Source organism: Canis lupus, chromosome 28 (genome assembly GCF_011100685.1).
Source record: "Canis lupus familiaris isolate Mischka breed German Shepherd chromosome 28, alternate assembly UU_Cfam_GSD_1.0, whole genome shotgun sequence".
NCBI classification, from domain to species: Eukaryota; Metazoa; Chordata; class Mammalia; order Carnivora; family Canidae; genus Canis; species Canis lupus.
The window spans coordinates 22,010,124-22,113,917 of NC_049249.1; the positions used below are offsets into that span (position 1 = coordinate 22,010,124).

Below are 103,794 nucleotides of genomic sequence, written 5' to 3' on the forward strand. Positions count from 1 at the left end.
CAAGGTTGGAGAGAGAGGGATGGTGGTAGCACTCTTGGGCACACTGCAGGAGTGATTCACACCAAGGCAGGAAGTTGGACTGGACACCTTCAGACACCCCTCTGGACCAAGTCATCCTCGCATCACTCTTGCCCAGGGACCCTGAGCCCCTCCAACTGTAGTGTCTCCCGTAGTCCACTCCAGCTGGAGATGAGGCTGGTCCTGGTCAAGACCTCCCTGAGATGCTGGCTCAGGGCAGCTTCCCCTGAGGCTCTGTAGGAAACAAAATTCTGGCCACTGGTTTCTCTATGGAGAAACAGGTCTGTTTGCAGTCCTGCTTCCCATGAGCCTCTGTCTCTGTCTCTGTCTCTGTCTCTCTCTCTCTCTCTCTCTCTCTGTCTCTCTGTGGGTTCCGATGGTACATCTGGGTCTACACGGGTCCTAGATCTTCTTTGGATGCCGTGTATTGTGGCTGCGCTCCTGGGGTCTCCAGCCAAAGTACCTCATTGTCCACATGGCTCCCCACACCGTGATGCTGACCTCTGTGCCAGGGGTCTCACCAACACCTTTCCCATCTTCCCGTTTTTTCCATCTTCACAATGTCAGGGAGGGACAAGTATCTCCATTTTAGACATGAACAAACTGACCAGGAGAGGCACAGTAACTCACTGTCCCTGCCTGTATGGCCTCCTCACCTGCATTCAGCCTTCTTTCCCCAAAGTCACCTCCCTGAAGCTGAATCAGCTTTGTTACTTCCCCCATTCAGACCTTTCTGGTTGTTTCCCCCATGCCCACCAGGTAAGAGGCCTAGGAGGACCTGTCCTGTGTGGTCACTCCCATGTCCCTCAGTATACCCTCCATTGTGACCCATCAGCACCCCCTTCACCCACTGTTCCACACAGCATGTGTCTCCCACTTTGGTGACTTCACTCACCTCATGTCCTTCACCTGGTATTGCCCTCCTTTTTTTTTTTTAAGATTTATTTATTTATTTGAGAGAGGGGGGTAGGCATGGGCAGAGGGAGAGGGAGAGGGAGAGGGAGAGAGAGAATCTCAAGCAGACTCCCCTTTGAGCACAGAGCCTGACTGGCAACTCAATCTCAGGACCCTGAGATCATGACCTGAACCAAAATCAAGAGTTGGATGCTTAACCAACTGAGCCACCCAGATACTCCTTCCTCCTGCTTCTTTGAATATCAAAATTGAACTCCTCTAGCAAGATCCAGCTTCAGTGCCTCTACCTCCTTTGGGGACTGTCCCCCACTGTTCCCCAGTAGGCATTAATTGCTTCTTTCTCTGCACTTGCTGAGCACTTTTATTTACCTCTCCTGGCACATTGATTTCATTCTGCTTGGAGCTGCTGGTGGTTTGTACAAGTTAATCTCTCCCAGGGTCTGTGAGCAACCTGAGAACCCAAACCCCAATTTAGTTCTCTCTGCAATGTGACCTTGAAAAGTAACTTGACTTTATGGTCTATAAATTGGGGATAACACCAGCTTTTCCTGGTTGGCATGAGGATTAATCACATCATACAGCCCACTGCCCCCAGGGCCCACTTGGAGAATGTTAGGGAATGGGAGCCGTGAAGCAAGTCCAGCAGAGCCACGTAGGGCTGGGCCCTGAGCCACTGTTCACCTCCCTTCTTCCCCAAAATGCATCAGGCAATCTGGGGAAGTGACATTGATGTGGTGCTTAAAGGCAGCTACCTATTGAAATCTCCAACCACCTGTTGCATTAGCATCCCTTGGGGAGCTTGCTGAAAGTGCAGAGCACTGGGCCTCACCCCAGACCTTCCAAATCAGATTTCTGGAGCTGGGTCCAGGCACCTGTGTTTTTAACAAGCTTCCCAGGAGAATCAGATGCAACAGCTCCAGTCACCCTGGGCCATAGTAAACTCGGAGGGGTGGCAGTGGGGGGGACACGGTGCCCACAGCTTTCTATTTGCTCAGGAGAGAGTGGAGGTGGATTCAGAGGCTAGTGGTGCAGACAGCCAGTGCCACTTTTTCACTCCCCAGCCAATTTTTCTTTGAGCTCCCGCCCAGGGCCAGATATGGCACTGATCCTCAGTCAGACTCGGTTCCTGGATTCACCTCTGTCTCCCCAGCCGTTGGCAAAGTACCCTGCTCAGCCTGGATGCTCAGCAAATATTTACTGAACCAACTGAACTCCCCTGGAGCCAACTCTGGCAGGAGATGGAGGACCCAGCCTGCTGGGCTAGACCCCAGCCCCTGTGCTTCCTCCAGGCTTGGCTGTCTCCCCATAGATCCAACGTTGGGTTGCCAGATGGGCTCCATGGGGAGGGTGTATATGGATGGGGTGGGCAGGAGGCAGCAGGCAGAGGAGGTCCTCAGCTCAGGGAACCATTCCTCAGGGAAGGGAATCTAGGGCACAGAGGTAAATGGCTGGGGACACCCTTCCCCCCGCCCGCCTTCCTGCTCCCAACAAAGAGTAGTAGGAATGGACACCAGTCAGCAAGAATTTACTGAGCTGAGACCATACACTCAGACCTCACTCAGGGCTTCCAGGCCCCAGCTGCACATTAGAATATCAGAAGAGATTTTAAAATTACCCATATGCTTGGTCTCATCTCAGATCAAAAGAATCAGAATCTCTGGAGTGGTGTCTGGGCATCAATATTTCTGTAAAGCAATCCAGGCAAGTCTGTTGTGTGGCTGGAAATGAAAGACTGCTGGGCCGACCTGTCCTTTCTTTCTTTTCTCTTCCCAGCGCTTACCATCTGGTCTGACCCAGACATTGGTAGTAACGATTGCAAGTCATAATTAGTGGGATCCCTGGGTGGCGCAGCGGTTTGGCGCCTGCCTTTGGCCCAGGGCGCGATCCTGGAGACTCGGGATCGAATCCCACGTCGGGCTCCCGGTGCATGGAGCCTGCTTCTCCCTCTGCCTGTGTCTCTGCCTCTCTCTCTCTCTGTGACTATCATAAATAAATAAAAATTAAAAAAAAAAGTCATAATTAGTGAGCCCCTCATGTGTGCCAGGCACCACACTGGTTACTATAGGTGTAGCAGGGAATATGCTAGACCTGGCCTCTGCCCACCCAGGGCCCAGGGGAGGTCCCCACTTCAGCCTCTGAGGGTTGACAGGGATGAGGAGAGGCTTTCTGAAGGACATGGAGCCTACACACAAAAGGTCTGATGGACAGATAGGACAAGTAGGGATCAGCGGAGGAAGGCAGGTGACACGGCACTTGCAAAGCCCTGAAGCAAAAGACAGCTTTGTTCACGGAAGGAGTGAAGGAGGGTTGGTCCACTGCACAGTGAAGGGAGGGATTCCCACAGGAGGATTCCCGCTCAGAGCAGGGGGAGAGGCAGACAGGCCTAGATGGTGAAGAAGTTTGTAAGCATGTGAAGGAGGCCAATTCTGACCCTAGAAATAAGAAGCCAGTGATGGACCTGTAAGAAGGGAGGGTGGAGGTGGGCATGTGCAGATTGATGTCTTGTTTGCTTCTGGGGCAGAGTGGCCTGGAGATGGGGCCAGTCTGCAGCTGACTCGGGAGCTGGGCACGGGATGATGGCTGTGTGCATGCAGGTGGTGGGAGCCATGGAAGGAGGTGGGCAAATTCAAGGGCTGCAAAGGAGATGGCATGAACAGGGCTTAGTGACTGATAGGACAAGGGGAAGGAGGGGCACCCAGGATGATGCTTGAGTTTCTAGTTTGCACAGCTGGGTGAATGGGCTACCATGTCTTGAGCTGTAGAAACAAGTAGAATCACAGGTGGGAGGAGGAAGATGATGGGTCTAGTTCAATTGTTGAGTTTGAGGATCAAAATTGTTCTGGCAACAACTGCTCTCAACAGGCACAGAAAGATAATCAGGTGGGCAAGAAGGAATGGGAATGGGCTGTCCAGAGACAGTGGTCTAGGTTACCTCCAGTACGACTCCCCTTGCGACATTGGACAAACCCCTCATCTTCTCGGGGGCCCTCAGGTAATAGGAGGGAAGGGTCTTCCGTATCCTGTACCACGTGGGCCTCAGAGCCCTTCCTCACCTGCTGTGCTCCTGGGATTGCATGTCAACACCTCTCTGGGGAAAAAGGCTGTTGTTCTTGGTCCTCCCATCCAGGATGTTAACCAGGAAGGGGGCCTGTGCCCGAGGGAGCTGCTCAAGTGCAAACAACTCCGAGTTGGCAACAGCGCCCTGTTCTTCAGCAGAGCCTCCCTCAGGGAGGGAGGCTCCACTTGGTCCCCAGGCAACCTCACCTCAGACCCAGGAGGCCCAGAGTGGGGCCCGGGTGCCAGGGCTGTGGGGAGCAGGGCCCGACCATGTCCTGCTCCTGCTCCTGCTCCTTCAATTAGCTGGGTGGGGTGCCCTCCCGCACCCTCATCTCATGCTCCTGCCTGCCCTACAGCTTGGAGCCGGCTTCAGGGGGCACAAAAAGGAGATGCCCATAGAAATTTGAGTTTCAGGCAAATACCAAATACTTTTTAAATATAAGCATGCCTGGGTAATATTGGGGACTTACTTTATTAAGATACAAATTTGGCATTTATGTAAAATTCAAATTTAACTGGGCCACCCTACCCAAAGAAGACTCCAGGAGCCAGCCAAAATCCCGAGAGAGGGATGGGGTGATTCCTCCTGCCCCCTCCACCCCAACAGGAGGTCCCGTGAGAACTTGTCATTCGCCACATCCTCGGGTCCTCGGCTCAGATGTTAGGGCTGGCTTTGGAGCCAGGGTATCTTTAGAAAGGTGTCGCATCTAATTAACCTAATAAGTAGGTTGTAGGCTTTGACCGGAACCGGCGAAGGACTCACCCTGACAGATGGGGAGGAGTGGGTCATGCCTGCTGCAGGCGCCTGCCAACGAGCTGCTGGCTGTGGCCTGCGGAAGGGCTAATAGGCGGCCTTGACTTCACATCAGATACAGGGTAAGCAGAAGTGACACCACCACCCTATTAACAGTGACAATAAGTGCCATTTATGGAGCCCTTACCGTGTGCCAAGCTCTGAGCAAGCATTATCTCATTTAATTCTCACATCAACCCTAGAAGCCAAAAACCATTATTATCTCCATTTGACAGGCAACAACAGGACCAAACTGAGGCCCTGAGAGGTTGAGTAATCTGCCCAAGTTCACATAGCTACTAAGGGGGAGAGGAGAAGATCCAGATCCAGCCATTTGGACTCTGGAGTCTGTGCTTTTAGCCACTGATACCTTGGTTCCTTCCTGACCCCTAGGAATTCCTAAGCCATTTGGTGAATGACACATAAATACTGTGAGATGGAAGGAAATCCACTCATTCGTTCTACGACTAGGAATCATTTTCTGTGTTTGAGACACACCTGCCTCCACTGGCCTCAGGGAAATGGTAGTCTGGTGGGAGAAATAAGTGTCAACACATCATTGTTAAAGAAATGAAACAAAACTATGGTCAATGAAATAGCAGAAGAGTTTTAACATGATGTTGCCGTCAATAAAAGCAGTGAGAGGCTCTGGGGGGCTCGGTGGTTGAGCACATGCCTTGGCTCAGGTAGTGATCCTGGGGTTCTGGGATCGAGTCCCACATCAGGCTCCTGGCAAGGAGCCTGCTTCTCCCTCTGCCTATGTCTTTGCCTATCATTCTGTGCCTCTCATGAATAAATAAATAAAATCTTTTTAAAAAAAATTTAAAAAGCAAGGCAGTGAGGGGATGGTGGTCAGAAGCCCAGACCCCAGAGCCAGGCTGCTTGAGCATGAAATCTCCCTTTCCTGGATGTGTGCCTTTGGGTAGGTTACTAAGCTTCTCTGTGTCTCAGTTTCCCTGTCTGCAAATGGGAATAATATCATCCATCTCACAATGTTAAGATCAGATGAATTAATATTTGAAAAGCCCTTAAATAGTGCTCAGCACATAGCAAGCACTTTACTCAGCAATACCTGCTGAGTGCCTGCAATGTGCCAAACACTGGCCTCGGTTATTGGGACACATCGGTGAGCAAAATAGACAAAAGTACCTGCCTTTGTGGTTTATATTGTTGCTTACATTCTAAAGAGTCATAATTTTTTTCTTTTTTTATTATAATTTTTAATGAACTATTATTGTGTAAATAATATTAACTGTTAGCATTTTTAAATTGTTAGTTTTAAGTGATCGGTTACTGGGGCGTCTGGGTGGCTCAGTCCCTTGAACATCTGACTCTTGATTTCGGCTCAGGTCATGATCTCAGGGTTGTGAGATGGAGCCCCATGTCAGGCTCTGTGCTGTGCGAGGAGCCTGCTTCAGAGTCTCTCTCTGTCCCTCCCCACCTTCTCCTCTCAAAAATATAATAAAAATAAAGTGATCTGTTATCATTTTAAAAATCTTGCTCTGTTGATTGTGAAAGGGCATGAAGCAGGGCAGTATGTAATCCCCTGAGTTGGCACAGATATTTCCTGTGGTTTCAGAGACGGGTGGGTGACTTTATTTTAAACCTTCACTGGGTCTGAGGCTGAGGCTCTGGATAACCTGCCAGCCTCGAGGCCGACGGCTTGAAAGCTGCAGATCACCTGGGCCTGCCAGCACCTACGTCTGCCGGCAGCTGCTGGGTGGGCAGCAAAACATGGGGCTGAGTGGATGGGACCTGGGCTTCTTCTGAGAACTCCTTGTACAGCTCTGGCCTGGGAAGAAAGCCTGGCCCTAAGCGGGTAGCTCAAGTCCATGACAGCCTATGCGGAGAGTGAGCCCTACACTGGGGCAGGGGAGGAAATCAGCCCTAGCTTCTGACAGCTGTGACTGACCAACTGCTAAAAACAGGGTTCCAGACCAGACTCATGACACTCCAGGGCTCCACAGACTTCTAGGAACTCTTACCCCAACTTGGCTTCCCGCCCTGCCCCCCAGCCCTGGCACACACCTGTTCAGGAGACAATGAGTTTTGATTTGTCACCTGTCATGCTGCCTGCCTGCTCCAGAAGCCCCGTGGGAAAACTAAAGCTGCTGTGAAGATTACAAGGGGACAGAGGGGGAGAAGCAGGTGTGCCCGGGGGAGCCCCAAGAACAGATGCTGTGTTCTCACGTTCTCACTGTCCGAAGAGAAGGAGCTTCTGGCTGAGAGCAGAGATGCCACGTGTCCAGCTCGGTGACCCTCTCCCCCAGCCCGTGTGCGGGGTGTGGGGGCTTGTGGCACTTCGGGGGTGGGGGGAAGGGGAGAGGGGATTAATTTGTAGTCAGTGAGGGCCAGGGAGGCCCCTGGGACTGTTTTTGTTTGGAGACACACGGTTGGCATTTTGGCTAGTGGAAGGTTTCTTGTGTAGGAGGAAAAGGGGGCATTCTGGCTGCTGGTAGCTGGTGCCTGTGCACGTGTACCTGCACCCAGGAGGCCACATCGCCTTCCATGTCTGGGTGTCTGTGTCTGTGTCCATCTCTGGGTGGATCTGTGTGCGCGTGTCCGGGTGCCTGCTGCACGTAAGTCTGCGTCCCTACACGGATATGGCTCGTGTGTCAAGTTGGGAGGGCAGGAAGGAACCCTACCTGGCAAGGCAGAAAATGTATATTCCCTGGCATCTTCTCCCCACTGGGCCCCTCTCGGAGTGGGCTCTTGAGTCTCTCCCTTCTGCTCTCCAGGCCTCTCCTGCCATGGCCTGTTGGTCAAACTACACTGGCCGGTGCTGGTGATCCTGCGTGTGCTGCGTTCCCGGTGCCGTGGCCTTCACTGGGAGAGGATCCGGGGCTCAGAGAGCCTCTGTGGTTTGGCGGCAGAGTCATGGGATGCACCCCATGACTGGCTAATTGGTCCCTTAGCACCAGACTCAGACATCATCGTCCTGGCACTGCTGCCCTGCTGCCTGGCACACCCTCTCCACCAGGCTGCACTGGGAACAGAAAGAGAAGCTCTGTCAGCATGTGGACCCACCCAACCACCAGCCATGCCAGAAGATCAATCAGTATTCAGTGCTTAGCATGGCCCTGTGGTCTTGGCCTCCTCTGGCTACGTCCTGTTGGAGTCAGCCCTTGTGCTCCCTAATCTCATGGTGAGAAAACTTTGTTTCCAGAGAAGCTGTCCAGCATGGCTATTAGCAGGGAAGTAGTCGAACATGATGACCATCCTTGAATCTGGTCTGCAAAACAATCCAAAGAATCCATGCCACCCCCCTATTTCTGCTCAAACTTCCTTGTTCTTCATCACTGTCTCTCATTCCTACTGGTTGTCCCTTTGGGGGAAACTCTAGTGCAGTGCAGTCCAATGGAACTTCCCGTAATGACGTAAATATTCTCTATCTGTGCTATCCAATATGGTAGCCACCAGCCGCACGTTGCTACTGAGTATTTGAAATGGGGCTAGAGGATTAAGGAACTGGGTTTTAAATTTTATTTAATTTGGGACAACATAGCTCTAGGGAACCAAGTCCTACAAAAAGGATTAAAAATGGCATCATCCAGGTGCATGCTTGACACCATGCTAATGGTAAAGTGCTTCTGGGCCCATTGGTGCCCATGAACCTCCCAGCAACTCTGCCAGTATAGGGCAGGAACTACTAACCCCCGCTGCACAGAGGGTCAAGGACATGCCAAAGCCGCTGGGCTGGAAGGCAGGGGGCAGGCTGGAGCCCAGGTCTCCAAATCTGAAAGCAGGGCTTGCTCCCTCACTAGCCTCAACCCAGTAGACCTGCAATGGGGCCTTGGCAGTTCAGCCACAGACAACACAGACAATGATTCATACTCAAACTCCAGGCTTGACCTGTGGAGAAGAGGATTTAGGTATATGACATATGGAAGGGTCACTGGAACCTAAAATTTTTCCCTTCATTTACAAATAAGGAGAGAAGAATATAGATGGGGGGGGGGGGCACTTCTATGCCAGGCATTGTGTAAGGCTCTTGAGAAATGTTATCTCATTTACCTTCACAAGGTCAAGTAGTATTCTCCCCATTTTACAGATAAGGAGATGGAGGCTCAGAGAGGTGGCTGGATTTGTTCAAGGTCATATAGGGAACAAGTGGCAGAGCTAGGCTTTGAACCAGGCACTTTGGCTCTGAAGGTTTCTTTTCTGCTAGCACGTGGCTTGGGATGAAGGCCTGATGAAGCCCAGTGGTGGGAGTCATGCAGCGCTCTGGGCCCCGTGGTGTGTGGAGCTCCAGCCAAGGCTCCCGGCGGGGTGGGGAACAACATGGGGTCCCTTGGCCCTAGCCCCAGAAAGCTGCTGCTGCCAGGGCTTGGGAAACAGTCACAGGTGAGTCAGAAAGAAGAGTGCCTGGAGTGGCCTGGGTGAACCACTCTGGTCCACCTGGAAAGGCTTCTCTGACAAAGAGAAAAGCATCTTAGTGATTCACCTGGCATTGGGTGCTTTCATTCAGCACTTCCAAGGATAGCTTCCTGACCAATTTCTGTTCCATATCTATTGTTAAGTGACAAAGCACCCCAAAACACAGTGGCGTGTGACAAGTCATTTACTTGTTCATGATGCTGCAGCATGAGCAGGGCGTGATGGAGATACCTCATCTCCACTCTGCTGGGCACCATCAACTGGGCCAACACTTCTATTCTTCTTGCCAGGGGTCATCCAGCTGGTGGGAGGGAGATGGGGAACAGATGAGGCCTGGGACGGACACTGGGATGACTGGGCTTCTCTCCCTCGCCATCAGGGTCACCTCTCTCCAGCAGAGGAGCTGGACTTCTTACCTGGAAGCTCAGGACTTTGTAGGAAGCTCCCAGGCCTTAAAGGTGAGGCCATGTCTCACAGGATTTTCTGGGGGGCAGAGTGCATGTGCAGCATGTCCCCCAGGGCCTGGCCCCCACTACTACCATCGGCTAGCTCTGGTGCCGTGGTGCCTGAAATACTGGTCTCAGCCTGCACACCTAGAGAAGGGATACAGACCTAACGCTCTGCGTGTAAGCCTTCCAGTTTTATCTCCCAAAGCTCTCCCCTTTTATGCCCCACTCTCTCCCTAACTGAACCCCATTCCACCAAACACCCTGTGTGCCCATGCCTCTGCACACTCTGCTCCCTGCTCAGAGTACCCTGCCTCCAGTCATCTGGGTGGGTGGCCAATTCTCCACCAGCTCTCCTCCTCCCCTGGGACTTTCCTAACCATCCCTATCCTCATCCCCAGAGCTGGCTTTCTGTTTCTTCCCCCAGTTGCTCGAGGTGACAGTGGCTCATCTGGATGGTGCACAGGCAGGGCCCAACGGTTGTACAGCACTCTTTAGGAGCCCAAGAAAGCAGCCCTGGGGGAAGGCTGCTCAGAGGCCTGGCCCTGACAGTGACAGTAGTTGCTGGCAGTCAAACAGGGGGAAGGCAAACACAACTCTGAAGCTGGGCTCTGAGGTTCAAAACCCATTTATAGGGACACTTGGGTGGCTCAGTGGCTGAGCGCATGCCTTTGACTCAGGGTGTGATCCTGAGGTCCTAGGATCGAGTCCTGCATCAGGCTCCCTGCAGGGAGCCTGCTTCTCCCTCCACCTGTGTCTCTGCTTCTCTCTGTGTGTCTCTCATGAATAAATAAATAAAATCTTTAAAAAAGAAAAGAAAGAAAAGAACCACCATGATTCAAATCCCACTTACAACTGTTTAGATTGTAACTTTTAGGTACCTCTGTTTTCTCATCTGCACAATGAAGATAAGAATACTGAACCCCTAAGGTTTTGGAAGAGTTAAATGAGGAAACTTCACGGAAGGCACCTGTGCCCACTGTGTGGCAAATGCTCCTTAATTCCTGCCCTTACTGTTAATATGTGCTCCTCATAGGCCGGGCTGCAGGCATCTGACTCCCCATGAGCTGGACTGGGGCCTCAGCAGGACAGAACCAGGGCTGACCCCACTGTGCCCTCAGCTCCTCCCCCAGCCCTGGGAGGCCAGCAGGGGCCACCGTGTGACCTGACACTAGTGTCGTGTTGCTGGGCACCCCGTCTTCACCCCTCTGGTCAGGGGCAGCTTTGGCTTGGGGACCCCACAGGCCTCGCCGTGTGCTGCAGAGCAGGAAAGGTGTGACTCTGAAGGCAAAGAGGCTGCTAAAGAGAGGTAGAAAGTGGGGATCATGGCCCTTTCCAAACTGTGGCTGGTGGCTTGGCGTTAGGCTCACATCATCTGTCACAGGGCTCTGAGACAAGTTTAGGGAGCATCAGCCTTGGAGTATGGGGGGCGGTTCATCTAGTTCCCTAATCAGCCACTTTTGCTATCCATTCTCTTCTTTATTCCACAGTGATTGCCTGGGCACATACTGTGTGCCAGGCACTGTTCTAGACACTGAGGATACTGAGAGAGCAGGCCTAATAAAAGCAGACCCTGAGAGAAGGGTGCCTGTGAGTGGGCAGCCCCTTTGTGGCCTTGAGTTCTGGGGGCCCAGTTTGGTCCCCACCCGGGCCTGGCACAGAGGCAGAGCACAAGCTCTGAACTCCGTGGTCAGACTCCGGTCCTGGCTCTGCCTCTCTCTCACTCACTGAATAGCAACTTGGCTCAGCTGCCTGAGCCTCAGGGTCCTCATCTGCAAAGTGGGAGTGCATTTGGGAGGGCCAAGGATGCCACACCTGCAAAGGAGCAGTGCTGTGGCCGATGCTTCCTAGCACACCACAAAGGGCCTCTGTCCCCCTCTGCCATCATCACAGTCCCCCATCACAGGCTGAAATGTCGCCCTTCCTTCTGCCTTCCTGGGCCTGCACGCAGTTTTGCTGACAACAGCCAAGTCACCTTCTGGCCCCCAGAGGATGTTAGAGACCTTTCCTGTGAGCCGTTTGCCCCCTGAAGCAGGGGTCACAGAGATCTTAAAACCTGAGATCAGAGCAAGCAGAGGGGGAGGGTGACAGGGGCCATATATCAGGGGCCTGGCCAGCTGTTAGCAGGGATTCCTTCCCAGCCAAGGACAGATGGGTCTAGCCTTCCAGAGTCGGATCAATTGAGCACCTGGGGTGGGAGCCAACACTGAGGGTGAGGAATTCGTGTGACCCCGTCATCTCCTGTCAGGAGACTCCCACGCTCTTCTTCCTGCAGCCGGGAAATGAAGTGACAGGTCATTCTGAGGGGCAACTGCTGACAGGCCCTTCTGTAACATTTATTTAGAACTGGCAGCTCTGCCTCCTTACAAAAGGGGCTAAGAGAATGCTCTGATATGCATGGCACGCCTCCCAGCTAACCAGGCCTTGCTGCAGGCACACTACCAAGGCACCCCCACCAGAATCCCCATTTTCACCATGAGAAAACTGAGCCTCAGTGAGGTGAAGTGACTTGCTGATGTCACCCAGTTAGCCCAAGGCTGGGCTACACAGGACACCTGGTTCCTTGGACTGGTTCTTAAATGCAGTTAGGACAGGACAGGAGAAAACCCCATAAAAATGAACTACCATCGGGCAGAGAGAGCAACCTCTCCTAACTTCTGGGAGAACCTTCTTCTAAGAATAGGATATACATAATGCATTTATGATGCTGACAAATGCGTTAAACCTTTTCCGGAGAGATATGTAAGAAACCGTGAATGGCACAAGGCTTTAGGAAGAGGAAGTGGAACGGGGGAGGGAAGCAAAGAGAGAGTTTTACTTCACATCCTTGTTTTTCTATAGCATTTCAACTCTTCTCCATATGCATTTAAAAGAAGCAAGAACCAGGGGTTATCTGGATCATTTTTAAACTTTCTTGTTGATTCTTTTCTGAAATAAAAGAGAAAGAAATATGTTACTTAAAAAAGAGAGAGAAAGAGAAGCTGATGAAAGCTGACTGTATCTGCCCTCCAAATTTTACAAGCACATTTAGTTATATAATTCAGAACTCTTTAGGGGCACCTGGCTGGCTAAGCCTGTGGAGCACCCAACTATTGATCTCGGGGTGATGAGTTCAAGCCCCACACTGAGTGTAGAGATTACTTAAGAATAAAATCCTAAAAAAAAATAAAAATAAAAAAATAAAAAAATAAAAAGAATAAAATCTTAAACAAAACAAAAAAACCAAAACTCTTTGTAGGGAAAATCAGAGGGAATAATTCTAGTTAAAAGCCAGGCCAAACCAAAATTTTCATGACTGAGAGCAGGAAGCAGCTCTCTGATATCTGTACTGAAGCTGCTGTCATCAATAATTAAAAGTGGAAAAACAAAAACCTAGGCTAATGTGGTTTCTGGAACCAAGCATTTCATTTTACTTTGAGCTCCTTCCCTTCTATGGAGCCTTGAACCCAGTAACAGATGCTCAAAAAATCCATTGGTAAATGAATAATTTGCCTGTTGCGTTCACTGGGTCCCGAAGCAGGTACCCAGTCAATATTTGTTCATGGAAACCCATAATAGAATACTGTTGATCCCAACCACTATCCCTAGACCCCAGCTCCAACCCCAATCCAGGTGGGAGCAGGGGATGAGTGGTCTGCATTGGGCTGCATTGTGAGGCTAAGCTTCCTTCCCCCACGAAGGGCCTGGGTAACCCCCACCGCCATCCAGTGTCTGGGACTGGTGGGCACAGGCAAGGTCTTCTTGTCTCGACTGTCATTTCAATATACTGCACCAAGGATGTGCACACTTCCCTGATGCCCCACCCTCTAGCCTCGGCCATCCACACCTCCCATCACCTCCCCTCAGTCCTCACCTGGTACTCTTGCCCACCATCTGGATTGCTAACCCTCTTGTGGAGTCCATATAGATGCTATCTTCCCAGTTCCTCGAGGGCAAAGAGAGAGGATGTTGCAATGCTCACATATCTCTCATTCTAGCTCATTGCCACAGAGAGCTGGGAAAACTGGTGAGACTGGACCAGTGGGGCAGGGAGGGCTTTTGGGCTTCCTGGAGGAGGTGGACATGCACAGACTCCTGGGGCCCTGCAAGGGGAGAAGGAAGGGCCCTAAGGACTGGCGCCTGTCTGCCTCTTACACTTTGTGATCTCCCTGCTGCCCCTCTCACAAAGACACCCTGGCCTCCTCCTTCCTGTCCTAGAGAGTGTAGACAGCAGGTAATGGCCATTTTGCTCCCCCCCCTGCCCCCCCCCCCCCCCGTGGGACTAAGGGCAGAGCCAGTACGGGGTGTGTGCTGAGCTGAAGGACCTGATGCTGCCATTCATTTCATTGTTGTTTGTTTTTAAAGGCTTTACTTATTTATTCATGAGAGACATAGAAAGAGAGGCAGAGGGAGGAGAAGCAGGCTCCAAGCAAGGAGCCCGATGCAGGACTCGATCCCGGGAATCCAGGATCAGGCCCTGAGCCAAAGGCAGACGCTCAACCGCTGAGCCACCCAGACGTCCCATGATGCTACTATAATGGCTGGGTTCAGCTGTGTCAGACACTGGCTCAGTTTGGTCTGTTATCAATCACAGCAGTTCCAGTAGGAATATTCTGTGGCTCGCAACCAGAGAGTTTTTTTTTTTTTAAGGTTTTAGTTATTTATTCATGAGAGACAGAGAGAGAGAGGCAGAGACATAGGCAGAGGGAGAAGCAGGCTCCATGCAGGGAGCCCGACGCCAGACTCGATCTCGGGTCTCCAGGATCACACCCTGGGCCGAAGGCAGGCACTCAACTGCTGAGCCACCCAGGGATCCCCAACCAGAAGAGTTTTAAGTGGGATGTCACTGCCCCATCTGTGTCTGTCGTGCCACAAAGCCCTGTGTGTTCTGGATGGAGGCAAAAGAGAGAGGCCTCGGGACGTGGGTGGCCACGAACAGGGGTGCTATCAACAGAGAGAAGTCTGGAGAGCTGGTGGGCTTGGGCACAGTGGGCTGAGCTCTGGCAGGATGCCCAGATGGAGATGCCCAGCAGGTGGGGAAAGGAGTGTGGGGGCACATCTGCAGGGTGCTGGAGCCTCTGATTCAGATTCGGGAGGTGCAGGAGGACGTGAGATCAGGGAGGGGTGGGTGTAGGGACACGGTCGGAAAGAGGCCTGAGAGGACAAGGAAGGCCAGACCTTGAGGACTGGGAATCTAACTGCAATGGGAGGAATGGTCAGGAAAGAAAGGCAGTCAGGCCGTGGAAGCCAGAGCAAGCTCCTGAGCCACACTGTCTCCCTCAGTTTCTTTTCCCGTTAAGTGGGTTCACAGTCTCCCTGTATTGTGCTGTGGCGAGGATGGGAGGATGAAGAAGGCATGGCAAGCCCTTCTCTGAATGCCAGAGCTCAAGTAACATGAGCAGGTGAAAGGAACTGGGGGACAGAGGCCTACCAGGCTGCACCCCTCACGGAGTCTCCCTTCCTCCGGTTCAGCTGGCAGGTAGCCATGGCCGCTGCCCCTCTATCCAGTGAGGGCGCTTATCTCTGCCTCTGCTAGGATTTGGCCAGCTGGCCCTCTTTCATCACTCCAGGGGCAGTCCTGCGGACAAGGATGCTCCAAACAACAGCTGAGCTCATCCCGAGAAGCGCCTCACACACAGCCCAGCCCCCCCACCACTCCCTGCCCCCGCAGTGGTGGCACCTGCAACACTTCCCCCAAAGCGAGCCCCCAGGAAACCTGCATCTTTAGGACTCCCACTGAGGCCCAAAGAGAGATTCCAGAGGGCTGGTCTATGTGGACTGGGGTGGAAAGGCCTCCAAGAACCCACTGCTCCTGAAGCTGACCTTGCACAACTCCACTAGCCCTGAGGCTCCACATTCCATCCCTGGGGTTTAATTCACTGGGGCTGTGAGTCCTCCCTTAAACCACCCCCAGGGTGGGACACATTCACTGTAGGGGAAAAAAACACAAACACCACCGCTGCTCCCCATGGAGTAGGGGAGAACTGGGACTTGCTGGAGGGTAAGACACAGAAAGGGAAGCAGTGGAAAATCACCCCAGGAAACCTTCCCCTTCTTCCCGCTTTGGTCCTCCCGCATGCTGGGTGGGGCTGAGCCTCTACCTTTCTATACTTCAGTGCACAGGTGCTGGGCGCTGGTTGCGTGCCAGGTGCTGGGCCAGGTGCCAGGGGCACTGATTTGTTCAGTCAAGTTCCTTGAGGGGAGGCGGGTGGGTAAGACCCTCTCTCTCAATTCACCAGAACCTCGGGGCCTGGAAGAGAGTAGAGGGAAGCGCAGGGGCTGCAGAGCCCTTCCCTTACCTCTTACCCCTCCTATCCTTGCCTTTGCAGCTCCACCTTCTGTCTCAGTGCAGAAGGGAGGCACAGGCTGATGGGACACAAAGGAGTGGAGCCCTGGGCCGCACGATCCCCTTCTACTGAGACAATCACAGGTCTTCTGGCGCAGGCACCTCTTAGTCCTAACCCCGAAGAGTAGAAGATTTCCCCCTTCTCCCTGCCCCCAAGCAATTCCCAGGGATACTGTCCTTTCTCCTCACCACCACACAGGAGAGGGGACAAGCCTTTGTTCCCCACTGAAGCCCCCATTTGCATTCCAGGTGAACCCTAAAAGGCACAACTAATGCCCTTTACCTACAGCAGCGGTTCCCAAAGTCTAGCAGGAGGATCCATCATATCAGGTTACCTGGACACTTGTTAGAAAAGGAAATCTCAGACCGCACCCTAGGTGTGCGGGAGCTCTAGCAATCCACTTTAACAAGCCCCCGGGGTGATTCCATCACCTCCAGTTTGAGAACCACTGGCCCAAAGGACAGTTAGGCTAGAATTTGCTGGGCGCTGGGTGTGAAGTGGGGAGAGGGGGGCAGGACATCCCTGGGGCCTGGCTGTAGAAGGAGGTGGGCTCCTCCAGGGGAAGGAGCTGGGTCAGTTTCAGGACCAGCGGACTGGTCTTCCCTCCAGCCTGGGGTTCTTTTCTTTCTTTCTTTTTTTTTTTAAAGATTTTATTTATTCATGAGAGACAGAGAGAGAGAGGGAGAGGCAGAGACACAGGCAGAGGGAGAAGGGAGAAGCAGGTTCCATGCAGGGAGCTGGATGTGGGACTCCAGAATCATGCCCTGGGCCAAAGGCAGGTGCTAAACCCCTGAGCCACCCAGGGATCCCCTAGCCTGGGGTTCTTATAGTGGGCAGGTGCACAGGTGGAGAGCAGGTCCATGGTTTTCACAAGCTTTTCAAAGGGATCTGAAGCCCAAAAATATCAAGAGCCTTTCTTTGAAAAGCTGTTAACTTACTTAACACACAATTAACATTTTAATACATTCTTACTGGAAAAGTCAAACCATACTAAAACATAGGGAGCATCAAGGAAAGTGCTCCTTTGATGCCTCCAGGGCTAGACCCCTCCCCAGAAGAAGCCACTGTTTTCTATTTATACTTTGGAAAGTCTCTGTACAAGTGTGTATATATATATATTTATGCTATAGATATACATACACACAGTGTGGGTGTTTTTACACAAGCAGGATAATGTTAGGTGCATTATGCTTCAACTCCCCACACCCTCCCATTTAATAATACATCTTAGAGAGCCATGCCAGGGCTGGGCCTCTACTCAACAGTGTCTCCAGTGTGGTGGCTACTGAGACAAGAGAAAAATACATGTTCACACCACATCAGACTCTCCTCCTTTTCTTACGTCCCCCCCAGTGATGCCTACCCTACCCCAGAGCATGCAAGGCATGCGCACACCAGGGTGTTCACACACACACACACACACACACACACACACACACACACACACTGATAATGACCCAATGTGAAGAAATCCTCTTTGGTCCTTGACTAGTCTGACAACCCCTGAACTCCCAAGCTTTAGGATGCTGTGGAGCTGGGGCTTCTTTTGGCTCCAGGGCAGGCATTCCTTAGCCCTAAGAGGGCACTCCCTGGAACCTGCGGGCAGAAGGGCACTGGAAGGCTGTGTCACCACCCAAAGAGCTGTGCTTGTACATGCATTTATCCTGAGTGGGAGTCCAAAACTTTCTCTCAGATTCCCAAAAGCTTCTGAAGCCCCAAAATGGATTAAAAAATCACAGTTGTAAGTTGATTGCCTCTTAATGGGGAAGAGCATATCAGCAAAATAATTCCGGCCTCTGGGTGCCTAGGTGGCTCAGTGGGTTGGACATCCGCCTTTGGCTCAGGTCACGATCCTGGGGTTCTGGGGTTGAGCCCAGAGTCAGGTTCCCTGCTCAGTGGGGAGCCTGCTTCTCTCTCTGCCCCTGCTACTCCCCCACGCTCATGCTCTCTCATTTTGTGTGTCAAATAAGTAAATAAAATCTTAAAAAACAAAACAAAACAACCCTGCCTCTCTAGAGTGCTTTCTTTCTAATTAACAGCTGCAGCTCCAGAGTCAGGCTGGGGATAGCAGCAACCTTACCCTTTCTGCTAGCTCAGGCCTGGGCACGAGGAAGTGGCAGAGAGGGAGGAAACGTTAAAGACAGGAATAGGAGGGAGGCAGGAGAGCAACCCAAGTTCCCGGGCTGAATAGTGTCCTCCCCAGCACCTCAGAATGCGACTTTATTAGGTCCTCAAGAGGGTCGTCGCAGATACAGTTAAGTTAAACTGAGGTCCTACTGGAGGGGCAGAGGCCCTTAATCCAATGACCGATGTCCTTTCCAAAAAGAACAGACACAGGAGCCACGGAGGGGAGGAGGCCAAGTGAATGAAGAGGGGGGCGGAGGACAGATGATGTATCTACAAGCCAGGACCCTGCAAGGTGGCTGACAATGTCCAGAAGCCAGGAGAGAGGCATGGAACAGTGTCTCCCTAGGGCATTGACCTGGCCCCCCCTTGATCTGGGCCTTCCAGCCTCCAGAACTGTGGGAGCATGCATCTGGGTTGCTTAAGCCCCCAATCCGTAGTACTTTGTTATGGCAGCCCTAGGAACCAAGATTAATAAAGCAGAGTTCAACAGCGGCTTCCAGGGAGACCCTGGAGCCCCCTTCCCACGACACCCAGCTCTCGGGAACCAGAAGGGCCCAGCGTCTTTGGGTCAGAGTCGGCACCGTGTCCTACGCTAGCTGGGGCTGGGTTCCCTCAGGTGTGCAGGCAGCTCTCAGCCCGGAGAGCCCTCCCCTAATAAACAGCCAAACCAAACACATGTTCCCCTCCAGGCCCCCGAGTCACCTGCCACTTGGCAGTGAGAGGACGTCAGCCCAGTTCCTGGCTGGCAGCACTGACAGGCGCCCATCTGCTCCGGAAGCGCCCGCCTGGATAAACACAGCCAGGCTCTGCCTCCCACGGTTGGACCAGCCGGGTCAGGCCGGTGGTGCGGAAGCCCTGGGTCTCGGCCCTTAGCCCCTCGGGGTCACTTTCCACCCCTACCTGGCCACGCCGGCTGCCCCAGGAGAACAGCATCCCTGGAAAACGGGAGGAAGGACACACAGGAAAGGAAAGCTCATTGCAGGGCTCGGCCCACCTCCCAGGTCACTTCCTCAGATCCCTCCCTGCTGGGCCCCCGGGTCACTGCCCCCTCCCATCTGCCCTCCCGTCAGTCACGCCCACATCAAGCCATCTGCCACCCTGGCCCCCCCTGGCAGGCACCACAGCCTTATGACTCAGCGCCCAGCCCTGAGGCTGCTCTGTGGGTGGCCACTCCGGAACCTTGGTTGGGAGGGAGGTGCTGGGAAGGGGGCCGGAGCTGGGGCTGGGGGAGGGGGAAGACACGTGCAGACCCCAGGTGGCCCTTCCCAGAGCACCAAACCCTGATAGCACTGCTTCCATCCGGTTTTTAAAGCGGACTAACTCCAGCAGTGGTGTTGCCTAAAACCTAATGATCTAATGAAAAAGCACCTAATTCCGTTCCTTTTTTGCCTCCAGGTTCCACCACCTGTTCTTCCGGCCTGGCCCCAGGCCTGACTGGGACCTGTTTCTCTAGTGTATTCCCCGGTGTCCTCTTCAGGGGCCACTCCCAGTCCCTTACAGCCCCTGGAACAGTACATCTGCTCCCACACACCCTTGAGTGGATAAATTCCCATGAAGGTATGAGACATGTCATGTCAGCTCCCTGCAGACTTTGAACAAAGGATTTGACCTCGAGTGTTTATCCCGAAGGACTAGCAGTAATGGTTGAGGCTGCGTGTGTCCTTCTGGGGAAAGGAGTGAGTCAGGGTGGAGAATGTCACCCCTATAGGCGGCAGGCCCAAGCTCCAGGTGTGGTTCTGAGTCAGGCATGGCCCCTAAGACTTGGCTCTAGAGGAAAAACCTACAGGCTGGGCCTGTCCCCCAGCTGGAAGGTTGTGACCTGAGGCCTGGCCCCACCCCTAGAGGGTCAGGAGAGGGCCAGAGGATCCAGCCCCAGAAGGCCGCAGTTCCCAGCCTGTGGGAGCCTGCTTTGGGCAGCTGTCTCTGTTCTCAGGGGCCGCACCCCTTCCAAAGGTCCCGCTTCCTCCAGGGCCTCTTGTAAGCTGTGTGGAGATTTAGCCACCTTGCCTCAAAGCTGGAAAGGCGGTCCTTGGGGGTCTGGCCCTGGCTCACTCTCTCCCTTACCTGGAGGCCCCTGGGGTGCACCTCAGGAGTCTCCTGCAAACCCGGGCCTTGGAGGCTCCTTCCTCTCCCAAGCCCTGTTCCCTCCAAAGCAAGCCAACAGCTCCGCTCATTTCAGAGTGGTTGTTCTCCTGCTGGTAACTGGGAGGAAACAGGTTGGGCTGAGTGAAAGCAAAGAAGACTGGGAAGCTCCAAGAAATCTCAAAATTGGAAGAGTCTGAATGCATTGAATCCTGGCTCTGCAGCAAGCCTCCCTCTCTGCCTTAGTTTCTTTGGCTCCAAGCAGGGTTCATAAAGGTACCTGCCCCAAAAGCTGTCGTGAAGGCGAAATGAGGCAGAGAACTGTGAAAATGCAGTTCGAAATGCTTCCTCCCTTCACAGAAGTGCCCAGGACCTAGCAACAGTAATAATAATAGTCATGTTCATCTTTCATTCTTTCTGTGTCCCCACCGTGAGCATCACACATTGTCGGAGGGCTCAGCCGACACTACCTCCCTTAAGCCTGAGTTCCTTTCCCCCAGTCTTTCTTTCCACATTCTTTTCCAAGAGATAGTTCTACACCCCCAGAGACGCCTCCCCACTCCCCCTGGGCATTGGGATATTTTCCAGGCTAACCCTCCCTCCCGGGAGAGTCTCCCAGGCACATGTGCTGCTTCCCAGAGCAGGAAGGTGGGCTGAAAACGGCCCCAGCTGGAAAATCAGAGTCTGCGTTTCTACGCAACTTCTTTAGAATAATAGACTCAGAGAAAAAAACCAAAACACTCTGCTCAGAGAGGTCCTCTGTTTGCTTGCGTACTCCCAGCCTGCTCCATTTCACAGCTGCAGAAATTGTGATTTTCCTGAGGCCACACAGCAAGTAAGTAGCAGAGATTCCACCAACACTGAGAACCTGCAATGTGCCAGGTACTGCACCCACCCACTTCGGAAACACTGGCAGCAGTCACACCATGCTCCAAGCACCGGTTAGAGCACCATGGACATAGAGACAGGAATGGCATTGAAATTCTATGGAGAAGATCCCAAACAAATTACAAAGGTTGCTGCCATCACTGATAAATACTATAAGAAAATAAATCGGTATAGGATGGAATGGTTGGTGGATTTAGGGGAGCGGTGCCCTGTTTCCCTAGAACACACTGGAAACACTGAGCAGAGAACCGAATGATGAGGGGCAAGTATGCAAAGAGCTAAAGAGGTGTCCAGTTAGAGAGAATGGCAAATGCAGAGGCCTTGGGGCAGGAATATGCTTGGGCGTCTTCAAGGAATGGGAAGAAAGCCAGTGTGACTGGAGCAGTAAGAGTGAGGGGCAGTGGGAGAGGTGAGGAAAGGAGGGAGGCAGGGGCCAGGTCATGCTGGGTCTCAGCCATGGTAATGAGTCTGGATTGTATGGCAACAGGAAGCCATAGGAAGGTTTTGTTGTTGTTGTTGTTGTTTTATAAATTTATTTTTTTATTGGTGTTCAATTTGCCAACATATAGAATAACACCCAGTGCTCAAGCAGGGCAATAACTGTTATGACTTATGGCTTAGAAAGATGGCTCAGGCAGCTGTGTGAAGAGTGGACTGAAGTGGGGCAAAAGCTGAGGAAGCTATGGAGACCTGGCCCACTGTGCCAGCTGTGGGGATGCAGGGAGGCAGAAAGCAAATACCTTGACACTAACACATGTGAAGCACTGAGCCCGAGGCCTGGCATCCACCAAGTGATACTCAACATAGAATTGGGAGCCTGAGAAGGGATGCTAGTGGGTGGCCAGATGTGTGGCCAGGGTTAGGAGATAGGGTGGTGGTGACAGGGACCTGGGGAGGGTCCTTTCCTGGGCTTAAAGCCACAGGAGACTAGCAGCTTTGGTTTGGGTGTGGGAAGGGGCAAACTTTGGGGATCCCACATCCTTCTCTCGGTTTCCTAATGTGTATCATGTCTCTCCATTCTTAAAAATGTCAGAGCCACTACCTGTGGACATGTAAGTGTTCCAGAAATAAAAGCCTGTGAGTAATTAGAATAAAAAACAGCCTACATTCATTTTAATATTTCAAATTGTGTGTAACTTGTACCTACCCATGACAAAGACTTCAGAGTACAAGAGCACACAGCAAGAAGTAACTGCTCCTCCACCTCATTTTCAACCCTATAAAATATTCTCTGTTACCTGTTCATCTTTGTCTAGAAATATTGTCAGCATATGTAGACATATATAGACCATATACTACTTTCAAGTATGAAGATAGGATAATTGTACCATCTTTTCACCAAACAATATTTCATGAAAATCATTTCATATGAGTCTGTGAATACGATTTCATGCTTTCTTTAGTGGCTACGCAGCTGTATCCGATAGAAAAATAGGTATTGAGATAACTCCCAGGTTTGGGCTAATACAAACCATGTCACAAACAAACACTTTCACATGTAGGTCTCTGGTGTTTCCATCAGATAAATTCCTAGACGTGGAATTTCTAGCTCAAAAGATAATTACATGTTTTTCCCCCCTTGTTTAAATAAATATTGACAAATTGTTGCTTGGAGTCGTTGGACCAACTCCCTTCCCAGTCATACCCCTAGCTGGCCCTGACGGCATCCCCTTCACGATGTCAACCCAAAACATTGTCCGAATGATTCATCTTCACCAATCTTAAGGCGCCTGACAATTTGTGCATAAAGTGTCAGCCCACCTTCCGTGGCGTGGTGGATGTTTCCACTCCCGCTCTGTAGATGAGAGAGCTGGCCCCAGGACGAAGCCAGTGTCCTAGTTCTACTCTGAGCCACAGGGAGGGCTGGAACCATAGGCGAGAGTAGTATAGGCAGGGCCCACAGGGAGGAAGCAGGTGCCAGAGAAGGCAGTAGTTGCCTCCACAGACACACAGGCTCTGGCAATCAAGATGGGTGAAGGACACGCACAGGTCAGAAGCCAAGAGACCAGTCAACGGTCAGATCTTATAACCCCCTCCACCAGGACCAGACACAGTGCTGCCTCTTCGGCATGCCTGCCTGGGCCAGCCTGAGGCCCGGATGTGGGTGTTGCTGAGCCATGTTAGGGCCATGGGAAGTAGGTCACTTGCTGGAGGAGTAGGGAATTTAAAGGCAGAGATAAGAGTGCGTGTTGACATCTGGGACTGAAGCCCCAAGTTTCCTTTCTTCCCACTCTAAACAGGTTGGTGGCTATAAAGCAGGAAAATATAAAGCAGGCTCCATTAAAATTGGGAGAGAGAGAGAGAGAGAGAGAAAGAGAGAGAGAGAGAGAAGTCTCTGTCAATAAACCACAGTAGCCAAATGAAACTAAGTTTAGCATCTCTCAGCCTGTTTGGGAGCCTCTTGACTGCCGACTCTTCTAATGGGCTCCACTTCCGTGAACTCAAAGGTAATGGAATCAGCTTCAGCAAAAACAATGTGCTAAATAAAGAAATGCAATCAGAGCTGCTGACCTTCAACAGAAAACTCTTTTTGTAGGCCTTGGACTTGAAGTGAGGAATGCATGCTCTGAGAGGGTGTGTGGATGTGTGTATGTGTGTGCACACGCTCACGTGTGTACGTGTGTATGTGTTAAGATGAAGAATTTTGGGGGTGGCTGAAAACAGTGAGAAAGTTCTACCATGGTACTAAGACTTGCCTATAAAAAAACAAATTTTAAGAAAAAAGTTAGAGTAAAGTTGGGCAAGGAAACCTGAGTGCTTTGAAATGGACATCAGGGCCCGTCTGGATGTAGGGGGTATTATTCATAGATAGGATTCCCAAGGGAGTGGGTTTTCAAAGTCCCCTCCCGGGCTCATGGGACATGCCTGAACAGACATTTGAAAAGCTCCTTCTGGAATGCTCCAAGGTGGGCAGTGCCAGGCACGAGTTCCCCAGAGCAGGTCCATACTAGAAGTTTGTGTCTGTAAAGAGCTTGCTGAGCACTGAGGGTCAGAATCAGGCAATCACGAAGGCCTCCAGGAGGGTCCCAGGACATTGGCCCAGAGAAGCCCAGAGAGAGATCTCTGCTCAGCACTGATCATCTGAGATGGTGGAGTTGCCAGTAGTTTACCTCTCTGAATGAAGATGATCTCTACATTTTCTCCAGCTTCCAACTATGTCTGTCTTTCATGCCATCTATCCATCCACTCTACTATTGAAGACAATCAGTAAATGCACCATTTCTTAAGAAGATTTTATTTACTTATTTGTTTGACAGAGAGAGAGAGAGAGCACAAGCTGGAGGAATGGCAGGCAGAGGGATAGGGAGAAGCTGAGCTGAGCAGGGAGCCCGACGTGGGGCTCGATCCCACAACCCTGGGATCATGATCTGAGCTGAAGGCAGATGTTTAGCCAACTGAGCCACCCAGGTGCTCTAAGTGAACCATTTTTGATCATACAAGTCCAAAACCCTTTTAGGTTCAGCTGAGGAGACAGAAGTAGGTCACCAAGTTGGTTGGGATGTTGGCAGTGGCAAGGTGGTGGGGGAGGATAAGCAAGTACAATCACTTTAGAAAACGATTTGGGACTATCTTGTATGGTTGAACTTGCACACACTGATAACCTAGCAATGAATTCCTCTCCTAGGCATACACCCTCGGAACTCTTGCACCAATGTGAAAGACAAGTACAAAGATGTTCAAAGAAACATTGTTTATAATAGTAAAATTATCAAAAAGCCAGATGTCCATGACCAGGAGAGGGGAAAAATTGTGAATTGTGGTCTGTACCTATAAGGTAGTATTATGCAGTAGTAAAAATAGATGAAGTATAGTTACGTGCAAGAAGATGGATGAATCTTAGAAACAAATGGTGTGTTTTAAAAAAAGCGAGTTTCATATATTAAACCATTTTTTCTAAAGCTTAAAAACAATCAAAGCTAAAGAACTTTGTTCTAAGGAGGTCATATAAATGTGTCCTAAAATTGTTTTAGAGCAAGAGAATACTAAGCATAAAATTTAGGACAGTTGTTACCCCTAGGGGCAGACAGGTTATGGATGGGGGGCAGCCCACAGACAGGGTCATGTCTGAGTCATACTCTAGTTCTTAGGCCACATAGCAGGTTACGAGTGTTCATTTTATTATTATGTTTTATCTGTTGCCTATGTCCTTTTATATAAAAATATGCAATAAACTCTTTTTAAAATGATTTTATTTATTTATTTGAGAGAAAGCAGAGTGGGGGCAGGGGGCAGGAGGAGCAGAGGGAGAAGGACAAGCAGACCTCACACTGAGTGCAAGCACAGAGCCCAATACAGGGCTTAATCCCCAGCCCTGAGATCATGACCTGATCTGAAATCAAGAGCCAGATGTTCAATTGACTGAGACACCCAGGCGCCCCCACCATAAACATTTTTAAAGAAAGAAATAACTCCAGCTCTGAAGGAGATTGCCATCTACATGAGAAGACAGAAGCACAGGCTCCCAAAAAGACACTTTGCATATGATAGTGTAAGAAAGAATCTTGTACTTGTTTGGACTCTTGGTTGCAAGTGCCAGAAACCAAATTCAAACTAGTTCAAGCAGAAGTAAGTAGTGAGTAAATAATAAGTAAATAAGTAAATCTGGCTCATTAATTGAGGTGGGGCCAGGTCTAGGGACTCCAAAAAACTCAAATAATGAGCAACTCACATCTTCTGTGCTTCTCTTTGTCTGTTGGCTTCATTTTCTCCCACTGCAGACAGATAGCTTCCATCTGGTAACAGGAGAAGGGATGCATGGAGATAATCCCAGCCTGGCTTGCATCATGCCCATTTAGCAAACCCAAGGGAAAGACCAAGAGGTTTTTCTCCCCATGTTCCATATACAATCCCAAGCAAGGATTCTGATTGGCCTGCCTACTTTGGGTCACATGCCCATCCCTGGGCCAATCACGATGGCCAGGAGAAAGGGCACGAGGTGCTTAGAGACCCCATCTAATCTCAGGGAGTGGAGGAGGGGTGACTCCCTAGAGACAAGGGAGTGCTGTCATCAGAGGAAAGAGCAGAAAAGATGCCAGACAAACACAACAGACATCCACTCTCAGGGCTCAGGCAGCAAGGGGAACAGGCACTCAAGGAGCAGAGACAGCAGGGAGGTTCTCTGGAAGAGAAGGTCCTAACAGTCTAGGCTGAAGAAGGAGCAGAAGTGGACACCTTGGGAAGCTCCTCCAGTCTCTCTGGAGGTAGGAGACTAACTCTGTGAGGCAGGAGTGGCTCTGGGTGACCCTGGGGGAGCTAGTCAGCTCCAGGGTGTAAAAACAAACCCTAATGGGAGGGATTCCCTGGGAATGGAAAGTAGGTATGCAGAAGGCAGAACACAGGATGTTGCAGAAGTACAGAGGACGCCCCCACACAGGCCTCGGGCTGACTCAAGCGGACGTCTGGGGCCATGGAGGGGGCAGGCTTGGAAGAGAACACAGCTCTGGGCCAGGACTTCCTTCTAGAAGGAGTTGCCTGGAAGGATGGTTTCCAGCCGGGTCGATTTGGCTCACCACCCCCAGACCATAGCCCTCAGCTAGCTACATGCCAGAGGGGTGGCTCAGCATGAGGACCAGTGCCCAGCAGACCCTGGGACCATTTTAATGGCCTAAGGAGAGGCAGGAACCATTAGGCCCAGAAGTTCCTGCTTTAGAGAGATTAACAATGCCACACACCCATTATGAGTCCAAGGCTGTAGGGTTTGCCCTAGATTTGAATCCTCATTCTTCTATTTGATAAGTGTCCTGAACAACTTGCTTCACTCTGAATCTCAGTAAAATTTCCCACATAGAGTAGTTGTACCTACCTGAGGAGTGCTCATGAGGTTCAGATGAGAAGAGGTTGGCATGAGGTTCTCCATCAATGTTTGCCATAGCTATAGCCATGATGTCATAACTTACACTGTCCATGAGATGAGAGCCATGGGCCCCAGACAGTGCAGACAGCCACTCAGAGGCCAAATGACCCCTTGCTGAGGACCCTGTAGAGGACAGTGTGTATTACATTTGGAGCACTTTCCCAGCTCAGGGCCTTTGCACATGCTGTACCTCACACTTGAAACATGCTTCCCTCAGACTCTACATGGCTAGCTCCCCTTCATCCAGGTTTAGGATAAATGTCATCTCCTTATAGAAGCCTTTTCTGATTGCTCTAACTGAAAAAGGAATCCCGCCCCTGCTCTCTGTCCTATTACTTTCTTTTATGGTCTTTCTGTCATTATTACCCTCTGACTTAAATTTATATGTTTTATTTGCTTTTATCTAATTTCTCTCTAGAATATAACCCCACTACGGACAGACACTCATTTCATGCCTATATCTCCAGGCTACCATGGCAGCTGACGGATGCTTACATGTTTATGAAATGAATAAATGAAGAATACCCTGGTAACACTCAGACCTTGCATTTCAGCTGAAGCTCAGAAAGTTCACTCACATCTCCCAAGGACTTACTTGCATCTGGTTTCTCAGGGTTCTTGGCAGTGAAGTCTTGGTTCAAGTCAAGCAGCGAAGACACCAGAGCTGGGCACTTACCTCCTAGACACCCATACCAACCTGGCCCTGGCTGGAGTTCATGTGACCCATCCAGAACCTCTGTGTAGGGTTCAGGAGGGCTGGGTAGGGATTAGCTAGAAAATCCATCAGTCAATTAATGCACATTTGCAGACTGCCTCAGTATCTGCCCTTGGGGAGTGTCCTAGTCTGATCTGAGGAGACAAGGCCTGTTGGATATTCTCCTTGGCCACTGTCCTGAAACCTCCTCCATAGTGCTTAGTAGGTAGTATAATGTCTAACTCTGAATGACAATTTATGATTTCAAACTGGTAAATGTCACTGAGATGCAAACCTGACCCTCCAGTTTGCTGATTGGCTTGACCTTCTCTCTCTGCAAGTGACTATTTTTCAAGGTATAGTCTATGGGCAACCTATAATAAATCATGAGATGCTTGTAAAAAACAAAACAGACTAAACAAAAAACACAGGCTTCTAGCCAGCCTGGACCTGCTAGATCAGAATCTCTGCAGTGGGTTTTGAAAGCTGCATTTTTCTCAAGATTAAATAACTGGGCAAGATCACACAGCTAGAGAGTGGCGGGGGAGGATTCACATTCAGCCAGTTGGGCTCCCAAACTCTTGCCCAGTGGTGGCTCTCTATCCCCCACAGCCGTCCGTCCCACTAGGGACCACACAACTGCCTTCCTAACTTCCTTCTGTACCCTTCTCCCCTTCCAACAAACAGGTCCAGTCTCCCTGCTCATGGCCACCACCTTTCTTTAGTTGCACGCAGTGAATATGTGGGTCTGTCTGTCTCCCCTATAAACTCAGAGGGCAAGCAATGGTATGGGTCACATCTGCATCCCTGGAAGCCAGGACAGGGCCTGGCCAGGACTGACTCTAGCATCTGTGGGTGGCTAGAAGGATATAGTCGCCCAACTAATACTTCCTGTTTCTACCTTGTGCCAGGCCCTTTTTAGATACTCAGAATTCAGCAGTATAAAACCAAACAAAAAAATCTCTTTCCCTCAAGGAGCTCACATGCTATGTGTGAAATACATGCGTGAAATGATAATGCCTTCTGTAAAGCCTGTTGGGAAGTAAATGAAACAAACTGTAAGTGTGGAGAGATAGGTAGAGCTCTGTGAGCCAAAGCAATCAGGGAGAGCTTCCTGCAAGAGGCTTCACTGGCACCACTTTCCTTATTGTTGAAATCTCCTGAAGACTTGGATTTTCTCCCTAGAGCCTCACTCCCCATGGCCAGTGCTAAGGTCCTGGTATATCAGGCACTGTTCTTATAGTTCACAGCCCCTCGATCAGGGTCTGCAGGAAAGGTCTAGAGTACTTGGATAGAGGAGCAGAAGGACAGTTATTAGTGGTTATGTTATGTTATTTCAAGTAAAATCATTGTTGGAATCCAATCCTGACCTGCTTCTCTTGGGTTGCTTTAGGATTGAATACTTAACTTGGAGCAAAGGAGAAGAGTCCATGAGTAGAAGGCATCATTGCTGTTTTGGGTAGAAAATAATTGCAAATAGTCCCAGCTTATGTTTTACCTTAGGAGTCAAGAAAGAGGGATAGGAGATAATCTGGAAGCCTCTCAGATTATGCAACATCTTACAAACCCTGGTGAAAAAAACTGGATTTAACTGTGAGATGGGAAGCCGTTGGAGAGTTTTAAGCAAGGTGATGATGAAAGATCATCAGCTACTTCGAGAGGCAAGAGCAGAAGCAGAGATCAGATGGGGGGTCACTGCCAGGGTCCAGGTGGGAGGTGGTGGGGACTTGGACCAGTAGTAAGAGATGAAGCTGAGAGAAGTGGACAGACATGACTTGGATGCATCAGATGTGGCAGGGGTGAGACACAAGGGAAAGAAGAATCAAGGAAGACCCCAGGTTTGGGATAGATAAATGGGGGTGCCATATTCTGAGACAGGGGAGATAGAGGAAGAGCATATTTAGGGGACAAAATCAAGAGTCCTGTCACGTTCATGCTGGTGGTGGGATGCCCTTCTAAAGATGGAGTCTGTGAGTATGTGAACTTTATGGCAAAAGGAACTTTCTAGATATGATTACATCAAGAATTTTGAGGTGAGGGGCACCTGGAGGGCTCAGTGGTTGAGCATCTGCCTTTGGTTCAGGTCGTGATCCCGGGGTCCTGGGATGGAGTCCCGCATCAGGCTCCCTGCAGGGAGTGTGCTTCTCCTTCTGCCTCTGCCTCTGCCTCTCTCTGTGTGTCTCACAGGAATAAATAAATAAAATCTTAAAAAAAAAAAAAAAAGAATTTTGAGGTGAGGAGATTATCCTGAACCTGATGTCAACACAAGGGGCCTTATCAGTGAAAGAGGGAAGCCAGAGAGTCAGAGGTACTCAGTGTGAGAAGGACTGAGCCCACCCTTGCTGGCTTTGAAGATGGAGGAAGGGAGCTAGTAGTCAAGGGAGGCAGACAGACTCTAGGCGCTGGCAAGGGTAAAGAAACAGCTTCCAGAAGGAACACGGTCCTGCTGACAATTTGCTTTTAGCTCAGAAAGACCCATTTTGAACTTCCAACCAAGTTCTATTCTACCTCTCTCTCTTGCTCACTAAGTTCCAGCCATAGCGGCATCCGTGAACACTCAAACAAGCCACATTGGTCCTGGCCTTTAGACCTGGAATGTTCTTTCCCTGATTCATACATGGCTGGCTCATTTTAATCATCTCGTCATCAGTTCAAACGCCAGCTCCTCAGAAAGGCCAGTCTGGCTCCTGCTCTGCTTACTCTCCCTTCTCTCCAACCCCGACCACAGAGGCTGGCTTTGCTGAGATATGAATGTGTTGTTACCTCTCTTCCCCACTACCAGGAAGGTCCATGACAGCAGGGAACTCATTTATCATTTACTAATGAATTCCTAGCACTTGAGCCAGAGCCTAGAACAGCCTAGAACATAGTAGATGCCCAATAAAAATAAGTCAAATAAAAATAAATGTGGTTTAAAGAAGAAGGGGAACTTGGCTGGCTCAGTCAAGAGTGTGTAGCTCTTGATCTCGGGGTTCAGTTTGAGCCTTATGTTGTGTGCAGAGATTACTTTAAAATCTTTTTTAAAAATAAAAATGAAGAAGAAGAAGAAGACGACGACGACGACGACAGTCCATGGTCTATGTCTGCAGAGATCTAGAATCAGAATGCTATCAATCAGCACCCCTTGAATTCACTGAGCCTACTCTGTGCTGCTTTGTGGGACAGATGGCCAGAAGTTGGCCTCACTATTTGCAGGAGCTCACAGCCCAGGAGGAATGCGTCAAAAGGAGGGGCAGGCTGAGAACTCAGATACAAGACCCTTCTGGCAAGTGCTGCAGAGCAGAGGAATTAGAACCCCGGGAACTGGGAGGGGGCTGACTCTGCCTGGGAGGAGAAAGGAGGAGCTGCTATCTAAGGAGCTGGGGGTCTGCAGGCCTGGAAAAAGGTCCAGAGAAAGCTCTGGCTTAGCTCTTTCTGAGAAGGCAATCCCTGTTAATTTAAGGCAATTCTCTCTGAGGAATACAAGCAACCTAAGATCCAATTTTTGCCCTAAATAGTTTGTAATCTGGCTATAGAGACAAGCAATAGACATGTCCAGGGCAGTGTCAGGAGGGACGTGGCGCAGAGAAATTAAGAGTTTGGGTTTGGGATCAAGCAAGACTATGCTATATCCACTCCCACTTCTGCCCTGACTGCTATGCCACAGTTTCCTTACAGGAATTTTCCCTTCTTTACCGAATTGTCATGAGGCATGAAGGCAGATAATAAACATAAAGTGCTCAGCACAGAGCCCTGCACTCAATAAGTGTTCAATAAAAGGCAACCACTTATTATTAAAATGAGCAAGTGGAACACTGGTGGGACTCTCTTCCTATTGAGATTCCAGGGGTAAGAGGGGAGGGCAGCGTGGCCAAGAGAGGAATGTCTGGGTTATAGAGATTCCACTGGGCTCTGGATCTCCAGGATCTCCAGATGGAGGCCTCCTTAAGAGTGAGTACAAGGTCCAAAGGGTCTGTGACAGGATCCAGAAATCTGCAACTTCACCACCACACCCCCTGCCCTGTGCTGTTCAGGTCTCTCAAGGCTGGGGACCCTTGCCCTCAGGGTGGCCGTGCTCAGCAGGCCAGCCTCCTCTGGTTTTGCCCTTCAAAGCAGCAGCATTTGGGTGCGTTTCTCTTGGAGGCTGGATGCCTCAACCTTGCCTTTCAATGTGTAGTCGATTGTTGGAGAAATCCCTGGTCCACAGAGCCCTGGGCCCTGTGTAAAAGGCAAGCAGTAGGACCTGAGGAGCCCTGCATAAGAATCTACAGAATGAGACCAAGAAAGCTACAGAAAATTGAGCTCCTGAAAACACTGGCTCACTCTGCCCTCTGCTACTGGTGCTTGTCCCCCATAACTGCACCTCCTGAGCTCCTTCATCTTCCATGGCCTAAACACCACCTCTCTGGTCCCACTCCCACCCAAGACTGAACTCCACCCTCCCATCAGTGCCCATGCTCATCTGTGACTACGAGTATCTCATCACGTTGTGGGGTCTGGGTACATCATCTCCCAGCCCAGACTCCCTTCCTCACACACATCTGTTCATTCACCGCTCTAACCTCAGCTCCCAGCAAGCCCTGTGTACTCAGCAGGACCTGCATGAATCTTCCAGGTCTCAGTGGAGGAGAAGTGTTAATTTTCTCCCCTCCCCCTCATCCCTCAAGACATTAAAAATTTTAGAAGGCAAGACTGACATCCAACACTGGCCTTGCTCTACAATCAGCCTAAATACTTGGTGGAAGGCTCACTTTCTTGAAGTCAGGACTTCTCAGGGTTCCTAGCAACTAATGCTGGGCTATTCTCACATAATCCAGATTTCCTAGCAAAGCAGGGTTTCTACATGCTGATTCAGTCTTACTTAATGACTGGAGATGACCTGTTTTCCACTTTTCAGCCCATGTGGTGGCCACGTTGAGGAAGCCAAAGGGAACCAGCACCTGGAACCAAGATCAAGGACCATTGGCTACACATTGTCTTTATATTTAATCTACAACCAATGGTTTCCCATCCGGTTTAGAGCGAAGTCTTTACATGGCTATTCTCCCTCCCCATGATCAACCCCAGCCTCTAACCCTCTGCTCCTTATTTCCCGGACATGATCTCCTGCAACTCATCTCAACCAGAGTTTCTCAGATTTGGCCCTAGCCATCTTCAGGGCTGGATAATTCTTGGGGAAGCAGCGGAGGACAGCATCCCTGGACACTAGTAGTACCCACCACAAGTTCTGACAACAAATAATGTCTTCAGACACTGTCCTGGGGCCAACTAGGGGAGCAAACTCACCCCCTGTTGGGGACCACTGGTCTTAACTACTTCATTCCAGTCCCACAGCCCTCCTTGCGGTGGTCCTTGCTTTCAGCTCCAGGTCTTTGCATTTACTCTTCTCCCCTCCTGGAGGGCTGGAGGGCTTTCTCTTGCACTTCTGAGTCTTTACAAATGTTATCTGCTCTTCCAGACCTTCCCTATTTAAAATTGCAACCATCCCAATAATTCCTAAAACCCTTCTTGGCCAGATTTTTTTCCATGGCATTTACCACTATCCCACATACCACAAGTCTTACTCATTTTGCTTAGTTGTCTACCAACCTCCAGTAGAATGTAGCCCTCTGATTATGAGATTTCATTTGTTTGTCTGCTGTTTTGTTTAGATCTTCTCTGCCCACTGCTGCATCCCTGGGCTTAGGTCTGTGACTGTCACATAGCCTCACTCACCAAGTACTCACTGAATAAATGAATGAACTGTTCTGATTCCTTCCCAGAAGCTCCTGGCTCAAAAGATAGGACAAACCTGAGTCACTTCTAGCTCTATCACCATCTAACCCATGGGGGCACTTTGTGGAGGGGGAGGGGGGGATGGACTCTGTGCTGGACCTATAAACATCTTACCCTTTCCTGCATCAGTATTTCCTTTAACTCCCCCACTTTTGAAGATAGAGAAGATCACACAGCACAAGGGCTTTCAGAGCTGGTTATTAACCAGCAGACATTCTCTTTTCTTTTCTTGCCTCTGTTTTTATGGCTATATATGTCACAGGAATGCATGTGCAGCCTCACAATACCCCTGTCCTTGGGCCCAAGCCATATATATGTAAATATTTATATATATATGTACGTGTGTGTGTACATATGTGTGTATGTATATATATATATATATATATATATCACAAAAGTTATGCAAGTGATAATAACAACTGACCTTTTCTGAGTGCATCCTGAATTCCAGGCATTGTGCTAAGCAAAGGCATCTCCTTGCTTAATCCTCCAAACACCCCTGTGAGGTTGGTTTTGTTATTATTGTCATCCCACTTTTACAGATGAGCCGCAAGAACTGCAGTGTCTGATCCAGAGACACACATCGGAGTATGAAGCCAAACTGGAATGGTCTAACTCCAGCGGCCTCTCATTCCTAACCACCACAATAACCGCCTGTCTCAAAAGATGTGCTATTAGAAAGGCAAAGAGTAAGAAAGGAGAGTCCACTGCATTCCCCAGAAGAAACTGCTGATAGCTGATAACTTTTATACTAGAGTGTTTTTTATACCAGCACAATGCACGTTAAGTACATAAAAAGGTCTGTAGAATATGAAAACACACACCTGTCTGGGTAAGCGGGTTTTCCCTTTTCCTGCAATACTACTGCCAGACTTTCTGTCCCATTTTTTTTTTTCTCTCTCTCTCTGATAATACATTTTGGACCAGACCTTTAAACTTCACTAAGTTGATGCCTCCCTTCCCAGGAGTTTTAGGTTGCTGCACTGGCTGCCAGGGTTCAAGATGAGTGATGTCATGAAGACAAGCTAAGGCTGAAGCAAGAGGTGGTATATAATATGTGCTGGCCAGACAGCAGCTCTATGGGTTTGGACTCTTAACTAGGTCCAGAGATGCCTGTAGAAGGGGTGTTTGGTTGTTGCTGCTTTTGTTTTTAGCTTAAGTGGCTTAGGGTACCATCACCTTGGCTAAGAAATGAATAGGCTTCCCACCTGGATAAGAGGTTCTCAAAGACAAGCTCTCCAGAGCAGCCCCAGGAAACACCTTGGAGACTGGGCCGAGAGACCCAAGGGCTTCCATTATTCAGATCCTTAAGTATGAGAAGCATGACTCACTGCTCAGCTCCCAGGGATAGCCACTGTGCTAGGCGCCAAACTCCTGGCAGTTAATTCATTTACTCTGCACAATCCTATCAGGTATGTCTCACTATGTCCATCTTAAAGATGAGAAATTGACACTGAGAGGGGTTAATAATTCATCTAGGAGCACATAGCTAGTAGGATGCAGTACTGTGTCTAAGGCCTCAAAGAATCATAGCAGAAGGTTGGAGCTGTTTGAAATCTTGTAATTCCAGCCCCTGATTCCGTATAAATGAAGCACACAGCCCAGGGCTCTGACAAAGCTGGCTGCAGGCTGCACAGCCAGTATAAGGAATTGGCTAACGTTCTGGTTTTTCAAACTACATTTGCTGTAACAAACCTCCAGGGAAGTTGGTGGAATTGAATGAAATAGACTCAGTGTTGCATCCTGGTGGCCCACAGGCATTGGAAGAAATGACTTCCTGAAGAGGACTTGCCCACAGCTAAACAGAATTAGCTGCCTGTCAATAGGAATCAAGGGTGGGGATCCTAATCTGTAACTTCCCCCAAAGAGAAAAGCCCTACACCTGCCAAGGAGAGTCAGCTGATAGAGCTGCCCCAAGGGGAGTGTGGGGTGTAGGGATATTATTTCCAGAAACCTAAGACTCCAGAGAAACTGATCCTTCAAACAGACCCACTCCCTCCAGCCAGCCACTTACCAACAGGGACAGTCCTTGAATCTGGAGCACTAACCCCAATCTGCCAAAACCACACTTGTAGCCCCCTGGAAGTACTTCTTTTTTTCAACCCATTCTTGAAACAAATGCAACCCTCTGTCCAAAGGGATATCAGGAAATATGTCCTTCAATGGGAGACTCGGGTAAACAAATCATGCTAAAATGTACACTGTGGAATCACCAGAGGGCCCCTCCCCCAAAGAATAAAGGGCATCCACAAGATGACAGGGTCACTGAGATCTACTGGTAAATGGGGTGGGGTGGGGTGGGAACGAGTTTACAGAATGATGAGCAGAATAAAGAACTGAAAACAGGCAAAGATACAAAAGGAATATCACAACTTCACAAGGAAAAATTTGGAAAACAGAGGAGGGGAGGATCACCCCTCCCCCACCTCCCACTCTGAAAGATGGGTTGTAGGGTTTGATATGTTCCTCTCTGGTCTCCTTATCAGATGTTTCACCTAAGGTGGCAGTCAGCACACAGTGGAGTGGGACCAGGGCACGAATCACAGGGCTTCCCCTCTCTACCAGGGTGAACCTCAGTCTCCAGATCTGTTCCGTGGGAGTAACTGCACCCTCTCAGGGCTGTTGTATGGATTAAATGAGGCCAATAGGGAAAGCATGTAGAAGTGGCTTTAGGAAATAGCGCTCCATAAAGGCAGCTATTGTTATTATGTGTAATCTGCCATTTCCCTTAACATTTTAAGATAATTGATTCTGAATGTTATTCAGAGGCTTTGAAAACATCACATCTCACGGCTGCTGGATATACCAATTTCTTCACCATTCTCATGAGAAATGTTTTGGCTGCTTCCATTTTTACCTTCTTATAAATAGCTCTGTGATGAACACTGTTGTGAATATAGCTTTACCTCCCCCGGATTTTGGAGATTTTCCTTAAGATCACTTCCCAGAAGTGGAATTACTAGGTCAAAGGGTAATAAACGTTTTTAGACACCATATACATAACACCTGCTTACACGAAGCAGGTGTTTTCTCCTAGATCTAACTGCCCCCACCTTCTCTCGGGTCCCAGAGCCCCCCTGCACCCCACTGGGGTGATCTCCCTGGAGACGACACCTGCCTGCCTCCCCCTCCCACTCCTGTGCTGCCTCCTATTCTGTCTCTTTCAGCTACAGAGCCTTTCTCCTCTCTGCCTGAGTAAATGCTCCCCGGTTTTCACTCCTTACACTTTCCCCAGCCTGCCCTGACTGCTTGGGCCCTCAACCATTTCCTTTCCCTCCGATTTTAACCACTGGCCTCTTGAATCTATAACCAAGCCCAGCCTGACTTGTGGACCCTCCTCTTTCAGAATCAGGTGCGTAACGCCCAATAGTAGGTCCCTAAAGTCGGGAACGAAGTCCTGAGCTCCTTCTTCTTCCTTCCCCACTCAGCCCAGAGCTGGGCAGTAGGGTGCTAAGATCATACTGCTTTTCATTATTCAATGGGCAAAGTGTCTTACTAGGGTCAGCTACGGAACAGGCTAGAGATTATGGCTGCAAGGGCCTTAGGAGCTGGCTTTTTGGACGGAGGGAGAGAGGGAAAAATAAATAATCGAATGTAACCACAAAGAACAGGGCCTTTGACGCAGGTTTATAACAGAGGAAAGAGAAGGGAGGGGTCAGCCCAACCAGGTGGGTTTGCTCAGGGCATTATACTTGAATGTCTTGCTGTGTGATCCTGAACAGGTCACCTAGCCTCTCTGAACCAGAGTGCCCCCAATCTACACTAAGCTCTCTTTCACTGGGATGTAATTCACAGGTTAAATGAGTTATTTAGGTGAACTTGCCTGGCCAGAGGCATGCAGCAGGTGCTCAATAGATGTTTCTCATGGTGAGATCTCAGCAGAGACATGTGGGTTAATAAACTGTCTGGGGTAGCACTGGCAAAGTGCTTGAGGCTATGAGATTTATGCTGGCCTGTTCTCTTGGGAACTAGGCTGTTGGGTGCTCATTTCTTCCAGCAAGAAGCAGGTTTCTTGAGGGGTCTAGCTGCCTGGGTCTTGAGGCCAGAGCCCGGAGCGACATGCTTAGGGGCTGGCATCTGCTAGGCATGATATATACATACAAGGAGTTTGGTCGTGAATCATCTTTGCTTCCAGTGCGGTGAAGCAGTGGGATAGAATGTTGAAAATGCGTCCTTTTACATCCTTTTTCTGGGCACGCAGCAAACTTGCTCCCACTTACACTGCAAATCATCCTGCCCTAATAGGGAGGACTTTGGACAAGCTGGCTGAGGCATGGAGGCTTCCAGGGGTGATGTCACCCAGGGCTCCAGGAATACCAAGGGCACCAGGCTAAGTTCTCTAGTTATTCATCTTCCCTGTAGTCAAGGCAAGCTCGGTGCAGGCCCATCTCTGTAACAGTTGCAGCTCAAGGTTTTGGCCAAGGTCAGGCCTGTTAGCAGTGTCTTTTGGTGGTGGGGGTGGAGCAGGGATTACTGGCCTCAAGTTTAGATTTAAAGTTGAGAGAATCCTTAGACACCATCCAATTCGATCCCCCTTCCCTTTTGTGGAGGGGAAAACCGGGCTCAGAAAGGTTAAGACAGGGACGCCTGGGTGGCTCAGCAGTTGAGCGCCTGCCTTCGGCTCAGGGTGTGATCCTGGAGTCCCAGGATCGAGTCCCATGTCGGGCTCCCTGCATGAAGCCTGTCTCCCTCTGCCTATGTCTCTGCCTCTCTCTCTCTGTGTCTCTCATGAGTAAATAAAATCTTAAAAAAAAAAAAAAAAAAAAAAAAAAAGGTTAAGACAGCTATAGCAGGAGTTCTAAGCTAAGACTTGACCCTGGGTCTCCTGACTCCTGGTACCTTGCTCTTTCCAAACCACACAGATGCAATAAGTTTCATCATTTTCTGTTCTATCTGGGGTTACCTCTCAACCCACCCTGGCTCTCCCCATATACAATAATCACTCTAATATTGACAATAGAGCTACTATTTATTGGATAAGTTCTGACGTAAGCACCAGGCCAAATGTTTAGAATGTATTATCTAAGCCATTCAACACTTCTAGACATTAAATACTATAACTCCTTGCTACTCAAAGTGTGGTCTGGGGACCAGCAGTATCGGCAACCCCTGGGAGCTGGTTGGAAATGCAGGCTCTCAGGCCACACAATGATGATCTGCATGTTTCAGCAGGTTCCTCTGATTTCACGCACATCAAGTTTGAGAAGTGCTGCCGTAACTGACATTACTTTGGAGGCCAAGAGACTGCAACACAGAGAAGGGAAGTCGCTCCTGCCCGCAGGGTCCCCACAGCAGGTCAGGTGGCAAAGCTCGGGAGTCCTCTTGGTCAAAGACCTTGCTCAAGGAATGTTTTCCACTAGCTCTGGGCCAGGAGAGATAGGATTCCAGACCCCACCTTTCCTAAGAGCAAGGAAATTACTGATAGAAAATAATTTCCCAAGCACTTTATAAGGTACTTTAATGCCTATTGTTTGGTTTCTACTTTACAACTTACTAACTATCCCAACTTGACTCAAGTAGCTAGCTCAGGAGAGTTTCCACCATGTGTTCAAGGCTACACAGGGGCCAACATGGAAATGTTTCCTGTTTCCCCAAGGACAAAGTGGTATCCTGATGGCAAGAGAGGTGACTGTAGGTAGCACACAGATGAAAATCTCCCATTTGAATTGTCATATATTTTAATCTTTACTACCGAAAATAGGATTAGATTATTAAACCCCAGATCCTTTTGTTTAAGACAGAATAAGGGATTTTTTGTTTATTTGTTTAAATGAGTCTCTGTAAAATTAATTTTGGGAATGACAGAGGAGGTAGTATTCAGATATTGCAAAATCCATGAAGGTGGGAAAAGACTGGAGTCTGGGAAACATCTTCAAACACCACAAGACACACAGGGAGAGGGGAAAAGAGAGAGGGAGGGAGAGGGGAAAAGAGAGAGGGAGGGAGAGAGGGAGAAGGGAAGGGGCAGCCAAAAGAGCTCTACCCAGAGTCTGTTGACATTTCAAGTCTGGGTGGTTTCTCCCATCCTCCTTGTCCCCAGGGTATCTTACTGTGTAGTTAATATTAGGCTCACTCAAGGGCACACACTCACCAGTAAATACACACACACACACACACACACAAACACACACATACAAGTTGCCACAGCCATTTATCTTTCTGCCTGGAATCTAGAATCTCTAGGTTGAAGCTGGGGAGACCACACACTTGCTCCTTCTAACTTCCTCCCGCCCCAGCCCACTTCCTATAGCATTCAAAAATGCCCCCACATTATCAAGACCAAATTTGAACAGCAGAATAAGAAATGAGCTGAGGCTGGATAGGAGGATCAAACCCTGCTCCTATCCTTCAGAGATAGATAGTCTGTGGCTCCTCAGTGGAAGGGGAAGAATTACATTTCTTTGCTTTGGTACTTTCTCTCCCACATCATCTTTTCCTTTCTCTAATCATATCCAGGGATTTTTTTTTTTTTTGGTAGAACCCAGAACTTTGAATGAATGGACATTCTCTGCTGCACCCAGGTTTCATTCAGGGATCACAAGTAAAGAGTTCTGGCAAATAAACAAGTCTTCCAGGAGTCTGGAAAACTATTACTGTGAGGAATGAGGACTACTGTCTTAGAAAAGAGATAGCAGGGTAGGGACAAGATGACTATTCAAATATTTCAAACAGGGTATAGATTTATACTGTGTACTTCTCTGACCTAGAAGCAAAGGATGGAAGATACAGGGAAGTCAGCTCCAGCTATGTGATCTGGGCCAACTGTAAAGTGGAGGCAACAGTACTTACATCATAGGGTGGTTGTTAAGAATAAGTGAAATGCTCAGGACATCCCTGGCATCTCATAATATCTCAGAACATGCTTGTTTCCTTTTTTGGCCTCATTCAAAAATGTCTCCTGAGACAGTAAGTTCCTTTCTGGAAAATTTCAAGGTAGAATTAAAATTCCTTACTACTAAGGTTCTGTGCTTTGGTGCTACTCATCACTTATCACAAAGAAAAATAATAGCTCGCATAGGGCCCTCACTGCGCTCCAGGCACACAGAGGAGAGCTTTTTGTAGGCACTTTATTTAATCCTTTCATCAGCCCTTCTAGGTAGGTACTATTATAACCCTCCCCCCACTTTTTTTTTCTTTTCTCTACATAAGAGAATTGTGGCTTAGAAAGGTGATATAACTTGCTCAAGTTCACACAACAGTAAGATGCAGACCAGGGACTTGAACTTTAGGATGTTACACTCCCAAGTCCTTGCTCTTAGAATTGGCAAGGTTATTTGTCAGATCTCAACTCCTCTTCCAGGCTCACCTGCTCTAATACTCTAGGCTTTAGCCATCTCTTTTCATAAAATGTCTTCATTTCTCAGCATTTTCAAAATCACCCAATTTTGCAATTATTATGTGAACTGCTTCTTTTCTCTCCTACCTTACTATAACTGGGTCTGGGGATTTTTACTCTTTTTTTTTTTTTTTTAATTTTATTTTATCAGGGAGCTGGATTCCTCGCTGCTCCTTTTTCTTTTTTTTTTTTTTTTAAGATTTTATTTTTTTATTTATTTATGAGAGACACAGAGCGAGCAAGAGAGAGAGAGAGAGAGAGAGAGAGGCGGAGGGAGAAGCAGGCCCCATGCAGGGAACCTGATGTGGGACTCGATCCAGGGTCTCCAGGATCACGCCCTGGGCTGCAGGCAGCGCTAAACCGCTGCACCACCAGGGCTGCCCTGGGGATTTTTACTCTTAAATATTTCCCTGTACTCAGCAGACTTTCAGAAGAACAAGTCTGTAGGCATCTTATAATTCTTTGATTGCCAGCTGAATTAGGCACCTCTTCCCTGCCATACCCTACCCCCATCTTTTTTTCCTGTGCCATTAGAAAAGTCTTTTCACTCCCATTTTACAGAAGAGGAAACCGAATGTACCCAGTGCATCAGGATTTGACCAAGTAAATGCTTTGCTGATGGATAGTATTAGCAACAACAGCTATACAAATATCTTTTGCTTGCATCATGTAATACGGCTTTATGTACATTCTGTCATCATCAGTCACCATTAGCAAATAGACACTAATGTCCCTATTTTATAGAAGAGGAAACCATGGCTCTAAGAGGATGAGTGATTCTCAACAGTCACACAGCAAGTGCTGTTTGGACTTATGAGGAAGCACTGTATTGATTCCAAGAAACCTGGGGGCAAGGGAGAAAGAGGTCCATGGGGAGAAAAAGAGCCACCCTACACAAAAAGCATTTTACAAATATTAACTCAAGAATCAAAGCTGGTTACAGCAGAGATTGGATAAGAATCCAGATCTTTGACCCCTAGTCCAGTGCTTTTTCCTTTATGCAAGATGGTGGGAAGCAAGTCTAGGATCCAGACCTGTCTGGCAGCCTTGATTTGGGATCATAAGCCTAAGAGACAGCAGTGCTTTTATTAAGAAAAAGAAGGGGGGTGTGGAGGGGAAGCAGCATTTTCACTTCCCTGCACTTCCCTTATCCACAATAAGCCCGTGCTACCTGTATCATCAGAAACAAAGAAGGGGAAGGCAAAGTCATCCTTCTGAAAGGACCCTGAGGCTGGCCCTGGGGTTGCTCTGGGCTCCTCCCTGGCATTTTTGGGTACTCTCTGATCCATCACCACAGGCCATCTGGGTCCATCTTATGGGCAGGGGGATGGGAAGCAGGGCTGGGGAAGAATTCTAGAAGTTCCTACTGAGACTGAAGTGAGCAGACACAGACACAGGAGTTCCCAGGTCCGTGAAACACCCTGACATTGGAAGCTGAATGCTGTAGGCCCACATCTTTTAAAAAAAAAAAAAAATTTAAGATTTTATTTATTTACTCATGAGAGACAGGGGGGTGGGGGGCACAGACACAGGCAGAGGGGGGAGCAGACTCCATGCAGGGAGTCCAACACGGGACTCAATCCCCGGTCTCCAGGATCACACTGGGCTGAAGTGGCGCTAAACCGCTGAGCCACCCGGGCTGCCCCCACATCGTTTTTAGAAGGGGCACCCATGACCCTCCAAAGGGTAAGAATCCCAGATCACAATGATGAACCAGAGCTTCAAGGTTGGGATGACTGCTCAAACAAGCACCAAGAAACCTAAAAAATCTTGTCTCCCTCTGAGAGTACCTGGCAAGGGTAAGAGAAGTATGAATAGAACAAGGTCCTGCCTCATGTACATCTCACAACATTAATTTGAATTCTGCTTTTTTTCCCCCTGAGCCGATCCTTTCCCCCATTCAAAGCAGTAGGGTAGACAGGCATAATTATTTACAGCTCCAATCTCAGACACCCTCCTCTTTCTGCCTGGCCTGTAGTTGATAAAGTACAGTTTCTGATCCTGGGGGCAGTGTGTCCACAGCTTCTTATCTGGTCTCCTTACCCAGGGACTAAGCCTCTGATTTCCATACTGTGGCCAACTTTCTTCCCAGGTGCTTCCTAAAAAGCCAGCTGCAAGTCTCAGCAAGCACTGAATTCCATTCTACCACACTGATCCAGCTCCTACCATGTGCTAGGTGTTATGACGCAGTCACAGTTGGTGGAATAAATTCTCAGTGTGGCCTGGGAGACTGCAGGTTAATGGCAGGACAGATAACACTCACCTGTCAGGTTGGGGGAGGGAGAAACTGCACAAAGGTGAGACACCACCCCACCACCCCCTGCCTAGGAGGACAACTGATTAACAGGCTCGGGATTGAGGGGGTAGCTTCTTGGAGGTGCAACAGTAGCTCTGGAGCTGTGTATGAAGGGGAAGGATCCCTCTGCGAAGGAATGGGGGAGGCCTTGTAGTACTGTAGGAAGGGCAGAGGCAGTAAAATGCTGGGCAAGTTTGGGAAATAGGCAGCAACTAGAGCCTGGGTTGTGGGGGGGGAGGAGGGGCAGAAAGGAAGGAGAGAAACAAGGTTAGAAGTGGGTTATGGCCAACTGGCCAGAACAAGAAGGACCTTGGTGTTCCACTAAGGAATTTGGATTTTATCAGACAGTGCGTAGGTGTCATTGAGGGTTTTAGAGCAAAGCAGGTGGGCTCTATGCTCAGATCTATGCCTAAAAAGATCACATTGTAGAGGATGAGAGAGCAAGGAGAGAGCTTGGAGATTGGGAAACAGGACATGACTATACAGCCCAGCATGGGAGATAATGGGGCTCTTTAACTACAGCCAGGGGTGGGACCAGCTACATAATTTATGGGGGCTGGTACAAAAAAGAAAATGCATGGTTTCTCGTCCAAAAATTGTTAAGAATTTCAAAAGAGCGACAGCAGAGCATTAAAGTAAGCAGGGGCCCTGTGTAGCTGCGCAGGTCAGACACCCACGAAGCAAGCCCTTCCCCAGGACTGGAAAGGGCAAGTCAGAAGAGAAATCTGGAAGGCAGAGTCCTGGAATCTGGGATCATGCTGGACGTGGAGAGGCTGACAGATGACTTTTCTGCAATGGTTGCCAGGTCACCCCGCTGCTTACTGGGCACCCCCTTGGGTGGTCCTTGATCACCTCTAACTTAACATGCCTGAATTTCAGCCCCTTCTCCTCCTGCTGCTACTCACCCAGATCTGTTCCTGTAGGTTCCCTAATCTAAAGGTGTCACCATTCACCCAATTACCCCAGTTGAAAACCTTGGCGTCACCCTCTGTCTCCCCATCCCGACCCTTCCGGCAATTTACTTCCTAAATGTTTCTCCCATCTGTGTGGCCTCTCCAATCGCTGCTATCACTGCCAAGTTCCGGCAGGCCCTTATCAGCTCAGGCCTGGATTACCCACAAAAGCCTCCTATCTGGCTCCCTGACTCCAGTCTGGACCCCTACCCCCACTCTCAAATAAAACATCCATCCTCCACAGTGCTGCCTCACAGAGGTTCCCAAATAAATGTCCCCCCGACCAGGTCACTGTAAGACACCTCATCCAGGGCTACCCCAGCCAGAGGGTAAGATCCAAATGCCTTAAATGACACACAAGGCCCTCTGTCACCTGACCCTGCTTAATTTTCTAATAAATGCCAGAGTGTCTTAGTCTCTCACAAACCTCCAGCACACATCAAGCCAGCATTTTGTTTTTTCTTTACCTCTAGCAGTTTCCTCTGCCTGGAATGCCTTCCTTCCTCCCCCTTCAGTGGCCTGGCTAACTTCAATTCATTCCTTGAAGTTTCCCTCAGCTCTCCTCTCCTGCTCTGGGAGGCCCTCTCAGGTCCCCCCACTCCCCACACCCTGGATGCTATTCCATACGGACTGCAGGACCTTAAAGAGGCCTGTGGCTGTGCCAAGCCTCCTCTCTGGGCTGGGGGCAACCAGTCTTGCTCACTCGGGTGTCCAGCACCCAACATGGAGCTGGGCCATGTGGGTGCTCCATACATGTGTGGCTCTGGGCTGAAACATCTGGTGGTGGATGTTGCTGGTGACACTGGAGGCAGGTGCAAACTGCAGGGAAGGCTGGCAGGAATAACCCCAAAGAGAGACCCCCCCCCCACATCACATCTTCCTTAGGGCTCCAGGGGCAGGGCCAGGACAGTGCTCAGATTGAATGCAGCTGTGACCCAATAACAACTATCTAGCGTCCGGTTTGATTGCATTTGATTTCAGAATTTGATCTCTGCTTCCTTCTAGAAACCTCATTCTCCTGTGTCTAGTAAACAAGCACCTTTTTCGTGGAAGCAGGCTGTTTTGTACTGAGCAGCTCCCTCCCTGCTCCAGCTAATAAAACGAAAATGGTGGGTCTCCAAGCTGGAGAGTAGAGGCAGGTTCCCTCACACCTGTTCCTGCAGCCAGCGGAGCCCTGGCACGAAGCTGGCCCTCAATGAATGCCTGCTGAATGGGTGAACGTGCCCCGTTCACCAAGATTGGGGATGGGAAGCCTGAAGCTGCTGGGGACTGCTGGGGAGCAGACAGCCTGGGATTAGGCTTGATCCACAGATAATCCCCCAAATCCAGAAGCCACCTGGACAGTTGCCTGGACTGAGCTCCGTCAACGGATGCATGTTGACGCTGCAGCCGATTCCGTGATAGATTTTCCAGGGGCCAGAAGACGGCTCCTCAAAAATAAAAAAAAATAAAATATAAAAAACAATTATTCTCATTATTGTTGAAGTGTTACAGAGAAAAAAGGACTGCCCATCCTTTGAGGGCAGAATCCATTTGGGGAGATAAACTGCTGGCTCTTCTCTCCATTTTGACTTTGAGGTTGCCTTTATTTTATTCTTTTTTAAGATTTTATTTATTCATGAGAGACACAGGAGGAGACGCAGGCTCCACGCAGGGAGCCCGACGCGGGACTCGAACCCGGGACCCCAGGATCAGGCCCCGGGCCGAAGGCAGGCGCTGAACCGCTGAGCCACCCGGGGATCCCCGAGGTTACCTTTATTACAGAAAACGTCAAGCACACAGAAACGTGGAGAAAACAGTGTAAGGAGCCCAGCAGACGGTGGCCGTGCCTGCACTCCACCGGTCACCGACGCAAACCCAATCTGGAGTCTTCCATAGCTCATCCCTAGAGGCGAAGCGCGAAGCACGTCGTTCCCGCGTCAGGCCTCGGGGAAGCCCAGGCTCCCGCACCGGCTGCCCCGCGGGCACAGGCGGCGGGGGGGGGGGGGGAGGGGGGGCTGCCCTCGGCCCCGGCTCGCTCCGCGCCCGGCTCGGCCCCCAGCAGCCTCGGCCCCCGCGTCTGGGAGCCTCGGAGGCGGATCGCGCGGCGCCAGGCCCTGCCTCCCCCGCCGCCCCCTCTTCCCGCACAGCGTGGGTCACCTCGGCCTCGCGGCGCTCCTGACAGCGGCGGCGGCCCGGGTGATGCGCGAGTGAGTGTGCCCGCGCCGGCCGCAGGGCCGAGGGAGGCGCCTTCCACTTCCTCCCTCGCCGGCTGACTAAGGGCGCGCCCGCCCCACGCCTCCGGCTCGCTCCCCGGGGCGGGGCCAGACGCCGGGGGCGGGGCGAGGCCCCCTCCGGCCTTATATGGGCAGCCGCGTCACGGGGCGCTCACTCATTCACATAAAACGCGGCGCTGCCGGCGGAATCCCCGGCTTCTGGGGCGGCGAGTGGCCGGGCCGGCTGCCGAGCGTGCGGGGCGGGAAAGAAGAGCCGCGCGGCCGCTCCGGCTCCGGCTCCGGCTCCGGCGCCGGGCTCGGGCGGTCGGTGGAGCGGCCGCAGCCTCGCAGCCTCGCAGCCTCGCAGCCTCGCAGCCTCGCAGCCTCGCGGGCCTCCCGTGCCTCGCCGGCGGGCCCCGGCCGGGGGCACCTGCGGGGCGCGCGGCATGAAGGTCACGTCGCTCGACGGGCGCCAGCTGCGCAAGATGCTCCGCAAGGAGGCGGCGGCGCGCTGCGTGGTGCTCGACTGCCGGCCCTACCTGGCCTTCGCCGCCTCCAGCGTGCGCGGCTCGCTCAACGTCAACCTCAACTCGGTGGTGCTGCGGCGGGCCCGCGGCGGCGCGGTGTCTGCGCGCTACGTGCTGCCCGACGAGGCGGCGCGCGCGCGGCTGCTGCAGGAGGGCGGCGGCGGCGTGGCGGCCGTGGTGGTGCTGGACCAGGGCAGCCGCCACTGGCAGAAGCTGCGCGAGGAGAGCGCCGCGCGCGTCGTGCTCACCTCGCTGCTCGCCTGCCTGCCCGCCGGGCCGCGGGTCTACTTCCTCAAAGGTGAGCGCGTCGGGGCGCCCGGCCCGCGCCCCCGCCCCCGCCCCCGCCCGGCCCGGGGGGTTGGGGGGCTCCCGTGCGCTCCTCGTGCGGCGCGCCCCCCGCCACCCCCGCCACCCCCGCCCCGGGCGTCGCCGCCTCCCGAAGTCCGCACCCGGGGCTGACGTGCGCCGGGGAGGCCGCTGCCCGCGCCAGCCTCGCAGCCTCGCCCTCCCACCCGCGTTCCTCGAAAGCTCCGGGCAGCCGGTCGGCCCGGGGCGGGGGGGGGGGGGTCCCGCGGAGGGGGCCGTCGGCTCGTGCCGCGCGCGCCCAGCCTCGCCGGCTTAGCCGCCCTCGCGGGGGCCGGGGCTCCGAGCCCTGCTCCGGGACTGATCTGGCGGGATCAGCGGGTCGCGCCCCCAACCCCCCGCCCCCGGAGCGTGGCGCCGCGGCGCCCCCTTCCTCCCGCCTGGACGGTTAACGTGTGCTGGGCAGTCTTCGCCGACCCCTCTTGCCTTTTTGACCCTGGCCAGCCCCTCCCCTTCCTTTCCACTGCATTTTACTGCTTTTTATTGTTTTCCTCCGGCCTTCCCGTCTCCCCTCCCAGGTCTTTCTCTAGCTCCATTTGGAACCGACAGCCTTCCCGCTCTTCTTACCCCTTCCCTTAACTGCCCCCCGCCCCCTGGCCCCCAGGTCATCCCCGGGGCCGGCTCCCTGACGGCTGCCAGGGGTTGGGGGGCGGCCGGCCGGGAGCCAGGATTTGGGAGAGGCGTAGCGGGCTGGTGGCCAAAGGGACTCCGTCGCCTTTGGTCTGAGTCGCCCCAGGAGGTGCCCCACCAGTCCGCCCATTACACCTGCTGGAGAGAGGACTTTGACTTCTGACCCTTGTAGTGAGCAGGTGACTTACTTTCAGACTACGGAGCTTTGATTTCTGGATCCCTTCCTATGACTTCTCGCGCCTTGTCTTGAGTTCTTTGTAATCTCCGATGTGTAGAAGACCTAGTCCACAGTGCAGAGATGAGAGTTCAGCCGAGCTGTGCCCCAAGGCCCTGCCAACCCTGTTGCCCACTCCTTGAGATACAGCAGGAATGTGGTTCAGAACTCGGATGCAGTGAGCTGAGGATTAGGGCCCTGTTTTAAAACCATGCAGTTTGGGGAATTTCACACACTCTAGGCCAGGAGATCACACGCGCAGCCCCCACCTCCATTAGCACCTCTTACAGACTGTCCCCTGTTTATTCCTGTTAGGGAGATGACAAGCAGAAGATGGTCATCTTCTCAGCTTGCAGGGGATGGAGAGATGCCCTCCCAGCTCTGCAGAAGTTTTGCACTTAGCCTGGGATTTCTTTCTCTTCCTGATGTGGTTTTTATGTCCTGTTCTTAGTAATGGGTACAGGAAAAGCTACTGCCTCCCCTGTAGCATGAAAGAAATGTTCCAGGAAACCCCTCCGGGTCCTGCCTCTGCTCCGTACCCCTCTGGGGGGGGGGGGGGGGGGGTTGGGGGGGGCACGCTGACTGTTTAGTAGAAGTTACTGCCACAGGAAAGAAGGAGCTCTATAGACTCACATCTTGGGAAAATTCATGTCTAAAAAAAATTTTTTTGAGAGTAACATACACAAGTAAAATTATAAAAGCACAAAGGCTGTACAATGAAAAAAGTGTCTTCTGCACACCATTGAGCCCGGTTACACTCTCCAGAGACAGCCACCAACTTTTTTTTGTTCATCTTTAGACAAGCTGATTTTCCATGAGTATCTTTAAAAAAGAGGATGGTTTTGTATATTTCCAGTTCCTGCTTCTTTCACTTAACTAGATCTTGGGAGACTTGTCCATATCCGAGCATACATGTCCCTTTTACTTTTTAAACCAGTCCTCTACTGGTAGCCAGTAGGTTTCTTTCAACCTCACTATTTGAGGCAGTGTGGTAGGGCATATTTTTGTCCAAATGCTTGGTGTGTGTACTGTCTTTCAGTAAAATTCTGATAATTGCCAGGTTGATCGTTGTGTGCCTTTTAAATTTCAGTAGAAATTACGGGATACCTACTGTTACAACAGTACAAAACTTAAGTTGTTGCTCAAGAAAAATTTTATTTACTTCTCTACATCATGTCCGGATATGAATTCAGGTTTTAGTCTAGTGGCATTTCAGATCTTGGGGGCAATGCCTTTCATCCTTTCTTTTAGCCTCCGCACACCCCACCCCACCCCGTCCCCAAATAACACTAAAATGAGATGACTGAATGGCATTGTCACTGTGTATTTATATACAGTGTCCATACACCTTCTCTGTTCCCCTGGTCATGCAGCAGTGATCAAAAGCGGAATCACTCTGAAGAGGGTTGAAGCAGCCAAAAGAATTGCCACAGCTCTGGCAACTCAAGAGTGAGGCACCAAGGAAGAATGATCTGTCTGTCCATGCCTCTGAGGGGTCTGGGTGAAAGAGACCACCACCTAATCTGAAGGACTCCTGACCCCAGCTTGAAGAGACAGGATCCTGTTTATCTGTCCCTCAACTACACTGAGACTCTTGGCCTGCCTGCCTTATTTTGTCAACAGGCAGGCGGAACCCAGCCCACACCCGCACCTCCTGTCTGTCCTGACAGCCATCTCTTAAGTGTGCTATTTAAAGACGAGATGTGGTGGCCTGAAGGCTTCTCTTTCCCAAGCCTCATTCTTGGGAAAGTTGGGGAGGGCCTGGGCCACTCTTACTCCCGATTCCCATCCCATATCACTCCGTTTGTCTCCTGGAACCCAAAACATTGGAGGCCCAAGCACAGGAAGTGATTTACTAACGAGGGTCACCTCTTTCAACAAAGCTGTGGGTCACTAATTCGAACATTCTCTCTGCCTCCTAGGAGGGAAAGGGCCGCCCAGGAGGGAAAGGGCCGAGGGGCTACAGTGAGGGGAGGGGGAAGCTAAGTCACAAATACCACTGCCTCCCACCTCAGTCATTCTCTGACATGTGGGCTCCTGTCATGACTGGGAGGACCAGAAGCTGATCTGGGGAGGCCCATTGGGCTTTTTGTTGAAGTGACCACAGAGGAGATTGGAGTGTACTCATGGGGGCGGGGGCAGTTCCAGCAAGCTGGGAGGAAGCAGTAATGGCAAGATGACTCATTCTAGGAATTGGCTGCAGCTTCTGGGAGGGAGCTGGAGACCGCCATGCTATCCATTAACCATTTGTCTACTGCAGGGGTTTAAAACCACCGTGCGCTCCACTGTGGGACGATCACAACACCCAGAGACAGAAGAAAGAAGGGACTTTGGAAAATATACACAGTCTCAGGATGCATATTTAATCAATGATTTGACCCTAAGTGAATTATTCGGGTCAGAAAAATATAGAAGGGTTTTTTGGAGGCTCTCAGAAGCCCCTTAGGTCCTTTTGGATTGGGAGTGAGGGTTTCCCCAAGTGACGGCTGGCCTATTCACCTGGTAGCACTTGGCATGTTTTTCATTTGGTTCTTTCCTACTTAGTGCTGGGCCTGAGATTGCTTTAATATACCCAAGTTTCTGTGCCTTGGTCACAGTAGCTTTTACCTGAAGTTTCCCATCTGGAGAAGTTTAAATGTAATATAAAGGATTTTTACAGAGTCCTACCTGCCGGTAGTTCTTATCTGAGGACATGCTGTGGGGAAGATCAGAAGGGAAAGTTAATAAGGTAGAAAGGGAGGGTAGGTAGTCTTGAGAGGGAGAGAGTTTTTACTTATTGGGACTGAGAATTAAGTTCTAAGGGCCTCGTGCCTCTAGTTTGGTTTTTACTTATTTGGACTGAGAATTAAGTTCTAAGGGTAATTAGATTGATTACTCAAAATTGGACCTATAGAGAGGATTATCAGCAGTGTTCTTTAGCACCTTGGGAGTGAGAAAGGGCAGGGCTGTTTTAATTGCTCTTAGTTTAAACCTCATACTAGCCCCCATTCCCTTATGAATAGAGGGGGTTCCATCCATAATCCAGTTCAGAGCTAATGGGCCAGGGATAAAACTGACCAATTTAGGCGTCTCTTGCAAATGAATGAAATTCTGCATAATCACACCTGCATTTTAGACAAATGAGTGAAAATAGCTTTTGTTTTCTGGAGGGATTTGGTTAATATTTGCCAGATGTCAGATTTCCTTTCAGCTGCTTCTGATAGACACAAAAAGTTAATGATTGCCTCTCTGAACTATAACTTTTTAGAAGAGCGAGTGTGTGTGTGTGTGTGTGTGTGTGTGTGGCCCATTTCTGTTTTAAAGCTATTCATTGGTTGGGCTCAATTTTTATTTTATAAGACCAGAATCTATGTTAGCTTAATATTCTTGACTCTTAAAAAAAAAAAAATATATATATATATATGTATATATATATATACATATATATATATATATATTCTTGACTCTTCCACACTGAGGGTATTGATTAATTCTGGACATTTTCTGAAAGCCTGAGAAATCAATGCTTAACATCTATCTTCCTTTTTTTTTTTTTTTTTAACCCCTTGCAGGGGGATATGAGACTTTCTACTCTGAATATCCTGAGTGTTGTGTGGATGTACAACCCATTTCACAAGAGAAGGTTGACACTGAGAAAGCCCTCATGAGCCAGTGTGGGAAACCAGTGCTCAGCATCAGCTACAGGCCAGCCTATGACCAGGTAAGTGGTGTGGAAGTGCTGTCTTGGCTGCTGACTCTGTTCCTTCCTCGGCCCCCGGCTCTTCCTCTCCCCACTCGCTCGGTGGCACTGGTTCGTTCTTTTGTGGATCAGGGTGTTGGCAGAGCCCTCTAGCTTCAGAGAGCTATGGCTTGCCAACTTGAGTTTCCATCCAAGAGTAAATGGGCTTCTTTCCAGCAAACAAGCTGACAAGAGCAAACCGAGACACAGGATGCTTGACAGCTTCTGGAGAAAAGGGGAAGTGAAAGATACATTATGATTAGCTGGCCTCGGAAGTGCAGAGAGGCTTCAAAATACTAGTTTAGGTTTCCCTGAAGATGTTTCAGAGCTGACTTTCAGGCTTCCTGTGTTAATCTTTGTAATTGTTCATGCTCTGCAGTTTCTGCACAACAACCTAGGACCTGTCAAGATGTGTCTTACTGTTATTTTTAACCGAAACAGGGCTGGAGGAATGGATGCCTATTTGGATGGCTAAGCAGGCCCCAAGGGTTTCTGGTGCTTACAATTCCATAAATTCTGAAGCCCAGAGAAGATCAAGAGACACCATAGAGAATTTCAAGCTCCTACAAATATGTGGGGTTTTTTCCTTCAAAGTATTCTACTTTCCAGCAACTCTTTAAAGGCTGAAAATGTGGAAGACTCAATCAGGGGTTCCCTCCAGTGCGGGAGGATGAGAGAAAGGCGGGCAAGGATCAAAATCTGGCAGAAACCAGAGCTCGAAGCCCACCTTCCTATTTTACAGAGGGGGAGGAAAAAATGTATCTCACAGCGGAGATGATCTCTTTGCAAAGAATCCTGTAGCTGGGTTCCTGGTAACAGTAGGCCCAGAGCTCCCCCCTTCTCTTAACTCTGATTCTTTTCAGGACCTTGTTCTGTTTTCCACAGAAGCAGAATTCCTTTTGGAAAGGGGCCAGTCTGGGCACCTGACTTGGCAGGAGGATCTTTTCAGGTTTTCCCCCCAAAATAATTGCATATCACAATCCTAAAGAAGGAAGATGCCTGGATGCTGTCTAAAATGACTGCCTGTCATGAGCAGTGCTCTGCCCCTGGGAATAAACTTCCCAGTAAAGCCAAGTAGCTTTCCTTGAATGGGATCCTTGGTTAGGAAGTCTGTTAGCTTGGCAAGGTGCCAGGGTTATTATTTTGTTTGTTATCCTTTATTAAAAAATACAGCGTATTTTTTTATTTATTTTTTTATTTATTTTTTAATTTTTGAACCCTTAACATTCAAGTTTGGGCATGTGGCTTCACTGGATTTCTATTTTTTGTTTGTTTGGGTGGTTTACCCTCGCTTCGCAGAAAGTGAAAGAGAAACAAGAATTGTCAGGATGTTGTAAAAGCACAGCAGACGTTTGGCCAAGAGAGGACTGGGGAGGCCCTGATGTGTCTCTAGGGTTCATCTGGGGAACCCCCGAGTGCTATTTCTTAGAAGCGCGTCTGCATTGAGAGAAGCCAGGCAAGCTCGCGTTAACCTTTGGGGTTTCTGAAGGCCGTTGGTTTCTTCCTCTGGAGTCTAAACAGAGGGATCAGAAAAAGAAAGATACATGGTTTCAGGGGGTTGTTGTTTTAGGCTTTAGAAGTAATTGGATAAGATCCCAGGTCTGGTGTGTCAGTGTTTTCCAGGCACTAAAGAGAGGGAGACATCCATGTAGGTACATCTGAAGTGTTAAGTCCAGGTGGGGCACCTGGAGGGGCTCAGCCGGTTAAGCATCCGACTCTTGATCTCAGCCCAGGTCTTAATCTCAAGGTCATGGGTTTGAGCCCCTCACTGGGTGCAGAGTCTACTTAAAAAAATATATGTATATACTGGTTGTTACTCTATCTTTTGTAAACTAGAGTTACAGAGGAGTTTGTAAACTCCTCTATAACTTCCCCCAAGTGACCAAACCGGCCTTTGCTTAAACACTTTTTCTCAGGAAAGAAAAAGCACACACCGCATGCCAGGTAATTTGAAAATTGCGTTTTGCTGGCAGGAGAAGAAGGGGGTACCTTCTTCTACCTACCCCTCGTCCTATGCCCCTTTCCCTGTTACGGGTCTGGCAGTTTCCATTCTGCTTTTATTCCAGGACAGGAAATGGAAATACAGGAAGCGGGTGGATGAGGGGAGAAAGGCTCCCAAAGACACAGCCACTGTCCCCCCAACCCCAGTCTTTCTAAATCTCTAGACTCTCCCATTGTTGCAGTTAACTTGGGTTTTTTCTTGCCACCCTGGAGGTGCTAAGACTGCCAGAGTCTGACCGGCAAGCTGTTGTTCTTTTTAACTTTGCCTCAGGGTAGATGGTCTCTGCTTCTAATTGGGATCCTCCTTCACTGGAAACCTGGTGTGTGGGTGGCCTTCCAAAAGGGTGATGATGTCAGCATCTCTCACAAATGCTCAGCCCCACGTGAGGAAGATCAGGGGTAGGAGAAACCCCTCTCCCCTTGGCTTAATAGCTTTTCTTTAAGGGTTCTAGGTAAAAACAGTGGTCATTTCCACTTCCAAGAAGCATCCTTTCTTGGGGGCACATTTTATTTATTTATTTTTAAGATTTTATTTATTCATGAGACACACAGACATAGAGGGAGAAGCAGGCTCCCCATGGGGAGCCTGATGTGGGACTCAGTCACAGGACTCCAGGATCATGACCTGAACCAAAGGCAGATGCTCAACCACTGAGCCACCCAGGCACCCCTTTGGGGCACATTTTAACATCTCTGAAACCCCCATGTATCTTAGGACCAATCATCCGTACTCTAGGCTTGATGAAATAACACTGTAGGAACATCGGGGCTATAAAGTGGAGGTACTTGTCTTGTTGACATCTGTTTCATCTAGAAAGAAACTGAGGCTGCCCCACAGTTAGAAGGCTTGCCCTGGTGCTGTCGGAGCAGCTAGAACTTGAATGTAAGCTTCTCAGTTCTTCCCGTCACGCACATCTTCTCATCCTTATCAGCACAGGAAGGCTGTTAGCATGTCCTCTCGCCTCAATATGTATAAGAAAATGAAAATCTTTGCTGTGTGGGCTTTGCCATCACTGAGTCACAAGGCAGCAATGTCGGGTAGAAAGTCGGCCAGGATGGAGGCTCCACCCACACTCCTGGTTCAACTACCCTGGCTCTGAACTCTCTACCTGGAAACCAGAAAGGGAACCTCCCACCTTAACGACAAGTAGGTCAGGGTTGTTTTGTTTCCTCTCCTAAAGGAGCGAGTTAATCCAATGTTTCCTTCGCCCTTCTTTCCAGGGCGGCCCCGTCGAAATCCTTCCATTCCTCTACCTTGGAAGTGCCTACCATGCATCCAAGTGCGAGTTCCTCGCCAACCTGCACATCACGGCCCTGCTGAATGTCTCACGGCGGATTTCCGAGTCCTGCACGACCCACCTACACTACAAATGGATCCCTGTGGAAGACAGCCACACAGCCGACATTAGCTCCCACTTTCAAGAAGCAATTGACTTCATTGGTAGGTTCAGTCATTCACCCTCAGTCATTTGGGGGTGTCCCAAAGGGGCACCTGTTCTTGGTTTTGAGGTACTGATGGAGGCTCCCTTTGCCAAGAAGAAAAGTGTCTTGTATCTGCAACCACCAGGCGTTGGGGCCAGGAAGAGATGCAGCCACCAAAGAGGCAGAGGGGAGGATTCAAGTTGCTATTAATAGGAGCTTTAATTTGCAAGATAAATGAATTAATATAATTTTATGGCAACACTCACTGCTGCTCTTGTTATTTTCCCTAGCTGGGCGGGAAGCAGAGTGTGTCCGTGCGTAATGCTCCACGCCAGGGAAGCAAGGGAGGGAAAGAACCATCCTAACTGTGCTTCTACGTAGGTTGGGGTATTTTTAAAAAGCAAACAGAAGGATTGAGAGAGCACCAGTTACACACTGAGCCCTGAGGGCCCTGGCAGCTTTTCACAGTTTTTGGCAGACTGCTTTAGGGGCAATTTGTTTTGCATTTTCAGCTAATTTTGGATTAAGGATAGCATTTGATCAAGCTCCATGCTCTGTGCACAGAGAAGTTGGCATCTCTTATACCTTGTGTTAGGCAGTTATCATTCGCTCCCCTGTGCAGGCCTGGAAAACCTCTGGTCTCTGCCTGGAAAGGGCTTTGGGCTTTGGGTTTCTATCTCTTCAGCCTAGCCTGGATTGTTCCCTTATTTGACAACTTCCCCCACACCCCCAATTCCTCCCACCTCGGTGGCTAGGCTGACTTTTTTCCATTTCTGATTTGCAAGCACCACTCCCCAACCTTGTGGCCTGTCCTCTCCTTTCCATTTAACATGCGTGGAGGTTGAAGCTGAGATGTGATTTTCCTTACCTTGACTTGAGGGCTTTAGAGGGGGAAACGCAGAAATGCAGGTGTTGGGCACAGCAATAACTATTTAGGGCAGGTAGCAATTAAGGAGAGCCCTTCAGCCACATGGTGAGCCCTGTGCTCATCACACGTGGTTTCTCCTCTACAGGAAACCCATTGGGAAAGTCACCAGAGGCAGAGGGCTAAGCCTGTCCTGGTGCTTTGAGCCTCTGGGCTGAGAGGTTTCCTTTGGATCTCTGAGAGGCAGCCCAAATGATAGGTTCAGAATGGGAAACCCTTGACGTTGTCTCCCTGACCCTGGGAATGCCTTGCCCTTCTCTGCCTGTTATTTAATTACCTAGATAGCTACTGCGTGAGCTCATGAAACCCGCCCCCATCCATTTCTCAGAAGCCTCCCTCCCCATCCTGTGTATTATGTACACAACCACACAAACCCCCACAGCCTTTTGAAAGCACAGGATGCTTTTCCCCAGACTCCTTGCCCTGCTGGTGGAAGGGGGAACTGAGCCCATACCATGCACTGGCACCTTCCCAGGGCCCTCCTGGGAAGGCCACGTGGAAGACCGGTCCTGAGGGGTAGAACAGAAGCAACTCTAGGCCCTTTGCTTTCTTGGACATGTCACTGGGCAATGAAAAGCTAGTCTACAAGGAGCAAAGGGAAATTGGGAGTCCTGACCCTACAATCCTAAGGGTTGAGGGTTGAACAAATTTACAGGAAGTTTTTTTGAGTCAGACTAAATTGGGGGTACCTCTAATGAGCTCCACTGAGTATGGCCTTTGGGACTTGGGTTCTGTTGGGGAAGCTCCAGGGTTCCTCCCTAACTTGATCCAAGTTGATCTTTTCGAACTTGTGAACTTGGGGAGGGAGGGAAGGAGGGAGGGAGGTAAGGGAGCTGACTTGATTTGCCCTTCAGAATCTTACATGTTTTTGTGTACTGTGGCCTTTCACAGTGCCAGGTACATCAGACTTCCTGTGTTGTGATGTAATAGTTTCCTCACTAGCAAGACAGGGAATTGGAAAGACTGTTTTTTTTTGTGGTTTTTAATTGATGTGTACATATATGTGTAACCTTTTGCTCCTCCTTTTTAACTGTTGTAATTCTTCCGGGGTTGGGGGAGGAGTGGAACAGAAAAGGAGGCCACCCCCTTGACATATTGAGCTAAAGAATGCTAACTCGTGGTGGTAGGTTTACAGCAGTGTCTCCCATTGTTGTGCAAGATGGAGTTTGCGAAAGCCATCTCTATCCCCAGGTCTAGTAAGCGTCACTTAGCCAGGGCTGTAATTAGTGGCTGTGCACTATTCATTGGACGTTCGGTGGTGGGAACTCTGGGAGCTGAGCCAAACATCTCGCCCTGGCACAGCCAGATAGGGTGCCCAGGGAGGCTGGTAGGCCTCTAGCAGGAGGGGCGGGGCTAGGTCCTTCCTATGAGAATCAGATCCCAAGAGGCAGGAATTGCTTTTCTGAGCCAGTCTTTAAACCTGCGACCCTCTCAGGAAAATATACATACCCAGTAGATTTGCATGCAATGTCAAGGATTTTCTAGTGGCCTCTTGAAACCCATTTCAGGAACCCAAGTGAGGATGGCATCTCCAGGAAGGGATTATTACTCCAGTCTAGCACCTTCAGGGGCAGAATATATGCAAGTATCCTGGAGAACAGGGAAGCACCTCTAAAGATTAGAGAGGTCCCACACGAGGATAGACTCTCCTGGGACCCCAAAAGCTCTGTCCCTGCCAATGAGCATTAGACTATGTGGGAACCTTCGCCTTTGGGCAGATGTGATGTTTGATAACTAGGTCACTTTTGTGTTTAATTCTTGTATCTTTGGCATTGCCTTTGGGTTTCAGTCCCAACACCTCCTCACTGTCTTTTCTTCCTTCTAGATTGTGTCAGGGAAAAGGGAGGCAAGGTCCTGGTCCACTGCGAGGCTGGGATCTCCCGCTCGCCCACCATCTGTATGGCTTACCTCATGAAGGCCAAGCAGTTCCGCCTGAAGGATGCCTTCGATTACATCAAGCAGCGGAGGAGTGTGGTCTCGCCCAACTTTGGCTTCATGGGCCAGCTCCTGCAGTATGAGTCTGAGATCCTACCTTCCACGCCTCAGGCTCCTTCCTGCCAAGGGGAGGCAGCCGGCTCTTCATTCCTCGCCCATTTGCAGACACTGAGCCCTGACATGCAGGGTTCCTACTGCACGTTCCCTACCTCGGTGCTGGCACCCATGCCCACCCACTCGACAGTCTCAGAGCTCGGCAGGAGCCCCATGGCCACGGCCACATCCTGCTAAAACCAGGATGGGGGAACCAGCCGAGCCCCAAGAACAACTGTGATTCTGCTTTTTTAAAACTCGTGGACATTTCATACCTGTGCAATACTGAACACCTCACTGGCCCGCCGCCCCAGTGGGACAGTGAGTGGTCACCAGGCTTGCAAACGAACTTCACATGTACAGTGGGGATAGGTTTTGGGGACCGAAGGAAGGCCAAGCCATTATTAGAGCACAGCACGTGCCGACTACTGTACTTCCAGACCCCCTGCCCTCTCAGGACCGCCTAGGCCCTGCACCTCCAAGCTCGCCTTTTCATTTCAAGCGCAAGGCAATAAATACCCACAGCAACGTGGGAGAGAGCAGTTGCTAGACCAAGAGAAAAGGCAGTTACAAAGCCAAGTTGTTCTGAAGGAAGCACAATTTCCACCTTACTTTTTTAACTTTGGCAGTCTCTGCATCTGTCTCTTGCTTCAGGGCATAAGCTGATCACCACCCAGTCAGGAAAGTAACCCCTCCAGGGTGTGGAGGGACAAGATCAAGATGCTTATTTGAACCCTCACATGGTTTTGAGACTCCCTCTTGGGTCCCGTGTGAAGGCGGGTGGTTGAAGTAGCAAGACGTTGACCTGTCTGGGTGTCCTTTCCACTGGGGGTTCTTCCCTAACTTTGGACTTCGCATGATTCTTATTCATACTTGAACCTTTCTCGTCACCCCCCTCCTCAAAGCATCTCTTGTGTCATTCGTAAAGAGCTCTTCAGACCTTAGACCAAAAATCACCCCTTTGAGGGGGTGGCTGTGGGTGCCAAGAGTAAAAGGGACCCGCTGCGTCCGGGTCACTGGCATTGAACTGGTCATTTCCCCAGCTTGCTGTCCTTAATGTGTGCTCGTCTTGTCTCTTGTGACACATGTTTTCTCCCCTACCCCTGGGGGTTGTCTTCAGACTGTGGACTTCTGGGGTTTGCAGATTTTGTAATGTGGTACTTCTTTTTTTGTCTGTAGTTTCTCTCTCCAGGGGAAAAGGCAATAATTTCCTAAAATCCATATGAATGTGAAGAACAGCAGTATGTTACTGGGTGTTGTTTTTTTATAGTGCAAAATAAAAAGATTAAAAGAAAACACTTCTTCATACTGGTAAGTTGGGGTCATAAGGTAGGAGTACATTTAGGTGAGGACCCAGCCTCTTTCACTGGATCCAAACACTCTTTCCAGGTGAGCACTAGGGTGATGGTGGACATGCTACTGTAGGTGTGAGTCTGCGTGTCTGCTTGAGAGCTGGTGATCTTAGGGATACAGAATACTGCTTTCCAACTGAGAGGCTTCCCTAAGCTCCTTGCAGGAGGAGTCCTTAGGCGCCAGCCACGTGAAGAGGTGGTCCACCCACTCACAGCTCTTCACTTCCACAAACCCGGGCAAGGTGGTCTTGAACCTCAGATGCCTCATCAGTGAAATGAGCTAGAGGATCCCGAAGGTCCCTTAAAGCTCAAGGCCTTGATTGTAGCAAACCCAAGTGCCAAGCTTGTGGTCAGCCTCCTTCTAGTGCCTGGCACATGGCAGAAACACTCAGAAAAATTTGGAAAAATGCCCGAGGGACAGAGAAGTGAACTAGGTGACAGTTCACCATACAGGCCTGTCTCTCCCCCTTCTTTTTTACCCTTGGAACTAATTCTGCCAGGGGATTCCCTCAGTGAGTGAGTAGGTTTAAGTCCAAGGCTGGATCGACTTGCCTACTCAGTTGTTTTCCTCTGTTGGAGGAAGGTAGGAGCAATACTGACTTCTTTCCACACCTGAGGCCTCTGTCCCAGCCTAACTCTTGGGGCCTGTTTTCCTAATCAGGACCTGACGTGGGAATTCTAAACATACCCCTCAATTCTGGGGGGCCCAAAGAGCTGGCCAGCTCCCCTCTCAGGCACCATGTCCACAAATAGCAAGATGGCAGCCTAGCCCAGGGGAGCCCGGCTCTTTCTAAACATGTCACCTCCAAGGCTTGGCTTGAGGCCTTGCTCTCTGCAAGCCTTTCGTTTTCACCACTCTCCCTCCACAGATGCCTTGGAAAGAATTCCACTCACATTAGAGAGGCTGCATTTCCTTCACCTTGTGCGCCTCCTCTGCATAATCCAAGTGGGGATTTCACAAAGTGAAGAACATTGGCCGCGAAGCGTGAAGTCCTGGCTTCTAGCCCTTGCCCTATACCCCTAACCCTAACACCTTTGGAGCTAATCTCAGCCCTGCTGGACTGAAATGCTCCAGGGCTTGGGCTAGTTCCTTCCAGGGTTTCAAATCCCTGAGCCTCTGCTCGGGCCTTGGAATGTGGCCCGGAAACCTATCCAGGTGCGCAGTGGCCACAGGGACCTGGAGCAGGGAGAGCCAGGGGGTGGGAAGCTGGGTGCAGGCTGGGGTGATGTGCTAAGCTGCGTCCCACTTGCTGACATTTGCTTTATTGCATTAAAGTCTTTCTCTGAAGGGTGAGTAAGTCCTCTAAATCAGGCGTATGAGGATTGCTCATAAGCCCGTGAGTCACTGAAGGGTAAGCCAAGTGAAGCCCCACAGCTGGGGATGGCTTTTGACTCTCACTCCCTTAATAATCTCATTAATTACACCTCCATCTGTGTCAAGACCAACTTCACACTGGCTTCCAGTGCCAGGTGGGGAATTGAAGCTGGTGCCGTCTGGCTCCTTCATCCCCAGATTTTGACGAAACACTTTTGGGTTAGTCTCTAGGAACAGTTCTGGGAGAATAGAGATAGTAGCTCTCCCCCGATTGTTTCCCAGTTGGGTCTGTGGGTGAGCACCTTGAGGTCCATTCTTGCTCCTGAGCCGGGCCTGATGGGGCAGGAAATGTACGAGCAGCCCCACGCCAGCGTGCTAGCAGAAGCCCTGTGTACCTGCTGGTCTCCTTTGTGTGAGGACCTGGAAAAATACTGTCTAGGCCTCAAAACCCTAAGCAATCTCTGGATTGCTGGTGGTTTATCTTCTGAACACCATAAAGCTCATGCCTGCCCTGTTTCCTTCCTTGCTCAGCCCACTAGGCAGCCCAGAATGAAAGTTTTCTCCTTCCTTGTGACAATTATACGATTGTCCGCAATGACGTTATGGCATTTGTCTCTGAACTTTCTTTTACTTCTATTTCCACAGTGACTTACAAAAAAAAAAAAAAAATACAAATCAACCCTTGGGTAGTAAAGTTGAGACATATCATACGCATTTATGGAATGAAGTGGTGTATGAATACATGTGGGGAGAAGCCTGTTTATGTTCAGTGCTGCTACTCTATCTCCTTCTGGAGGATTCATCCACCCAACTAGGTTCCTTTGCCTTCTCAGTAACTGCCAAGGTCTATTCTTTCTGGAATAAATCCTGTACAGACTCCAAGGCCCATGGCTCGGGCCCTCGGTCCTTGTCTCTCAATTTCTGGGACTGCCCTCCACTTCAACCTGGCATTCTGCTGCCAGTAAGCTCTGATAGGGAGAACCCACAAACAGATGGACAGATTGCTCCAAGCCACAACACAGCCTCTCCTGATCTCTACACACCCGATGTGAGGGATGTGATCTGTGCTTAGATAACCAGCACTGCTCCATCCATTTAGCACTGAGCACCTGCCAGCACCTGGGATTCAGTAGGGCAGGATGAGAGCCAAGTGGCCCTACACTTAAGGACTTCATAAGTATTAGTGACTTTCAGCCCCAGACTGGAGCTGGTCTTTGAGGCCCCACACAATCCTCTTCCCCACTCCCTTCTCCTAGACTCCAGCTTCAACCTCTCCCCTCTGGCTCCAGCATACTTCATGCAAGCTCCCTGCACATAGCAGCCTGTACACGTGGCCATGTTCACCTGTGCAAAGAGCTGAGCTCTGGTGTGGTGCATCCCGAAGTTTCTCTTGTATTGTTTCCTAACTTGTTTTGAATGCTGTATTAGCCTTGGCCCCCACCCCCACCTCCAGGTGGCTCAGTGGTTTAGCACCACCTTCGGCCCAGGGCGTGATCCTGGAGACCTAGGATGGAGTCCCACGTCCAGCTCCCTGCAAGGAGCCTGCTTCTTCCTCTGCCTGTGTCTCTGCCTCCCTCTCTCTCTCTCTCTCTCTGTGTGTGTGTGTGTGTGTTTGTGTGCTTCTCATTAATAAATAAATAAAATCTTTTTTTAAAAAAGTGTTTTTATTGAGCCCAGTCCTTTCTCAGTCATTTGGCCAACCAAAGGTGTGTAGTAAGCACCTACCATGCCCCACAAACCAAGTTAGGCAGGCACAGAGGCATTGTCAGATTTAATCCTCACCACAACTGTACTAACATTTTTTTATTATCTTCATTTCCAGATGTACAAACAGTGTCAGGGTATTGAGTAAGTTGCCCAAGGTAGGTCACACGGCCAGTAAACAGTAGAGTGAAGATGAAGTTATGTCACTGATCTCTTACCCCTCCGAGCCCCTACCTGAGATGTATACTCGATGCTTTTGTCCACTGGGCTTGTATTTGCCCAGTCTTCTCAGACCACATTAAGGAAAATAATGTCTATTTGCTCTCCACACACTGGCATTCTGACAGCCACTACACACACCACATTCCTTCCTGCCTCAGGACCTTTATCCATGCTCCCCCCTCTGCCTGGAACATGTTTCTCCCCTAAATTCAACTTTTAACTAAATAACTCCCACTGGTCTTCAAGTCTGAACTCAGACTTTCCCTCTGCAGGGAAGCCCTCCCAGAGTCCCAGATCACGTCAGATGTCTCTGTTCATCTCTCATAGCTCCCTATCTATATTTTTTTTTCATATTTTACCAAAGTTTAAAGAGTATTCATTTGTCTGTGATAATTTTATTAATATATTTCTCCTCCAGACTAGAAGCACCAGGAGAACAAAGATTACATTACATTTCAAGAGGGACCCAGGGGGTCCCTGGGTGGCTCAGTTGGTTGAACATCAGACTCTTGATTTTGGTTCAGGTCACGATCTCAGGGTCATGAGATCGAGCCGCCATCAGGCTCCATGTTCAGCAGGGCATCTGCTTGAGACTCTTTCCCCTCTCCCTCCACTCCTCTCCCCCAGCACTCTCTCTTTCTCTCAAAAATTAAATAAATAAATAAATAAATAAATAAATAAATAAATAAATAAATAAATCTTTTTTGAAAAGAGAGAGAAAAAGAAAGTGAGAGAGAGGGACCCACCATGAGCCTGACCTACAGTGGGTATTTAGTTAAGCGTCACTTGAGTAAAGGAATGAATAAACAGAAAACTGGGAATGAGAAACTGTCAGAACCAGAAGCTGGGCTCTCCATCTCCCTCAAACCCTGTGCCATCCTCTACACACAAGCTCTTTTACCCCATGCCATTTACCAGTTCCCTCCCAATCCTCAAGGAAACAATTTCCTGGGTATAATGACTGCTACCCCATTGGTCAGAGTTCATGTCACCACACCGCCCATAGGTCAGGCGTCCATTTTGGGACCATCAGTTTCCACTAAAGTCAGAGACCTGCCTAGATCAGACTCCCTGAGCAGGGCTATAGACAGGGCAGTTTCAGCTAGAAGGACTAACATGCCATGTAAAGGACTCAAAGCCAGCCGACTAAGTATTAGACAAGAAGGCCCAGGAGACGGCTATATAGCCTGGGCACAATGAAATTCAACCCTACTCATCTTGTCCCACTGCCAGTGAGCACCCTAAGGTGATGAATTATGGTACCTAAATTTAATATTCTGGTAGTATTTATTTATAGCAGTAGATCAAACTGTTTCACACCCACACACCCACCACCATTAACTTCTAAAGTTTGCAGAAACCAAGAAGCCACTAGGTGGGGGCTTAAAATAGACCCTTGAAGCATCTGTACAGTTTTCATTCCGGGCTTCTCTAGCAGCCAGGAGAAAATGTGCTGCTTGAGAGGAACAACCTCTCAGATAGTGAAGCCTCAAATATATCTCTATGGTAGGAAGACGAAAAGTATTTATTTCCAGCCTTCAAGTCAAAGAGCAGTAGACTTAGAATAAGGAAGCATAGCTGCCAGATTCAGGGAAACTAACTACTTAGAATCTTTTAAAAGATCTTTTAAAAAGCATTTACAATGGGTAGGCTGGATGCGGGATATTTTGCATATGTTCTCCCACTTAATGGCCACAAAAACCCAGTAGAATGGATACTGTTAGCTCTGTTTATGGGTAAGAAAACTGAGAGGTTACATGCCCAGCCTAAGGCTACATAGCTAGAGCTTACAGATGTCAGAGCCAAGGTACCTAACTTGCATCGTACTCCCAAAGCCATACTCTTTCCTCTGTACTACACTTTTCCAGAAAACGAAATTAAAAAGCATCTCAATTGTGTGTCTCCATGTCCCGAAAATGCGGTTATGGAATCTATTTATTCTTCCGAACGGGGTTTCAAGAGATCTTATTGCAATAGTTCATTAACTTGACAGCCACAGCCTTCTCTTCCAACATTATTACTGAGTTGTTAGGTTTGGGAGCTGAATTTCAAGAAGGATGTGGACAACCTGGTGTGTTTACAGATAATGGACAATGAAGGGTTTGGAAACTAGATTTTAAGAAGTAGAGCTAGTAGAGAGGTAGAGATGTGCAGCCTGCAGAGGAGAACCAGTGAATTGTCTGACTGAAGGTATATAGGGTGGTGGCTAGGAACTCGGGGGTTGGAGTTTCACAAGCCTGAGTGTGAATTCTGGCTCTGGCATTTGCTAGATGTGTGGACATGGACAAATTACCTCATGTCTACCAGCCTTGAAGTTCTTATCCATAAAAGGGTATACTAATTGAATCTACCTCATGGGTACAATTTTGAAGACTAAACATGATGAAGAATAATTGCCTGGTATGAAGTCAAAGACACAATAAGTCTTCAATGAACAGTGGTCATGGTTATTAATTACAATAATTGCAGCAGTGAACTACCCACTGGTGTGAGGGTTGGGCAAGCAGAGTGGATTTCTATTGGAAAGACTACTGTGGAGAGGATTCAAACCTCAGGACCTTTGCACACATTCCTTCCTCTGCTTTCTTCTTTCCCTTTCCCACTTGCTCGTTTATGGATCTCTTTAGTATCTCACTCAGGATTTCACTTCTTCAGGGAAATCTTCTCAGATTTCAGGATTCCATACTAAATGTTCCCCCTGGTACTTATGCCTTTGCTTCAGAACGATTAAATAATGATGTTTATTATTTTAAAAAATCATTATAATATTACTAATATCATTATATTATTATTATTAAAGATTTTATTTATTTGTTTATTGATTTATTAGACAGAGAGAGAGAGAGAGGCAGAGACACAGGCAGAGGGAGAAGCAGGCTCCATGCAGGGAGCCTGACATGGGACTTGATCCCGGTTCTCCAGGATCACACCCTGGACCAAAGGCAGCGCTAAACCTCCGAGCCACCGGGGCTGCCCATATCATTACATTATTAAGGTATAATTTACATAGCATGAAATTCATTTAAATTTTACAGCTAAATGAGTTTTGACAAATGTATGCACATATATCACCACAATCAAGATGTGAGTTACTTTGTTGATATCCAAAATTTCTTTGTGCTTCTGCATTCGCTGGGTTGTTTCCAGCTTTTTGGCTTTATGGATAAAGCTGCTATGGACATTTGTGGACATATTTCTGGCCAAATGGTAAGTTGCATTCCTGCCATTAATGAATGAAAGTACCAGTTGCTCTATATTCTAGTTTATGCTTGGTATTGTTAGTTTTTTTGAGTTCAGCAATTCTGGTAGTGTGTAGTGGTAACCCATTGGATTTTTTAGTTTCTATTTCTATAATTACTCATGATGTTCAATTACTTTAAATACTTACTGGCCATTCATAGGTCTTCTTTAGTAAAGTATCTACTGAAAATTTTCTTTAAATGAGTTTTATGTTTTATTGAGATTTAAAAGTTAGTTATATATTCCATTGATCTATATTTCTATCCTGATATCAGTACCGCACAACTTTTTAAAAAATTTATTTATTTATTCATGAAAGACACACAGAGAGAGGCAGAGAAATAGTACACTTGATCTTAGCCAAAAGGCCGAGAAGGATAGAGGCAGAGAAATAGAGAGAAGCAGACACCCTGTGGGGAGGCTGATGTGGGACTCAATCCCAGGACCCTGGGATCATGACCTGAGCCAAAGGCAGACACTTAATCACTGAGTCACCCAGGCACCCCTGTACCAGACAATAATGATTACTTTAGCTTTGTAATAATTTTTGAAATTGGGAAGTATGAGTCTTTCAATTCTTTGTTCTCCTTTTTCAAGATTGTTTTGGCTATCCTGGATCTTTTGAATTTTAGCAGCAACTTGTCAATTTCTGCCAAAAAATCGCTGGGGTTTTCTTAAGGTGTGTGTTGAATCTGTCGGTGAGTTTGGGGAGTACTACCATCATGATGTTAAGTCTTCTGGTCCATGAACATGGGGCATCTTCCCATTTACTTAGACCTTCCTTACTTCAAGAGTTTGTAGTTTTCAGTATATACATCTTGTACTTCTGTCATGAAATGTATTCTTAAGTATGTTTTATGCCATTGTAAATGGAGTTCTTTTCTTAATTTCATTACAAGGATTGATTTTTTTTAAGTTTTTATTTATTTAAGTAATATCTACACCCACTGTGGGGCTTGAACTCACAACCCCTGAGATCAAGAGTCAGGCTCTGCCAACCGAGCCAGCCAGGTGCCCATACATGGATAAATTTTTGAGTGTTGATCAGACCTTGTGTTTCTGGGATAAACCCCACTTTACCGTGACATATTATCTTTCTTAAGTATTGCTGGGTTCTACTTGCTAATATTCTATTATAGATTTCTGTACCTGTGTTTATGAGGGATATGGTCCCTCATCTTCCAACTTCTGTAAGAGAGTGGATAGAACCGGTATTATTTCTTCCTTAACTATTTGGTGGAATCTACCAGTGAAGTCACTGGGGCCTGAAGTTTTCTTTTTCTTTTTTTTTATTTTTTATTTATTTATGATAGTCACATCACAGAGAGAGAGAGGCAGAGACACAGGCAGAGGGAGAAGCAGGCTCCATGCACCAGGAGCCCGACATGGGATTCGATCCCGGGTCTCCAGGATCGCGCCCTGGGCCAAAGGCAGGCGCCAAACCGCTGCGCCACCCAGGGATCCCCTGAAGTTTTCTTTTTGTGAAGCTTTTTAGATATACAAATTCAGTTGTTGTTTTTTTAGTAGAGATAGAGCTAATTCCAGTCACCTACTTCTTACCTGAGGTTTGCTAATCTGTACCTTTCAAACAACTTGTTCATTTTCATCAATGTTGCTGAATTGTTTAGCATAAAGTTGTCAATAATGTTTCCTTTTGATCATATTGGTCCTAGGATCTAGAATAGTATTCCCTCTGCCTCCCATTCTCGATACTAGTAATTTTTGTCCTTCCTTGTTTTTTTCCTGATCAGTTTGGTTATAAATTTATCAATGTTATATATATTTTCCAAAGAACTAGGTTCTTTGGTTTTATTGATTTTTCTGTACATGTCTGTTTTCTGCTTCATTGATTGCCACACATATTTATTTTTCCCTCCTCTCATTTACTTTGGGTTCAGTTGGCTCTTCCTTTTCTAGTTTCTTTTTCTTTTCTTTTTTTAAAAGATTTTATTTATTTATTCATGAGAGACACAGAAAGAGGCAGAGACACAGGCAAAGAGAGAAGCAAACTCCCGGAGGGGAGCCTGATGCAGGACTCGATCCCGGGAATCTGGGACCTGAGCCAAAGGTAGAAGCTTAACCACCGAGCTACCCAGGCGTCCCGCTTTTCTGGTTTCTTTTTTCTTTATTTAAATATTTTATTTATTTATTCATGAGAGACACAGAGAGAGAGAGAGAGAGAGAGAGGCACAGACACAGGCAGATGAGAAGCAGGCTCCATGCAGGGAGCCTGACATGGGACTTGATCCCCAGTCTCCAGGATCAGGCCCCGTCTGAAGGCGGCACTAAACCGCTGAGCCGCCCAGGCTGCCCATCTTTTCTAATTCCTTAAGGTGAAAATCTGTCGTTGATTTATGCTTTCTTTTCTCATGTAAGCATTTAGAGCCATGAATTTTCCTGTAAACACCTTACAAATTTTGATAGGTTGTGTTTCCATTCTCATTCAGTTCAAAACATATTGCGATTTCCTTTTTTATCTATTTATCATGTATCATTGTTTTTGATTTCAAGTTTAATTCTGTGGTGATCATGGAACATACTTTGTATGATTTTGATCCCTTAAATTTATTTATTTATTTATTTATTTTTGATCACTTAAATTTATTGAGAGTAATTTTATGACCCTAAATATGGTCTGACTCGGTGACTATTTCATGTGCCCTTGGGGAAAAAATGTGTATTCTGCTGTTTTGGGGTGGAGTGTTATGAAAGGTCAGGCCAAGTTGATTAATCATGTTATCCAAGTCCTCTCTATCCTCCTTGAGTCTGTCTACTCTTTTATCAATTACCAAGAGAAGAGTGTTGAAGTCTTCAACTACGCCTGGAATTTACCCGGTTCTCCCTTCCGTTTGTTTTATTTGTTTGTTTACATAGGCTCCACAAACACAGCATGAAGCCCATTGCAGGGCTTGATTCTGAGATCAAGACCTGAGCTAAGATCACGAGTCAGACGCTTCACCGACTGAGCCAGCCAGATGCCCCTCAGTTCCATCTGTCTTTGCTGCATGTATTCGGAAGCTCTGTGAGGTGTAGCAATGTTTAGGTCCGACATGTCCTCTTGATGAATTCACCCCTTTATCATTGTGAAATGTCCGTCTTTATCTCTGGTCATATTCCTCGTTCTGTAGTCTATATTGCCTGATATTAATATCGTATCACTACTCTATCTTTCTTTGGGTTAGTGTTTGCATGGCGCATCTGTTTATTTTACTTTTAACCTATCTGTGTATTTATATGTAGAGGTGTTTTCTTATACACAGCATGTAGTAGAGTCTTGCTTTTCTTGCCTTTAATATAATTACCAATATGTTGAGCTTAAATCTATTATTTTTCTCTTTGTGTTTTACTTGCCCTCTCTGTTCTCTATATCTGTTTTCCACTTTTCCTGATTTCTTTTAGACAAATTGAATAGTTCCTATAGTTTCACATTTTCTCTGCTGTTGGTTTACTGGTTATTCTCATTTTGTTGTTGTTAATGGTTGTGCTAAGGCTTAAAATACACACCTTTAATGCATCACTGCCTTCAAATAGTACTATTGTTTTGCATATAGTGAAAGAACTTATAATACATTTACATGTCCTCCTCCCTAGTCTTTGTACTCTCATAGTGAATTGAATTCTTTGTAAGTGATAAACCTCATAATAATTTGTTATTTTTTCTGCTTGAAAAAAAATTGCTTATCTTTTAAATAGATTGAAAAATAAAGGGAAAACATGGATCCTCTGTTTTGTTTGTTGTTTGTTTGTTTGTTTGTTTGGATCCTTTATTTGTATAATAATAGGCTCACCCAATTGAGGATGGCCTCACTGTTATATCTCAGGGGTGACTTCAATGAGAATACCAGAAAGTCCCTGAGTCCCCAGCTGCCTACAGCTCCACTCCAAGCCACATAGCCTCCTTTGGATGACAGTGTCTCTTGGTGACTGCCTTCATAGTGGCCAGGGCTCACGCAGCTCTGTAGGTGGGCTTCTATGTCCCTTTTCCCTACAGATGCCACAGTCAAGGACAAGTGTGATGTGCCCTTAAGCTCTTTAAAATTTACGAGGGCGTTGACCTCCTATGCCAGAACATTAATAATCATGATGGCTCACATTTGTTGGACTCTTTCTATATGACAAACACCTGGCTGAGCTCCTGGTGTGCATTATCTCTGCAATCTCACTGCAATCTGATGTAGATACTGCCACTATTCCCTTTTTACAGATGAGAAAATGGAGGCAAGAAAGTTTAAATAAAGTGCCTATAGTCACGCAGCAAGATCAATAAAGGAACCAAGGTTTGTTTGGTATCTTGGTCTGACATCAGAACCAAGCACTCTCAAGTGCTACGTTCTATGACTCCCCAGTGACCTGCTTGAGGACATTTTGCCACCCTCCTAACACACAGTTCTAATGATATCATAGATCTGGAGAATCACTGGGTTTGGGGCCTCATCTCTCCCTGTTCCTTTCAACACATCAGGGCCTGTGGCTGAAGAGCACCACTGTTGATCAATGGGGGTTAGTGGTAAGAGCACTGGAATGGGAGTCAGGGCTCTGTTCTCATTCCAGCTCCATACCTCACTGGTCATGCCTCTTTAGGCACATTAGTTAATGTCTCTGGGTTTGTAGTTTCTCAATACCTAAGTCAAGGGGAAGGAATTAGATCATCTCAAAGGCTTCTTTAAGACCAACATCCTGTGAGTCTATGAATTAGTGACCTTGCTGATAGAGAGCTAATAATTACCTAACCTGGCAGGACATCTAAGATTTATTTGCTTTAATAATATTTATCAAAACCACAGAACCTAGCCACTCACTTTACGCTCATATATCTTCTCTGGCTTCCTGTTTATCCCAGAGGTTATCTTTTCAAACTGCCCTTTGGGCTTATAAAATTTCTTTTGTGTTCACTATGTATTATTAAGTGAACAAAAAGCAGGTTACAAAACTGTATGTATTCCATTTTATTAAAAAAACAAATGTGAGTGTCTAGTTACATATATAAAATACATCTACTGTATACACAATATATACAACAAAATATATAAACATATATAATACAATTATATAAGTATAAGTGTATATATACTTATATTTATATTGATGTTTAAATTTATGTAGTCTAAAAGGATGTACATCAAATGTTAGAATGACTTTTTCTGGATGGTGGAAAAACTGGTGATTTTCATCTTCTTTTTTCTTTTCTTTTTCTTTTTTTTTTTCTTTTTTCTTTATACATTTTGTCCTTTGCAATTTCTCTTTAAAATGTTTTAAAATTACTTTTTAGTTATTTTTTAATTTATTTTTAAGATTTTATTTATTTATTCATGAGAGACACACAGACAAAGGCAGAGATATAGGCAGAAGGAGAAGTAGGCTCCCTGTGGAGAGCCTGATGCAGGGCTGGATCCCAGGACCCTGGGATCACAACCCCAGCTGAAGGCAGACGCTCAACCACTGAGCCACCCAGGTGCTCCTATTTTTCTTATTTTTAAGTAATCTGTACACCCAATGTAGGGCTAGAACTCACCCTGAGATCAAGAGTCACATGCTCCACCAAGTGAGCCAGCCAGGCACCACTGTCCTCTGCAATTTCTGTCCAGTGGAATTGCTTATATATTTAACACTTATTGCTTATCAACACAATAGCTCACAAACCAATAAATAATGTCTTCTTTGGACTCAGAATCTCTCTGTCCCTTTAGCTTCATCTCTAGTGTCTTCTTCTGGCTCCATGTCTTTCCATCTTAAGTAACAAGACAAGGGGGAGAGGGTATTTAATACATAGGATAGAGTAATAGAGGAGCCAACCTTCTCTAGCCCCAGCTTTTGGCTGTCCCTTCACCACACCTCCTTCACTCATTCTCTTTTTCTCCATATGGACCAACTTTTTACCCCCAAAAGGCCTTCCTGCTTCTAGTTTCTCCCTCTACAATTGATCTTGAGCACTTCCAGAATTCATTCATTCAATCATTCATTCAACGATTATGCATAAATCTGAATAATAATGGAATAAGTGCAGTTGAGAAATGAGAATTGAAGTTCCAGTCCTAGGTATAGCAGGATCATGTAAAAAGCACTTGGAAAACTTTAAAGACCGGATCAGGGATCCCTGGGTGGCGCAGCGGTTTGGCGCCTGCCTTTGGCCCAGGGCACAATCCTGGAGACCCAGGATCGAATCCCACGTCAGGCTCCCGGTGCATGGAGCCTGCTTCTCCCTCTGCCTGTGTCTCTGCCTCTCTCTCTCTCTCCTCTGTGACTATCGTGAATAAATAAATAAAATCTTTAAAAAAATAAAAAATAAAAAAAAATAAAGACCGGATCAGTGGGAATTACAGCCCAGGTCCTGTACTGAGTCCCCTGGGGAAATGATAATGAAGAGCTTCTGCCTTTAAGGAGTCTAGAATTGTTTGAGCGGATAGAGGCATAAAGTGCAAAGGAGGTGGATGAGGAGAGGAAAAGATGGAGAGACACTATCCACAGACATAGGAAAGAACAAGCGAATTCTGCAGAGGAGGAAGAAGGATGAGTCAGGAATCACCATGGGGTTTGGGGCCAAGATGGCTGAGAAAATGGGAGTACCATTTATCAATCCACTTATTCATTCCACAAATACACATTGAGCATCTGCCACCAGCCCAGTGCTGTCCTAGGTGCTAGAGATGAAACAGCAAACAAAATAGGAAACAGTACCCCACCTACTCCATTTTGCTTACATTCTAAGGACAACAAGAGAAAACGGAAGTAAACAAGTGTCTAAACAAGATTATTTCCAAAGGTGATAAGTACTATGAAGAAAATAACACCAGGTAGTGTGTCAGAGAGCAACCGGGGGAGGTGACATTTGTGCTTACGTGTGTCATTAGCTGAAATAGAATTCAGCAGCTGGACTGAACATGAAAATGGTGAATTTCATGGTAGGGCGGCTGACTCAGAGATGTGAAAATTCACCTCCTGATGAAAACATTTTAACCTCTTCTCAAACTCTGCATTATCTCATTCTCTGGCTCAGAAACATCAGGGGCTTTTCATTACCCTCTGGACAAAACTCCCAGTTCCTTAGCTTGGCATTCAAGGGCCCTTCACAATCTCACCCAGCCTGCCCAACTGCCTGTCCATTCTGCACCTTCCATTCTGGCCTCATTGGCCTCCTCACTGTCTCCACTGAGGCCATGTCCCTTTGCATTTCCCTACTTGTGGGTCCTAGGAAAGTCTCCCAAGTTCTCTAGTCCACAACTGTCCTACTCCTCTTGGGGTTCAGGCCTTCTCTTCATCTGTCTGACCCCGTATGTTGTTTAAATGTCTCGTAAGCAAGGGAAGGTCCAACTCTCCAATAAGAATGCAGTCTCTTGGGATCCCTGGGTGGCGCAGCGGTTTGGCGCCTGCCTTTGGCCCAGGGCGCGATCCTGGAGACCCGGGATCGAATCCCACGTCGGGCTCCTGGTGCATGGAGCCTGCTTCTCCCTCTGCCTGTGTCTCTGCCTCATTCTCTCTCTCTCTCTGTGACTATCACAAATAAATAAAAATTTAAAAAAAATAAATAAAAAAGAATGCAGTCTCTTTGAGGGAGGGCCTGGCCCCTTCCTTGTTCTTTCTCCATTGGATTTGCTCTGTACACCTGCCCAGAAACACATTAAGCAGCTTTGGGAATCAATTATCTTGCACAAAATTGGGAGGAAAGAATAGGAAGAATCCAGAAAACCAAAGAGTTTTCCACCCAAATTCCCAGAGCCAGATGACAGAATTCACCGTGGTCAAGTGTTAGGAAGCAACCAACAGAGAATCGTTCAGTTTGCTGAAGGAATTAGAGGTCGGAGTGCAGTCTGTCTACCTTGCACATCAGGGGATGAACCTACCTGGCACAGCATGCCCTGAGCCAGAGAGTTCTATGATTCCTTCCATCCCTCAGCCCCAGGCCACAAGGGGGGGCAGAGTCCTGGGTTCTGGGATAGAGTAACCCACAACCCCTCTCTCCAAGTCTTCTTACCTCCCTTTTCTCAATTTTGTCATAATCTCCTCCTTTCAGCCTGTGGGAGAAGGGGAGGCGGCACCTCAGTTTACCTGTCTGAAATACAGGACAGTGGGGCATCAGTGATCCCCTGCCAGTCCCTCCTCCCCTTCAGCAGTATTTGATATGGATGTTCAACGCCTGGTGTTCTGAAGCCCTGATGTCAGGGCAGGGGAAGATTAGGAGGGGAGCACGTGATTGTCATGATGAGTGTTTGGGATGAAAGTCCATACCGTAAATATGTGTTCATCATGCCACTCCTCTGCTGCGTCTTTCATCTGGGGAATCTCAAAGTCCTGGACAAATGCTAATTAATTTTCACAGCAGCTCCACAGGGGGATGCAGCGCTGCCTGCCAAAGGCCAGAAAGGCAGTTCCCCAGTACCCCTCCCCCAACCCTTGCTACTCACTCCCAGCTGCTGCCCACCCCAAGGTGACAATGCCAGGTGGATAAGATGCCAGGTCTTAGATTCCTTTTCAGGACTTCTCTGCCTAGGAGGCTTTAGGGGCAGATGGAGACTCCCAACTACCCTCCTGCAACCTCCTCTACCCTGCTTTCCCAGAGGATGACTAAGAGTGAACCAGGGCAGGAGTGGGAGCATTTCCTGCTTCCACTGGCAGGCTGGGGCCAAACAACTAGTTACTTGACTCAGCAGGAACCACAGGTCTCCAAAAATACAACTGCCTCTGCCCAGTTCCACCTCAGGCTTGGCCCTTTGGACACAGTCACCTGCTCCTCCTCCCCCTCCTTACTATTCCAGAGAAGCTATTGAAATGATGTTTGCCTTAATTCTGATTATAGAAGAGCTATAAGCTCATCACAGAACACTTGGGAAATATAGAAAAATATCAAGGAGAAAATATTTTATTAATTCCATAATTCCACCACTCCCCAAATAACCACTGTTGAAATCCTATAATATTTCCTTTCTAAGTTTTCTGCATCTTGGGGGGTAGATTAATACATAATCATGGCAAATTTTTTATTTATATTATAAGATTATGTATTCTCTATTTGTATATGTATAAAATGGGACAGAAAGTTATAAAGAGTAAAAGTCAGTCCAACCCAACTTTCTATTCCCACCCAGAAGAAACCTCTCTAGAGAAGTTCTTACCTATCCTTCCAGAAATTGCCTATTGCATGTACAAGCATGTATATACATACTCATTTCACATGGCTGAGGTCATACTGTATAAATAATTTGGCCTTTTCTTCACTTCAAATGAGTACATGAGCATCTTCTATTCCGTTAAAAATTATTAGTTAAACAACATTTTTATTGACTGCTTAACATTTTCTCTTACTGGTATGCCACAGTTTATTTAGTCTTTTTCCTACTGTTGGATATTTACTCAGGTGAAGGGTAGGAAGAGGGAAGCAAATCAAAATTGATATTGGGAGGAGGAAGTGAGCTAGGATAGACTAAGGCTTCTGCTGTGTGCCAACCACTTTTTCTGTTTTCCCATTCACTTGGGGTGAGAGTTTAGGTACTATCCCCCTGCTGCAGATGAAGAATTACAGGACCAGGTCTGTCAAGGAAGAATGTGCTTATAGGTAAGGGAGCCATGGCTTGAAGCAAGATTTGTCAATGCCAAAGCCCATGGTGGTTCTGCTTTACCAAGATGCCTTGGAAAAATTTCAGAGTTTTTAAAAAATATTTTATTTATTTATTCATGAGAGACACGGGGGGGGGGGGGGCAGAAACACGGGCAGAGGGAGAAGCAGGCTCCATGCAGGGAGCCCGATGTGGGACTCGATCCCGGGTCTCCAGGATCATGCCCTGGGCTGAAGGCAGGTGCCAAACCACTGAGCCATCCAGGGAATCCCAATTCCAGGGTTTAATAAGGCTTCCCACTGCTGGGCATGGGGACGGGAAGAGCCCTTCATTCATTCATTCCCTCATTCATCCCAATACCATTGATGTGCATAGAGATTTGGGGGGAAAGGTCCAGTGCTTTACAGTTGCATGGGGGTGGATATGTAAACAAACTATCATAACTCTGTGGGGGTGCCATGGGGGGGAACAAACCTGGGGTTCTTCTCCCAGATGCCAAAAGTCAAAGAAGGTTTCTGGAGGAGGAGACCCTATGCTGAGTCAGTTCCCTGGCACTATGAGGCCTGACCCGCCTCTGCTTCCTCCCCTCCCCAGATCCCTTTGCAGGGCAGTCACTGGAGACGTGACTTGTCTCCTCCCTGACCTGGCTTTTGCCTTGAGCTTAGTGCCCTTCAGGACTGGCCTGCCAGGCCCCAGTGGCAGGAGGGTAGGTGGCAGGCCCCTCACTTTTGAGAAAAATTTCAAAATGACGTTTCTGGTTTGTTTTCTAGAAATTCAAGAAATATTTATCATCCTCAGAGGGGAAGAGTGGGTAGTACAAGAGGATTAGTTAAATGCTTGGGCTCTAGATGGATAGATCTAGATTAGAGTCCTGCTTCCACCATTTGCTCTGGACCTGCTGGAGAATCACTGATATTAGTCAGAACTCTTGAATAAGAAGCCATAAAAAGAGACCCTGATGTTTTAAACAAAGAAGAGAATCAAATGCAATGGAATTGGCAGGGGTTCAAGAGGCACTAGTCTCAGGAAAGGAGCAGAGGTGAAGGCAGCTCTCAAGGCTCAGAGCAGCAGAAGGCACAAAATCATTCCTTGGCCAGGAAGTGTCTGATTAGGATCTTGATGTCACTGCAGCCAGATATCACAGCAGACAGAGTTCTAACCCTTCAGCACTCAAGGGTCCAAGGTCCAGGCCTTAAGCAGGAGCATCCTGGTCAGGTCCCCATACCCATCGTCAGCTTGAGGTGGGAGGATTTGCTCTTGGACCTCAAGGATAGGAGGGGGCAGGGTGGTGTCTCCTTCCTTCAAGCCTGCACACAAGGGCAAGTCTTTCATGCTAGCCAGGGGACTTTGGATCCAGGACAACCAAAAACTCGAGGTCCAGGGCATGCCCTAATATCTCAGAGCTTTTGTAAAATAAGAGACATTAATTATGTCCACCTCACAGTACTGCTATGAGGATTTTTTTAAAAGCAAGTAAAATGCTTAGCACAGTGCCTGACCCCCAGTACATGCTCAGTAAATGCTGGTTTACCGTTGTTGTTATAATTATTGTTATATTACTATTATCATCCACTTTTTCTCTTTTAAAGTATAGCTAGTTTCTACTATAAAGTAATATATGCCATAGACAGTAAAGTTGAAAAATACTAGAAAGTTGAAAGAAGGAAAAGAAATCACCTGCCACCCACAGAAAACCCGCTGTCAACATCTTGGTGTTTCCTGCTAGTCTGTTTTGTATGTATGTATTGGTTTGTGTTCTTTCTCTCCTTTCAAACAGCTATGATTGTCCTGTGTGTACAGTTGTGCCTCTACCTTATAGCATATGTATTTCCTTATGTTATTGAACACTTTGGGGGACATCTGGGTGGCTCAGAGTTTGAGTGTCTGACTTTGACTCAGGTTATGATCCCGGGGTCCTGGGATTGAGTCCCACATCAGGCTCCTCTCAGGGAGCCTGCTTCTCCCTCTGCCTATGTCTCTGCCTCTCTCTGTGTGTGTCTCATAAATAAATAAATAAATAAATAAATAAATAAATAAATAAATAAATCTTTAAAAAAAATAAACACTTTTCATAATCATTATTCTTAAGAACAGCAAAATATCCTGTGGAGTGCATAGAATTATTCCCCAAGTGTTGCTTCCATCATTTGGGGAAGCAGGAAAGGACACGGAGTGGTATGCATTTATAAATTATGAATGATTTTTCAAAAACTGTTTCTGATTCTGGAATGTTTCTTTGGAATAATAACTGATGCTTAACTGACACCAATGAAACACTCTGTTTCAAGAAACTTTTAAGAGTCTGTCTCTTAAAATTCCCACAATTCTGGTGGTCATGGGGGGCATGACCCTCCTGGATGCACACCACCTCACTGTGTTTTGAGGGGACATTTTCACTGCCACCAAGAGTATGAGTCCCACGGTCCCACTGCCACCTTGCCACCGCTGGCCTGCCCACTGCTTTCTCACGTTCCCAATATGTTCAACCCCTGATTAGACCAGCGTGGTTAATCCTGCCTATGAAATCACCTGCCTTTAGTGTCATTGAAAATGCCCCAGCGACTCTTGCCAGCTGGGGACTTGGGGCAATTTTCTTACATCTCTCAACCTCTTCTCAAAAATGAGAATCTTGTAAGTTTTTCTTCTTCTCTTATCCCCTAGAGTTTCATATTCCCCTCTGCTCCCATACTCACTCCCACCCACCCCGGCCCCCACCAGCCTCCTGGCACTTGTGGGTTTCAAGCTGGGTTCCAGGAAGTGGCTCTGGCTCAAAAAAAAAATAGCTGGGGGTGTGTGTGTCACGTGGCCTGGCTCCCCCACCGGGGGTGACTAAAATGCCAATGATGTTGATTATTTGTATTTCCTGGGCAGGGCCCCGGCACCGCCAGTGGTGGGGCTTTGGAAGCAACAATAATTAATATTTTGCAGAGATGTGATTCTGATCACCCTGCCAAGGAGGGGGGGGGGGTCCCACCCTGAGCTGAGAGCCCCGTGGGAACTGCCCGGGCTGCATTCCCTGGGCAGGAGTTGTGCAATAGGCACCTGCGCCCAGCCAGGGCGGCTCCGAGGGTGGGGCTGGCAGGGGGTGCGCCCCAGCCTCCCCGGGCTCCCCGACCCGGAGGGACCAGCGCGCTTACCTTTACCTCCCCAGTCTCCTGGGCCCGGACGCCCACGTGCTCCTGGATCCATCCTGGGCCTGCCCAGGGCCCAGAAAGGTTACGGAGGAAGGGCAAAGGGAAGTGAAATACTCAGTCTTTCCCCTCCTTCCCTTCCAAAGCCCCATGAAAATCTTAAAGGCGCAGGGGGCTCAGAGGGCAGCTTGTCCAACTCTTTGATTTCATGCCGGAGGATCGTGAGGCCCGAGGAGAAGTGAATTGCTCTACCCCAAGATTCTTGTAAGAAATGACCCAATGAGGAGAGTGGCCCCAGCTTTTCAGAAACACCGTGCGGGGCCTTGTTTATTGGATGTGCAATCAATGAGTCAGGAAAGTTCTGCCAACCCCAAATCCTCCGCCTCCGACCCGCAGCACCTGAAATGCCACTTCACTTCCTTTGCTATAAGGTTTCCCCTGGCAGGGATCACTTCCCATGTTAGCAAGAAGCAGTTTCTGTTCGCTTTTCTGAGAGCAGGTGCAAGGGAGTGAGGGAAGGAGGACATAAAACTTCGTCGTGGCAGGAGGGGTCCCCGCGCGGCTTCCCAGCTCTGGCATTTGTCAATTTTCAATGCCCCAGCAGTGCCAGTCTCCACTCACTTTCACGGCAAGGCTGTGAGATAGGAGACTCCTCAACGGTCATTCCCACTCATCAGGTGAGGAAATGGCAGCTCTGCAAGGTTTGGTAACTTGCCCAAAGACACAAGGCCGATAAGTGGCCTGGTGGGGTTGAAATCATGGCACTCAGCCGCTCCCCACAATGCAGGACAAGCGTGTGATGTTAGTACTTTTGCCTACTGGTTTACAGAAAAGTGTGAAAGGAAGTCCTGGGGTTCAAGGTTTGAGAGGCTGTGGAGTAATACAATGCAGGATGCTCACCTTTTCTCATTTGAGCCTCACAGCAGCCCAAGGCAAGCAGCACCCCATTATCCAGAGGAAAAATGTACAGCTCAGAGATTTACTAAATTCATTCAAGTGTGAGTACCTCCAGGGCAAGGAGCTGTCTGCCTTTTTATGTTTGATCCATAATTTTACCTATGAATGTTTCTTGAGTGTTTGCAGAAAAAAACCCTGCAAGATCATCTAATATAATCTGTGCATTTTACAGACGAGAGAACTGAGGTCTGCAGAGTTAAAGAATATGCCTAGATCACATAATTAGTGGCAGAGCCTGGACCTCAGAGCTCTCAATTTCCAATCTGGTGTCCTTTCCACTTCATTCATTTATTCATTCATTCATTTATCAGGTAGTATGCTGGGGCTCTAGGGTTGCAAACAAACAGGGCAGGGAATAGTGTGAGGAGAGTGGGGCACTTGCTTTGAGTACAAAAACCTAAAGAAAGGGGGTGTCGAAAAACTCAGTGACCAAGATAAATAATATTTTAATGCAATATTTAAAAAAAAATCAAATCAGCAAACTATAGCCCGTAGGCCTGCAGCCTATTTTCATAAATAAGACTAAATTCCAATCACAGTTTGTCTAGGGAGACAGACCCAAATGGAGTATGTATTTAATTCCCTAGGAATGTCCTCGGACAGCAAGTAGAGGGTACGGGAGGAGTGTTCGAGGCAGGGGAGAAAATGTGAAGTCCAGATGTATGACATGCCTAGGTTTATTGGGGGAAATTGCAACAAAGCTTGCTGGTGTAAGAGAGACAGGGTCAGGAGCCAGAGGAAGGAGAGATGAGTGACCAGGTCTCAGAGATTAGAGAGAGGAGGGGGCAATTCTTCCCCCAGACAGAGAATGTCCCCTTAGGATTTTAGACTTGACACCGCAGACCTGGCCAACTACCTTCAGGCTCACACTGAAACTGAGGGGATCAGACCCAAACCAGAAAGGGTAGGTATCCTCTCAGAAATGTGTTTAAAACCACAATGAATATGTTTGACTAGTTGTCTTCAGATGTACCTGGCCCCCCATCCTGGTGTTCTGTGGCTTTATTTGAGACTGCACATCTCCTGAGAGTAGAAGCTGCCCACAAGCTGCTACTGCCTTGCGTAAGCTGCCAGCAGCCAGGGAAAACCCTGGAAGAATGGAAGCTGTTGAGGAATTCTCCTCACATGCTGAGAATAGTGCTCATGCTCATGCTCTGTCGCTCTCTCTCTCAAATAAATAAATAAAATCTTTTTTAAAAATCAAAAAATAAAAATAAACTAAAATACAAATATTCCCTGTAAGTCACCCAGAAGAAAACTTGGCATAAAATAAACACTCGAAAAAACAGGTGGCGGTTATTACTACTTTATGTTTATTACAAAGGTATTTTTAATAATTTTTTAAAATTATGATTTATGATTTGAAAGATCCTTTTAAAAAATATTTTATTCTATTTTTATTTTAAGTAGGCTCTATACCTAACATGGGGTTTGAACTCACCACCCTGAGATTAAGAGTTGCATGCTCTACCAACTGAGCCAGCCAGGCACTCCTGAAAGACCCATGTTTGACCTATATTGTCCTCCTCTCCCATATATTTGTGTTGATCATTGATGGTTGCAGAAGTACTTGCTATATCAAGCTGTCCACTAATCGCTGAGAGGACACAGTGTCTAAGAGGAATTAGAATTCTGGGGGAGGTTTAATCTAGAACTCCCTGAAAGGGGAGGGTGGTGAGGGCAGAGTTCTAAAGAAATTGATGAGAAGATGGATAGAAGCATTCTGAATGACACAGTATTTGAAAGATGGGACAATTTTGCTTAACTTTTATGGGAGTTAACTGATATACATAAAATGGTTGATAAAGTAAATGGTGTGATGAAGAAGGAGGGGTGGGGAAAGGGAAAGAGAAAGAGACAAAGGGGCTGATAAGCAGTAGATCTTGGCTCTATGCGCAGCTGTGCCTCTGGTTAGCTATTTGAGACAGTGGAGACATCACTGCCTCTCTTGACACTTCAGATTTATTTTATTTAAAATGGATTATTCAGCAAGCTGGTATAGCCACTCTGGAAAACAATATAGAAGTTCCTCAAAAAGTTGAAAATAGAGCTACCCTACCACCCAGCAATACATTACTAGGTATTTACCCCAAAGGTACAAATGTAGTGATCCAAAGGGGCACCTGCACCCCAATGTTTATGGCAGCAATGTTCACAATAGCCAAACTATGGAAAAAGCCCAGATGTCCATCAACAGATGAATGGATAAAGAAGATGTGAGATATATATATATATATATATATATATATATGTATGTATATATGATGTGTGTGCATATATATGTGTGTGTGTGTGTGTATATATATATATACACATATATATATATACCTGATGAAATACTACTCAGCCATTCAGAAAATGAAAATGAAATCTTGCCATTTGCAATGACATGAATGGAACTGGAGGATATTATGCTAAACGAAATAAGTCAATCAGAGAAAGAATTATCATAATGATCTCACTCATATGTGGAATTTAGGAAACAAAAAAGAGGATCATGGGGGAAGGGAGGGAAAAATAAAACAAGATGAAATCAGAGACTCTTAGTCATAGGAAACAAACTGAGGGTGCCTGGAGGGGAGAAGGGTGAGGGGTTGAGGTAACTGGGTGATGGGCATTAAGGAGGGCACATGATGTAATGAGCACTGGGTATGATATAAGACTGAAGAATCACTAACATCTACCTCTGAAACCAATAACACACTGTATGTTAATTAATTGAATTTAAATTAAAAAAATAAAATGCAGCAAAAGAAAAAATAAATTGTATTATTCAGGCTAAGCTTTCACCTCTGGGAGTCCCTGGTTATAATAAACACAAAATAATAACAGCTATTGTTTCTTACTACCTACCTTATGTCAATCTCTCTTCTCAGTGATAATCATATAACATCTCATTTGATTTTTCACAACAGCCCTGGTAATAGGCTCCATTATTATTCCCATTATATTGATAAGGAAATAGAGGCTCAGAGAAGTAAAGTAACCCATCCAGATGGCAGCTCTGGTAAGTAGGGTCTCTGACCCCAGGAAGGTAGAGAGATCCTGGGGGCTGTCCCCCTCTACAGAGAGGCATTTTCCCGCAGGGCTGGGATCCATGCTGGCAGTGGCTCCCTGGAGATACCAATGCTGCAGGAGGCTGCTCTCCTTCCTGATTTTGCTACCCAGTTTCTGTGGTAGCACCAGCCCATAACTTGGACGTCTCTCCACCCACCCCTACCCCCACCTCAGCCTAGTGACTTTCCCCAAAAGCTGTGTCACTCTTAACAGATGACATTAGGGAAAAGCTCTGTGGTTGAATCACAGTGACCACTTCCTGTTCCATTCAGGGTCCCCTGTTCTCCAGAGCCTTCTCTCTGCCATGCCCTGTTTAGTAATAAGAGCCATGATACTTATGACCCCCCAGGCTGCTAGAGAGGCTTAGTCACCCCTTCCTATACCCTCATCCTACCAGGCTGAGAGCACCAACTCTCAACTTCAGCCCCATTCCACAGTCCTGCTATGGCTAATGGGAGAGCCTGGTTGTCCTGGGGATGTGTAAGGAGGCAAAGAGATGATCCAGACTGGTGATGTAAGGCGATGGGGACAGGTGGGCGGATGTTCAAGCTTCAGCCATGAAGTAAAGGAGTAGTCACTGACTCTGTGGGCGCTGTGTGGGCACCCACTCAGGGGTATAGTTGTCTCCTTGTACGTGGGTCAGGACACCGAGTTAGACAAATACAGATGGGGTTGTATGTCTTGGGGGAATCCCCAGTTCTCTCTCAATTGCTCAGAAAGGGCTTCCTGGAGGCTGACAAACTGCAGCAAAGTTGAGTGTAAGAGTGGAGGAAGTCCTCAAATATTTGAAAGGCTATCAGAGGAGGTGACTTCCTTTGGGTAAATGTGGAATCTAGGACCATGGGCCTGTTTAAGATCTTTAGAAGCCTTAAACCTCTAAAGATTATGATATTTCCTGCCCACCCCCATCCTCATAAGTAATACAAAATAAACGATGTAAATCCTAAAAACAAATATAAGGAAGTTCAGTAAAGTTCTGATTTTTCCATTGATGGCCATTTTAGAACTTTTTTCTCTCTCCTTTTTATTTTATCAATTATCAATGTTCTTTGAAAAAATAAATAATCTTTTCAGTGGCCTCCACTTTGCTGATTCCATAAGCTATATTGGGTCTATGTGCTGGATAATCCTGCTTTGGGAACAGTGGACCGATGTCAGTGGGCCACATATGTCAGCTAATCTAGGAAAGATCTTTCCAACGCTTTGTGTTGGGTGACCACTGAGTGGGCTGCCCCAGGGATGGAGTGTTTGTTCACTGGTGTGTTCCCACACCTACAGAGGCCAGAAGACCCCATGATGGGGGAAGGATGTGTAGGAGGTGAAGTCTGGAATGGAGGGTCATTCACTCAGGTCCCTTTCAACCCAAGCATGCTACGGTGGGAATTCCAAGCAATTTGGAAGGAAATTTTTCACGAGGCTTATTCCACCGCCTACTGGTTAGAGGTCACCAGCTGTGGAAGTGGAGCTCCTGGGTCCTGTTAGGGACCTTGAGGAGAAAAATTTCCCTTTGCACTGGGAAGGCGAGCTGAGCCCTGCCTTAGAAGCCAGAAACAACGGGATCCCTGGGTGGCGCAGCGGTTTGGCGCCTGCCTTTGGCCCAGGGCACGATCCTGGAGACCCGGGATCGAATCCCACGTCGGGCTCCCTGCATGGAGCCTGCTTCTCCCTCTGCCTGTGTCTCTGTCTCTCTGTCTCTCTCTCTCTGTGTGACTATCATGAATAAATAAATAAAATCTTTAAAAAAAAAAAAAAAAAGAAGCCAGAAACAAGCCCTGTAAATACACCTGGAAAACCAGCCATTGCCACAAGATGGCAGCAGTGGTGGGTGGGTCAGGACCAAATGGGCAGGACCAAGGGGCATGTGGGCTGCAAATCCAAAAACTCTGTGTTCAGTCCTGGTTACACATAAGCTCCCCTCGGCTTTACTATGAGCTCTTTGAAAGTCGCAGCTGCTTTATTTGTCCTTGAATCCCTGATACCTACTCTTGAATTACTTGAACGAATAGACTCAAGAAACATGGAATGGTGTATTTCTTTTAGGCAATATATAAATACATATTCTAAAGACAGTAAATAAAATACCTTTGATTGCTTAGTGACTTTTCAAGAGGATACACAGTTAACCAGTCATCATGTTGGCCTCTGGAAAGGGAGGCCAAGGGATGAGGATCGGGGGCTGGGAGGGAGATTATTTTTCACTTAATATCATTTTTGACGATGTGTATTTATTAATTACATAAACTAAAATTAAAACACTGGGTGAAAAAACTTCCAAAGTGCTTTCAGCAACCATAGGGGGTGATTTGAGAGGTGGAATAGAAGTATTAGATGTTGTGAGTGCATGACACTCCTTAGAAGAGACTCGACCTTTTAATCAACTTTGTTGACTTTCAATTTACAATTTTCACAACAGTGATATGTTTATTTTCCAGTATGGCACTCATTAAACACATCAAGTTAAAAGTGGGCTTGTGATGAGGGCAGGTAAGCACACTTTCGCCAAGAGAGGAGTCAAAAACCGATTGTTTCATTTTGGGTACATCAAGTGACAGTTAAGGACATGACCAGGAGTTATTGGCAAAAGATTTCTATGTATCCATATTTTTTAAAGGAAATGAGTCAAAATGTTTCATAATTAAAATCAGCTATTCCAGACAAGCTCTGATTACCTTAAGGTAGGTAATCAGAGAGGAAATCACTGGACCCAGCTAAATTCTAAATTCCCAGATGGCTTTCTCAAAGTTTTGAGAATAGACTTCACTGACGTTTGCAATCATCCCTGACAAAGTGTAAATTTCCACTTCAAGGACCATTACTGGAACCAGATCCCTTACTTAGCCTCTCTCAGACTCCACAGCAAAATCGCTATTTCTTTCTGTCATCTGTGTTAACACCAGGGTGCTTGTCCTTGGAATGTTGCTCAGGCTCTCTGGACCTCAATTTCCTCAATAGCCAAATAGAAATTAAACTTCCTACACATTGTTCTGCATCCTGATTGTGATGCCAGTTACATGAATCCAAGTGTGCTAAAATGAATGGACCATACATCAGAAGAAAAGAAGTCAATTTTAGTGTATAATAATTTAAAAATAATTTTTAAAAATCCTATGCTTCAAGTAAGAAGCTCCTTATATATCCCTGTTTATTTTCTGTGGCATCCAGTACAAGGCTTAGCTCACAGACATTCAACAAGTTGAATATTTGTTGAATGAATGAATACTGGAAAGCGCGGTATGCTGGTCCCAGGCAGGCACTCGATAGTTCAATTCTGTCACCCTCCCTTTAGTCATTTTGGATAGTAGGACATACTGGAGGTCTTCAGAAAATACTAAGGTCTTGCTCAGTTCTCTGCCACTTGGACAGTGTTTGACCTAAGGAGAGAGAAGAGGCAGCGACTGGCAAGGAGAGTGACCTAGCTGATTTCCCGTAGCCATGGATACATTTTATGGTGACAGAGTGTCTTCTCCATGCCAAGCGCTATGCTAAGTGGTGTGGATACTGAGTCCATTCAGATACATCCCTCCCCAGGTCAACTTGCACAATGGAGACTGAGCATTTATCTCAATGCCCTGGGTTAACACATGTGGGGGGGGGGGGTCACCCAACTTCTGGTACTTAGAGAAGCCATAGCTTATTTCAAATGACCCATTAGGAGCTAGAGTGAAGGAGACTGAGGAAGAGAGCAGTCAGTGTAGCAGATCCTGCTAGCATGGACCCTGGGCCTTGACCCACCAATTCCCCCAGCCCTAATCAGGCCTGGAGGGACTAATTTACCCTAAAGCGTAACAAGAGTGGGAATAATGAAATAGGAAATGAAGGTATTCATTTATATAAGGCAATTCCTTGACTCCAACAGCAGCGTTTTTTTTTTTTTTTTTAGATTTTTATTTATTTATTCATGAGAGACACAGAGAGAGAGAGACAGAGACAGAGACAGAGACAGAGACACACAGGCAGAGGGAGAAGCAGACTCCTTGCAGGGATCCCGAAGTGGGGGACCTGATGTGGGACTCAATCCCGGGTCTCCAGGATCATGCCCTGGGCTGAAGGTGGCGCTAAACTGCTGAGCCACCCGGGCTGCCCAACAACAGCAGTATTGTTCTCCCTCCTGAGGATAAGGCAAGCTAAGGCTACCACATAAGCAGAAGGTCACTCAGAACACAGAAAGAGCACAGAGCAACCTGGCAATTCTTTATAGGGACGCAAATGGACATGTGTCGTAGAAAGAAGGTGGCCTTACCGCGCAAAGGAATTGGTTTGAAAATGTGACTGGCGCTTATTTAACTGTGCGACCTTGAGCAAGTTGCCTAAAATCTTTGTGTCAGTTTCCCTGTAAATAAAATGGGTACAATAACACCTAATTCATACTGTGTTAAAGTGTAAGTGAGAGGGGTGTCTGGGTGGCTCAGTCCATTAAACATCTGCTCAGGTCATGGTCCTGGTGTCATGGGGTGGAGCCCCACATCAGCAGGGAGTCTGCTTCTCCCTCTGACCCTCTTCCCTCTTGTGCTCTCTCAAATAAATAAATACATAAATAAATAAATAGATAAACTCTTTAAGAAATAATAAAATAAAGTATGAGTGACAGAACATATGGGAAGCCCCAGGCACAAAGTAAATATAACCAAGTGGTCACTTACTGTTAATTACTTTTTATAGATAACTCATTTGCAAAGGTAATTCATGTTAATTACTGAATATCGAAAATATTCTATAAGAGAAAAGGTAAAACACTAAAACATCCCATAATGCTACTATTGGTAACATCTTAATATGTGCCCTTCCAGGCTTTGCATGCTTGAAACAACAACAAAACAAAGATGGGATCCTACTCCCATGCCATCTTATAACCCACTCTTTTCTTTTTTTTTTTTTTTTTAAGATTTTATTTATTCATGAGAGACACAGAGAGGGCAAGAAGCAGAGACATAGGCAGAGGGAGAAGCAGACTCCCCTTAGGGAGCCCGATGTGAGACTTGATCCCTGAACTCCAGGATCATGCCCTGAGCTGAAAGCAGAGCTTAACTGCTGAGCCATCCAGGGGTCCCAAACCCATTCTTTTCAATTATGAGGTGTGTATTAACATCTTATGTCTTGAAATAGTCTTTGACACCACCATTTTTAAAAACTGTTTTGCATAGTGTCCTACTATATATGGCCATACCATCCTTTATTTAACCAATTCCATACTGTTGAGCATTTTCACCATGATAAACAAAGCTAAAATGAACATCTTAGCAGCTGAACGTCTTTTATTAGCCTCCTATGATGAGGTTCCTAAAGGAGGGTTGGTGGATACTAAAAAAGAGCCTTTGAAAAACTTGATGTCGATTTATGTTCCCACCTACCACATCCAGTAGCACCTGCTTTCTTGATCACTGGTGAACCAGCAGCAGTAGCCTGACTACTTTCTCTTCTCCGCTCCAGGGATATTCCTGTCCAATTGTATAAATTTGGTTTCCCAGCCTCTCAAGGCCTCCTCTGCTGTGTCTAGTTCTGGAGGCACAAACTCTGACTACTGTTTCCCACCAATTTTCCATTTCAGCCACCACGTCTTTCTCACGAAGGACCCATGACAGTTAGGCAATAGTTTATCTGCTATTGGCTACATTTCCCAAATCTCCTCCGCTTTGTTCACAAATCTCATCTACGGTGACTTCTTTCCTGAAAAGATTTCCAGATAGCTAATATCACTCATTTCCTGTCGGCACTCCTAGTTTCCACTTCTGAAAGTAAAAGTTCTGTTTTTTTCTCTAAAGGCAAGAATGGGGGGAGGGCACTTTATCGAACCTGGAAGTAGCAAATTTGGTTCCTGGAAATATCACCAGGGAATGAAGGCTCAGATCAATGGAAGGGCACCCATGGGGGAAAGGAGCCTGGGGAAAGCAGAAGTTCGTGTTCATATATGCATGGGTTCCTTGACTCATTGGCCCCACATCATCCAATCTCTATTTCTGTCATTACGTTGAGTTCTCTGATTTTCCTGCTTCCTTCTTTCCCTTACAAGGACCCTTGTGATTAGGCTGGGCCCACCCGGATAATCCAGGATAATCTCCCCAACCAAAAATGCTTGATTTAATCACAAAAGCAAAGTTCCTTTTTGCCATGTAACGTCATGGCACATTTTATATATTTTTAAAAAAGATTTTATTTATATATTCATGAGAGACACACAGAGAGAGAGACACACATAATCATAGGTTCTGGGGATTAGGACTTGAACATATTTGGGGGTCCATTATTCTGTTCCCCTCACATGACCTCAGTTTTCTCATCTGTAAACTGTGAGTCTTTGACAAAACACTCTCCAGGGTCCCTTCCAGGTTTGGCTAGTGGGAATATTTTGATATGAAATATAGGGGAGCTGAAGTGCAGAAAGTGCACTGAATTTCTTCTGGGTTTCCCTGTTTCTTCCCCTAGGACTCTACCCTCTCCCCTGAATGTTGCCGATGTCTTTTCTGCTTATGCTTCTATTGATTGAAGAAGCTCACGTCGTGTTCTCACAATGTGCCAATCTCTCACTTGTTCTCTCTGCTCCAAGTTCTTTGCAGCCACGGAACCATTCAACCTGCGTAACAACCCCATGAATGAAATGGATTGATAATTCTTATTTTATGTTATTTTATAGAGGCACAAGAGAGGTTAAGTAACTCTGGTAAGATCACAGAGTGGCAGGGCTGAAGTCTGACCATAGAGTCTATACTCTCAACTGTTTGTGATCTGGTATCTCCTCAGAGCTCTTGACATACAATCAGGTAGCCATTGTTTCAGTTTTGTAGATTGTGAGCAACTCAAGAGCAGGGCATCTTGTCTAATTATGTGAATCCCAGATCTGATAATAGCCTGGCATACGAATGATCAAAAAATGAATGAATGAATGATTGAATATAGGCATTACTAGTTATCTATCTGAGAGTGTCTTATAGATCAGAGATATAGTTGTAGGACATGATAATAAACATTAATGGGACACTTCAAAAGAGCTTGATCCTCTTACCAGCACCAGCAGCGAGGTACTATAATTATCTTCATCTTACAGACAAGTTAAATACAGCAGAAAAAGGATCAGTAACTTGTCCAAGGTCTGGAATTGGATCGGAGTTGAGATATGCTTGACTTTCACTTTTGCATCATGAATGTCACCATGAACTCCCTGAAGGCCTGCATTTTTAAAGTTGAACCAGAGCACCTGGGTAGTTCAGTTGGTTGAGCATCCAGCTCTTGATCTCAGCTTGTGTCTTGATCTCGGAGTCATGACTTCAAGCCTCATGTTGGGCTCCATCCTGGACTTGGATTCTACTTAAAATGAAGAAAGAAGAAAGAAGAAAGAAGAAAGAAAGAAAGAAAGAAAGAAAGAAAGAAAGAAAGAAAGAAAGGAAAGAAAGAAGAAAGAAAGAAAGAAAGAAAAGAAGAAGAAAGAAAGAAAGAAAGAAAAGAAAGAGAGAGAGAGAAAAGGAAGAAAGAAAGAAGAAAGAGAGAGAGAAGGAAGAAAGAAAGGAGGAAAGAAAGAAAGAAGAAAGAAAGAAAAGAAAAGAAAAGAAAAGAAAAGAAAAGAAAAGAAAAGAAAAGAAAAGAAAGAAAAAGTCAGGACCAAATATGATGCTGGACAACCAAAGAAAGGACACAAAGGAACATTTTATTGGGCAAGTACTATATGCCAGGCCCAAGTACCAGGTACTTTACAGGATATCTCCCATTTAGTTCTCAGAACAACCTGATTGTCCCATTGCAAAGATGAGGAAACTAAGATTTAGAGAGATTAAGGGAACTTCCTAAAGTCCAGTGATAGAGCCAGGATTCAAACCAAGTCTAACTCCAAAATCTATAATCTTTCCACACCATTACTAGGCTACCAGGCCTCGGTTCTCCCATCCATAGAATGGAGTTGGATAGAATGCACTCTGAACTTTAGTTCAGCTTCTATTTTTTAAGCCAGCATTATCATTTGCTTACTGCATGCACTGTGCTGAGAACTTCACACACATTTTATATATTTTTAAAAAAGATTTTATTTATATATTCATGAGAGACACACAGACAGAGGCAGAGACATAAGCCGAGGGAGAAGCAGGCTCCTCACAGGGAGCCCGATGCGAGACTCCATTCCGAACCCCAGGATCACGCCCTGAGCAAAAGGTAGACACTCAACCGCTGAGCCACCCAGGCATCCCCACATACATTGTATAATGTCATCCTTACAACGCCCTTTGAGTGCTACTAATATTATTGTTTCTACTTTTAAAATGAAGATGCTGGGGCTCAGAGATACAGATATTGTGCAAAGTTACAGAGCTACCATGAGGCACAGCTTGAGGTTTAACTAAGGCCTGTTTGATTCGTAAGCCGTACCCTACACTGCCTCCAAAGGTCTCAGCCAGCCTTTAATGAGGACATCCTGTGTTCCTACAGAATCGGAACAAGGCTGGAGTAGATGTGGGATGAGTTCCTCAAAGCGTGGGCCCCACTTCCTTTGGATTTCAAAGACTCACTTCAGTGAAGTTCTGCTAGAGTCAAAAGGTGATATCCTTCCACGGACAGTTGGCCAAGTCCAGCCCTGGCACCTCAAGGGCTTGGCCATTTCCTCTGATACTGTTGTTAAGGCAACTCTAGATCGCTCTAGTTCTTTGACTCTTCTTACTCTTGCTTCCTTGTCTTTTCACCTTTTCAAGAGAATGTTTGAGAAACAGCTCCAAGTAGCCCACTTCCCAATGATTGAAAGAGATGCAGGACCTTTGAGGCCGAGCAATCTTCTCTAAACCCCTTGAGAGCTGAAGCTCCGGGATCCCTGAGTGGTGCAGCGGTTTGGCACCTGCCTTTGGCCCAGGGCGCGATCCTGGAGACCCGGGATCGAATCCCACGTCGGGCTCCCGGTGCATGGAGCCTGCTTCTTCCTCTGCCTCTCTCTCTCTCTCTGACTATCATAAATAAATAAAAATTTAAAAAAAAAAAAAAAAAAGAGAGAGAGCTGAAGCTCCTTCACAGCTATACTCCAGACCCTTCCAAAGTGGCTGGAACAAGGCGGTAGTCAGAAAATGTTGAAAGAACTAATTATGGGAAGAGAGGTGCTAAAGTAGTTGGCTTTGGAAAACTGGGGTAGAGCAATACCAGAATAAAAGTACATGTGTGTGTGTATATGTATGTGTCCCAGAGAAGATGCTCAACAACCCCTGTGATGCGCCAGCCTGTGTCCCTCCACTTCTCTCCACATCTTGAGAGCTGGAACTGTTGGTGCGGACGGCTCCTGCCTACTCCAGGCTCCTCTCTCTCAATCTCTCTCTCTCTCTCTCTCAACTGTGGTGAAATACACATAATACAAATGTTACCATCTTAAGCATTTTTAAAAGTCCAGTTCAATAGTGCTAACTACACAGTTCAATGACACTTAATGAATGGTCACAGGGTAATTGCTCTTGGTCTGTTGTATTCTTTCCTACATGCTTCAGTGTCTTGATTTAAGAGCAATTTTGGCTTATGATGATCTGACAATTATAAGTACTTCTTGACTGCCCCCTAGTGGGAAAGATGAAAAAGTGAAACTCCAAACTGCTTATCTTTTCTGCAGAGAGGAAGTGCTCCTTTAAAAAAAAAAAAAAAAGCCTAAGGCACCTAGTATTCCCAGGCAGAGTTCCATCATCCAAGTACTAACCTGGCCTGATACTCTTAGCTTCCCAGATTAGACGAGATCGGACACATTCAGGAAGGTATGGTTGTAGACAGAGTGGTCCATTTTTCCTAATTCATTGCACTTTACACCATCCAAAATTGTGATGGATGCAAGTAGGAAGTTTATCCTCACCTTACAGATAAAGGTGACACGTAGAGCTTCTCAATATGGTGAAAAATTAGTGTTTAAAAATATTATCTGTTGCAAATCTATCCATTTGTAAAATTCAAAAGAATAGATTACTAGATAAATTATATTACATACAACATTTTTAAAAGCCTAATTTTTATTATTAGATACAATAGACAAAATTACATTTCAATAAATATAATTAAAACATAACATAGGAAAAAAGTAAAATAAATGCAATATCTATATCTGTCCATTCAATGTGTATATTACAGATTAACAGAGAATTGCTATTGCCCTAATAACTTGTTGCTCTGTAATCAATTAAACAAAAAAATTATAAATGAAATATAGTGATTCCCTACTTCAAATAAATAGCATATCAATAATTATGGGGTTTTTTTTTTTTTTTTTTTTATAATTTTTATTTATTTATGATAGTCACACACAGAGAGAGAGAGAGGCAGAGACACAAGCAGAGGGAGAAGCAGGCTCGATGCACCGGGAGCCCGATGCGGGATTCGATCCCGGGTCTCCAGGATCGCGCCCTGGGCCAAAGACAGGCGCCAAACCACTGCGCCACCCAGGGATCCCTAATTATGGGTTTTTAATGGACAAGTACACATACCTTGTTAGCCTATTTAATCCAGACAGAATGGAATATAATGTTACTTGCAAGGCATAATGGCTGTTGAAACTGCTTTTATGTTTTGTCTCAGTAAGACCTTTAGTGGAGAAACCAGTCTCACAGAGCTTTGTTGATGGGAATGGAAGAAGAAAATTTTTTTAAAGATTATTTATTGGGACACCTGGGTGGCTCAGTGGTTGAGTGTCTGCCTTCCGCCCAGGGCGTGATCCTAGGGTCCCGGGATTGAGTCCTGCATCGGGCTCCCTGCATGGAGCCTGCTTTATTGCTGCCTGTGTCTCTGCCTTTCTCTCTCTGTGTCTTTCATGAATGGATAAGTAAAATCTTTAAAAAAAAAAAAAGATTATTTATTTATTTTGGAGAGAGGAAGAGAGAGAGCCCTTAAGTATGCTGGGGGAGGAGAAGAGAGAGAGAGAGAGAGAATTTCAAGCAGACTCCCTGCTGAGCACAGAGCCCAACTTGGAACTCTATCTCATAACCTCGAGATCATGACCTGAGCTGAAATCAGGAGTCAGTTGCTCAACCAATTGAACCATCTGGGTGCCTCTGGAAGAAGAAACTTTTTTTTTTTAAGATTTATTTACTTATTTATTCATGATAGACAGAGAGAGAGAGAGAGGCAGAGACACAGGCAGAGGGAGAAGCAGGCTCCATGCAAGGAGCCCGACGTGGGACTCGATCCCAAGTCTCCAGGATCACACCCTGGGCTGAAGGCAGCGCTAAACCGCTGAGCCACCCAGGGATCCCCGGAAGAAGAAATTTTAAAGCAATTTCATGAAGCTCAGGATTTTCATCTTTTACTATTATTCAAAATGAAGCAAATGATTCTGATTTTCAAAATCCATCTTCACTTCTCCATCCATTGCCAGTTCCATCAATTTATCCTGTAAAGTTACACAGCTGACCCTTCAACAACATGGGGTTCGGAGACACTGAACTGCATGATGTTGAAAATCACTTTGACTTTCCCAAAAACTTAACTACTAATAATAGCTTACTGTCCACCAGAAGGCTTACTGATTGCATAAACAGTCAATTAACATATATTTTGTATATGTATTATGTACCGTGTTTTTACAATACAGGAAGCTAGAGAAAAGAAAATGTTAAGAAAATCATAAGGAAGAGAAAATACATTGACAGTACTGTATTTACTGAAAAAACTGCATATAAGTGGACCTGCATAGTTCAAACCTTTATTGTTCAAGGGTCAATTGGACACTTAAATTATCTTTTTTAAAAATTCTGATTAGGGGACACCTGGGTGGCTCAGCAGTTTAGCGCCTGCCTTCTGCCCAGGGCATGATCCTGGAGTCCTGGGATAGAGTCCCACATTGGGCTCCCTGCATGGAGCCTGCTTCTCCCTCTGCCTGTGTCTCTGCCTCTCTCTTTGTGTCTCTCATGAATAAATAAATAAAATCTTTTAAAAAATTGATTAGTTGACATACAGTTCAATATTGGTTCAGTAGTAGAGTTCAGTGGTTCGTCATTTACATGGAACACTCAGTGTTCTTCATAAGACGTACCCTCCTTAATACCTATCACCCATCTATCTTTTCTCCCACACACTTCCGTCCATCAACCCTCAGTTTATTCTCTGTAGTTAAGAGTCTCTCTTGGTGTACCTGGGTGGCTCAGTCAATTAAGCATGCAATCCATTTTTTAAGGTTATTTTTTTAAAGATTTTTAAAAAGATTTTTAAGATTTTATTTTTTTTAAGCAGACTCCATGCAGGGAGCCCAATGCGGGACTAGATCCCGGAACTCTGGGATCACACCCTGAGCCAAAGGCAGACAGTCAACAGCTGAGCCACCCAGGAGTCCCTAAGCATCCAAATCTTGATTTTTGGCTCAGGTCATGAGATGGTGCCTTGCATTGGGCTCTGTACTCACCAGGAGTCTGCTAGCTATTCTCTTTTCCTCTCCCTCTGCCCTTCCGCACCCTAAAATAAATAAATCTTAAAAAAAAAAAAAAAAAAATCTGGGCAGCCTGAGTGGCTCAGCAGTTTAGCGCCACCTTTGGCCCAGGGCCTGATCCTGGAGACCCGGGATCAAGTTCCACATCAGGCTGGCTCCCTGCATAGAGCTTGGTTCTCCCTCTGCCTGTGTCTTTGCCTCTTCTCTCTCTCTCTGTGTCTCTCATGAATAAATAAATAAAATCTTAAAAAAAAATCTCTCATGATTTGTTTCCCTCTCTCCTTTTATCCTACTTCCTGAATGTTCATCTGTTTTGTTTCTTAAATTCCACATCTGAATTAAATCATATGGTATCTTTCTCTGGCTTATTTTGCTTAGCATAATATACTCTAGCTCCAACCACATCATTGCAAATGGCAAATTTTCATTCTTTTTGATGGCTGAGTAGTATTCCATTGTATGTGTGTATGTGTGTACATATGTGTGTGTGTGTAAATATACATACATCTTCTTTTTTTTTTTTTTTTTTTATATACATACATCTTCTTTATCCGGTCATCATTTGATGGGGATTTGGGCTCTTTCCATAGTTTGGCTATTGTTATTAGTGCCAATGAAAGCAATGGTTTGGTGGAAATAAAATTTAAACAATTTTGTCAAATCTGTAAGTCTTATGACTTAATCATTTTACAGATGTGCATTATCAAGATCATTATCTACATTTTTGGCAATTGCTGCTACATGATGAAGAATGGTGTAACAGTCCGTGGAAACTCCATTCTTCCAAACTGCTTTTATTTTTATTTTTTGATCTTATCTGCCACTGAAAATCATATTGTAGTCTTTCCTTGCTTAGAGGTAGTAACATCATCAAAGATGCCAAAAATATCACATAAATAAACAAGTCTTTGTTCAAAACGCATTTCCAAAAGATTGGGCCCTTATAAAGGTGGATACTTTTTACTTTCTAGAAACACCAAAAGTTTCTTTTATATTCAAACATTCCTAATAGGACTTTCCTCTTTAGAAAGCACCATATCTCACTATGCAACAATGATTGTTGATCAGCTTCCATGTTATCACATAATAAAGAGAATAATATCAAATTTAATACATTAGCTTTTGTGTATTCATACTTTTTTACTATGAGCTAGATACTGTTTAATTCAACTGAATTGTTTTTATTGCAAAACCCTTTTTATTTATTTTTTTATTTTTAAAAAGAATTCTTTTTTTTTTAATTTTTATTTATTTATGATAGTCACAGAGAGAGAGAGAGAGGCAGAGACACAGGCAGAGGGAGAAGCAGGCTCCATGCACCGGGAGCCCGACGTGGGATTCGATCCCGGGTCTCCAGGATCACGTCCTGGGCCAAAGGCAGGCGCCAAACCGCTGCGCCACCCAGGGATCCCTGCAAAACCCTTTTTAAAAATATTTTATTTATTTATTCATGAGAGACACAGAGAAAGAGAGGTAGAGACACAGGCAGAGGGAGAAATAGGCTCCCCACAGGGAGCCCAACAAGGAACTCAATCCCAGGGCCCCAGGATCATGACCAAAGCCAAAAGCAAACGCCCAACCACTGAGCCACCCAGGCACCCCTATTATTGCAAAAGTTTCTTGATGAATGAAGCATTTGATTGATTTACATTCTCATGTAAGCTATTTAATTTGGGTAATAATTTCAGGATGTTTTTCTGTCACTGCAGCTGCACCATTGAACTGAACACTGCTACAGTTCAGCATATTCCTACACTGAACTTAAACTCAAACCACATTCATTAACAATGTAATTCTTCATAATTTTATACCACTCACTGCTAGTTGTGTTTGTCATCAATGAAGCTGAAAAAAAATTCTTCCTCATATCTCCATCATGTTCAAATTGCCTACGTACCAAAGTAATTATCATGTTAGCATATGTGTGCATTCAACAACTTGGAATGAAAAATACTTTACTAGCTGTATTTCTTCTGTGAATTAATCTGCCATGTCATTAGCTGGTTGATAAATTTGTCCAGCCATGAAAAATAATATTTGACTTACCTTCTTTGGTACAGAGTCAGCCATAATTTCCAAGATTTTTAAGATAGTCTTTGTCTATTTTTTTTAATTTTAGCATCTCAAAATGCTACCTCATAAGACACAAATTTCCAATGTTTACATGTATTGAACTTCTGCTTCTATCAATTTTTTAAATTCAATGGTTTTTCTCTCAAAGTGTTCTTAAGGTTTTGAACTTACTTTTTTAATTTTTTGTGTAAATGCTACCTAAGTTGGATGACTTTATTTATTAGCTTTTTCAGCTAGTATATCTCTGCAGATAACACACTACGGTTTCAGGACTTCAGTATCAATTTTGCCTACAAAACTGAGCTCAACATGTGAGGAAACATACTTCCAAGTAAAACTGGTTCAAATTCTTTTGATTTTAATTTCTTCAGAAACACTTTCATTAGTCATCATTTGTTGTATTACTGCTGCTTACATGGTAAGAAAAGTATGTTTTCTTTCTTGATTAAAAGTAGTTGGCAGCCCCTGTGGCGCAGCGGTTTAGTGCCACCTGCAGCCTGGGGTGTGATCTTGGAGGCTCAGGATTGAGTCCCACCTCAGGCTCCCTGAATGGAGCCCGCTTCTCCCTCTGCCTATGTCTCTGCCTCTCTCTCTCTCTGTGTCTCTATGAATAAATAAATAAAAATCTTTTAAAAAAAAGTAGTTGAGTGTAGTTTGACACCTGTAAATTATAGTTAAATATTACTATGAAAACTTGCTTCCTAAATTTAGCTAACATATTTTAAATGATAAATTTTAAAGACAGTTTTCACAAAAAGATGTTTTTAATAGGTAAAAATAACAACTAATCTGAAGAAATATTTTTATTTTCTCAGATTTTTACATACATTCAGTTTACAACTGACCAACTAACTTTGAATATCACACATGGTAACATGGTCCTACTACATACACAGCTCTCAAACACATGACTCATGGACAGCACTTGGTCTATGCCTGTTCAACAAGATAAGTTCCCTGATCATGCACTTGGATATTAAATTACTATAGTTTCTGAAAGCCTACCCTTGGCTTTGGCTCAGGTCATGATCCCAGGGTCCTGGGATAGAGCCCAGAGTCAAGGTCTCTGCTCAGTAGGGAGTCAGTTTCTCCCTCTGACCCTCCCCCTGCTTATGCTCTTTCTCTCTCAAATACATAAACAAAATCTGTTTTGTTTTTTTTTTAAAAAAGCCTACTCTCGATTCTGCACTGCTTTCCTTGTGAATTGGTACAAGCAGTTCAAGGCTGCAAGGATTCATGAGTTCTCTTGGAGTAGTACTGACCTGAAAACCTGTGTGGCTTGCCCAAGGTTCTAACTCAATTTCTTCATCTTTAAATGGGCCGTTGAGAGGATTATATGGTATTATCCATGAATTGTTTAACAGAGTCCATATAGAGTTGATGCCACGACTACTATTTTCAACTCCCTGGTGTAAGGAAGACTAGTATGTCACCCACCAGATTTCCATCCTTTGATATCTTCCTTAGGGCAAAGTCCTGTGGGGAGGGGTCAGTTGCTTGGCACCATTCAATGAGCACAGACATCTACCAACTTTCTCTCCTCACAGTCTTTCTTGTGAGGAAGAACTTCCATTTGAGATTTTTATGTATAGTTCTCCATATTGTACAACTATGGGAATGGTACCCCTAGGAGCTGTGCAGTGCATTCTACATAGTTGTACTTGGTGTTGTCTAGACCAATCAGGACCAAACCTTGGCCCAGGGACACAGTCCTCTTGCAGATAATTTACTCACCAGCCTTCCTCCCACAGAAGTCATTAATTGAGACTATAAAGCCAGCTTGAGTAATATAATCAGGACCCCAATGACCACTCCTTTCTCCTTTTATTTATTTTTTAAAAAATATTTTATTTATTTATTCATCACACACACACACACACACACACACACACACACACACAAACACACATAGGCAGAGACATAGGCAGAAGGAGGAGCAGGCTCCACACAGGGAGCCCGATGTAGGACTCAGTCCCGGGACTCCAGGATCGCGCCCTGGGCCGAAGGCAGGCGCTAAACCACTGAGCCACCCAGGCATCCCCTCTTTCTCCTTTTAACAAATCAGTTCAGAAGGTAACATATATCAGACATTATCTGTAGACAGCAGAGATTTTATTTCCTGACTTCTAATTCTTTGGTTCAATACACCCTGTAGCTAATGTTTACCTGGATATCTGGTCTAGGGCTGATGACTATCTAGTTTCCTTCTCTGGGATGCACAAATGCAGGGATGAAGGCAAATCCAGGACCCTGGACAACAAAAGGCAAGATAGCTAGGTATAAATTTGTGTGTATTTTCCTTCCTTTTTTGCAGAACTACGATCATCACATTTTGTGACGAATGAATAAATGAATAAAAAACAATCAACAAATGTGTGTGTCATTATATAATTCCAAGGGACTCTATGATACACCTTGGAGTGGCCAATAGTCTAGCCTTTAAAGAGTGTGAAAAACAGATGATGGAATAAGACAAAAGCATGTGGAAATGGTCAAAGCCAATAGAAGACTAAAGAATAACAACACAAGGGCCATACACATGCTCTCAGTGCAGGAGACTAGAAATTCCAGTTAACTCACTCCCTCCTCAATGGTTTGCCAGTACAGCTATCTGGTTTCCTGCCTTCATTCTATCTAGGAAGCTGGGAAAGCCTGCACAGCTAAGTACAGTTCCCAAGCATGGGGGAGTTATGCTTCCAAGGGTGACTTTCAATCAATGGGAGATGGGAACTGGCAGATGAATGCTTCAGTTTCCCTGTCCTTTGGTGTGACAATCCTGAGGCATGTTGTACATATTTCCTCAGGAGTTTCCCAGTGGGATTGATTGTCTGTGCCTATATGAGCAAAAATTTCACTGTTGCACACATTATCCACTTTCCTCCATTCTTTTTTTTTTTTTTTTAAGATTTTATTTATTCATGAGCGACACAGAGAAAGAGAGGCAGAGACACAGGCAGAGGGAGAAGCAGGCTCCATGCAGGGAGCCCGATGTGGGACTCCATCCTGGGACTCCAGGATCCCACCCTGGGCCAAAGGCAGGCGCTAAATCGCTGAGCCACCCAGGCTTACTTTTCTCCCTTCTTATTTTGTCACTTCCTACTCTATCACTTCTGCTCCCTGGGATCACTCCCTGCCCCCAAATCCTACTCTCAGGCTCTGCTAGTGGGGAAACTAAAATAAGGTCCATGAGCAGCTGCCAAGTAAGCCAACCATTTCTTCTTCATATTTTAGCTTAGAGGATCCTCTTCAATTAGGAGGACTCAAAAAGTTTCACGGAGCCTGTGTTCACCTTCTCGTTCTTGTCTCTTTGATAGTCATTTTTCATTCATTCAACAAGCACCATTTCAAACTCTGATGAAGTACAGAAAGACCAAACTCTACTACAACATCTATAACCCTTTTCAAGAAATGTATTTACTTCATTTATTACAATAGAATCTATTGAAAATGATATTTATATAGAATGAAATAAAGATGAATTTTAAAAAATCATTTTATTTATTTATTTTTAAGTAATCTCTACCCTCAGTGTGGGCCTTAAACTCATGACCATGAGATCGAGTCACATGTTCTACACACTGAGCTGGCCAGGTGCCCCAATTATTTTTTAATATATGAGAAAGTGCTAAACCTCACTCACAGAAATAGAATCGCAGATTTGAAAGATGTTAAAATACCATTTTTCACATTTCAGATTGGCAAAGATGAAAAAGTTTGTTAACACTGCACTGGAGATTTGGAGAATCATTACTTAACAAAGTATTATTGATCACCTCTTATTAGTCTATGCTGGACACTGAGTAACCAACAGTTACTCAGTTGACAAAGTAAACAAAAATTCCTTCTTTCCAAGAGCATACATTCCAGTGTGAGAGTGGGGTATATAATAAATGGAAATGAAAAAGAGGAGAGACAGAGACTGAGGGAATGTCATACAGAGAGTGTTTTAGGGAAAATGAGCAGTATCAAATATAGTGAGTGACCAAGTGTTACTTTAGATAAGATGGTCAAAGGAGACCTTCCTGAAAAGTTGACAATTGAGTGAAGGCCTAAATGAGGTGAGGGGTGAGTGTTGGAGATTTCTAGTAGAAATGTTTCCAGGCAGTATGAAGTAGTGAAGTGACTCCTTTCACAGATTTTAGTTATCAAATTTGGACTAAAAGTTAGGCAATGATTTCTTACATATGACACCAATACTACAAGCAACCAAAGAAAAAATAGATTAATCAGATGACATTAAAATGTAAAACTTATGTACTTTAAAGGAGATTATCCAGAAAGTGAAAGGACAACCCAAACAAATAGAAAATATTTGGAAATTTTGTATCTGATCTAAAGGTCTAGTGTCTGGAATATACAAAGAACTTTCACAATGCAAAAATAAGGCAAATTCTAAAATGGACCAAGTATTTCTCCAAATCAAATATATAAATTAACATGAAGGACATGAAAAGATGCTCAACATCATTGGTCATTAGGGAAATGAAAACCAAAACCACAGTGAAATCCTTCACATCCATTAGGATTGCTAAACAAAAAGACAACAATAACAAATTTTGAAAAGGAGAACTGGAACCTTCACACATTGCTGGTGTGAATATAAAATGGCACAGCCCCTTTGGGTATTAGTTTGGCACTTCTTCAAAAAATTAAATGGACAGTTACCATGTGACCCAGCCTTTCCACATCTGGGGATATACTCAGAAGAATGGAACATATTTCCACACAAAAACTTGAACGTGAATTTTTTTTTTAAAGAATTTATTTATTTATTCATGAGAGAGAGAGGCAGAGACACAGCAGAGGGAGAAGCAGGCTCTATGCGGGGAGCCCAATGTGGAACTTGATCCTGGAATTCCAGGATCACACTCTGAGCCAAAGGCAGATGCTCAACCACTGAGCCACCCAGGTGTCCATTTACCAGTTTTGTGACTGATTTAGGAATAATATTTTAGCATTCTTTTTTCTCTCAATGACCATCTAAATTTAAACCAGATTTGTCATCTTCCTGAGTCTCTCATTAATGAATTAAGTAGAATGTTGACACATGCTTATGTGAGATTGAGTTTTTAAAAAATAAAAACACGAAGATTACCATGGCATAAAGATACACACATAGGGAAGCAAAGTGAAGGTTATTGGCAATTTTTCAGGCAGTTGTTTTTGAATGAGTTTTTCCAATAATGACAATTTCCCCAACATCATCCAGTACAGGGATGAAGATCCTTACTTCCTATGAGGTATAAGGGCTTAATCTTGGCTTTTGGGACTTGATATCTGAAAAGGCTTCCTCCGAAGTTCCCCTAAGCTTCCCCCAAAAAGTTTTGCAATATCTCCTATATATCTATGAAGGAAGTAATAAAAACTTTTGTATTTCTTTTGTGAGTCTCATCTTCCCACAAATGGTATAGTTCTATTTTGCATGGATGAGAATTTTCTAGGTTTTCTCTTAGGTGATTTGGGACCTGACGGTACCAGGAGTCACCAAGAGAAAACTATACTTTGGGATCACGTCTGCTGTGCCAGTTCTATCTCTTGGGGACCATAAGAATTGAATATAAAAGGAGTGATAATGAGATATTTCCTTCCTGATCACTGGACTGGGAGGTACCCATGGAAAATCTGTCCACCCTAAGAATGAAGATAGGTAGGGCACACATTTTTTAAAAAGTCTTTTTTAAGAGGTTTGGAGAAGTAACTTAGAGATAAAATCATTTGTGATCCCTTCCAGGGATGATAAAAGATTGTGAACTGAAAATAGCTTAGAGATAGGGCTTTATTTTGGACTGTCTTAACAATGGAAGGAGTATCAAGAGGAGGATGAGAAACTATGACCTCCAGGGTCTTTATCATATGTGTACTTAGTCCCTGCCCTATACTTCACCTTCACTGTCCTTGGAGTCTTTATTGCTCCAGATACTGTAAACCAGGTTGAATTTTTCTGAAAGGTCTACAGCCTCAGAATTTTTTGAAGCAGGGTCAGAAGCCTGGGTAACAGCATAACCAGGTCCTCTCCCCAGGTCTCATTACAAGATGTCAGCCAGACTGCAATTTCATAGAAGTCTCAGGGGCATACATCTCTATAATTTGAGTAAATAGAATTATTTTATACGTCCCATTTTTAATTCTAAAAATGAAGTGATTTTTATCATCCTTATGTTATGGAATAGGAAATGGAGGCTTTCAACTTTAATTATTAATATGCCTCCAATCCCACAGAAATTGACACTGTAGAGACACTAATCCCAGAGAAATGTTTGAGGGATTTTTTTCTTTTTCTTTTTTTAAACTCCAAGAGCTGCAAAGGATTTGACCTTGCCAGCACCAAGGGTGAAAAGGATGAAGTTAGCAGGTCATTAAAAACAGTTCAATCTAGAAATAATTAGGGCTGGAACAGCTCACAGCAGCGGGAGGGGCAGCAAAGATCGACTGACTTAAGGGGCAGGTAATTTTACAGCGGCCCAGAGATCCAATTTCTAACTAAAGTTTTTTCCTTCCTAAAAGTGATCAGATTAGATCTAAACGGCGCTGCTAGCACCATCTTTCAGGCTGTTAAAGAAAATAAAAAAGCTTTTATTCTTATCTAAATCTTTTTGTTGCAATTGTCCAAATCTGCCTAGATTTTCAGCAGAAGAAAGGAAGAAGTCCAGGCTATTAATTTTCACAGTATTACAACACATTTTCGAGCGACACGTCCCTTCCGGGCTGCGCTGCGAGTGCGCTCCGAGCCGGGGAGGCCATTCTAGGTTCACATAAACCCCCAGAGAGCGCGGAGAGAGACCGGCCGCCGCCCCCGGGTCTCCGAGACCCTGCAGGTTGCAAGAGCCGCGCCGGGTGCGCGTTTTTAAACAGCCCGAGGTCACGTGGCCACCGGCAAGCCCCGCTATTGGCTCTCGGGCTC

The 103,794-nt window shown here is 46.7% G+C and overlaps 1 protein-coding gene and 1 long non-coding RNA gene across 11 annotated transcripts; one reads left to right on the plus strand and one right to left on the minus strand.

The window, feature by feature from the left end:
* Positions 1 to 7,182: 7,182 nt before the first annotated feature.
* LOC102156502 lies at positions 7,183 to 46,170 on the minus strand. Of its 10 annotated transcripts, none has more exons than XR_005380599.1 (7): positions 18,960 to 19,087; positions 15,687 to 15,835; positions 13,460 to 13,688; positions 12,425 to 12,534; positions 11,795 to 11,875; positions 9,349 to 9,461; positions 7,189 to 7,769 (listed from the first exon to the last, which is right to left on the minus strand). It is a non-coding gene; the product is annotated as an uncharacterized LOC102156502 (long non-coding RNA). The 10 variants fall into 10 exon arrangements; XR_005380600.1 differs by lacking the exons at positions 7,189 to 7,769; positions 9,349 to 9,461; positions 11,795 to 11,875; positions 18,960 to 19,087 and adding exons at positions 25,699 to 25,762; positions 26,833 to 27,006; positions 45,670 to 45,801; positions 46,056 to 46,170 and having other exon boundaries at positions 11,905 to 12,534; XR_005380596.1 differs by having other exon boundaries at positions 7,183 to 7,769; positions 9,349 to 11,875.
* Positions 46,171 to 46,542: 372 nt separating this feature from the next.
* DUSP5 (dual specificity phosphatase 5) lies at positions 46,543 to 59,237 on the plus strand. Its single transcript, XM_038578769.1, has 4 exons — positions 46,543 to 46,936; positions 51,397 to 51,545; positions 54,786 to 55,005; positions 57,737 to 59,237. The coding sequence occupies exons 1-4, from the start codon at positions 46,558 to 46,560 to the stop codon at positions 58,135 to 58,137; spliced, it is 1,149 nt and encodes a 382-aa protein (XP_038434697.1). The 5' UTR covers positions 46,543 to 46,557; the 3' UTR covers positions 58,138 to 59,237.
* The last annotated feature ends 44,557 nt before the right edge of the window (positions 59,238 to 103,794 follow it).

What these genes read in the sequence shown, in the direction of transcription:
- DUSP5 (XM_038578769.1), top strand. Translation starts at nt 46,558, where the DNA reads ATGAAGGTCACGTCGCTCGACGGGCGCCAGCTGCGCAAGATGCTCCGC. An exon ending in GCGGGTCTACTTCCTCAAAG is followed by an intron (nt 46,937 to 51,396) that starts GTGAGCGCGTCG and finishes AACCCCTTGCAG; the next exon opens with GGGGATATGAGACTTTCTAC. An exon ending in ACAGGCCAGCCTATGACCAG is followed by an intron (nt 51,546 to 54,785) that starts GTAAGTGGTGTG and finishes CCTTCTTTCCAG; the next exon opens with GGCGGCCCCGTCGAAATCCT.